General features: G+C 38.7%; 1 protein-coding gene across 1 annotated transcript; it reads left to right on the forward strand.

The window, feature by feature from the left end:
* Positions 1-21,398: 21,398 nt before the first annotated feature.
* Positions 21,399-107,996, forward strand: angpt1 (angiopoietin 1). The gene is made up of 9 exons (XM_062990467.1): positions 21,399-21,770; positions 62,403-62,558; positions 62,989-63,110; positions 64,222-64,454; positions 75,080-75,207; positions 79,183-79,284; positions 82,859-83,025; positions 99,424-99,554; positions 107,396-107,996. Exons 1-9 carry the CDS (start codon positions 21,399-21,401, stop codon positions 107,569-107,571), a joined length of 1,587 nt encoding a protein of 528 aa, XP_062846537.1. The 3' UTR covers positions 107,572-107,996.
* The last annotated feature ends 13,900 nt before the right edge of the window (positions 107,997-121,896 follow it).

Genomic DNA, 121,896 nt, shown 5'->3' on the forward strand with positions numbered 1-121,896 from the left:
TACCTAAATTTAGTAAGCAGTGTTTTAGAGAATAATTAAAAGCAGCACTCATTGCGGAGTACTAAATACAGTGTCTTAAACTTAAATATTAACATTTCCTGTAAAATACATCAAACAAATGACATTTAAAAAAAATTATGCCGCTCAGGTGACGCAGCGGTAAAACACGCTAGCACACCAGAGCTGGCATTTCAAATATATCGCATCAAATCTCAGCTCTGCCATCCGGCTGGGCTGGGCGGCTGCACAAACAACAATTGGTTGTTGTTTATTGGGTAGGACAAGCCAGATAGGGACTCCTCATAACTGAGTGACTTATGGCCTCTGCTGGCTGGTTGATGGCATCTGCACAAAGTCGAGGAATAATGCTGATCAGGGTGTGGCTCTCCATGCACAAAGCTTATCGGCATATGTAGTTTTATAAAACCCATGATGATTTGCAATTATTTAATCCTACAATTTAAGGCCACTGTGCAGGTCATTTCCTCTACAGCAAAATGATCAAATCGTTCTTCATGGACATCACTTTTCAGCACTGTCATGCTGAAACTGAAAGTATTTCCCTTACTGCTTATTTACCCTGACTGCTAAAGTTGGAAGTATATATGCATTATTGTCCTTTCAGACTTCACTAAGCTGCTGGACCTTTAGCTAAAATTCCTTTAAAGGTACACAACCAAATCATTATGACCCATTTCAGCTGCTGCTGACAGTGTGTTCAGCTTAAGATTTATGGCTTGTTGGTGGCAAAATCCCCAGAGGAGTACTTTATTATTGTAATGTCTCTGAACATGCCAAAGAGTCAGTGATTTATCTTGATTTATGAAGCTGCTTTATGTCACTTAGGTAGTGGGAGGATTAGCTAGTTTGGCAGCTTTAGCTTTTCAGTACTTTTAGCTAGTCATTTATTTTTATAATTATTATTTTATTTTCCTGCCCTTAATTGCCCATCATTGCAAATATGTGGTACGGTCTCTAAAATGGCAGTAAAAGCAAAACCTAAAGAGGGTGGTCATCCATGTGTTGATGGCTTTACATAGGCAAGATAGCATGATGGTGCTTGGAGAAGATTTTACATGAGTAAATGGGAACTCGATTAGATTGCAGAATAAAGTGAGCATCAATGGTTAAAACATTTCCGGTAAGGTATTACCCATTCTGTTTGAGGGACAATGTAAATGAGCTCAATTTACACAGGTTTAAATACAGTGACCTAAAAGGTTTTACGTTGAAGTGCTTTGAGACGTGATTTTATGTGCATTTTTCAAAGTTGTAAAGCCAGTCCTGGTTCCCTAGTTGTTGACAAACCTTTTTTTTTAAACAGAACAAGACAAACTAAGTGAGTATTTGGTAAATGCTCTCCAAAACATGCATCAACATCACCTCCAACCCATTTATCACTGACCCATTCACCCCTTTGAACTGTGGACATATGGCTAAAAGTAAAAAGAAGAGGAATGTCCATGCATTTTTCAGATTCCAAAACAAACTGTGCGTTTTCCTTGCTTCAAAGACAAGCTTGTGTTTTAAAACATAATGCAGACCTAGAAGTGATAAGCAGAGATATTTACTTACAATTGAATTATATTAAAAACCTGCAGTATAATTTGAGGTTCGAAATGCTGTAATGTTTCTTTATTGGATTAATGCTCAACAAAGAACCTGATTTAAAAATGGAAAAATATTGATAGTGGAGTAAAATAATGGAGTAAATATTGATATACGCTTTATTTTTCTTGCTGTAGTTAATTTATTTACATCATTTTTAAATGAGACATCTTTGCTTATAAATGCATTTGTTAGTCTTTTATTTGGTTTTATAGAAGATCAGACATTTGTATCAACCTCTATAAAGGTTTTTCGCTTCTTTAAACTGTTCTATCAATAGAAAACAAGTTCAGTTATAAATCTTAATTTGGCTTTATCAAAAGCACAATAAATTTAAATTACACTAGTGTTGTGTGTCAAACTGAAAAATTGTACTAATAAATGTAACTATTAAACTGCAATCAGTGTTATAATGAAACAATATCTTTGTGCTCAATTAGCCGAGAGATTTATTATGCTGTGTATAATGCATCTAAAAATATTACTATGAGAAGTTGTACTGGGTAAATGTACTCTAAAAGCCTAATGATGAATTCTTTCATCCATGGAGATTATTGGCATGGGCCCACAAGTTTGTCATGGTAACAAACAAAACCATATACACTCATTTCAGACTGACTTCACAGATCTTTTTTTTTTTTGCCTGCACTTAACTTGTTGGCAGGAGGACAATTTTTTATTTTAGTAATAAAATAAACACTAAACTGTAGCCACTTTAACATGGATCCAATATTTCTCAATCAAGTATTAATCTTTATTGGATTTAAACTCAATTGAGTAGCTGCTCCAGTCTATCCTATTAAAATAGAAGTAATGGCATTGTTCTGAGGACCTTGCAGGCTTTATTTAATATCTGGAAAATCAAATTATTTATTTAGTATCTGCTTCTCTTCAGCTGGAACTATCTGCACTTTTTTTGCAGGATGCACAAAGAATTTAAACAAAATATATATATATTAAAAAAATGTAAAGGGCCCACGTGCCACAGCGATTGGCAGGGTATGTGGGTTACAAAATCATGCCCATTTGCTATGACGATATGGCTGGGAGTGTGCATTAAGGTAAAGATGACTGGTGGTTCCTGTAATCAGTCTCTGGTGTCATCAGTGTTAATTCGCTGCAGCAGGGAAGGATCTTTAAATACTAGTTTGTTTGGCCAACCTGATGTGAGCTTATTTTATTGTGTTGCATGTTTTTTGTGTGTTCCCGACACCTGCATGCTTTGCAAGGCTGGTTCTTTTTTTTCCCGCCTGTTCTGGAGCCAGCATGTAGTCAGTTCTGCAGCAAGAGCAGTCACGGCTTAACCGGCCTGGATGGGTTAGCTGCCTCCAGTGGTGATGAGACTGCAACTTTAGGAGCAGAGCCCATAGATCAGGTGTATCAAACTCATTTTCACCAAGGGCCACGTCATTTACATTTACATTTTCAGCATTTATCCAAAGCGACTTACACAATGAGCTGAACACGATGAGCAATTGAGGGTTAAGGGCCTTGCTCAGGGACCCAACAGTGGCAACTTGGTGGTGGTGGGGCTTGAACCAGCAACCTTCTGTTTACTAGTCCATTACCTTAACCACTGAGCTATTACTGGCCCTGACGTCAGCATTGTAGTGGCCCTCAAAGGGCTGATTGTAACGTATCCTGCTGTGATTGCAGTCTGCCTTAAGTATTGGACAATTTGTTGTTTTTTTCTTAGGCTAAATTCTGTGTTTGGTGTCAATTCTAAATTTAAACTGTACAGTATATTTATAACGTATATCTACATTTATATTGTACTCCTTTACCACAGACATGGCCTCATAGTACAAGAGACGTACCGATTTTTCTTCTTGAAGCACAATCTTGTTTTCACATTTTCATCAATTTTCTCTTCTTGTACATCTTGATACATCTGGTGTGGAAACACTGCCATCTAGTGGTGGGATGCGGTCACTTTGCGGGTCACAAAATCGACATGCATTGTTGGAGATGCAGTTTATGTACGATTTCACAATGTATTTTAAGACAATCATACGTCTTTCAAGCTCTCGTTAAAAAATGAGCTTTTACATAAAATGATGTGGTGGGCCGGATTTGGCCCGCGGGCCTTGAGTTTGACACGTGCCATAGATGGAGCCACACTGGACATGATACTCAAATTCATATCTGGCTATAGCAAATGCACTGTAGTGAGTTATTTGATCAACGCCAGTCTACTGTACATAATCTGGATTGGCCATCCAAGATGAGTTAAGGTACTGTACAAACGGAGGCAAAATGAATTCTAATAAGCAAGTTGGTTGTGTTAGTCAAATAACAGTAGTTTGCTGCCTAGCTGTAACATCTAAGACAGAAATAAAACCTGATTCCCACCATGTTTTTTTTTCCAGTAAATGTCAACACATTTAGTTCAGTGCTGTAATAAACATTCAATGCTGTAAAAAGTAATTGTACCCTTGTTGCAGATTAGTCAGACTAAAAGATTTCAGACCATTAAACAAAACAGAAAAGAACCATAATAAGCACTTTTCCCACCTGTAATTATAGCACACAGCTAGTACACCAGCTAACAATGTTTAGAGTATTTCATCATTCAAAAACTTGTAGAATATCATATTGGCTCATGGTTATGGCAGTTAAGCAGTTATACGTATCATATTTATTATTTAGCTGAAACTGTCATGCTAACATACGAAATTCTTTCACATTATGGTCAGAACTGCCCTTAAAGCAAGTAATGACAAGTACAGAAAAATTAGATATAAATAATGTTAACACACCTTAACTTTAACAAGAGCATGTTTTTCTTCAGCTTTTCTGTTTCATGATGTGTCCAACTTTAACAGCGTGAGCTTTTGACATACAACACATTAAAATCACAAAGCAGTTACTAATCCTTTGGACGAAAAAGTGCTGATGTGTCATGTGTAGAGTTTTCTGCTGTCAAGCTAAAAGTTTTATTGTTCTTAGATGTTCAAATGGCCCTACAAAAATGATCTGATCTTAATCTTCATGAGCAATCAACCACACATTTCCAGCCCTGACACAAACTTTTATTTTATTTTAAGGTCCCATAAATGTATGTAGTAACAACAGTGTTATCAGCCCCAGTAATGGAGCTTTCAGCACAGCAGCGCATGTGTTAAACATTTATTCATTTTCAATAATTTGACTGGGAAAAGAGGAAGTTCTTTTGGCTGGTCACCAATGTTTTTTTTCTTCCTCAGAAGGCACTGAAGTGTTTGCATGGGAATTTTACCACAAATTTAGCCTAGCTTTAGTCCAGGTCAGTGACATAGCAGTAAGTGATTTAGACTCATTTACATACACTGTACTATGTACACAAACATGAAAAAATGATCCTGGAACATTAGTTACTTATTCTGCTTATGGGTCTCTGTTTTTATTCAGGATTACTTTAAAAGTTTTTTTTCCCCCTCCCAATCCAGTCATATCCAATTACCTGATTGAATTACGCTTCCTCTCTACTGATGCCAATCCCCGTCCTGGAGAGCGATACTGACACATACCCCCTCCGACACGTGTGCAATAGCCGACTGCATCTTTTCACCTGCACGAGACAAGTTCATACGTGGATCAGCTTTGTGTACGGAGAGGATCAGTTATGAGGTCCCTATCTGGCTTCCCACCCTGTATATACAACAAGCCAATCGTCGTTCATGTAGCCGCCCAGCCCAGCCGGATGGCAGGGCTAAGTTTTGAACTGACGAGTTTGAAATGCCAGCTCTGGTGTGCTAGCTTGTTTTACCGCTGCCCCACCTGAGTGGCTTACTTTAAATGGTTCTGATTATACTGTACATCCAATAAAGCTAAAAGTCAAGTTGTAAAATATTTTATTAATTTCTTTTAGGGCTCTGAGGCATTATAGAGGTCTTCAGAATCAACAATCAATGATCAACCACATGAATCAATTAATAATTTTTATCTAAATGCTAACATGAAGAACACAAGGTTGTCCTTTGACAGGTTTGGCTACTGTTAAATATTGAGTTACACTTGAATACCACTCTTTTCCACCTGTTTGCAGTACAAGCTAGTTTGTTAGCAATTTACTAACCTAAGGCTGCGGCCCCGGTAGAGCATTGGTTCTTTAAAAAAATAAAAATAAAAAAACCCCTGATGTCATGACCCTCACTTTCCCAACCCACTGATTTGACAGCATATTTTCATGGCTAACTCCTCCTAAGCCTTTCTTCAAGCCTTTAAGTTCAGTGTCCTTTTGCTAAAAAAAAAATGGCTAACAATGTGTAAATTTTTTCATAACTGTGTAAGAATTTATTATATCCAAATTACGACAATGGCATTTGAATAGATAAAGTAATAATTTCAACAATAAAAACGTTCATGCCTATTGAATTTCTTTATAGTTCACATGAGCAGAATGGTTTGAATACAGCAGAGAAATTAAACACTAAAACCCAAGTGATTTGAAAGCATACTATTGGTACACAATTAAGATTTTTTTTACTACACTTACTGTCATAGCTTTTTTTACATTTGTTTGTGATTAAAGGGTTCGAGCTAGAGCTACTGGCTGTTCTTTTATTGCCCTCTTAAGTGTCAAGAGCCAGCGGAAACAGACAGATCAAATGGATACTTTGTCCAGAAAAAAAAACAAAAACATTGTGCAACTGACATGGCTTTAGGACAGAATAGGCTTCTCTGTAAGGGCTGTTACATTATCAGAAAGGAAGTAAAATAAGAAGCAAAACAATTAACTCAGTACTGATTTATTTAAAAAAAAATCATTGGGACTTGCTGTATTGATGTCAGAATAAAGCAAATGGGTGAAAATGATTTGTAAAAACTCACTGTTAACTGTGACTTAAAAAAATTAAACCAAACCCAAATTTATCCAAACATGGTATAAGACTGCAGAAAACCATATAAAGGACTGATCAGTTATTCTGTAACGGTTAATAAATAAAGTCACACAGTGATGAAAGTACAATCAGTAAATGTTTTTTTTTATTATTAAACCTAAATAACAATTTTTCATTGTTACAAAACATGGTTTTGTTTAAATGTTTTATGTACAAATACAAATCACTTTTAAAAAAATTACAATCAAAAAACACAAATGTTGTATTTAAATTAAACTTGTGAACAAAAAAAATAAAAATTACATTTTAAGGCCCTCAGCATTTTTAGGCAACACACCATCCCAAAAAACCCAACTTACTGGTGTACATACAGTATATGTTTTAGCCATAAACAAATTTGAAAAGCATACATTGCACCCCAGATGGGATGCCAGTGCTTTTAAAGGGGGCATTTTTTCTAAGACAAATGTCTTAGCCATTAAAGCCTATGATAATGTATCACACAAGGTTTAATAATTAATTTATAATTCTTTTTACCTCACTAGTGCAAATGATAATTGATATTTTTCTTTCTTGATCATAATTATTTGTTTTACCACAACTATATAATGAGCATGTGTTTAGAGCCTTTCTGTATAGTTATAAGTAACATTTCACTGCCTTACCAAATCTATTAAAGAAAACTGTCCTTTTCAAAGATCTTAACATTTGTTTTTACAAAAGCAAGATGAACCTGGATTCATTGAATCCACAGCACACATTTTACTGTTTCTTTTTTTCTTAGGTAAGCATGTGCAGAGAACTCTGTGGTGTTTCTGCATTGAATTAATATATGATGTTCTCTTGTTGAATAGAGTTTCATTTTGCATTTCTGATGCAGCGGTTCGCTGTGTTACGTGACAATGTTTTCTCAAAGTACTTTCCAGCAAGTGGCTATATTAATTACAGTAGCATGACAGTTTATCAAGCAATGTTGTCTGAGAGCTCAAAGGTTATGCACATTCAACAGCGGTTTCTGGCCATGCCCTACATTTTTCCAGATCTCCTAAATATTTGCACAATAATATGTAATATGAATGGCAAAATAATTTAATTATTTAAATGTTCTCTAAACATTTTTGGCACAAAATAGTAAGCCATGATCTATCTTGCTTGCTTGCAAACACTGAGCCTTTGGTGAATCCTCACCCTCTTCTTGTGAAATGTTACAAAACTGTGTGTAAATTGAATACTCTAAACTTTCACTTGTATTTTGCTTTTTTCCAACTCTTTTTGAGTGTACTGCAAGTATCAAATTCTAAATATTTTATATTTACATAATACCTTTAATGTTTTGGTTGACCAGTTCGATTGTAATTTCCTCCCTTCCTTGTGCTTATAATCTAATAATTTATGGCTGAAAATAAATTTAGCAAAACCTTTCATGATATATTAAAGTATCATATATAAAAATCTGTGGGACATGTTTTGGGGGAGAAGGTGCCTCATTTTTAAATTTACATTAATTAACAATTCAAGACTTGAACAGTGTTTAGGTTTGCCATACAGTAAGACAAGCAATATCATGTTTTGATATTAATATTTTATTTAATAAGTGGTCAACATGACTAGGGTGGTATATGTAAAGTATTAGATCATTTTTTTCTTTTTACAGATCTGTTCTGCATTAACTGTCCCACATTAGGAATTATCTTCCATTAAAACTGTGGCAATTATATTAGTATTCTCAAAAAAGCAATCAAATATGGAAGGAAATGTACACAATATTGGATGGATTGAGATTGCTTTTCCTCCTATTTCACCATTAATAGCAAAAAACTCATTGTGGAATTCGTTAAGTCTAAATAATATAAAATTATGGAAGGAAAAAAATGGTCAGTGAAAGAAGACAGAAAGATCCTTGTTTGAAAACCTTATCAGATATTCCATTCCTTCATATCTACATCCAAAAGCAGGGAGTAACACATGTGAGTTAGCATGAACCAACTCAATTTATTATCTAGCTCTAAAATACTCAAGACAGTCTTACACTTTTGAAGTAAAAGAAAGGCATGATCATCAGAAATAAACCAGAGCAGATAGATAAATCCACAAACGTCTATTAAATTACACTTTTCATCATAAACCCTTCAGAATTCCCACTATTTAACTTTTTTTTCAGCTGTAACTATCAACCAATGTAAAGCCATGCTAGTAGGAAGGAAAAATAGTTTAGTAGTGTAGCACTTTTACTATGTGAGGGGAAAAAAATATGCCCATTTGGATTATTATTTACTGGTACAAATTGGCATGTGCAAACGTTAAAGACATTGTTAAACTAAAATAAGCAGAAAAATGCTTTCTATTTGTTTCCTGTATGTTACATTTTCACCTAGAAATCTAACTAAACATGGAATTTGGTTGGGGTAAAAATCTATTTCCTCAGAGGATTGCTGCAGGCAAAACAAATCCTATAAAATTGCTGATGCAGCTTATGTACACTCCCTATCTGCTTTTACATTTACATTTGTGGCATGTAGAGCTTTTATTAAAAATGACTTTCAAGCATGACTGCAATTGAGGGTTAAGGGCCATGTTCAGCGACCCAACAGCAACAGCATGGCAGTGGTTAGGCTTAAACCACCAACTTCCTAAATACTAGCCCAGTACTTTAACTGCTGAGCTACTACTGTCTATTTGAGTTTTGTTTATCCATTTATATTTATGCCATTTTATCCAAAAAACTTACAATTATGACTTAATATAATTCAAGCAATTGAGGTTCCAATGGTCTTGCTCAGGGGCCCAGCACTGGCAAATTGGTGGCAGTGGGGCTTAAACTGTCAACCCTCTGATTACTAGTCCAGTACCTTAACAGCAGCTGGTACCTTTACCTTTTAAAACTAACTACAAACCTTTTTTATATAAATTTTTTATTTATGCATTTTCTCCCTTTTAGGGCATCCAATTGCCCGATTGCATCATGCTTCCTCTCCACCAATGCCGATCCCTGCTCTGATTGAAGAGAACGAAGCTAACCCATGCCCCCTCCGACACGTGGGCAGCATGCCGTATGCATCTTATCACCTACACTTTGACGAGTGCAGTGCAGCTCAGCACTGTGTACGGAGAGACACACCCTGAGAGCACTCTTTTTTCATCTCTGTGCAGGTGCCATCAATCAACCAGCAGAGATCGTAATTGCATTAGTTATGAGAGAGAGACCCCATCCGGCTTAGTCCCCCCCATATCTGTATATATTTATATATTTAACTGACAAAAGTAGAAAGAAAAGATAACTATATTTTCACTGATCAACTTCAATGTATTTTGTGAATATGAACACATTTAGAATTTGATGCCTCCCACACACTCAAAGTTGGGATGGGGGCAAAATGAGAAGTTTAAAAAATATTTGAGTTACAGCTTTCCACCATAAGCAGGTGAATTGGTAAAAGGTGAGGGAATCATGACTGGGTGTATAAAGAGGATCCTGGGATGATGGGCCATGGACCAAAACAAGACTGTTGCTGTTGTTCAATTCTTCTCTTCATAATATGCCATACATTTTGAATAGAAGTCAGATCTGGACTGCAGGCAGGCCAGTCAAACACACACACAACACACACACACACACACACACACACACACACACACACACACACACACACACTGTCTACTGTGAGTACTAGAGTTTTAGTTTACATTTTTTTATGCAGTAGTTGACTGTGGTAAATGACAGTTTTCTGAAGTACTCCCAAGCCCATGTGGCTAGATTTATCACTGTAGCATGACAGATTCTCATGCAAAGTCTTCTGAGGGCTTGAAAGTCACACACATTCAGCAGTGGTTTTTGTGTTTGCCCTACATGGGACTGAGTTCTCTCCAGATTCCCTGAACATTTTTAAGTAGTTATTTATGGTTGATGTTACTTGAAAGATTGTTGGTTGACTACCACTTGGAAGATGTTTGTTTATTTATTTAAACAGTACAGGGTGGTCGCTGTCACATTTTTCATTTCAAAATTCTCCACACATTCTCTACTGGGGACAGGTCAGGACTGCAGGCAGGCCAGTCCAGTACCCGTACCCTCTTCATCCGCAGCCATGCCTTTGTAATGTGTGCAACATGTGGTTTTGCATTGTCTGGTTGAAAAATGCATGAATGTCCCTGGAAAAGATGACGTCTTGAAGGCAGCATATGTTGCTGTAAGATCTCAATGTACTTTTCTGCATTAATGCTGCCATCACAGAAGTGTAAATTACCTTTGCCAAGGACACTGACACGGCATCCATTTTTTCTAAAAAAAGACCTCGGACGTTCATTCATCTGACCACAATACACGTTTCCACTGTGTGATGGTCCTAGATGCCTCCGAGCCCAGAGAAGTCGACACCGTCTCTGGACATGATTAACATAAGGCTTCTTTTTTGAACAGTAAAGTTTTAAGTGGCATTTGTGCATGTAACTCTGTATTGTAGTGCTTGACAAAGGTTTGCCAGAGTAATCCCTCACCCATGTGGTTATATCAGAGATTGTTGAGTGGCGGTTCTTGATGCAGTGCCGTCTGAGGGATTGAAGATCACAGGCGTTCAGCTTAAGCTTGCATCCTTGGCCTGTACGCACTAAAATTCCTTCTGATTCCTTGAATGGTTTAATGATATTATGCACTGTAGAGGGAGAAATATGCAAATCCCTTCCAATCTTTCTTTGAGGTTCATTGTTTTTAAACATTTCAATCATTTTCTCACACATTTGTTGACAAACTGGAGATCCTCTGATCATCTTTGCTCATAAAGTCTCAGCCTTTCCTGGATGCTGCTTTTGTACCAAGCCATGATTACAATCACCTGTTGATATCACCTGTTTAAAATCGCATCATTATTTGTTTTTTTTTCACCTCATTACTAGCCCTAAATTGCCCTGTCTCAACTTTTTTTGGAATGTGTTGCAGGGCTGAAATGCAGGAATGGATGTTTATTAATAAATGAAATGAAGTTGAGCAGATAAAACATAAAATATCTCAGGTTCATCCTGTCTGTAATCAAATAAAAGTCAATGTAAATGTAAGGAACACTGCATTTTTATTTTATTTGCATTTTCCATACTGTCCCAACTTTTTCTGATTTGGGGTTGTAGTTCTGTATCACACTGCTGGATCAGGCATTTTACATAATGTGATCAGAGAAAGGTGGAAAGCAGATAAGCTGAAACCAGATAGCAGGCATTTACAATACTGTCTTGTGGCCTTGACTTTTTGGATCTGACAGCCAGTCAGTCAGGTCAATATTTTTCACCAGGTAAAAATTTGGTCTACTTCTTTTTGGGGGGTAAATATCGGTGGATATTTTACTCTCCCTATATGAAGAGTGAAACCCTTATTTAAAACATTCTGAGCTTATGGAGCTCTGGTTCAGTTAAAGACAGGATGCATATGGTGACCTCAAACTGGGTGTCAGATAAGGCTTGTTGCCAGATCATTTGTGTACACTCTCTAAAGTAAAGCTCCTGTCATAATATTCAGTAAGATATGAATGAATACACTAAGAGTATTGTGTAACATAATTAGAATAGACACGGTCTCCCAAAATTTTGATTTCCACACCAATATAAAACATAGGCCCTCAATTATTGCACAAATGTACATACGTGTAGACTTTTTAATTTAATTATGGTCGTTTTACTCTCTATAAACTATAATAACCTGCTTTTATAAGTATATGCACTCTGGGACCTGTTGGATATGCCTTGAAAAAACAAAAAACAAGGTGTAAGGTGTGCAATTCACTAATGCTTCCTGACAGACCGTGTAAAGTTGATTAGGAAATAAACTCCCCATGATTGATGGGGTCCGGTTACAAGAAAGGTAATAATAAAATACCTACCAAGCTGTTAATATGTAAAAGGATGCGGATATAACCAAGTCAAGGGCAGATATATTAGATTCTTTGTTTCCTTTTAAATGTTCTAACAGGTCATCTTCTGCGAGTCTCCAGGGTGCAATAATCATCCTATAATCACACCCACACCATCTGTTTTTTAAACTTATGATATTTTGCTTTGACTAAGTTAACAGACATGACCGCTTTGCCAGACAGAATGTAGATGACTGTTAACATGAAAAAATATATAATCTTTATTGTGGTTTAGAACAATCCATATACATTTAAAAATAAATAACTAACAATGTGTGTTTGAGGTCTGGACAGCTGCTTGTATAATAAGCACATTTCTTTGACATGCTAGTAAAAATTTACTTTCTATTTTATTTATTTTAAAATTGGTTCTCTTTTCAATTTCCTTTTGTTGTGACATAACGTCTGGATAATTTAAAATCAGACCTAGTACGGAGAAGCAAAAAGACAAGACGTTGCAGGTGCTTGTGTATCTTTCGCTTAAATCTGACCTGAACTTTGCCATCACTGGAAAAACGTGTGGCTTGCTTTGACACCGGCCAGACAACAGCATGTGGTCTTGGTTTTGCCTGAGGAAAGAGGCCTGGGGCTAAACATCCACAGCAGTGTTTGGGTAGTGGTGGCTTGTGTCACTATCTCAGCTTTCTATTGCTTCATGACATTAGCCATTGAGGCATGTGCCACGCTGGGTTACTTTAAAGAATCAATCATGTCCTCTGCCACATGGAATTAGTGCATGCTGCTAGGGGGCAGACTAAACATGTCATCTATGCTTTCACTATTCATTTCCTTTTACACTAGGTACATGCTATCAGTGGTTTTGCCACATTCATAGGCTATTCTCTCCTTGTTTCACTTTTGCCTTGTTTTTTAGCACTTTTCATTCCTATTACATATTAATCACAGTGCAAACCAAACAAGATATGATTATACTGTAGATGATAATGCATTTGTTCATTCATTTTCTTTTGTACCTGCATTATTCTGGTCAGGGACACAGTGGGCCTGGTGCCACCCAGTGCACCAGTAGGTGCAGGGCAAGACTACACGTTAAACAGAAAGCTTAAATAATAATCATTCATTTACTTATTGTTTGTTTTTTGTTGTTTGGCTTTATCCTAGTCAGGGTCGTAGTGGGCCTGATAATTGGAAAAAAGGTAGGAAACACCTCAGACGGTTTTCCAGTGCATCACAGGACAGGCAGACACACAATTAGGTAACCCCATTTGGCCTGTCTGCATGTCTTTGGACCCAACCAGACACAAGAACAACATGCAAACTCCACACGGAAAGAACCCTGACTGCCCAAATGCTAATCATTTCCTAACAAACAGTAAAATATAGAATAAAATTGGCTAAGTGTAATTTTATTAGTTGTAATTAAGTTAAAATGTAAACGGAAACAAAAAGCTTTACCAGTCCTATTTCTTTTTTTTAGGTTTGTTGTAATAAATTTGTAAATAAATGTGTTTTTATATCACATCACTAATAAAATTGTTGTAAATTATCCCAATGATTTAATCATGTTGTAACCCAACTTTAGGTCATACAGAATAGCAGTAAGCACTAGGTGTTAAAATCAGCAGCATTATGTGGGGGTTGAATACCTTTGACAAGCCAGTATTAACAAAATGTTACTGGGAGTTGAATATTTCTGATTGCAGCTGTGCATGTACAAGCACCATTTCTGTGTAACCTACCTTCTAAATATTTTCAAATCTGTACAGTAGATGGTGAAAGACCTGAACTCTGTTATATTGCATTGAAAATTTTTTAATTTTTTTATATTGTTTTGTATATTAAACAGGCAATCTTCAATAGCTAGGTACATACTATTTGTTGAATCTGACTGTCACATCTCCTACTAAACTGGAGTGGGAGAGTGGATCAGATTTTTCTAGCTTGTAGCTAATAGCTGATACTCAGTGCTGACTGAGTGCTTTTTTATTTTGGCTTGAAAGCAGTATCATGCTTTATCATGCCACATGGTAGTTTAACTGACTAAAACTTCTATGAAAAGTCTTTGTTAATGTGTGTAAATTTCTTTCCTTGAAGTACTTAATTCTTTCAACTTGACATTCATCGTTTGTCACTTTGCTTTAGGTGTCAGCCATAGTGAATGTAATTGTCTGTTCTTGGCAGCTTGACAAGATAGATATATGGAGCTTTACACATTTGAATAATGCTGTTTCTGGACTTCCATTAAGACCTGATGAAGTAGACTTAGACACTGATGAACCAGGCTATTGAGTTTAGAAGAATGTTGTGGAATCGCATATCATTGCCTGCTAATTAACCATATACAGTGTATCACAAAAGTGAGTACACCCCTCACATTTCTGCAAATATTTCATTATATCTTTTCATGGGTCAACACTATAGACATGAAACTTGGATATAACTTAGAGTAGTCAGTGTACAACTTGTATAGCAGTGTAGATTTACTGTCTTCTGAAAATAACTCAACACACAGCCATTAATGTCTAAATGGCTGGCAACATAAGTGAGTACACCCCACAGTGAACATGTCCAAATTGTGCCCAAAGTGTCAATATTTTGTGTGACCACCATTATTATCCTGCACTTCCTTAACCCTCCTGGGCATGGAATTCACCAGAGCTGCACAGGTTGCTACTGGAATCCTCTTCCACTCCTCCATGATGACATCACGGAGCTGGTGGATGTTAGACACCTTGAACTCCTCCACCTTCCACTTGAGGATGCGCCACAGGTGCTCAATTGGGTTTAGTCCATCACCTTTACCTTCAGCTTCCTCAGCAAGGCAGTTGTCATCTTGGAGGTTGTGTTTGGGGTCGTTATCCTGTTGGAAAACTGCCATGAGGCCCAGTTTTCAAAGGGAGGGGATCATGCTCTGTTTCAGAATGTCACAGTACATGTTGGAATTCATGTTTCCCTCAATGAACTGCAGCTCCCCAGTGCCAGCAACACTCATGCAGCCCAAGACCATGACGCTACCACCACCATGCTTGACTGTAGGCAAGATACAGTTGTCTTGGTACTTCTCACCAGGGCGCCGCCACACATGCTGGACACCATCTGAGCCTAACAAGTTTATCTTGGTCTCGTCAGACCACAGGGCATTCCAGTAATCCATGTTCTTGGACTGCTTGTCTTCAGCAAACTGTTTGCGGGCTTTCTTGTGCGTCAGCTTCCTTCTGGGATGACGACCATGCAGACCGAGTTGATGCAGTGTGCGGCGTATGGTCTAAGCACTGACAGGCTGACCTCCCACGTCTTCAACCTCTGCAGCAATGCTGGCAGCACTCATGTGTCTATTTTTTAAAGCCAACCTCTGGATATGAAGCCGAACACGTGGACTCAACTTCTTTGGTCGACCCTGGCGAAGCCTGTTCCGAGTGGAACCTGTCCTGGAAAACCGCTGTATGACCTTGGCCACCATGCTGTAGCTCAGTTTCAGGGTGTTAGCAATCTTCTTATAGCCCAGGCCATCTTTGTGGAGAGCAACAATTCTATTTCTCACATCCTCAGAGAGTTCTTTGCCATGAGGTGCCATGTTGAATATCCAGTGGCCAGTATAAGAGAATTGTACCCAAAACACCAAATTTAACAGCCCTGCTCCCCATTTACACCTGGGACCTTGAAACATGACACCAGGGAGGGACAACGACACATTTGGGCACAATTTGGACATGTTCACTGTGGGGTGTACTCACTTATGTTGCCAGCTATTTAGACATTAATGGCTGTGTGTTGAGTTATTTTCAGAAGACAGTAAATCTACACTGCTATACAAGTTGTACACTGACTACTCTAAGTTATATCCAAGTTTCATGTCTATAGTGTTGTCCCATGAAAAGATATAATGAAATATTTGCAGAAATGTGAGGGGTGTACTCACTTTTGTGATACACTGTACATGCTTCCTTGGTAAACTGGCGCTGAGTGAGCTTTGCATCTGATTAGGAGTGAATGTTGTTCTGCAACTTGTTTGCATAAAAGCAGTTAAGATAGTATAGTGGCATACAATGTATAACATTTATATATGTACCTGGCTTGTAATTGGGAATGTGTTCAGAATTAACCAATCGCATTCAAACATGTTAAAAAGTAGTCAGTACACACCTGTCTTACTAGTTCTTCTAGTAGGATTTTCCTGACATTTACTGAGTTGCATCTTACAGCAAAAGCCTTGGACCGCAAAGACTGTACAAAGCATCAAAGGGATTTCATTGTTGAAAGGTATCAATCAGGAGAAGGGTACAAACATTTTTTTCAAGACATTACATATACCAAAGAACACAGTGAAGACAGTCAACAAGTGAATAAATTATAGCACATTAATGACATTACCAAAAACTAGATTTCTTTTAAAAATTGATAACTAAGGCACTACCTTATTAATGGACGATTTTCATGCAATATGCAATTTGTTGTAATATTCAAAATTTAAGGTTTATGTTTGGTGACTTGTGTACACAAGGCGGAACATGAGGCAGTCATTGAGCAATTAAGTTAGTGTGCTATGGTGTAGTGTGCTGATAATGTTTGATGTATGCGTTTACGTAGTGTGTTCTCTACACTCGTGATCATCTCTCTGTGGTCTGTGCTCAAAAGAACAAGCCAGTAAAGTATTACGCTCCTGATAGTTTGTCTATATACAGTTTATTTCTTACTTTATAAACTCAGCAAACTCTAAACAAGCTCTGTTACACTAGCAATCGGTTAGACAAAATGTCCAAGTTGAAGTCTAAAGCAGCTAAAACACGACTCAGGTAACTAAGTTTGAAAAACTCCCATCTGATTCTGTGGACGCAGAGGAGGGGGATGTCAAAACACAGACGAGTGTTTTGGTCTTTAAGAGGGAGCTATTAAGGTAGGCTGTGCTGTGTTACTGTAGCTTCCATTCAACCTATGAGTGTTATTTAATGACTGCTGTGAAATGTAGCCCTTTTCTTCAAAGTCTGTGATTTTGAAAACAGAGGTCCGTGAAATAAGCATATTTTCCCGTGAATTTAGTAGGGCCCTATTGATGAGACATGAAGAAAGCTGGTCTGGGAGGCTGCCAAGATGCCTACAGCAGTGTTAAAGGAGCTTCATAAAGTACTGGTTGTGTACTATGAGACAACAATCTTCAGTATTCTTCATATGCCTGGACTTTAGGGTAGGCTGGCAAGACAGAACTACTAAGAAAAACATCCAAGCTCAACTACATTTAACAAAATCCTATTTCAAGTCTGTCAAAAGCATGGAAAAAGCAGGAAAAATGTGTTATGCTTTGATGCGAACAAAATTAAACTTTTTGGCCATAATTCCAAAGGGTTTGTTTGGCACAAAACAACACTGCACAGAAGAGTACCATACACAAAGTGAAGCATGGTGGTGGTAGCATTATCCTTTGAGTCTGTTTTCCTCAGCTGAAACTGAGGCTTTAGTTAAAATAGAGGGAATTATGAACAGTTCCACATGTGAGTCAATTATGGTACAAAACTGTCAGACCTCTTCTAAAACGCTAAGGATGAGGAGACATTTGACCTTTCAGCACAACCATGACCCAAAGCATACCTCCACATCAACAAAAAAGCTTCATCAAAAGATGATCAAAGTTTTTGAATTCTATTGGATTGTATTAATATACTGTACATATTTATTAACAGACTATAACAGATCACATAATATTAATCTGTTTTTTTTTTCAGAATAGGACTGCTCTAATATTGCTCTGATACTGCTCTGGCATGTTATAAGAAACTTCTTATATAAAACAATAACACTTCCATTCAGAAAAATAAACAGATTAATATTATATGATCTGTTATAGCCTTTTGGCACCTCAGCATTTCAACTCTGTGTAAGACCACAACACCACCACCACTATTACCCCCACCACTTTTTATTTACATTCCTGTGACGATTTAAGTCCTGCAGGATTAAACTCAATTAGGATGGTGTAAATATGGACAGCCTAGGCATTTCCCACACAACTTCTTCTGCTTAGATGCTTTGGCCAAAACCCTATAAACTGTGGACTTTTTCTCTTGGGTGCCATAATGAGCCTTATGTTAGAGTTGAAATATGAGTTTCAATAAAACCATATTGTACTTTACATGTTTAGTGGTTTAATGCCACCCTAGGTGCAGGGCAAACTAGCATGAGATCCTTCAAGATTTTACAACATTAATGATATATTGTCGTAGCTCATGAAATTTGCTTGACTTACTACCATTTATGTAACAGTTCCCAAATAAGTATTTTACTACTAATAGTAAGGTTGGACAGATGACTGTGGATTGAACACAGGGGCAAGGCCTTAGGTCCCAGATTTTAGGGAAATATTTAGCCTGAGCCTAGTCCAAGGATATTCTCGGCCTGTTATCTCAGCCTGCCTCCACACCACTTGAAGACTGTGAGGACACTGGTGTGAATTAATGCATGGGCCCTTGCTTTAGTAGGGGGTGTATCACTCCAGAGCAGCCACTCTTTATCTACAGAGCAGATTCTCTAGAAGATGGGGGTGGGGTGTGAATAGAGACCTTCACAAGCTTTAATTGGAACTTGACCTCTGGCCTCTCATCTTTCACTGAGGTATCTTGACCGTTAATGTTCTTTGCACTGATCTAGAGCCACACTAATCCTGGCCGTAAGTTTTACAGGAGAATGTACAGCACTGGTCACAGAAAAGCCAGGTCTTGACTGTCTCGTCCTGTGATCAAATTTCACGTGGTGTACTATACTTTCTAATGGTTTCAAAGATAAATATGGTGTCAGAGAAATTAATGATGAAGCTATGCATATAGAATTACAGGGGAAGAGAGTAATGCATTCAGGCCCTTTTTTGCACATTTGAACAAGCACTTTTGTCAAAAAAAAAAAAAAATCCTGTGTTTCTGCAAAGTTTAGTAATAAACTACAATTTTTACTATTAGCTTGGTGCTCTGAAAGTCACTGCTTAGACTTTAAACTTACCATTATACACGATTAGCCATAACATTAAAACCACCTGTTTCTACACTCATTGTCCATTTTATCAGCTCTGCTTACCATATAGAAGCACTTTGTAGTTCTACAAGTACTGACTGTAGTCCATCTATTTCTCTGCATACATTTTTAGCCTGCTTTCACCCTGTTCTTCAATGGTCAGCACCACCACAGAGCAGGTATTATTTAGGTGGTGGATCATTCTCAGCACTGCAGTGACACTGACATGGTGGTTGTGTGTTAGTGTGTGTTGTGCTGGTATGAGTGTATCAGACACAGCAGCGCTGCTGGAGTTTTTAAATACCATGTCCACTCACTGTCCACTCTATTAGACATTCCTACCTAGTTGGTCCACCTTGTAGATGTTAAACACCTCACTGTCACTGCTGGACTGAGAATAGTCCACCATCCAAAAATATCCAGCCAACAGCGCCTTGTGACCACTGATGAAGGTCTAGAAGATGACCAACTCAAACAGCAGCAACAGATGAGCGACCGTCTCTGACTTAAAAACTCCATCAGCACTGCTGTGTCTTATCCACTCATACCAGCACAACACACACTAACACACCACCACCATGTCAGTGTCACTGCAGTGCTGAGAATGATCCACCACCCAAATAATACCTGCTCTGTAGTGGTCCTGGGAGAGTCCTGACCATTGAAGAACAGCATGAAAGGGGGCTAACAAAGCATGCAGAGAAACAGATGGACTACAGTCAGTAATTGTAGAACTACAAAGTGCTTCTATATGGTAAGTGGAGCTGATAAAATGGACAGTGAGTGTAGAAACACGGAGGTGGTTTTAATGTTATGGCTGATCAGTGTATGTGTAAATTTAGCAGAAAGATTTTTTAAGGGTTGTAGGAATGGAGATGTCTTATCATTATCACCTTATCATTAGTCTGAGGGCACATTGTTAATTTTTGTATTTTGTGTCCAAGGCTGACTTTTAATTAACTTTTTACTGCCATATTATTAAGTTAATTGTAGTTATAGAGACAATTAACATCTACATACAGACATGATTCTTTCCAGGATGTGTTACTGCATTGCACCAAGTGATTCTAGGGAAACTGGAAACCTGACCCTGATGAGGCTAATGTGGTGATTAAACATGAACTTGAAATGTAAAAATGTTACATGCACAAACAGTATAAACCCTTTTTTATTTGGTTTGATTCTACGGTATAACAAATTAAGGGAAATGACCTGAATAAGTTATTGGAACAAATAGGGAAATCTATTTGTGTAGAATGGTTCTCTATTCCACCATTACAGTTCTGAAAAAGCTGTTCTGGTGACATGTGATGTCTCACATCTTACTTATACGCTGATATCCAATTTAATTTTCTAACCCATCTGTACATGCATAGATGGCTGCAGTGGGCACAGTGTACAGGAGCTTGCAACAAGAGCTCAGGGTCAGAGAGCCTGTAAAACAATCCTTATAGTCTGAGAACATCCTCTGTGCTGGGGTCCTTCTCGCGCTCTCTCTGACACACACACACACACACACACACACACACACACACACACACACACACACACACATACGCGCACACACATTCCTCACTAGTCACTGTGAGGGGCAGGCACAGAGTGTGCTGGAAGTCCAAAGCAAAGAATCCTACTCAGTCGCTTGGTCATGGACTGAATAGAGTTAGCAAATAGAGCAGTATAGAGAAGAAGGTAGAGAGAGGGGGGGATATAAAAAAAAGCTAGAGGAGGCAGAGAACCAGAGGAGGTCTGACAACACAGTTCACACAGCACCTCCATGGACAAGCTTCCTTAGTTACTCAGCCACAAATTTAAATCCACATGATCTGTCAGTGTGCAACACATGCACACAACCTCTTCATATCTTCTGCTTCTCCAAGAGGACCAACTGGACAGAAAAACTTTACATCAAGATTGTGATGGTACAAGCAGACCAGCGATGTTCTTTACAGGTTCTTTACCAAGAATGTCCCACATGGACATAACCACCACATTCGCTGGATCATTGGACTCTGCACTGGATTTCTGATATCATCATATTCAGGACAACTTAGAAGAACTGATTGATTGAACTGAAGAGCCTTGCTTGATAGCTCTGTATCCCTGAAGTGCTGACATGCTCTGGTGGACGCTTGCCTGTCGCTCTTTGTGTTTGGTAGCGCTACTGGTGGTGGCCAGTTGTGTTGGGAGCGATACAAAGAGAGGGGCAGACGAAGGATCACGGAGCTCCTCAGGGAAAGGCAGCAGCACAGTCAGCAATGCAGGAGGTTCCACTAGCCGCAGATACCATCGGCTTCAGCATGGACAATGCACCTACACTTTTATACTCCCGGAAGGCGATGGGTCCTGTCGTGAGAATAAAGCGGGCGTACAGTACAATGCCAATTCACTTCAGAGAGACTCTCCACCACCTGAGCCTGACTTCTCCAGCCAGAAGATTCAGCAGTTGGAGCACATCATGGAGAATTACACACAGTGGTTACAGAGGGTAAGCCTAACTCAGTTTTGGGATCAGTTTAATAAATCATAGTTGATTAGTTGCTTGTTTGACTGGTACATCTTTCTGGTACAGTGGTACTCATTTAAAAAAGAGCAACATGCACTAACCAGGTACATTTAATTCCACTTTCTTAATCAGCTGATTTTGAGTTTTCAAACTACTGATTAGAGTTACTAGGTAAAGCTCGGGCAGCACGGTGGCTAAGTGGGTAGCACTGTCGCCTCACAGCAAGGTCCTGGGTTCAATCCCCAGGTGGGGTGGTCTGGGTCCTTTCTGTGTGGAGTTTGCATGTTCTCCCCGTGTCTGCGTGGGTTTACTCAGAGTGCTCCGGTTTCCTCCCACAGTCCAAAGACATGCAAGTGAATTGGAGATACTAAATTGTCCATGACTGTGTCCATGAACTAATGAACCTTGTGTAATGAGTAACTGTCATTCCTGTCATGAATGTAACCAAAGTGTAAAACATGACGTTCAAATCCTAACAAACAAACTAGGTAAAGCTCCTACATGGTGGGTCTTTATAAGTAAGAGTGAATACCACTGATCTGGTATTAAGGATATGTGATTTTATTGGAAAAGGTACCACATAGCTGTACTTAATAAGCTTGCAGCTTTCTGAGTTTTTATACATTTCTGTGCAGCTGCTACTACAATAGTCACAGATCAAAGATATTTTAGGCAAGTTTGAAACAGATGTGTACATCAGTGACCAGTTTGTTTAGCATGTAAGCAGTTACTGTTGATGCTTTTGAGAAAGTGGATTTAAGTCCTTGTAAAGCTTAAAGCAAGTTTCATTCACAGATCATCTTTTTCCACACAAGGTCACTTTACAAATCCATTTAAATTAAACTTTGATTTTGATCATACCAGTATTGAAAAAGGTAATAAATGTGTACATTTGATACTTTAAGTTACTACTTGCAGTTGTAGTTGTCAGTGAATGAACAACCAAACAATATCAAGCACTTTAACACTCTAATTCTCTTTAATAGCATTTGTTTTGTATCTCGCTGTCAGGCTTATCTACTGATTTATGTGCATTGTACTGAGCTTGTATCCGTTCCCTTTGGCTCGCATCATGCTGCATGATGGCCCGGCAGGAACGATTTGCTTGAGTAATGCCTGATTTCACAGATGTCCAGGTGGACTCCACACGTCGTGTGGCCGAAAAGTTATCTCTTAATAATAGAAGCTGACAGAGTAGTGGCTGTAAGTTTTGTTAGTTACAGTTTTTTTTTTGACTGTCAGTGGATCACCAAACTTTACATGCAGCTTCTATTATTTTATTGGTAATATCGTTCTAATGTCGTTATAATGTTTTATAACTGCATTACGATGCACTTGGTAAAATGGGTCCAGCAGAGAAACATTGGTTCTGTCCTCACTTTCAGTCACTGTCTGTTAAATGTGCATGTTTTCCTCATGTCCGCATGAGTTCCTTGGTTTTCTTTCATCTCCGTTAAGCATACGGTGCTTTAGCTTATCTGAATTGTCACAAATCATAAGCTAAGTTAATGACTATTCAAGTCCAAGTTATATTTCTGCTGATTTTCAGTTGGCAGTTGAAATAATCACATTGCTTAATCACTTTACCCTGGTCAATGTCACCGAGCACAAGACAGGAATATATGCAGGAATGTAATACATTTATTTACTTGGGTCTATGGGCAATCTGGCATTGCCAATACACCTACTACATTTTTTGTTAGGTTGTAGAAAATCAGAGTATTTAGAAGTTAATCACACAAATACAAAAAGAACATGGGAAACTCCTTGCAAACACTGTCAGGATGCAAAGATCAAACCCAGGTCCCCCAGGCAAATACAATTTGATTAAATTACCCAAAGGATTTGTTTATTTGAGTAATTTACAAGCTTGCTTTGAAGGCCCACTGACCCAAACACTGGACCTCAAAAGGTCCTCTTTATGATGCAGTACGCTGTCTAATATTTTCTTAAAAGCATACTAATATAATATAAATTGATTTCTGAATGTGTTGACAGCATTTTTATTATTATTTAAATATTTTGCAAAGCTGTTTGCAAAGTACATCAACACAACTAATATAACAAGTGGTTTCTCCAAATTTAACACTGTTAATGACTGCTGCAGTCTCAATTATTTAACCCCCTCAATAGAATCCCACCCAAAAGGACACATTTGCAGGTCAGGTGTTGTTTTAAAGGCTTCATTAGTTGCATCAGGTGTGCTTGAGATAAAACACATCAAATACCTGGACTGGCTAGGGGTTTGTTGACTGTGGCGTTTGATTGCATGTTACAAATATGACAAAATAATTGTCAGGAGAAGAGATAATTGCCTTGTACAAACAAGAAAAAATATAGCAAAGGCATGTCATGTAATTCAGCTGGAAGCATAGTTCACAAGTTTGAAGTTAAAGGAACACTGGCTACACTACCTGGATGTGGCAGAGTGAGGAAGCTGTCCCTGACTACCACCATATTTCTGAGGAGACAGGTGGTCAAAAACCCTCAAGTGAAGCATTTGCTGGCAGCAGACACTAAGGTTTCAGTTTGCACATTAAAGTTCATACTAAACAGTTTAAAGGTCAGTATCAATATGCTCAAACCTGCAGTGTGTGGAGGGTAAGATGGATTCAATAAAGTATCAAAAAATCATTGGAGGAAATGTTATGCCTTCTGTAAAAAAGCTGAAGCTTGGGTGTCATTTGACCTTCCAAAAGAACAATAATCCCAAGCATACCTCAAAGTCTACAATCGCCTGACTTGAACCCCATAGAAAATCTTTGGTGGGATTTAAAGGTTCACACAAACCCAAGAATTTAAGTAAACTGGAGGCCATTGCCCATGAGGAATGGGCTAAGACTGTTCAGGAACACTGCCAGTAGCTAGTATCTGGGAATGCATCACTTTTGCAGTGGGTCATAACAGTAAAAGAGTGCTGAAGTAAGTATTAAAGATGTTTGTCATATAGGGGTTAAATAATTCTGAGACTGCAGACTGCAGTAGTCATTAAATGTGACATTTTGTGTTGAATTTAGAGAAACCACTTGTTGTATTGTTATATAGTTGTGTTGAGCTATTTAAATTGTTCTTGATTGGTTGAAAATGTATAGATTTAGCTAGTAAACCTAATTTGCAATGAGAGTCGAATAATTTTGATAGCTGTAAATAACTTTTCTTAAAAAAAACATATAATAAAATATCTGTACTGGCATACAGTGATCACACAAAAGTGCAAGTGTTATTATAAATGGTTGGTTGCTCCTTTATTTAATTGCATTTGACACTGGCAGCTCATATAACTGTTCGGTTTTAATGATATATTAAAAGAAAGCTATGCGTGTGAATCAGTGCTAGTGGATATATACCTGTGTATATATTAGGAGGAATGTGTAAACACTAAAATCTATGAGCAGTAGATGTCTTTTACAGATTAGCCTTATAGTAATGTTTCTTCATACGATGATATTTTATTCTGCTGAATTTAATCCTCTTGTTTAAAATTAATATTAACAAAGTGAGCAGGAATGGAAACCATGAGTGCAGTGTGTATGACAGGGTAACTGATAACTGTTTTCTTAAAGAATTCTTATATCATTTACATCTACCAAATATTGTCAGTGTTTCTGTTTAACTATGATTTTTTTACTTCAACTTTTCTGTATTCCATTAACCTATGCTATTCTGTACATTAGAAGGGCATTCTTGTTAAGGTACAGTTTGGATATAAGTGTTCTGACAGATATGTACTCTGTAATGGAAGTACATGCCATGCTATGTTTACTGTAGGGGTATCTCTAAAATAAGTGAGCAGAATTGATAGGATATGCATAGGTATAGTTGAGACCTCCATTAGTCCTTATCAGGCTGACTGTGACTATGACTGAATTCTATACTAATGAGAGAGAGAGAGTACTATCTACGTTAGCTTTTCCCACAATGGGAAATGCCCTAATAGCTCATTGATGCTACTATCAAACACAGAAAAGCTTTGTATTTTTATTCCTTCTATATTTGGCTTAAAGCGCAAATGGGACATTTTGACACCAAATCCATTAATCAGCTTAATAAATGCACAACATGTATTACATTATTGTGCAGAAAATATACATCATTAAAAGTATGATTGTTATTGGGGTGCATTTAATCATTGATAATTTTCAGAAAAGTGCAATAATGTCCTTTTGTTGATTTGCTGTTGGCATTTGGGTGGCACATGGGTCCATTATGTTAGCCCACCACTGTTGAGGTTTGAGTTCGTATCTCAGTGGTGCACCAGGCTGTGTCAGAAATTACTGTGTCTAAGGAGAAAGAAGCCCTGCAGTGGATTGGCACCCTGCCCAGGGTATTCCTGCCTTGTACCCAGTGTTTCCTGACTGAACAGGACCCTGACCAGGATAAAGCAGTTGATAAAAATGAAACAAAAAACTGATTTGCAGAATTACAGAATTAGCATCAATAAAACTAATAGCTTTAAAAGCTTCATTTTTTCTGGTTGTGGGACAATTTGTCACTTCCAAAGTGCCATTTGTAACGCATCATTTTGAACCACTGACAGAGTACATCATATTGCACTTTCTGTTTAAAAATCACTTTATTCCATATTAAAATTAATAAAACAAGTATTATTATATTCCACAGATTATTGCAGGTACAAAATTGACATCAGAACCATTTTAATAAGACTTTCTAAATATAGTGGTACCTTGAACTCAACGTCAATTTGTTCTGGGACTGGTGTTGAGTTTAAAAGACGTTGAGTTTCAAGGTATTTTTTCCCATAAGGATGTATGGGAAACCTGTTAATGCGTTCCATGGTCCTGTTGACTTGCATATATTTTAGGCTAATGTAAAATAATGGAGTTGTTTTTGACGCTTATACACTGAAAATAATATAAATATAATATAAAAACACTGAAATAGAAAGCTGATTCTTACAATTTCTCAGAACCTTGAGCTGTAACACAAGTTTAAAAGTGAAACAGTGAGGAAAATCCAGAAAAACACATAAATGTGGACGCTTTCAGAGTGAATCTGAAGGTTATTCCACAGAAATGCAGTTTCAAGGAGTTACAAGGTACCACTGTACTATTTTGAATGATCACAACACAGCATTAAATAAACCTGTCTGTGAAAATGAGCGTAGTTATCATTATACAGCATAGACACAGATTTGAAATGACAGATTTGAAAAGATCAAGGAAAAATAGTTGAAGCATCCAAGACAGCTTTTGTCATGATTTTTCTAACCATTGTTGCATTCTATAAGTCTAGGTAGTTTAAAACTGGCTTCTTTTTTCTGAAAGTGTCACTTTTTAAAGTCACATCTTACACAGTCAGAAAGCATATGTTTTGGGTTTTTTTGTTCTGTTTTGGTGGAATTTGTTCCACCATATATTTGTGTTTACCACCTTTTTGTATTACACACATTTGTTTGTCTGTCATTATGCACGGCTTAAGTCTGTAATATTCTACAGCTAAACTGTACAGTCTTTGTAATATGCCTAATTTCTCCCCTTTGTTCCTGTAAACATTTCAAAGTAATTTTTTGATAAAAGCGATTGCAAAGCTACACGCTGCACTAGAGCGAGCTATACTGCACTCTGCTCATTTAACCTAATTATACAAGTGGAACATGAGGATGCAGTTAACATATTTCAGTCAACATAGTTAATCACAGAAAGATTAAGTGTCCCAGGTCCGTCTATCTATCTTAATCATGTAGGTCCTGACTGCTGCTGCAGGACTGAGGTGGTCCCAATACCCCTCTATCCTCGGCCTGACGAAAGATAGCAGATAGGGCTAGCGGGACCGTTGTTGGACAAGAGCTGGGGTCTGCACAGGGGAACGTCAAAGCACCTTGTCTGAGCACATCACTTACACTGTGGAATTTGGCAGTGCTGTGGGGGGGGGGGGGGGGGCATCCTGATAACATTGTGGCCCAGTCAAAGGTGGCTTCTGTTTGTTTAAGGATTACTGTAGCATAAGGAATGACCTTAGGCAGAGCAAGACTGGTGTGGATTAGAAGATCTTCTGTTATGTGTTACAGGAAACTAGCCACTTACGGATTTAACCCACATCCCCCCCCCCACCCTCAGTCACTGTTAGCTCTGTAGTAAAGAAACCTTTGTTGGCTTAAAGTGTTTAAACTGAATTGTTGTTGAGCTTTAGACCCATACAACATGGCTTTATGTGTATTTATACATGTCTGTCAAAGGAAATGTATTTTTACTAGTGTTATTTTTATTATTTTACAATGTTATTAGAATTTTTGTTATTTGTAAGGATTTTGATTAAATACATTTGGTTGCTTACTGTAAGACACATTAACATATACTGCATATTTCATAATATAATGTATAAGATATTATCTTTAAATATAATCTTTTACATCAGCGCTCTAGACTGGCCTAAAGTGTTAAAAATTGATACACATAACAAGTTTGACTCACTTGACCTATCCAGGTGCTTACACAAACATGATGGCTATGTCTGAGGGCCGAAGGGATTTCTCATTGCTTACAATAGCGGCCTCTGCTAGCTGGTCGATAGCGCCTGGACAGAGATGGGAAATAATGGTGATCAGCATATGAATCTATGTACGAGATGCTGATTCCTGTGTGCACTCATCTTGTGTAAGTGAAAAGAAGCCACTGGATACTACACATGTTGGGCACAGCCCTCCTTAGTCAGTGTAGGGTTTTGCAGCAGTATTTGGAGATGACAAGCTTGAGAATCAAAGGAAAAATGAATAAAATATAATAATAACAAAAAGAAAAAGAGGAAAAAGAATAAATGTACGGCTGATGGTAGTGAACAGGTAAACATCTTGAACGCAGGGATAATAAAGTACTATAAAGTAAGAGTTACTTTGAAAAGAGCCAAATTGTTATTGTCTGAAGATGGGGAGTATATCTAAAACAGCAATCTTGGTAAGAACCAACCAACAGTAATCTGAGGAGGTACAAGTCATGAACCGCTGAAAGGTTGTTGGGCAGCTAAGTTTCATTGATGCCACAAGACTTGAAGCTTATGGCATCTGGTATGAACCAGCACGGTGGCTCGGTGTGTCGCACTGTCGCCTCACAGCAAGAAGGTCCTGGGTTCGATCTCCAGGTGGGGTGGACCGGGTCCTTTCTGTGTGGAGTTTGCATGTGTGTGTTTTCTCAGGGAGCTCCTGTTTCATCCCACAGTCCAAAGAGATGCAAGTGAGGTGAATTGGAGACACTAAATTGTCCATGACTGTGTTCAAAATAACCTTGTGAACTGAACAACCTTGTGTAATGAGTAACTACCGTTCCTGTCATGAATGTAAACGAAGTGTAAAACATGACGTTAAAATCCCCAAAAAACAAACAAACAATCAAACATCTGGTATGAACCAACAAAAGGGCAACGGTGGCTTAGATTGCAGACAGTTATAAAACTGGTGTGTCACAACACACAGCGCATTCTGTGTATGGAGCTGCATAGTTGCAGGCCAGTCAAAGTGATGTCCACTGTCAAAAAACCCCCCAAAATTGGCACGCATTAGGACTGAACATCGGAGCAATGAAAGAAAGTTGACTGGACTGATGAATCCTGCTTTCTCCAACATCATGTGAACAGCAGATGCCACCAGGATGCACTGTTAGAAGATTTACCTTTCAAAAATCTCACCTCTCAAAAAGGGCAGCTGTCTCCTAGTGGTTAAGGTTCTGGTTCAGTAATCAGAAGGTTTGGATAAAAAAAGTGTGTGCTTAATGCTGAAAATGTAAATACAAAAGTTGAGGAACCAGCTGGTAATGTCCTGGTACTGGATACTGCAGGACTCTCAGTCTTGTGGAATCCATGTCTCAGTGGGTCAGAGCTGTTTTGACTGCATATTTGGTAGGTGGTTCTCATGTTTTTGCTCATCAGTGTATACAAGGTGTCATATTTAATAATAGCATTTTAAACATTTTAAGGGGTCAAATAAAGTCAGACCAGGACTAAAAACATTTGTTATGAGCCAGAATAAATCAAGCCAGGCTGGCCCAATAATAGACATTTTTGGACAGCTCTGATCAGCCTGTGTTCACATTGTAATCCTGCACTAAGCAAGGCTATTTAAGTGAACAAGTCCAGTGAAAGTTTGTCTAAAGCTAAAGGAATTCAGTGGGACACTGGAGCTTGGCTCATGCTCTATTTCTGCAGAGTAAAGGCCATGAGGCCATGTGCAAATCCTTAGGGGAGTCTGAATGATAGATCTTTTACACTCCGCTCAGAGAAAATAATTACAATTATTTGTTTTTTAAAGAACATGCCCCATGTGCTGACCTCTTTATTTAAAAATCTTAAATTTTGAACCTTGACGATGTGATTCACATTGTTCCGTTTCTCCCTAAACATTGCCATTGGCAGCTAGCATAAAGCCAAAAGGTTAATCCTAAAACCCGACAAAAGTTGGCCTTCACTAAGAACTCTTCACTCTGTGTGCTGAAGGCCACACAGATGCCTAAAACGCCATAGCAAGACGAAGCTATTTTAGGGGTGACTTCCTTTGTATCAAAGTTTGTTTTTTGTTGATAGTGCAGGCCAAAACCAACAATCTAAACTAGCAGAGCTAGCCCACACTCACGAGACTGAAGAGGTCTTCCTTCCTGTTTTCTTAAAAAAACAGAATTGTGGCATATTCTTCACATCACCATAAAATGTGGATTTGCCTCACACTTAATCCCCATAGAAGGTTGACACTAAACAGGCCAGTCTGCATAGTGTCAGGAGAATATGTTAATATACAGTACATGTACACAGACACGCAGGCAAAGTAACAGAAATGGTAAACTTTTACATTTAAAAGAGACTTTTTTTTCACAGTGTACTGTATATCTGAATTTGACATTATAGAAATAGAAATCGTTTTAATCCAGTGTTTAAGTAGATTAAATGCCTAGTTCAGGGATAGTTTCCTGCATCATTTAAACAAATTACCCTTTAGTGGATTCACTGTATTTTATTAATTTGATTTTAATAGCAGTGAAGTGTTTTATGTGTCAGCCGTTACTCATTTCTCCTTTTACATGTTACTTTGCACTTCACTAGAATGTGTCCCTAGTAAATTACGAATTTCCTGAAATATGTTTGGTTTTCCTGCTGCCTAGAAGTGTATTTATTTCTTTAATAGTTCTAATTTTTCTTATTTAAGTTAGGACAAGAGATAAATATAAAGGAAAAAAGAAAATGGGAGTTGATATCCATCTTTGCTTTATATAACAAAAACAGCTTAATAAGGTGTTATAATCTTTAGCAGCACAGATAGCTGACACCATTCCAATATTTAACAGAGTTAAGGTCTTTATTCTGGAGGGAGTAGAAACAGTTGATATTGTTTTAGGCATGAAATGCTCATGACTTGGACTTCAATTGTGCTTCTAAATTGAGCTTGAAGACTTCAGATAAAATTACCATCACTTAAGATTATCAACTCTACATATCTCACATGGCTTTTATTTGAATGTTAATCCATAAATACGTATTTAGGATCCACAGGTTTTGTATTCAGCTATTTTGTTTTCATATTTCAGAAATCCTTTATCTATTATCAGTACTGACAGTGGACAGCTACTCCCAATAACAACAGAGTCACTATTCAACAGTGTTGTAAGCAGCTCAGCAGATTCTAATAGTAAATCAGTATAGCAGAAAGGATAACCAAGTCTCTGCATAAATCTTCTCTACCATTGAACTTTGAAGGAACAAGCTCTTTTACACTTCTCTAAGGGGCGGCACGGTGGCCGAGTGGGTAGCACTGTCGCCTCACAGCAAGGTGTCCTGGGTTCAATCCCCAGTTGGGGCAGTCCGGGTCCTTTCTGTGTGGAGTTTGCATGTTCTCGCCATGTCTGTGTGGGTTTCCTCCGGGAGCTCCGGTTTCCTCCCACAGTCCAGACATGCAAGTGAGGTGAATTTGGAGATAATTGTCCATGACTGTGTTCGATATTAAACTCGAACTGATAAACCTTGTGTAATGAGTAACTACCGTGTCTGTCATGAATGTAACCAGTGTAAAACATGACATTAAATTCCAAATAGAAATACATTTTAACTGTTCTTGACTTTTTTTTTCTGTCAGCTCCATTACATTTCCCCAGACTCTTTTTATGATCAGATTTTTAATAGCTTTTAACATTTTTAGTGACCTCCCAAAAATATAGGAGGTGGAAGGTGGAATGACCAGTCCAAATTTCCACTAAGACTGAGTGAGTGGGGTTATAACACTTAATGATAAACCTACCAGTCTCTAATTCTACCTTGTGCCCTGTTGTCCCTGTTTATCCCAGAAGACACTTAGTGAGAGAGTTAATCCTTTGTTTTATGTAATTAAATATGTTTAAAATTGAAATGTGGTGAAAAAGTATATAAATTAAATTGTAAATCATTTAAAACATTTTATGTGCAATAACCCTTGCAATGCACCCATATTACTTGTTGGTTTTAGGGTGGTGGGTGTGGAAAATAATTTGCTAATATACCTATAATATATATGCTATATGCCTATTAATTTTATTAGAAAAACATCCGTCTGATTATTTCCTCTATACAAGTTTTACATTTTAGGAAAAACTTCCTTTTAAAATCTAGCATCTAGCTTAACATCTTTATAAAGATTTATCAGTTACCCCTATGGATACACCATTTAATACACATTTAATATAATGCATAGTGAGGACTGAGGGGCAGGAATTCCTGTCAGACAGAGTGTGCTGCTCTGGAGCACTGTCCCAGTGTGGATATGCTCATACAGATGTTACATTCCGACTGTCAGTCTCCATCTGCCTACACTTGCACTTAGGCCAGTGGTTTCAAAGGGACAGTTTTTTTTACTAGACATTTTCCATAACTGCACCTAAGATGTACCATTTGTGGATAAAAGAAAATGAAGTACATTCTCTGGAAACAGTGTAAAACGGTAAAAATCCAGCATGTGAGGTGTATGACAAGTTAGTGTAGGAGAAGGGCATAGTTAGAGTAAGTGGATGTGTACAACCCTAAATCAAAAAAAGTTGGGACGATATAGAACAAAAAAAAAACTATTGACTTCGACTTTTATTTACATTCATTCCTGCATCTCAGGCTAACAAAGGCATTACAATTACAAAGGCATGGCTGCGGAAGAAGAGTACAGGTACTGGACTGGACTGCCTGCAGTCCTGCCTTTCTCAAATATAGAAAGTGTGGAGAATATCGAATTGAAAAATGTTACATTGACAACCTTATACTGTTGCACACCAAGTTGTGTTTGCAGGAAGAATGGGACAAGGTAACACCTAAAACACTTCAGTGCTTGGTATCCTTGGTTCCAAAATGTCTTAAGTGTGATAAAGTTAAGGCAACATTACAAGGTGGTAAATGCTTTACTGTCCCACCTTTTTTTGGAATGTGCTACAGGCTTGAAATGCAGGAATGAATGTTTATTAATAAATGAAATGAAGTTGACCAGACATTGTTATGAAGAGAGAGGTCGGACCCAAAGATGCAGAGTAACAGGTTTCTTTTTATTTAACAATAAATAATAAAATACCGTCAAAACAAAAGGGGAAAAGGAGAACAGAAAACAAATCGGGGAATCCCGATCGAGCCTCCGACGTCACTGGCAACTGAAAAAGAGAAAGAAAACACAAAGGAACAAATTGGCGGACGCGAGGCGCGAACCCGGGTCGCTCACTCGCGGACCAACCGCCTATCCAACAGCGCTACGGCGCGGCTGAAAGCACAACAGCTCCTTAGGGTTATAAGGAGTATAAAGAGAAGGGGATCTCAGGATATTAATCCGTGAGCAACACAAAGCCCCATAAAAGCGGGCTTTTTAGAGAAACCAGACCGGCACTGTCACCAGCACGGGATTGCTGGGAGGAAGCCGATTTGAAAAAGGGATAAAGAAGAGAGACGTGGATTCGAACCGGGGTTGCTCCACTGCCAGTGCTGAGCTTACACCACTCAGCCAAACCGGCGCCAATGAACCCGGGAATCTGACAGCGCCTTAACAAGACTGCGGTCGTATTAGCATTAGCCCGCTGCTAACCATGCAAGCGGGGGAAGTAGCGAAATCAAAACAAACCGCAGCGCGAGGGCTGCACGGAATCGCACCAGCTTTTCTTATTAAAGAGATCTAAGCCCTAAAAATACCTCGGCCTTACGACCTACACACCCAACCACTATACAGTGCCTGGGGAACCGAACTAACCCTATGAAAGAAAAGGGCTGATGCGATGCAGCCATGGACAAAAAAGAGAACAAAAGGTGCGACACCTGCAGTGTGGCGACACCCCCTTAAATAGGAGGCTCGCACCTGCAGGTCGTTCGCCCTAATCAGCTGGCCTCCTATTTGAGGCCACGCTGCCCTTTGTTCTGTAACGCCTGCGAGGCTGGGAACTGGTGGTCTGTTCACCAGACCTCGCAGGCACCCTAACAGGACCCCCCCCTCTAGGGACAGCTCCCGAGGTCCCAAGACCCGCGGACCGGTTCCTTCGGTACTCACGGATCAGTTCAGGGTCCAGGATGCGTCGAGCCGGTACCCATGAACGTTCCTCGGGGCCGTAACCTTCCCAATCCACCAGGTATTGGGTGCTACCCTGCACTTTCCTGCTATCCAGGAGGCGGCGAACCGTAAATGCAGGGGCACCCTGGATGATACGAGGGGCGGGAGGTTGTGGGGGGGGGTACGGCCCTTACCCGTAAGGGCCGTCAAAGGAGCGGCGACCGAACTGAAGTTCCGAATGAACCGCCTGAAAAAGTTTGCAAAACCCAGAAATCTTTGCACTAGGCGTACGGAACAAGGAGTTGGCCAGTCCTCCACAGACTTGGTTTTAGCCGGATCCATTCGGAGGGCACCCTGTGAGATTATAAACCCCAAAAAAGAAACTGATGGGGTATGGAAAACGGACTTCTCCAGCTTGACGAACAAATGATGGTCGAGCAAAAGCTGAAGAACCCGACGGACGTGCCTCACGTGTTCTTCGATGGACCGGCTAAAAATTAAGATATCGTCTAAGTAGACATAGACGTATCGGTCAAGGGCTTCCCGCAAAGCCTCATTGATAAAGCGTTGGAAAACCGCGGGGGCATTCATTAACCCAAAGGGCATCACTAGATACTCATAGTGTCCCGTGGGCGTAATGAACGCAGTCTTCCATTCATCCCCTCGCCGGATACGGATCAAGTTATACGCGCTGCGCAAATCGAGCTTCGTAAAAATTGAAGCTCGCTGAAGGGCTTCAAAAGCCGTGGCCATCAGCGGCAGCGGATAACGATCCTTAACCGTTATTGCGTTCAGACCTCGATAATCGATACAGGGGCGCAAGGTTCCATCCTTCTTACCCACAAAGAAGAATCCTGCCCCAGCTGGGGAGGACGATGGTCGGATGAACCCCTGATCGAGTGCCTCCTTGACATACTCCTCCATGGCGATCCTCTCCGGTCCCGACAGGGAGAAGAGGCGCCCCCTAGGAGGAGAAGTGCCAGGAAGCAAGTTGATCGCACAATCAAAAGGTCTGTGTGGGGGCAAGTCTCGCGCCCGGGACTTGCTAAACACCTCTTGTAGGTCATGGTACACGGGGGGTACCCGGGCCAAATCAGGGGTCATCGCATCGAGCGATGGTGGCGCCGATGACATGCTTGCTGGCAGCAGGCATGCATCTTGGCACCGAGTTCCCCAGGCAAAGATTGACCCGGTTTGCCAGTCAATTTGGGGATTGTGTCTCTTCAACCACGAGTGCCCCAGTACCACTTGGAGTTGTGGAACTTGGGTCACTAAAAATGTGATCCGCTCCTCATGACTCCCCAAACGCATCGTGAGAGGAGACGTTTGATGCGTGATTGGACTTCCGGCCACCGCCCGGTCGTCCACGGCGTGAACCGTTATGGGGACTCGTAATGGTTGAAGGTCAATCCCCAACCCGTGTACCAAATGGCGATCGATGAAATTTTCCACCGCACCGGAATCGACACAGACTTGGAGGTCAGTGTTCCCAGATTCCCAGCGCAACGACGCGCATAGGAAGAGACCCTGCTCAGGGATGGTGGAACGGCTCGCCCTCGACTCCCTGCCACGAGAGCGGCCTACTCGTTTAACCGAGATCGGGCCCTCAAGGCGGAGTCGGATGGTCGTGGGGCGACCCCCCGAGTCGATCCCAGCTGCATGGGCTCTGGGTCCTGATCTCCCGACACGGGCCGGGGCTGGCCTTGGGGCCAACAATAGGGTGGGTGAGACCCTCGCTCCCGGGTTCGTTGTCGGAGTCGGGTGTCGATAGAGGTGGCTAGGAGATAGAAGGCCTTGAGAGAAGTGGGAAGTTCTCGAGTAGCCAGCTCATCTTTAATTCTCTCTCCTAGACCACGGTGGAAAATGGCCACTAATGCCCCCTCGTCCCAACCGCACTCAGCCGCCAGCGTGCGAAACTCGATGACGTAATCGGCGACTGAGCGCCCCCCTTGGGACAGCTCGAGCAAGCGTGGGCCCGCTTCCCTCCCCCCTGTGGGATGAAAGAAAGTGTCCCTCAGAGCCTCCTTAAAAGAAGACTCCGAAGAACACTCTGAGGCGTTCTGCTCCCACAGGGCGGTAGCCCATTCCAAAGCCTTGCCGGTAAGCAAAGATATAATAAATGCCACCTTGGAACGCTCCGAAGGGAAGCGGGAGGGCTGTAGCTCGAACGTGAGGGAGCATTGTAGGAGGAAGCCTCGACATTTCTTCGCCTCCCCTGAAAAACGCTCGGGGGGCGGAATGGAGGTTTCGACTCCTACAGGAGGCGCTGGAGGGACGGAAGGGTGACTGGGGTTACTCGAACCGACTGCCGGAGTCGGCAACAGCTGGGCGATTTCAATCACTCGCTGTGTCAGCTCCGACAGCGCCAGCTCGTGTCTCCCCAGTGCGACCCCCTGGTGACGAAGGACGTCAGCCACGGGAGGAAACTCTGCTGGGTCCATCTATGGTCGCACCTTTCTGTTATGAAGAGAGAGGTCGGACCCAAAGATGCAGAGTAACAGGTTTCTTTTTATTTAACAATAAATAATAAAATACCGTCAAAACAAAAGGGGAAAAGGAGAACAGAAAACAAATCGGGGAATCCCGATCGAGCCTCCGACGTCACTGGCAACTGAAAAAGAGAAAGAAAACACAAAGGAACAAATTGGCGGACGCGAGGCGCGAACCCGGGTCGCTCACTCGCGGACCAACCGCCTATCCAACAGCGCTACGGCGCGGCTGAAAGCACAACAGCTCCTTAGGGTTATAAGGAGTATAAAGAGAAGGGGATCTCAGGATATTAATCCGTGAGCAACACAAAGCCCCATAAAAGCGGGCTTTTTAGAGAAACCAGACCGGCACTGTCACCAGCACGGGATTGCTGGGAGGAAGCCGATTTGAAAAAGGGATAAAGAAGAGAGACGTGGATTCGAACCGGGGTTGCTCCACTGCCAGTGCTGAGCTTACACCACTCAGCCAAACCGGCGCCAATGAACCCGGGAATCTGACAGCGCCTTAACAAGACTGCGGTCGTATTAGCATTAGCCCGCTGCTAACCATGCAAGCGGGGGAAGTAGCGAAATCAAAACAAACCGCAGCGCGAGGGCTGCACGGAATCGCACCAGCTTTTCTTATTAAAGAGATCTAAGCCCTAAAAATACCTCGGCCTTACGACCTACACACCCAACCACTATACAGTGCCTGGGGAACCGAACTAACCCTATGAAAGAAAAGGGCTGATGCGATGCAGCCATGGACAAAAAAGAGAACAAAAGGTGCGACACCTGCAGTGTGGCGACACCCCCTTAAATAGGAGGCTCGCACCTGCAGGTCGTTCGCCCTAATCAGCTGGCCTCCTATTTGAGGCCACGCTGCCCTTTGTTCTGTAACGCCTGCGAGGCTGGGAACTGGTGGTCTGTTCACCAGACCTCGCAGGCACCCTAACAACATAAGATGAAATATATTGGGTTCATACTGTCTGCAATCAAATAAAAGTCAAAGTAAACTGTTTTAACCTTTTCTAATTCAGGGCTGTAAGTTGTTATACACACATACACACACACACAGACTGAAGAAGGTACATGAGTTATATATTTCCTTTTTTTGATTAAAAATGATTTTCTTATCTTGCTACATGTATATGTAAGTGTTGTATCCGAGCCATAGGCCATTTTTCTTAATGACATCCTCTTTCACAGCTTTGGGAGTAGCTTGCTTTATCACTGGACTGATATTCATGATGGACTCCATAATGGAGCTAAGGTCCACTAATTTACAGATCCTAATATTATATTACTATCTTTATTGAACTGATACTGTGTGAGACTAAACTGCGGAAAAACTGGTGTAATGGGGTGCACTATATCATAAAAGAAGACACACATTACAGCTTAGCTCAAAGCACCCTGGGTAGTATTCTGATTTGCTTAATCTAAGATGGAAAAACTATGCCAATGGAGAAAATTATTCATACTCAGACTTTCTTAATGTCTCTACATAGGTCCATTCAGATTGTTAGCACTCTTCAGAAACTCTGATTGCAGTTTCAATTAGGCAAATAGTATGTTCTGGCTTTTTCTCTTGAAGTCTTTATACATTTAATGTAACCATCAAATGGTAGTTTTTGTGTGTATTCTAACAATTTAAACACAATGCTAAGTGTAAATACAACCCCAAATCAAAAAAAGTTGGGACAGCATGGAAAATGTAAATAATAAAAAAAAGAGTTTCTTACATTTACTTTGCCTTTTATTTGATTGTAGACAGTATGAACCTGAGATATTTCATGTTTTGTCTGCTCAACTTTATTAAACATCCATTCCTGCATTTCAGGCCTGCAACACATTCCAAAAAAAGTTGGGACAGTAAAGCATTTACCACATTGTAATGTTGCTATTCCTTTTCACCACACTTAAAGACGTTTTGGCACAGAGTATACCAAGTGATTTAGTGTTTCAGGTTTTTTGTCCCATTCTTCCTGCAAACACGTCTTAAGATGTGCAACAGTACGGGGTCGTCGTTGTCGCATTTTCCGTTTCAAAATTCTCCACACATTCACTATTGGAGACAGGTCAGGACTGCAGGCAGGCCAGTCCAGTACCTGTACCCTCTTCTGCCTCAGCCATGTCTTTGTAATGTGTGCAGCATGTGGTTTTGCATTGTCTTGTTGAAAAATGCTGGACGTCCCTGGAAACATGACGTCTTGAAGGCAGCATATGTTGCTGTAAGATTTCAATGTACTTTTCTGCATTTCTGCATTTCTGCCAACACAAAAGTGTAAATTATCTTTGCCAAGGGCACTGACACAGCCCCATACCATGACAGACTCTGGCTTTTGGACTTGTTGCTGATAACAGTCTGGATGCTCCTTTTCGTCTTTGGTCCAGAGCACACGCATCCATTTTTTCTCAAAAAAGATCTGGAATGCTGATTCGTCTGACCACAATACACATTTCCACTGTGTGATGGTCCATCCTAGATGCCTCTGAGCCCAGAGAAGTCAAAGTAAATGTAAGGAACAGTGCATTTTTATTTTATTTGCATTTTCAATACTGTCCCAACTTTTTCTTATTTGGGGTTGTATTATAGATTACTTTTTGTGTGGAGCCAAGTTCTCTTTGTTAGTTTGCTCCTTTTTTATAAAAAATATCCCTTTAGGTGGACTCTAAATAGCCCCAGTGGTGTAAGTGAAAAGGTGTGTAATTCTCTGTGTTATACCTGTCTATCGCTGTGGATAATTATTCCATCAATACTGTTGAGGCTAGATTTAATATTTAATTTCTGTTTGAATTTCTGTTGTGTTTGGACTGTGTGAGTGGTCTGCTCTGTGACTGCAGAAACACCTCCACTACTCCACTTCAAGTTTTAAAGTGCATCTGACATGCATTCTACATATTTGGCTTGTCTGGGCCCTCATCCAACTTTTTCACATTCCACATGACACTAGCGGTGAGGCAGGCAGCACCAACTGGCGATAATTGATTCAGATGGAAAAGTGGCCTTTAACACCTCCCTCTTAGCGCAAAGAGCAGGATTCAGGGGTAATGGTAGATGACAAAAGGTCATTCCACATTATGCTATCACAGGGGGGTATAACTGCACCTTCAAACACCCACAACTGGTGGTAATTTGGGTGGAATTGCCATGATGACAGGGGGTTCTTTATAGTAATGGTCTTAAAGGTAAAGTTCCGACTTTGGAGTTTTTTTTAAATAGTCTGAAATCATTTTTAGGTGCTTCTAGACAATGAACTGCTGGGTCAAAACAATGGAGTAAAAGCCAATTTCATTAAGAACAAGATGTAGACGCAGCATTTCTTACATTTACTTTGACTTATTTCATCACAGTATGAACACAAGATATTTCATGTTTTGTCAGGTCAACTTCATTTCATTTGTCAATAAACATCCATTCCTGCATTTCAGAACTGCAGGCAGGCCTTCCTTTACACCCATGCCTTTGTAATGTGTGCAGCATGTGGTTTTGCTTTGTCTTGTTGAAAAATGCATGGTTGTACATAGAATAGATTTTAGTTGTTTTAACAACAGCATTTGTTGCTCTAAAATTTCAGAATTTCAATGTACATTAATGCTGCCATCACAGAAGTTTTAATTACCTTTGCCAAGGGCACTGACAATCCCATACCATAACAGACCCTGGCTTTTAAACTTGTTGCTGATAACACTTTTTTGTCTTTGGTCCAGAGCACACATACATTTCTTCCAAAAAAAAACATATTAAATATTAAATCATCTGACCACAATACATGTTTCCACTGTGTAATGGTCCATCCCAGATGCCTCCGAGGCCAGAGAACTCGCAACTGCGTCTTTTGCACAATAAAGATTTTAGTGGCATTTGTGAATGTGACTGATGTGGATACTGCTTTTGTTTCAAATCATGATTACATGAACAATCACTTGTTGACATCACCTGTTTTAAATCACATTAAATGTTTATTTTTCATTAAAATCATTTCCTTAATCATCCCCATCCTAACTTTTGTGGAATGTGTTGCAGGCCTAAAATGCATTAATGGATGTATATTAAGAAATGAAATTTGACAGGACAAAACATAAAATATCTTGGGTTCAAACTGTCTGCAATGCAAAAATGCAATGCAAGTATTAAAATTTTTTTTTTGTTAAACATGATTTCAATCTTGTACAAATTTTTATCCACCACACCAATTTGTTTGCTCTATAAAATGAACGCACTGTCACTTTTAAGTAGCATAAGAAACAAGTGTAAAACAAAGATTTAAAGGAGTTTAAGATTTAGAGGACATTTGTTTTCCTAAGCTATACTCATACTCCAGGTTTTATTCTCATTACTAATAGAAAACAAAAATTTGCCTTAAAGTAATGATATTAATGTGGCCAAAATTATCATTTTGATTTCATCATGCTAAATAAATGAAGAAAATATGTATTTCTTATTAATAACACTAAGACAGTTCACATTATTATCTTTTAAATGCTCAAACCAATAGAGCAGTATATTAAATGGCATGATTGCAGGCTTTCGATGTGGAACTTTCTACTGTCACATTCTTTCTTTACATGTTACAGGAGGAAATTCCACATTTTACTCCTATTTATTTAACTCGATGTCTTCACTCTTTCGCAACTCTGTTGTTGTGTTAGAGCAATAAATTAAGAGGAAGCCAGATCAGGCTCCTTGTTGTAGGAATGACCCCTCTACATGATTCCACAAGCTCCCCCTTAAATTATTTCTTGCAACAAATTAGGGTAGCTTTTATTTAAGCATTTAATTATGTTAATAGTTTGTTATAGCAGAGTTATACCCTAAGCAATTCCATGTTTACTCCCCCCTCCTAGATTGGATGCTGCTGGTTGCTTTAGTTCATTTGATCTGTCCTCTGTTTGCCACAGTGTAGACACTTCTACTGCACATTCAGACTGCAAAGCAAAAATAAACATAGGCCTCAACACAGGAAAAGAGAGGGCATTGGCAACACCAGTCACCTCTTTGCAGGGAACAGAGCATTCCATAGCTAAGGAGGACTGGAGCGTTCCTCAATGAGAAATTTATGTGGGCTACAAGTTCATTTTATGCAGACACACACTCATGCAGTCAGCTTACACTCCTGCATTCACATTTTCTGAAATTGGGCATGGATCTGTAACTGGCAAATACAAAACTGGCCAAGAACACAAAACAATTAAAGTAATGCTTAATGCCTAAATGCTTAGGCTTATTTATTTAGTTTGATTTGTTTATTCTAGTAACAATACTTACTGTACACTTAAAAATGTACCCTTAAAACATGCTGGATATTTAATACCTTTTCTAATTTAGTTTTTAGTAACTGTATTATCTTGGTTTGGGGGCCTGTGGATCACACAGTGGGAAACACTTAGCTTAATGCAGGAAAACATCTCAGAAAAGTAGGCAGTTAATTGCAGGGAAGCACACAGTCCCACACTTGTACCAATGGGCAGTTTAGAATAGTGAATCCACCCACTGGCAGGGTTTGAGGGATAAACAAAGTACACAGATTAACTTTTCTATTTTTGCTTTGTGTTCACTTTATTTTGGTAGAGGTTACAATACATTCATAGCCTTGAGCCCTAAGAAAACTTGGAACAAGAGAGCCAGTTAATCACAAAGCATAATGCAGTCACACATACCTAGGGATAATTTGAAGCAATCAGTCCACCTATTGGCATGCATGTGGTAACTAGAATGACATTTTTAATTAATTGACATTTTTTCAAGTATTTTTGTATTAAAATACTTAATCTTTGTATTTAAATATGTAACTATATAATATAAATATTCATTTATATAAAATACAACCAGACTAAGTAATTTCTGTCTGTGTCCTATTTGGCCCCAAATAGTGTCTAGAACCTCAAGTACCCTCAGCCACACTCAGCAGGCAAACAGTGAAGCATGTCTCGTCCTTAACCACTGTTTGAATGAGGCAAGCATACCCAACATCTTATGTAACAGACTATTTCTTTTGTTGTGGGAAGGGGGGGGTCCATCTATCCATGCAGAACACAGGGGATTTAATGGCTTTAACAGCATCAGTATAGGTCAATCCTGTGTTTGCGATGGATTTAAAAGTTAAACACTTTTGCAGTGCTTATAGTAGGATAAATACTGTGCTATGTATTAACCGTGACATACATTATTCAGTTCAGCTACATGATAAAAACATTAAATGAATATTCCATTACCCCTAAAAAATATACGCTGATCTTAAGCTTGTTGGACATCCTACTATAAAACCATTAATATGGATTTGCATCATCCACCTCCCCAATTTTTGTGACTAACGGATTCCACTCCTCTGTAAAGGCTTTTCACAAGATTTTGTAGTATGTCTAAAAAAATAATAATAGTTCATTCATTTGCAAGAGCATTCAATAAATCGGGCACTGGTGTGGGTGTAACGTCTGGCTCACAATTTGTAATTAATCTCAAAAGTATTAAAGGGGGTTGAAATCAGGGATCTGTGCAGGCCACTGGGGTTCTTCCACATAAACTCTTCAAACCATATATTTCTGTAAATGCTTGTGCTCAGTAGAATATGTAAAATAAAATTCAAAATCAAAGGGTGTGCCTGGGTACTGCACAATCCAGTGCGTTATGCACCCATCCTTTTAAGTGGAAACTGTCTTATACTGTATACATTCCATCTATTTCTCTGCATACTTCTTTTAGCCTGCTTTCACCCTGTTCTTCAATGGTCAGGACCCCCACATATTAAGGTGGTGGATGATTCTCAGCACTGCAGTGACAATGACATGGTGGTGGTGTGTTAGTGTGTGTTGTGCTGGTATGAGTGGATCAGACACAGCAGCCCTGCTGGAGTTTTTAAGTTGGTCATCTTTTAGACATCTTTTAGACACCAACATTGGTTGGTGGACTATTCTCAGTCCAGCAGTAACAGTGAGGTGTTTAAAAACTCAATCAGCATTGCTGTGTCTGATCCACTCATACCAGCACAACACCCACTTACACACCACCATCATGTCAGTGTCACTGCAGTGCTGAGTATGATCCACCACCCAAATAATTCCTGCTCTGTAGTGGTCCTGTGGGGTCCTGACCATTGAAGAACACCATGAAAGAGGGGTAACAAAGCATGCAGAGAAACAGATGGACTACAGTCAGTAATCATAGAACTACAAAATGCTTCTATATGGTAAGTGGAGCTGATAAAATGGACAGTGAGTGTAGAAACAAGGAGGTTGTTTTAATGTTATGGCTGATCAGTGTATGTATGTGCATATATAAAATATAGTGTTTATTATTATATTGTAAAGCAAGAGATAGCATAATTCTAAATTTACAAATTGAGTTGCAGTGTTATATAGAACACACACCAGTTTAGGATTGACTCAAGCCCCCTTCTGTTCAGTATTAAAACAAGTTGTTCAATATTTATTGTGGAATCTGTGTCATTCATATAAATTGTTATCTGAAAAACAACAGACATGAGCAAAATCGAAAGCACATTCTCTATCATTGTAGATAGGCACACAAAAAGCATGTGTCCATAATGTTCTTGTGTGACCATAGACTAAATCTATGACTGGCTACAATGTTATACAACCCCCAAAGGAATTAGCCTGCTATTAGCATGCACATTCCTGCTGACCAGCATCCCTGTGGCAATGTTCTCAAGTCCTCTTGAGTGAAACTGTTTGGAAAGAGATCGGTCGTTACAGTGGTTTTCAGTTTGTTTGTTGCTTTGCTTCAGCATTGTTTCGGGTGGATGCTAGCATTTCCTCTCCCATAGGTCTAGACATAATTAATCTGAGTAATTTAACAAACTAAGCATGATATGCTCGGGTATACAGGGCATGAGAGAACTGGAGGATTTATATAAATATACAGTCATACAAGCTGGTCTGCAAAATATTTGTTCACTGTGCGTATGAATTTACATTTATAGATCAAAAAAGAAAAGACACAGCAACTTGTGTCCTGGAAAACTGTGTTTAGTCCTCTGGTCAGTTTAATCTCTGTGATGTTTTTTCATGTTTGTGTGTGTTTCCTGTAAATACCTCAGTTTTCCTCTAAATACCACCCCCGAATACTCACAATAATGGCAGATTTAGTGAATGAATGACTGGATGAACCTGATAGATTGGTACCCTGTACAGTATGTACCTCTGCACTCATCTGTTCTTCCGAGGTAATGCTGGGCTCCCCATGACTCTGACTGGTTGAAAGCATTTTGTTAAAATAAATGAGTGATTGCACTCATTTGGTATACTGGATTTGTTTTTGTCAGATATAATATTTCTTATATTAAAAGCTCCAGCTTGGTACATTTGCAGATTAAGCGCACTCATGGTGTCAGAATAACAATCCAGCTACAGGAGTCCATCTAAACAATATTGATAAAAATAACATGCAAAGGTCCTTCTCACCACGTTACCAAAATCAAAAACAGAAAGCAAATGTTTCGTTTGGCTTCTGTCCTCCTGCTACAGAGAAATAGGTTCTGAGTCAAAGCAAACATTTTTGATGTTTTACAAGAACTTTATATTTTTTTAAACAGGAAATCAAAATTTAATTACACTTTGTTGTACACCATTGATTCTTCTTGTCACGGGGTGGTGAGCACCCCCAATGGAGGATTAGATGTAACCTTGCACCTGCGATGTTACAAAGGAACAGAGAACTGCAAGATACTTTACAAAGACAGAACAATACTTTGGCTAAAGAGCCACAAAATAAAAGAGGGGGACAATGAACGGCAAGACATACTTTACATTTACATTTTCGGCATTTAGCAGACGGCATTTATCCAGAGCGACTTACAGAAGTGCCTCCATAGTAGACATTACCTTACTCTAGTTTAAGTAGACTACAGTCCAAGAACACAAATCTGCTAAAAAAAAAAAACCCTGTTAGAACCAAAGTTAGTTTAAAAAAAAAAATATTTTTATTCATTTTTTAAAGACAGCAAGAGACTCATGTTCAGACAGACAAGGGAAGTTCATTCCACCACTTGGGTGCAAGTACAAAGAAGAGCCTTGATGCTTGTCTTCCTCTAGTCCTGGGTGGAGGATCAAGACGGGCAAGACTAGTGGGTTTGATTAGACCTCGAAGGTAACTTGGGGCTGGTCCATTTTTGGCTTTGTAGGCAAGCATCAGTGTTTTAAACTGAATGTGTGCAGCTACAGGAAGCCAGATCATAAGTCGCAGGCTAGAACAGCCCGAATGACCACCCCACAGAGGCATAATCACTCAAATCCCCAGTGATCACAAGACAACACAGAAAAAAGGAGGCAATCACCCCAAAGGAGTGTAAGCACTAAAACCTTAGTGGTTGCAAGGTGACAAAAGCATAGCAATAGACTGGAGGGAGAAAAAAAACCACAGGGGCTGGGTTACCACTAGTGTCAGCTACTCAATCCACCAGTGAGTGACAACCTGAGCTCTTGAAAAATAAGGAGCATAGACATAAGCCTGTCAGCACCAAATAAATATACACACACAAGTATGCAAAAAATGAAAGGAGGCTGGGTATAAAGGGCCAACCCTGGCTGAAGTAAATCACATTTACAGTACGTTTACAGTAATAACACACAGAGCAGGTGCACATGTTACCATAATTCACATTCCCTGCCAGCCCATGTGGGCTTTATTATGGTTGATGAAAGTTAAAAATCTATAAATCTGACCTCTGTTGGTTTGTTTCTAAAAGCTGTAGAAGATTAGCATTTTTTAATGTCAAAATTGTTATCTGAATGTGCACTTCTGAGATGTGTTGTGTTTATCTTGCAAAATCTAAAAAATAAAGATAAGATAAAGATAAAAGATTATATATAAAAAGGGTGTTCCAACTGAGTACCTATTTAAATTAAATCTAAATAAAAGTCATGATGTAACATGGAGATCCGGGTGTTGACGTGAATATTTGGAGTTTCAATCCTCCGTTTCTCTGAAAGTTAATTTGCTTATCAGTCCGTCATTAGTCACAACGGTTATGTCTGGCTTTTGTATTCTCTCCGGCAGATTTTGTACTGCACTACTTCATCATGTAAACTTTATAAACAATGATGTTTAGAGATTAGACATGTCAGATTGAATACAGAATTTATCATTTTAATGTCCGTGGCAAGGTTTCAGCCCTGTCTTAATCTGTTTCTCCTTAATCAAACTAATCTAAAGAGACATGTTATTTATCACAAAACTCACATTGTGGCCAGTTGTTAAGCTGTTTAACAAAAGATTTATGGACGATTGGGACTAAAAGCTATGTTAGAAACTGGGCAGCATAGAGCTCTTATGCTTTGCATAAAAACACTTGTAGTATCTGTAAGCTGATAATAACAGTTTTATTACCATTCATTTTAAATTATGATTATAAAGTGGCTTGAATTTTGTTAAGGCAATGTGGTAATTGATTTGCAGAGAAGGATTAACTAAAACAAAAGAAAATCGTCCATTATTAAACGGTATTAATAATAGTAATGAATTCATCAATAAAAAAATTTTTTATGTATATTTTCTTCCCATTTTCCTCCTGATTTAACACACACAATTTTTGTCTTCTGCTGCTGAAAGATACCAGATTACATCCAAGGAGAGCACGTCACTGTACACGCCTCTTCTGATAAGTGTACAACCCTGTGCACAGGCGTCTCTTCCACCAATCAGGGTCCTTACACAGCGTATGAAGACCCGCCCACCCACACACAGTCCGGTCCCCACCCTGCAGATATGGTGGCCAATTAGTATCTGCTGCAGGCACTGCCAATTATGCCCGCCAGATGGCGCCCAGCCGACCGGTGGCAACACCAAGTTTCGTACAGAGGAGTTCAGAAACTCGGTGCTGGTGTGCTAGCGGAATATCCCACTGCGCCACCTGGGCGCCCATGTAATAATACTATTATTATTAGCTAGGCTAATATAGCAAGATGGTTTTAGCTTACTTTGTAGAGTTTCCTTAAGGACACAGTACACTAAACTTTTCAACTTCCAGTAATATTTTAAAAATAAAAAGCTTTATTGTTTTATATGTATGACTGGCATAAAGTAACATTTTATAAATCCATTATGAAATACAGCTGAATGATTTGAAAGCATAAAATATTTTGTTGTGCATATTCTGAGTGGTCATCTGGGTTTTGAATTTTTTTTTGCTTTGTATAACCCTTTCTCCCTGGTTTCTCATCACATTTAAAAAAAAAACGTCTTATAGGGGGTCCCGAAGGACAAGGAACATCTGGTCCAAACTGAAACCTGTGACTGCATTATTGTAAACCACAGGCCACACAGAATTGACAAGCAGTTGTGAGAAATGTTTAGATTACATTTTTGTCTGGAATGTTAACTAGGTCAGATATTGACATTAATGCGTACCCAAGCTTGTCATACATGCAAATGAAACATTTTGCAATTAAACATACCTCTTGTATTTCCTCACCTTTTAAAGGGCTGCTTTCAGTCACAGGACTTTTGAAAGGAGAGGAGGTGACAAGCACTCATACATATTAGTTTTAGGATTTTCATAGTTGACATACATAATGTTGTGTGATTAAATCAGAAGCTTAATTCTGTAGGTATGAACAATTTTTAAATATTTACAATTCTGTGACATGCTTGGTTTGTAAAAAAAAAAAAAAAAAAAAACTTCTGTAAAATGTCCTAAAACATGCTGACTCTATCTGACAGTGTATTTATGGATTACATGCATAGGTTTAGCTTCTGTATATCAGTGAAGCTGTATACCACAGAGTTGAGCCAGCTGGTATCAAGATACACTGGTCAATGACAAATAAGAATTACAAAAACATTTCACATTTACACTAAAATATGGATTTTTAAATCTTCTTTAGTACAGTGGTACCTTGTAACTCAACAACCTCTAAACTCAAAATCTTTGAAATTCAACGCCCTTTGTTGAGAAATTTGTACCCTTAAACTCAACATTTCCCTTAAACTCAACGTGTTCAGTTTGTTTTTTAAAAATGTATTTATTTAATTTCAAATTAACAAACGGTTGCTCTGTTCAGCGCTCGGCTTGAGCGGTGCGGTATAATGTCATCAAAGTGTGAATATGAGTCAAATCTACATTTGTGTGGAATAACCGTCAGATTCACTCTGAAAGCGTCCACATGTATCTGTGTTTAGTTGTATTTTCCCTCACTGTTTTTACACTTTTAAACTTGTGTTACAGCTCGAGGTTCTGAGAAATTGTAAGAATCAGGTTTTTTTTTTTATTTCAGTGTTTTTATATTATATTTGTGTCAAGAACAACCCCATTATTTTACATTAGCCTAAAATATATGCAAGTCCACAGGGTCATGGAACGCATTAACAAGTTTCCCATACATTCTTATGGGAAAAATACCTTGAAACTCAACACCTTTTAAACTCAATGCCAGTCCCAGAACCAACTGACGTTGAGTTTCAAGGTATCACTGTATATCTTTATTTGCTTGTACATTTTGATTTTGAAATCACTACATGAACAATGTCAGGTGGTACAATTCCATTTTGATTTAGCATAATTTAAAATTAAAATTGAACTTCTTCTTAGTTATTTTGTTAGTTTATACATTGTAAAGATAGACCTTGGCCTATAAACCTTATGTCAAACCAGATTTTTCACAATATTTGTGGGTCATTGACCTTGTCACTGCACCCAAGGTCACTTGGATTCTTCTTTATACAATGCCAATCCTTTTCCTAAATGCTTACATTTGTATGTGCTGCACGATTTGCAATTATTAAAATATTCTTAAAACAAACCAATCTAAAAAATCTTTAAAAAAAATAATGGCCTAAAGTAGCAGTACATTTATTATAAAATTAAGACAACAGACATCATAACAGATAATGTGCACTTGCAACCATTTAAATGATTTACACACACACACACAGAGGTAAATTTTAGACTTTGCTTTTCATATTGATAGGTGTGAAGTGCCTGTGTGAGAGCGATTGAAGCTTGGTGGTAGTATTTGAGGGAATGCCTGGGAGCTGGCCCGTGGGATTCAGGTCAAAAAGGTTAACTTCAGGCGCAGTTTAAGTGTTACTCCACTAATCCTCATTTACAGAATGTCACTGACAGGCTCCGGGTGAGTTTTATAGACCCTTGTCTTCTTGGGGGTCGCAAAACGAGAAATAAGTAAAATACTGCCTAAACATAATGAACACCAAGAACGTCCAGCATGGTCGACTTTCTACAGGCTGTGGCTATATGTGCATAATAATCATGTGATGAATAGGTTTTAAATGACTATTTGTCTTGCAATCTAGAGTGTATTAAGGTCAGTGGACATTATTTTTACATTGTGTTTTGTGCCTAAGTAGTCATGAGAATGTTATATTTTTACAGAATGGTGGCCACCCATGTAGCCAATATCTGGTTTAAAAAGAGATAAGGTAGGAGTTACCATGTAGCTTTTTTTGTAAGCCACCAAGCTCTGGAGATATAATGCACTAAACCTCTGAATTTAGAAATCTGTAGACGGCTAACACAAGTTGGGTTCATAATTGTTTTCCTTGCATCTTCAATTTTAAACACCTATGAATAGTTAAACCTTTTTCCTCTTATTTTTAATGAATTATTTTTATGCTAGACATTGTGTGTTCTTATTTCACAATAACTGCAGTTTGGCATCAGATTAGTACTTGTATTTTGCTTCCTTAAGTAGTAATGTCTAAAGTTAAATATATGTTAAGACACTTTTGCACTTTTTCCACATGACAACACTAAAACAACTATTTTATACAAATATTCTTGTTTAAACAAATTTCACCAAATTGACAAAAACATGTAAGGTTAAATTTAATGGTTGAAGCGCCCAGGTGGTGCAGCGGGACATTCCGCTAGCACACCAGCACCGAGCTTTTGAACTCCTCGGTTCGAAACTCGGCCTTGCCATCTAGTAGGTATGATTGGCAGTGCCTGCAAAAGACACATTTCTGCTAGGGCGGGATGACCGGACTATGTGGGTGTCATCTTCAAACACTGTGTAAGGACCCTGATTAGCAGATAGAGAGGCGCCTGTGCAGAATGCATGGGTAAAAAAAGGGTTCCGCTAAGGGCTGCACATGGGTCGGAGGAGGCGTGAGCAGCAATATACCCACCTCGACTGCAATCAGGGATCCCCCAGCAGCGGAAGACAAATTGACTACGCTAAATTGGGGAGAAAATGCATAAATAAAATAGAAAAGAAAAAATGTAATGGTTGAATTTTTAAAAGTTGTTGCTAAATATTCTTATGTTAAGGAGCAATTTTGGTGTTCAGTAAAGGAACATGTAAAACCAAATTTCGACTTTTAATGATTTGTGTTTTGTCTTTCAACATCAGTCATATTTGCCGCCTGAAATTTGTCATAAAATATTACAAAGTTAATAAGATACCGAAGAAGATTTCAGGTTTTTATCAGAAGCAGAACAGGTTTTTGGATTGGTGTATCTCTAATGACATTACATTATACAGAACATGTTTTATACTAAAACACTCCAAAGTTCTGCTGTATCTGCTTTATCTCAGACGTAATTAATTGATGTGTATTTTACGTTTACATAGACAGCAAGTCAACTACTGTTAATGCATGTAACTGTGTTATATTTCACATTGTATTGAAGTATTTAAGATTTATCTTTGTAGGCATTAGACAGGCTGTTCTTCCTCCTGAGTGTCCACAGTTTAAGTGCTGGCTGGCAGCTCAAGCAGATTGTTTTACTATTAATAGTGAGGCAAAACACTGCTCCCGGTGTCTGTAAACCATTGCAGTCATTGGAGACGTGACTAAATGTGCATGCTTCCATTGATCCTATTGTAACCACATTTGTAAATATAATTAAGCTAAACGGAGAGAACAATGATCATTTAATATCAAAGCTAACTCCGGTTGTGATTTATATATACAAGTTGGAATTTGTTCTTATACAATAGTTCATACAATAAATTTTGTTTGCTTACATTACATCTTTGCCATGTGCTCAAGCCTCACATAATTTCTTAGGGTATAGCTTCAATGTCCTAAGCAGTGCACTATGTAGCCAGTTGAATATAATTTAGTACTTATTGAAAAGTTACAGTAAGATTCTTAGACGTAGTGCTAACATGTTACTGTGAAGTTTGCTATACAGTTTATAACTATTATAATAGTTCTAGCTTTTTAGCAGCTTTTCACTGTTACTTTCTGTATAATACCAGCATGTTAGGTGATAAAATCTATTTCATTCGTATTCTAATCAGCGCCTTTCACCTTCCCACCTTTGAACACCTTGCAAATAAACACAATCAATTTTCAACTCAAGCGCTAAACTCATAAGGTTTACAGCTGTGCATGTGATATTGATCTGGCCAGAGGTGGCCTGCAGTCAGATCTTAAAGCACTGATAGGGCTGACCTTCACTCATTTGGAATGAACCTCAGTTGGTGGGCAGCAGAGAGATGTAAGCCAAGCCTTCCAGGTGCAGTTTAGCCATGTCTGACACATGTCTGGCTTTTTCACATTTTACTGAATTCTTGCATAATCATGTGGAGGAATTAAGTTTGAATGTATGATACAGCATAGTTGAAAAACAATTTCTGTTAGTTTTATAGATATAGTTTAGCTTAAAGGTTATGTTTTAGTTTTAAGATTTTAGATTTTTTCAACACCACAGTTTACTCCGTATTACCTTAATTCTTACATACTATAAGCTTATTTACTTTTGAATTTCTGCCACTTTAAGCATTACTTATGATTGCTCAGTGACCAGCTATTGGGAAAAAATAAGATTATACTGTTTCTCCTCCACCACCATGACTATTGTTTCTGAGTGATCAAACCTCTTGTGGTTGGAAGTGAAAAATAATTGGATACCCACGCTGGGCCATTTTACTGCTTCCTCAATTGTGTTTTTATTAGATGTGTATGTTTGTGTAATCTTGCTTCTCCTTGGTACTTTCCATTCGGGACACCCACCAGTTCAATTCATGAGTCAATGACATTCCCCTGGAGAAATCTACAAAGGATGTCTAAGCTAATATTTCTGCAGGCCAATGCTCTTGCAAAAACATTCTCTCAAGGTTATATGTAGCATGTATGCCCTTGTTCAGCTAGAAATAGATTTTGAATTCTCAATAGTACATACAGTGTAACCCTCAAATTCACAGCAAATAAACATATTAGACAGTTTACATACAATTTATCAGCGGATACAAACATGGCATATTGGGCCTTGTTAAGGGTTTGTATTTAGCAGCCTCACTCAAACAAGTTTAGTGATCAACTTAAAAGCAAAATTCTTCTTTTTCCCCAATAACATTTCAGCCTCTTTGACCGTACATTCTACTGATGGGATTTTTCATGCATTGACTTGATGTTTTGTATGTTAAGCATGTGATGCAGTAATGAAAATGATACTTCTTTTTACATGATTTTTAAATTCTATTATCAAGACTTTTAGTCTTAGTTTTAGCTAATACATATACAGTACAATAATAACTTTGAACAATAAATAATAACTGGACATTAACAACAGAATGTGTGATGCCTGGAAATTGGGACAGAGGCAAACTAAGACTAATATTATACAAGTAACACTGTTCTGTAAGGTTCCACCATTAGCGGTTAAACAGGTAACAGGTGAGGTCTTTAAGATTGAGTATAAAAACAGCATTCACTAAAAGCTTAGTCTTTACAAACAATGGATGGGTCATGGTTCACTACTTTGTGCCAAATTTTGTCTTGAACTGACAATTCTCTTACAATGTTTCTGTGTTCAAGATTGCAAAGAATTTAGGTCCTTTACCAAATACAGTTCATGATATCATAAAACAATTTAGGGAATTATTGGAAAACCATATATATATTTTGCGCCAATCTATTGATGGCTTCTCTGGGCCCAAAGTCATCTGAGATTGACTGAAAGACAGTGGAAACATGTTCTGTGATCAAATAAGTCCAAGTGTTGAGTAGCTTAAGTCCTATATACAGCAAAAATGTAAAACTGCAACAACTAGTATCATCAATTCCCAAACGTTAAAAAAGTGTAATTAAAAGGTGATGCGGCCTATGGTAAACACACCTGTGTCTCAGCTTTTTGAGTGTGTTGCAGGCTTCTAAATTTAACTTTTAAACTTGTTTATATTTAACAAATAAAATTGTTTGTCATTGAAAACACTAAAAATCATTTGTCATTTTGTGTGTTCATTAAAGTCTCAAGTGTTTTAAAAATTTTGAGATTTCAGTTGTTATTGCATTTTCCGAAACAGTCCCAACTTTTCTGAAAATGGGGTTTGTAGGTATTTACTGCAAGAAACATTCTCCTTGTTTGGTCAGAATTGGATGATCTTTCTTATTAATAACTTGGTATTTTCTTGGTAACTTGGTATTTAGTGCATGTGCCCCAGCACTTTTTTCATTACCAAACTGAAATACCAGGATTATTTTAACCCACTTTATTTGCAATTGCTCGCTAATACTTTTTAAAGCTCGCGTAATGACACGTGATCCGCACACTCTCAAAGATGTACGTTTACAGATGTCCTGTTTAAAGAAAATCCCAAGGGCAGTTTATTTAAATGTATTTTTAAAAAGTTTGTATAACTTATTAGTTTAGAGGGCGGCACAGTGGCTAAGTGGGTAGCACTGTCACTTCACTGGGTTTGATCCCCATGTGGGGTGGTCCGGGTCCTTTCTGTGTGGAGTTTGCATGTTCTTCCCGTGTCTGCGTGGGTTTACTTTGGGTGCTCCGGTTTCCTCCCACAGTCCAAAGACATGCAAGTGAGGTGAATTGGAGATGCTAAATTGTCCATGTCTGTGTTTGATATAACCTTGTGTGAACTACTGAATCTTGTGCAATGAGTAACTACTGTTCCTGTCATGAATGTAACCAAAGTGTAAAACATTAAAATCCTAATAAACAAACAAACTTATTAGTTTAGAAACTTGATTAACAGGTTTAAAAAGCTTGGACTCTTGGAATTGTTTTGTTTTATTGTGGACAGAAGCATTAAATGGATTGCATGCATGCCTAGGGGTGTTTTCTTTTCTGACCTTTAAATAACCTTTACACTTTAGATAAAACCTAAAATTAATGATGAATAAAAAATCTGAATATATGCCAGAATAATTGTATGTTTGTTTTAGACTTAGATTATGTGTCTTTCACGTGTGTGTATATTAAACAGACTATAAACACTCTGTGTGATCTATAGTTCTCCAAGTGTGATAACATTTTTTTAGAACATGATTTTGTGTATACACCGGCAGATGTATGGAATTAAAAAAAAAATCAGTTTATATCTGTTTTCATTTATCTGCATGAAATACTGTCTAATTTTCACTTCAATAATTTTTAAATACATATACTTTTCAAGAGCTCTTTCCAATAATCTTTTTAATATTAAAGTTGATCTAAAAATGACATGTAAGGCTAACATTTTTATAGCCAAAGAATGTACATTATGTTCTCAAATATTCATGAAACAATAGCAGTGCTGACATAATTACAGCAGAAAGCTGATTTTAACTACAAGCTTAATTCTTTATGACGGGCATTAGCTGATGACCAAAACAGTGACCGCTTACATTTCTGTGCTTGAATGTTATTCTATGCTAGCTCCCTTGGTGCTGAAATACCTCATTTATGTAAGCTGACAAAATGGTTCATTTCAGTGGTTTATTAAGGCTTTTGGTGGATTTCACAAATTCTTCAATGATGATAGGTGTAATATTAAAGCTGGATACACTCACTGCTTTCTGGCTCTTAAGCTTGACACTTTTCTATATTTCCTCTTTTTCCCTAATCTGCAATTCCTTTACTGCCTGCGCTGGCCGGGGAGAGTCGCATACATGCATGTGCTTCATCTGACAATCGCACAGTAACTGATCATTTCTTATTCACCTACTAGCCGCGAGTTCTCACAGAGAGCCATATCACTTACAGAGAGACACACTGCTCTCTATATGAATCTCCCACCGCTCATGCTGGCACATCAACCAGCTGTGGAAATTGCATTTTGCAGCGGCAATGAGGAGAAACCCATTCGAGTTTGCTTCCCTCAGGCAATGCCAATTGTCTGTTGGATGTCTCATAGCACTGTTGAGATTTAAACATAAAAACTTACATTTTCTGCACTGGTGAGCAAGTGCATTAGTCTGCTGCACCACCTGAGGTCCTACGCTTGGCACTTTCTCTAATAGAAACACACAGCTGTCATTTTCTGTTAGTCAAGCCTTAGTTTGCACACCAACATTCATTTTTTTATTTTTTTATTTTATGCCCTAACCATGTGGATAATTCATGGTTTTATGGTTTGGTTTAATCATAAGCGATTATAGGTGAAGATTAGTTTAGTTTTTTTTCAGTCAGATAGGTGCTTTACAATGACACTTTCAACAACAGAGGCATTGAAACCCACATCTTGATTAGACTAGAGATGGGTGAAGTTTTGACCCTGCTGCTGTGCTGAGTTAAGAACATGCTCAGCTGCTGTGCCCACACTGTCCAAGTTCTCTTTAAACTGCACTTTAAAGCATTCTCTGCTCCTAATTATGATACTCACTACATCTGGGATTCAGCTCAAGTCCGAGTCCTCTGGCTCCTTGATTTTTTGTGGCTGTTTGTTAGTTAGTCCTGTTCAGCAGGTCACTGGTGTTTTTGCTATTCTTTTGGTTCTGTTTTCCGGTAGGCCCACCATTAAAAGTGATGGCGCTCCTGTGTGTAACTGTCACTAGTGTCTTTACTTTGGTCCATGGTTGGCTTGTCTGCTTTATTTATTTGACTGCTGATTTGCTGTGTCCCCCTGTCTGGTTCTCTGATGAGCGTTTAAGTTGCAATTCACTGGTGGATTGAGTAGCTAGCGGGGATGCATTTAAGCACCCGATTGTCATTTAAGCACCTTTGTCACTTGGTTTTCCTTGTTTACGTGTGGATTGCACATTTTTGCTTCAGTGGTAAGGTCACCTGTCTTTCCTGTCCTCCTGCTTCAGGCTGTGGCTTATAGTTTTTTTTTTTTTTTTTTTTTTTTTTTTTTTTAGTTTAATCACTTTATTATTTTCCTTTGTTTTGTTTTTATACCTTAATTCTCATGCTGTTGTGTTCCTCCCCTTTTTTACATTTTACATTTTCAGCATTTAGCAGACGCTTTTATCCAAAGCGACTTACACAGTGAGAGGAACACAATGAGGACCCAACAGTGGCAACTTGGTGGTGGCGGGGCTTGAACCGGCAACCTTCTGTTTACTAGTCCTGTACCTTAACCACTGAGCTATCACTGGCCCAATCACTTTAATATCCTATCATGTGCCTCAGGTGTTCACCATCCCATATTTAACTGCTTCTGTATTTGGTAAAAATATATTAAAACAAGGTCTAAATAAACCTAGGTCAGTAGGTCTAAACTGATATCAGAAAGCACATTTAAACTAGATCACTTAGAAAAATAAATCGTCAGACTGTAGCAGTTTACCATGTAAAATCTGAAGTTTGTAATGTTAGTAACAATTCCCAGTTCATTCATCTTTTTTTTTTCTTTAAATAAGTGCTTTGAACGTATTATGGTCATGAACTTTAAGTATGATGTGCATTAGCTCCGTTTTTTAAATAAATCATCAACTTTGGCCAATTGTTAAAAATGATTTCAAGTTTCTCTGAGAGAATTTGTGGCAATTTAGTGGGTACAGCACTTTAAAAGTCAGTCACTGATTGTAAGCCAGGCTTTCTTATCCAATATCAATGTTCCAATTAATCTCAAAAGTGTTAAATAACAGGGTTCTACACAGGTCACTGGAGTTCCTCCACACCAAACTCATTAAATCATTGTTTTCTGAGAAGTTGCTTTGTTCACAGGGGGCACGGACATGCTGAAACGTAAGTGCTGTCCCCAAACGGTTTCTATTAAGTTAAAACAGGTCATTTATTTCTATAGACACACTTTTTTCACACTTGGAATGATCATGCAAATTGGCTCAGTAGCACATTCTCCCTTCATATACCTCCCCCACATAGACTTAATTTATTTTATTTGGACTTCCAAAAAGCTGACACATTCGCTGTTTCTCGCTGTGTTTTGCAAAGTCCTACAGATGGTTGTTTGCTCTGCCATTTGCATAGTTTCCATGTTTAATTTTCTGTTTCATGTTATACTACATTTATTTACTATGCTTTCCTGCTTTTACTTGTGTTCCAATTGTAAATCTGCCTGTAATAACCCTTTTGGTGTGTTTTGAAACACTTTGATTGATTGATTGGTTGGAACTACCTGTAGTATAACACTTGCTATTCCATTACATGGGGTTCGAAAGTTCAAATGTAGTAAATGTGCTATCACCATACCTGTATCACTTTGCTGACTACCTCATGCTAAGTAATAGTAAAGATCTGAGTATGGAAAATTTCAGACCTGTCATTGCCCTTAAGACAACGTTTTGGAAGCCTGACACACAATTATATTCATGCCACAGATGAAGTGATGCTCTTTTTATACAATGTGTGCCCTTCAGCACATCCTTTATTCTCTTATCTGCAGAATGACCACAAAGGTAGGATTGCCATATGAAAAAATAGATAGCCTTTATTTGCAAATGTATGAAATAAAAAGAAAAACTCTTACTATGGGAATGTGAATCATTTTTTAATCTCACATAATCTGAAGTGTCCACCAGTTGTAGTCTTTTGTAAAGCCTAATTAGCAAGGCTAATTTAGAAACAAGTGTTTTTCAACACTTTGGTTAGAAATGACAAATGTACAAAGTACAAATGTGTTTCCATTAGCATACTTCCTTCAAATTCCCCTGCATAAACTTCATTTCTTTTGTTTGGACACCTCACACATTTCGATGTATTCCTTTTTTTCGGCTGTTTTTTTTAACAAGTTGCCTAGGTTCTATGTTTAATGATCTGGTTAAATATGTACACCGATAAGGCATAACATTATGACCACCTCCTTGTTTCTACACTCTCTCTCCATTTTATCAGCTCCACTTACCATATAGAAGCACTCTGTACTTCAGTGACAATAACATGGTGGTGGTGTGTTAGTGTGTGTTGTGCTGGTATGAGTGGATCAGACGCAGCAATGCTGCTGGAGTTTTTAAACTTTTAAACAGTCCACCAACAAAAAATACCCAGCCAACAGTGCCCCATGGGCAGCGTCCTGTATCCACTGAATCCAACTCAAACAGCAGCAATAGATGAGCGATCGTCTCTGACTTTACATCTACAAGGTGGACCAACTAGGTAGGAGTGTCTAATAGAGTGGACAAAAGCGCCAGCAGCGCTGCTGTGTCTGATCCACTCATACCAGCACAACACACACTAACACACCACCACCATGTCAGTGTAACTGCAGTGCTGAATGATCTACCACCTAAATAATACCTGCTCTGTGGTGGTCCTGTGGGGGTCCTGACTATTAAAGAACAGGGTGAAAGCAGGCTAAAAAAGTATATAGAGAAAGAGATGAACTACAGTCAGTTATTGTAGAATTACAAAGTGCTTCTATATGGTAAGTGGAGCTAATAAAATGGACAGTGTGTGTAAAAACAAGGAGGTGGTTTTAATGTTATGGCTGATCAGTGTACGTATATAACCTGTATCTACTGATTCTTAAATTGCATTATTAGTTTGTGTAAATCATGTTTGTCTGTGCTCTTGATTTTTTTAACAATTGAAACCATTAGGACAGCCTTTTTGCACACACACACACACACACGCACGCACGCACGCACACGCACACGCACACGCACACGCACACACACACACACACTACTGCCTTTAACTCCACCAAAAACCCCCACAAGACATGAATCATACATTGATTTAAACATGAAAGGAACTTGGAAAGTCTAAAGTCATATCCTACTCTGCAGGTCTGCAAAGCCCAATGATATCTTTCTTCTGTGAAATTTTTAGAGATTACTAATGCAGTCAGGGGATCATTATAGCCTGGTGAATTCATGGAAATATGGAGTGGGTTGTCATGAGGTGTAAACATTTCACTGGTGATGTGCATACCCAGTTACATATTGACACTGTAATTGGATGCCAAAATGTTAATAATTACAACCTTCAATACAAAAGGGTTTGTCTGTAGATACTGACCAGTAAGCATGTCTTCAGTGGTACATAAGGGTATGTCTTTTTATTTATATACAAACATTGAATACATCCTGTTAGGTTAGCTTACATTAACTAGCTGTCTAGTCTATGACAATAATAAATGACAATCTGACTTAAAATGATTTTCGTTCCACTGACTTGCCACCTGTAACATACGTAGATAAAGTATCTTCAGTAACTCTAAGCTCTCCAGGCCTTAAGCTAGAAAAACAGCCACTCTTGTAATGCCTTGCTACAGTGCTTAACAGTTTGTAGTTTTTGGTCTTCTCTGTGGTGGGTGACCTTCCATTAACAACTTTCAGTGTTTGTTTTTCAGTAAACACAAAGATTTCTACAGTTCTTTAACTATAATCCCTTATTTTCCCCTTTTACACTGCACACTGTAGTTTTGGTGTGATCTTTTCTACTTTTGGCAAAATTTTAACTCCCTGATGCTCATTGGTAGCTGATTATTTCTGTGTTACCTCAAAGCTGATGGAAGTCTTCAAACTAGTCTGGAGGTTTGTTTCACAGAAGTAGCCTTTGTGTTCATAAACTTTGTTCTGGCCTTGTCATCTCTTAAGCCAGAAGATTAGGATGAAAGTAGAGCTTTGAAGATAAACTCCTGACTTGTACTATATCTCAACATCTCAATTTCTTCCTTCCTTAACAAATGACCTTACATCTGCTTCCACCTACATCTTCAGCCTTTCAGGCATGTACTGTGCTTCGTGTATTCGTGCTTGGGTTTCAGCTGGTACTAAAGTGAATCATTCTTATTCAGTGCAGAATGGGGAACCATACTGTAGATAAGGTGCTTCTTTGAAACTGTTGATTAAAGAAAGGGTGTGTGGGTTGTAGTGGCCTGGCCTACAGTCTCACTTTTAAGAGGTTATGATAGGGACCATTGCCTTTATGTCCTTGTGCTCTGTTGGTGTCCTTTTACATTTTATTGGTCTGTTAAAGTTTGTAAAACACTCTCTCTGGTCTGAGTAAAAATATGTAAAAGATTTTATAGCTGATTTTCTAGGAATTTTTGTTATCAGGTTTCTTTTCCTAAGTCCCCTTTTCAGCTACTTATATACCTTTTGTTTAAAACACACTATGATGTGTATATTAGTTCTGACAACGGCTGAGCATTACTATGATCTGGTAAAGTAATTTATATTATTATTGTTTCTATGTTTAATGAAATTTAAATTAAGAATCTTAAATTTTTACAAGGAAAACTAAATAAGGGTCAATGACCATTCATGCATTTAGAGAATCCCCTACAATTCTTTACAATGACTTAATTAATGTAGGGCATATTGTGCATGATTGTACAATACATCATTAATAGAAATTAATTTTGCTTAACTTAATAATACAGTAAGGATTGTAACCCACTACTGCTCAGATTGGCTGGTTGGGTGTCTACATACAGACATGATTAGCTATGTTTGAGCAGGGTGGTCCAGTGTGTGTTACTGTACTGAACGCACTGATGCCGGAGAAGCTGGACCCACCATGACCCAGACCCAGACCAAGCAGTGGTAAAACATGATAATGATGATGATAAAATACAAAGTATAACAGTACATCATATATATACACTGATCAGCCATAACATTAAAACCACCTCCTTGTTCATTTTATAAACTCCACTTACTGACTAGTCCATCTATTTCTCTACATACTTTGTTAACCTGCTTTCACCCTGTTCTTCAATGGCCAGGACCCCCACAGGACCACCACAGAGCAGGTATTAGGTATTGCAGTGACAATGACATGGTGGTGGTGTGGTAGTGTGTGAGTGGATCAGACACAGCAGCGCTGCTGGAGTTTTTAAATTCTGTGTCCACTCACTCTATTAAACACTCCTGCCTAGTTGGTCCACCTTGTAGATGTAAAGTCAGAGGCAATCGTTCATCTATTGCTGCCCACGGGGCGTTGTTGGCTGGATATTTTTGGTTGGTGGACTATTTTCAGTCCAGTAGTGACAGTGAGGTGTTTAAAAACTCCAGCAGTGCTGCTGTGTGTTATCCACTCATACCAGCACAACACACACTAACACATCACCACCATGTCAATGTCACTGCAGTGCTGAGAATGATCCACCACCTAAATAATACCTACTCTGTGGTGGTCCTGTGGGGGTCCTGACCATTGAAAAACAGGGTGAAAGCAGGCTAAAAAAGTATGTGGAGCTGATAAAATGAACAGTGAGTGTAGAAACAAGGAGGTGGTTTTAATGTTATGGCTGATCAGTGTATATACACTATATAACCAAATATATGTAGACACCTGATGAACTTGTTGATTGTCCTATTCCAAAAGCATGGGTCTTGATATGAAGTTGCCCTTCTCACACATCACACCCCCTTTATGAGTGTTACAGCATCCACTTTTGAATTGATGAATCTTGTGTAACGAGTAACTACCTGTCCTGTCATGAATGTAACCAAAGTGTGAAAAACATGACATTAAAATCCTAATAAATAAATAGCAACAGTTGTGGCTAAAACTCTTGAACTTACTTACTTTTAGCCATAACATGTATTTACATACATTTTTAATACAACTACTCATTTTGATTTGTTGATTCACATATTTTTATTTGCCACAGATTGAGAACTCCATAAAAGAGAGCATGAAAGCAGAGATGGCCCAGTTATATCACAGTGCAGTCCATAATCGCACTGCAGCCATGCTGGAAATGGGAACCAACCTTTTGTCCCAGACAGCCGAACAGACCCGCAAGCTGACTGATGTCGAGACGCAGGTATCTTATTTTCCCAGGATCCATCCAACTCTGCACTTGCTACATCCCACATTACAATTACTTTTAATTCTCTGCATGATCACTGTTAAAGGCCAAGCAAAACATGCATTCCACTTGACATATCTGTTTTCCCTTTAGCCGCAGTGCAGAGTTGTGTTCTCATAACTTTTGATGTCTTATGTGTATCTGAATGAGACACACAGGAATATAACATGGCTTGGTTTTGCAGTTTTGTAAGATGAGGGGTCAGCTTGCGGTAATCACTGATCGTAAACACTGCTGCACGGCCAAGGAACACAGCAGTTCATGTTTATTACCTCTTTGAGGTGCTGCATATTTAATGCTGCAATATTTGCATTTAGTGGGGCTATAATATTATATTGCTGTCTTCTTAATGCGGCCGCACTGTGTTTTTGTGTCCTGGATTTAGGTCTTGAATCAGACGTCTAGACTGGAGATTCAGCTGCTGGAGAATTCACTATCCACCAACAAGCTGGAGAAGCAGCTAATGGTGCAGACCAATGAGATCAGCAAGCTCCATGACAAGAATGGGTAAGCATAACTGCATATTACCAATCACATGATGTAATTGCTTACAAAGGTACAGTATTTTCTAAGCATGAAAATGCAATTATTACTGCTATATTATACGTCAGTGTTGTGACCAATCATTGGTATAATGAAGGGGAACAAATATTCAACCACTTGGCTTGAACCTAGGATTGAAACTGTATCTTCAGACCAATCTACCAGCGGCTCCACCGCACTGTCTTTTATATTTATTTAAAAAATTGTACATGAACAACAAAAACTGTGAATTTAGAACTTAGTTTTGGCAGATGTTTGTCTGTTCCCTAATACTAAGTATAAAAGCGGATGCAGACTTCACATCCAAAAAATACACAATTCTCTGTTGCTCAATACAACATTTAATCCATAACAACACTATCAATTTTCAAACAGTAACATGCTTTTATAATGTGCAATGCAATGTGATCTGCCAATAGATGAAAGATGTTGCCTGCTTTGGCTTTAAAAAGCATTGATTTTGAAGTCATCTTTTTTCTAGATGGATTATTCCACACTTAATAATGTTTTAATCATACAGTGGTTAAATAGAATGATGTTTAGGGACCCATCCATCATTGTCAGTGTGTATCATATATCACAACTCATTTCCAGATCAAAATACCTACAAAAATGTAATTTCTCATTAATATTATTAAACAGACATCTAGATATTTTTATTAAGTTTCTGTTTGGGTGGGGTTTTTTGTATTTTGTCAAACACCATGTACCATTCTTTGTTCATGTATTATTCCCTGTTAAACATTATAGGTGAACTACATAGAACTTTTGCCCTATAAATATGTTAGCATATCTAGTTTTTGCACAAAAAAGCACCCTTACTAGATTTCGTCATGCCATGGATTAGTCCCAAAAGTATATGAGAAAATATATATGAGTCTTTGCCAATGCTATAGTCATGGATACAGTGGAAATTTATATAAATATTGACATATCTATTCTCGGCATGCTAAATCATTTTTTTCATCTGTGGCTTGTGACTAACAAGGCAAAACAAACATAAAAGCCTGAACTGATTGTTACTGCTTTACGGTTTTCTCTCTGTCCTTCCATCTTTTCTTTTGTTGTCTGTCAGGTTTCTGGAAGTAAAGATGCAGGAAATGGAGGCAAGGCACAGAGAGGAGCTGGAGGTCCTCAGGGAGGAAAAGAGCAATCTTCAGACGCTGGTAATCAGGCAGAGTGGCGTGATTCGGGAGCTAGAGGCTCAGCTGGGCAAAGCCACGGGTAACGGCACAATGCTGCAGAGACAGCAGCAGGACCTGATGGACACTGTCCACAGCCTTCTTAATCTCTGCTCCAAGGATGGAGGTATGTTAAAGTTGTACAGATCAGCACTTAGTATGGATCTTTTTTTTTACGGATCAAACACAACAATAGCTTTACAATTTTAGGCTGACCCCAGAAATACAATACCCATAAATGAAATCATTTTAATAATATTAATTTTTATATAATTTCAGCTACAGCCAAGCACACTGCTGCAGTGAAATGAAATTGCATTTTAAAAGCAATTACGTCTTGTTTAAATATCAATATAAGAGTAAAGTAGCATGCTATATACCTATTACAATGTCAAAAAGGGCACTCCACTGAAACGGCTCTGCTGTCTGTGACAGAAGCCTTAAAATCTGCCAAAGCTGCAGGGCAGTCCTCAGTCCTCATTCTACTGGACCTCTCAGCTGCTTTCGATACGGTCAATCATGACCTTCTGCTCACTATACTCTCAAACACGGGCATCTCAAACAAACCACTCTCATGGCTTAATTCATATCTCACTGGGCGTTCCTTCAAGGTGTCATGGTTAGGACAACTGTCCTCAGCCCACTCACTATCCACTGGAGTCCCCCAGGGCTCAGTACTGGGACCCCTTCTCTTCTCCATTTACACCACCTCTCTGGGTCAGATTATCCGCTCACATGGTTTCTCTTACCATTGCTATGCTGATGACACACAGCTCTATCTATCATTCCCGCCTGACGACTCCTCAATCTCGGCGCGGATATCACACTGCCTCTCAGACATATCCTCCTGGATGAAGGAACACCACCTTCAACTGAATCGATCTAAGACTGAACTGCTGATTCTTCCGGCAAAACAAACCGTACAGCACAGCCTCAGCATAACCATCAACTCGCTTTCACTCTCTCCAATAAAGGTTGCTAGGAACCTAGGAGTCATGATTGACGATCAGCTGTCCTTTACAAACCATGTTGCCTCAGTGACTCGGTCCTGCCGCTTTGCACTATACAATATCAGAAAGATCCGTCCGTTCCTAACGCAGTATGCCACCCAGCTCTTGGTCCAAGCTGTGGTCATCTCCCGCCTTGACTACTGCAATGCGCTGCTAACGGGCCTCCCGGCCTGTACCATAAAGCCACTACAGATGGTACAAAATGCAGCAGCTCGCTTGGTATTCAACCAACCAAAACGAGCACATGTTACTCCACTACTCATTGAGCTCCACTGGCTTCCGGTTGCTGCTCGCATCCAGTTCAAAGCTCTTACAAGCGCCTATAAGGTGATAACGGGACAGGCACCCACTTACATGAACTCACTGCTAAAGGCTTACGTTACCCTCCGTCCGCTGCGCTCCTCCACAGAACGCCGTCTAGCTTTGCCGAAAGTACACACAAAGCAATCCAGGCTGTTCTCATACATAGTCCCCCGATGGTGGAACAAGCTTCCAGCCACTACCAGAGCAGGGGCGTCCCTCGCTACGGTAAAGAAACTCCTGAAGACCGAGCTCTTCAAGGAACACCTTCTCTCCTAACACCTCTAACACACTAACACCTCTAACCTCATTCTCATTCCCTCTCCTCCACTCTTCCTCCTCTAGTTCTTCTTCCTCTTTGTCTATGCCACCTTTCTGGCCTGGTAATCTAGCAAATCATTTCGTTTATTTATTTTTTCTTTTCTTATTTTTATATTATTTATGCTGTTTTTAGAGATGTACTCCATTTATTGTAAGTCGCTTTGGACAAAAGCGTCGGCTAAATGTAAATGTAATGTAATGTAATGTAAAATAGAAAACATATAACAGTTTACACTAATAAGCAGTTTGTGCATACACAGTGCTGTTTCTTACTACTTCTTTTTGTTTTCTGCCACTGCCCTACCTAATAATGAAGGTCGTTTGATGCAAAAAAAAGAACAAAAAAACTGCTCTAGGTTCAGGCCAGTTACTCACTCTCACAAGACACACACACACACACACACACACACACACACACACACACACACAGATATACTATACACATACACACCGATCAGCCATAACATTAAAACCACCTCCTTGTTTATACACCCACTGTCCATTTTATCAGCTCCACTTACCATATAGAAGCACTTTGTAGTTCTACAATTACTGACTGTAGTCCATCTGTTTCGCTACATACCTTTTTTTTAGCCTGCTTTTACCCTGTTCTTTAATGGTTAGGACCCCCACAGGACCATCACTGAGCAGGTATTATTTAGGTGGTCAGTGGAGCTGATAAAATGGACAGTGAGTGTAGAAACAAGGAGGTGCTCATAATGTTATGCCTGATCGGTGTATAGTGTATCAGTTAATCTAGTGAATTTTTGGCAAATATGAGATGAACCTTTGTGTTTATTTTGGTCAGTATTGGTATGTGCCTTTTTTATTGTGAAATCTGGTCAATTGACCTCATTTACAAACCCCATATTAATATAATATAATTAGTAACATATGGGCAGCACAGTGGTTCAGTTGGTAGCGCATTAGCCTCAAAGCATAGTCCAGTAATTTTTTTTCTAGTAAACACTTACTATCCAGTTTATGCACTTTTAATGCTCACATTTTATACTCACCTTAGAATACACTAAACATATGTTTTACTTATTATTAATGAGACCCAAACATATTTCCCTTTATGGCTAAATAACATAGTAAGTATTGTGTATTTATGAATTATTCTAAAAATCAAGTATAAAAAATAGCTTACCAATTTGTACTCAACTAAAACTAAACATGAATCTAATATTCACTTTTTTTAAAGAATTGCATAAGGATCAGATAAGAAAAAACACTGACTAAATGAACTTGTGTTCTAGTTAAAAATCATATAAAAATAAAATAAACAAACACTAACTGACTCTAGGTCATTAAACAGAAGTTGCTTGGGACACTGCTGTGTTATAACGGATGGAGCTTATCACGCTTGAGCACATGGCCTGTGCTTCAACAGTCGACTAAAATGTCAAACAGGCTCAGTTTGAGTTACAGGCTGAGCCTCCATAATGTCTGCCCACCACAGAGGTCTGAGTCTAGCCCTACACGCTGGTCCTACAGCAAAAGCAGTTCATGCTGTGAGCTCATTACCCCCTTTCCTCCACTGTGACCCCAGCTTGCCCTTTTGCCCTTGAGTCTGCCCCACAGCGCTATGGTCACAGAAAATTTAACCTGGATGTCTGTGCTGGGACTGGCTGAAGCACCAAGAAACTTCAGACCTCTGGGTACAACCTCTACTTTCTGCTGGGAGAGCGCACTGAGCAAGTCTACTTCCTGTTGCTCTTTCTGTCATTAGCATGTTGAGTGGACACCCAATTGTCTGCATTTTTGTGAATGCAGGTTTTAAAGAGGACTGCATGACTGCCCAAAGCTTATTGTAACTGTAACGTGGTGAAGGGGCAGATGAATAGATAGTGTGTTTCATTTAAAACTTCACTTCCCTATGTTTAAAGTGCTTAATCAAACGTTACTAGCCATACCTGGAAGCAATGCTTTAAAAATGTACTTGGGACTCATCTCTGGCCTTAGTCCTTTTACTGCTTAACTTCCTCACTCCCTCTCTTGCTTTTTGTCATTAGCGCTCTTGCCAACAGTTTTAAGCATTAGTTTCCTGGAACTCAGTCGGTGAATGACAGTGAGATTCTGATTCTGTAGCAGTCACAAGTATCAACCACTACTCCTGAGTTCCCTTGTCTAGTTTCTCTGGTGAGCGTTTTGGTTGTACTTGCCGCTGGACTAGTTTTAGTCTTCTCTAGTCTTTACCATGTTGCCTGGTATTTTATATTCTTTTTTCTTCCACATTATCCCACACTTCTTTGTAAAACTGCCTTAATGTAACCACATTGGAGGGCCTTTGAATACGAATTCCATGTTAAAGGTCAATATTAGTAAATATGTGAATATGGGTTCACTGCGGTGGATTAGGAAAGAAGCACTGTCATAGAATGCCACCCTTTGACAAGTTAATTAATCAACTTTTCTGCATGTGCAGTTACTTTGATATATTTCCTCTTGGACATTTTGACTTCAAATACATCTCATGGGCCTTACATGCTAACAGAACAGTGCCGAAGTGCATAGCATGTTCAAGTAGTCTGTGCTTAGTCTAAACTACCAAACAACCCTTAAAGCCCGTCAATAAAAGCACTGTTCAATTTAAGCTTGTGGGTTTCCAATGCTGTGCCTCTGCACAAAAGCAAAAGGTCAGTGCAATTACAAGTGATGGCTGGAGTGTGCAAAGCACACTGCCATTAGACTCAGTATAGTAGAAACTGGAGTGATTAATCACGCTCCACCATCTGGCAATGTGACAGACTAACTTGACTGATTTAGTGTAATTGAGGGTTTAGCAAATGTCAGTAGAGCTCTAAACAACTGAATGCATAGTGCAAAACTAAAGTTTGGTGGATGTCTGCCTTTTTAAAATATTTGTTCTGTGCCATTTATTTTTAGTTAAAGAAATCACTATCCAATTAGATTTCACAAGTGAATAAAATGAGGTCCATCTCCATCATCCAATGGGGTGAATTAAAATGCAGACTGCAACTTTGGTGCTGACTTTAGTATTGCCCCTGTGTGTAAATTTCCTTGTCTTATGAAAATTGTTTATGTAAAAAATTCTGTGGCTATAATGATTGTCATAAAGTATTTATAAGCAAAAGATAAAAGGAAGAAATTTTTGTCCATATAAAATTACACTTAAATCATTTGAGTTGGCTTTACTGTGTATATAAGATTAGGAACATTGGCATAATGTGTAATACATGCCCTGTTGCTGCTGAGTGATTTCTCTCTGCTCCCATGTGGCAATTTGGAGCTCTGTGCCACTTCAGAAGTCAACTGTTTTATCTCTGCTTGAATTAGTTAATAAGTCTTACGGGACGGCCTTTAATCTAAAGGTAATGGGGAAGGTTCAAAGGTCATATTTCACCCCACCATGACACCTCTGGTTGGATTTTTGTGCTGTGGAGTTCTTTCTTAAGGAGCAAAGACAGCTATTTCCAAAGCAGGCCAGTTAGAATTGTTTGGCATATAATAGCAGCATGTGGGGTCTACTTAAACTTCTCTTTGTTCCCAGAGTAAATCTGAAATGTGGCCCATGTGAAAGGGTGAAATAATCTGTTATTGGAAGAAGAGAAGCAAACATCTACAGTACATCTTAATCATAATACACTCATTTATAACATAGATGCCAACATTTTTTAAAAATGTTTTTGTAAATCTTGGAAGCATTTTTGTCTTGAAGGTTGCTAGATTGGGAGAAAATCAACTACAACCCCAAATCAGAAAAAGTTGGGACAGTATGGAAAATGCAAATAAAATAAAAATGCAGTGTTCCTAACATTGACTTTTATTTGATTGCAGACAGGATGAACCTGAGATATTTCATGTTTTGTCTGGTCAACTTCATTTAATTTATTAATAAACATCCATTCCTGCATTTCAGGCCTGCAGCACATTTAAAAAAAAAAGTTGGGATGGGGGCAATTTAGGGCTAGTAATGAGGTGAAAAAACTAAATAATGATGCGATTCCAAACAGGTGATGTCAACAGGTGATTGTAATCATGGTTTGGTACAAAAGCAGCATCCAGGAAAGACTGAGTCATTGATTAGCAAAGATGATCAGAGGATCTCCAGTTTGTCAACAAATGTGTGAGAAAATGATTGAAATGTTTAAAAACAATGTACCTCAAAGAAAGATTGGAAAGGATTTGCATATTTCTCCCTCTATAATGCATAATATCATGAAACCATTCAAGGAATCATGAGGAATTAAGCTGAACACTTCTGTGATGGCAGCATTAATGTAGAAAAGTACATTGAGATCTTAGAGCAACATATGCTGCCTTCAATATGCCATCTTTTTCAGGGACAATGCAAAACCACATGCTGCACACATTACAAAGGCTGCGGAAGAAGAGCGTACAGGTACTGGACTGATCTGTCAACAATAGAGAATTTTGAAATGAAAAATGTGACAACGACGACTCCGTACTGTTGCACATCTTAAGTGTTGCAGGAATGGGACAAAATAAAAGCTGAAACACTAAATCACTTGGTATCCTCAGCGCCAAAATGTCTTTAAGTGTGGTGAAAAGGAATAGCCACATTACAAAGTGGTAAATGCTTTACAGTCCCAGCTTTTTTTGGAATGTGTTGCGGACCTGAAATGCAGGAATTGATGTTTAATTATAAATGAAATGAAGATGACCAGATAAAACATGAAATATCTCTCGTTCATCCTGTCTGCAATCAAATAAAAGTCAAAGTAAAACTCAAGAAACTTTTTTTTTTTTTTTTTTTTTTTTTTTTTTTTTCGTTTTCCATGCCGGCCCAACTTTTTTTTGATTTGGGGTTGTATAATGAGTCACAGTTTTGAGTAAAATTAATGGTTCAGTTCTGGCTAGCTGACAAATCCCTTAATGCACACACAATTTTCAGTTTCTTAGTGTTATCAACACTGATGAATAGCATCGGCCATGTGTGACTAGCATGGCTGTTTTGTCATAGCTGTAAAATATATATCAGGTATGTTGTGTCTCAGTATGGCACTTTCATACATTTTTAAACAAATATGTCTAAAATGAATGTGTTAGATTTTTGGCAGTTTGATGCCTGGATAGTGATTGTTTGGCAAACAATTACCCAGTACTCCTAGTCTCTCTTCAATATTGTCAGTTTAGTTACTGGAATATTTATTACGATCCTCTGATTTGAATGACCTCCAATATATCAACTGAGCCAACTGTGAATGTCTGGCATTAACAGAATACTTGAATAAGATTTGCTCTTTTAGTCACATGGTTTACTTTGGGCTTTTTAATTCTTTATGCTTGTTTTAACTGAAGGTGTTTTGTCAGGTTTTGGAAGCGTTGCTTTTCTGAAGCCCTGATTTATAGAACTAGCTTTGCCTGTTTGTACTTTTCACACATACCCCCCACTGTACTGCAGTCCCTGTTGAACCCGTTAGATTTTTTTATATAAATAGAGAATAATGTATTAATGCATTTCTCAGTGCCAAGACACAAACCGTTTCAAAGTTCTGGTTACAATTGCTTAGTGTTAAATGAACCTTCATTTTTCCTTGGAATCCTGACTTCTGCCATCATACTATTCTCAGAAGTTAAGAAACGTCATCAGTGGATTAATGGGTTTTAATGGAAAATGCCTTTTGGGTTACAGTATACTTGGTTGTAAGTATACTTTATGTCAAGAAACTTATTATTATTATTAACCAATTAATAATATACTAAAATTTAAGCTTCAGGATTTAAAACTTACCTTGTAAAAAATAAATAAAAGTATGATTGTACATTAAACCTACGATTTACAGTTCCCAGAACAGATCATATGCTATGCGCCTCCGTGCCCTATCTGCCGGGCCAAAATAGGCCACACAGAGGGACACGATCCCTAATGTAGAGCAGCTCTTAAACAGCTGCAAGTGCATTACACCATCCGCATTACACCGTCAGGAGATACAGATGGTTCACATTGCTAGTTTCTGTAACTGGCAATCTCTGTGCCTCGTCAAGCATTTTTCACTTCAGGTGGAGAGACGTCTGTATAATCACAGCTTCTTTGCCAGACTTCTTTGCAACCTGCTTCTAATTCCTTTCTAACTCTGTGATGCTGGGTACGATACTGCCTGGTTTTTCTGCCAGCCCATATGTTGGCATTCTGTATCTTCTTTCCAGGAAACTATTTCAGCTATCTCAACAAACCCCCCTGAATAGGCAGGCTGCGTCCAGAGATGGTGTGATGGCACCTTTATAAGTGGGCCACACAAGCTGCACTGGTTGGTAGAGTGACTGCCACGCTCATTTAGTAGCCGCGGTCTGTTTTTACTACGTGTCTTCTATTCTTTTATTCACATGAAAAGTGCAAAACCACTTTTGCACTGGCCGTACGATTGTTTCCTATGGAGTGTGACAGTCTCGCTTAGCTTGCCGCTGTGCTTCCCTAAGCGGACTGCACCGCACACTTTTATCACACTGGGCTTGCGATTTTTGCTCTTGCCACGGTGCTTCAAGTTCACCTGAATTAACTTTGAACCAGTTTGCCGCTAACCTTTCAAAGTGCCTCTAATGAGATGAGCTGTTTGATATGACGTGGTAAAAGCAACTCAAGCACTACAAACAACTCTTAACGTGACTTACTGTCCTTAAACAGCGACTGAGGAATTTCATTAGTGAAAAGAACTTATGACCAGTAATAACTGTGAGAAGTTTGGTGTTCCTATGTTGTTCTTTTAGTTCATTAATCCACAATAAGCTTTTTTTTTACAATAAGCATTTTCGACTCGAGCTGCATAACACAAGTTTAAAAGTAAAAACCACCACACAGTGAGAAAAATACAGCCAAACAGATATATGTGGATGCTTTTAGAGTGGATTTGATGGTTATTTCACACAGGTAATTATGTCGTGGTGCAATTTGATGGTTTTACCACATCGTTTAAGCCAAGCAATGACCACAACAAAATTTGCGCTGAGGCTCGCGTAAATACATTTGAATAAATCATAGTAATCTAAACATTTTAATTTATGCTACTTCCTAAAGACTTTTATTTAAATTTTGAAATGTATTCAATTATAAATTTTTAGTGTTAGTTTTACTTAACTTCGCTAACCCTAACCCTGCTTCTAACATGGTGCTGTTTATATTGCCGTTGATGTTACACACATACTGTTCTGTTGCAAACACTGGTCTCATTCAGTGTATTTTCTCTGCTGCTTCAGCTGCCTCCGTTTTGTCTAACTATAAATTGGCATCAGACAGGTCTGGCTTTTTTGTTGTGTCAGACTCCACAGCGTTCAGTTCCACTCAATGAACTTGTCACTGCAGGAGATTCTTGTCACTGACACTTGGTCCTTTCAGACAGAGGCATCAATAATAGCCCGTCACATAGAGCTCTCTTTCTCCCCCCTGCCCACCGCCTTGCACCAGGGATCAAAGCTGGGCCTAAACACCATTTTGCTTAGCAGTGACATCTCTTCTCCCTAAACAGACCCAACAGTGAAAACATGGAGGTGTAAGCTGAGCTGGGTTTATTGGGGGCACCAGAGAGAAGAATAGGGAAGACATTTCAAAAACATAACTGAGATTCGGCGTGTAAATATAAACCACTTGTTATAACAGGAAATTGAAATTTATAGCTTGTATTATTTTGTCCGCAGACCTTTGCTTAGTTTCAAAATAATGGCGGGGTAATTATGTGCAGATGGAAGGAGGGCCAGCTGCTGGCTCTGTGGTATCCTCACTGGGAGCACCAGATCAGCACTTTGATTAAAGGCTTTTCACACTGGAAACATGTCATTCACTTCCACTCCCTGAAAGATCTTATCAATAAAACACCAGAGAGCTGTCCGGGAGATGTAAGATCGATGCTTTTGTTCTCTCCGTTCACTTTCAGCATGAACATTTTTAATACATATATAATAATTTTTTTTAAATGTAAAATGATGCTGTGTTTAGAATTCTCTATGTCTGAGTGTATTATTCTAACATTTAAGTGAGCTGAAGTGTACTTTGTTCTAGAGCTTTAACAATATCCACTGCCTTTGAAAAATCTCATAAATGTATACCACAGTTGTAACAAATGCTTGCTGAGGCAAGATAGAATATATAAGCTACTTTATTTGTGACCGTACACTCCAAGCAATTGAGGATTAAGGGCCTTGGTCAGGAGCTTAACAGTGGCAACTTGGTGCTGGTGGGGTTTGAACCAGTGACATTCAGATTATTAGTTTTAAATTCCAAAACAAAAAGATTTTGCAAATAATAACACGCTGCCTTGGATTCACATATCTATCAAAGAGCAAATCCTTTTATCTAAATTAACTTTTTTACTCAAATCAAATCAACACAACTGTTACTAAATACAATGCAAGCAATCGAGGGTTAAGGGCCTTGCTTAAAGGTCTAACTCGGTGGTGGTGAGGCTTGAACCAGCGGCTTTCTGATCACTAGTCCAGTACCTTAACTGCTGAGCTACCACTGTGACATTTAAGTCATTTTACTTTTTTTAAATTCAGACTGCATCTAGTAAGTATAACTATTATTGGACTTTATTAAATCTAAACAGGTCTGAAGTTAGTCTAGCAATTAGGTTATTACATGCAATAATTAAAACTCCTTATATATAAATATCTACAGTAAAGCATGCCATGACCCTGTCCTGAAAACTAGCAGCTTTACTACATAAAAAAGCAGTAAAGGGTCATCTTGTGCCTGATTATGTGCGGGGTGACTGGGTTTCTCATTGATGCTGCAAATGTGACCTCTGCTGACTGGTTAAGGTGTCTGCATAAGTTGTAGGAAACTCACGAAAAAGCATAGCGTGTCTCTCCATATGCAGTACAGCTCTCTGCGAGACTCCACCTCTGACAGTTGAAAAGAAAATGATGGAGGTAGCGTGTGATAGTGTGCTCCTTTTCTTAGTCAGGGCAGGAGTAATGCAAATAGTAAATGAATTACAAATGGGGAATTGGAAACTACTAGATTGGAAGGAAATAAAGGGAAAATGCAGAAAAGTTGAGAAACTGCTAGATACTACAAAAGTACAGGATACTGAACTATTCATGTACAATTTTCTATTTACAAAAAGTGCATGTTTTACAGTTATTTAAGTACTTTCTGCAGTGAAGTGCCTGATTAAATGTATTTCTCCTTTATTCACAGTGGTACCTAATAGAACAAAGCAAGCAGATGAAGAGAAGAAATTTCGAGACTGTGCTGATCTGTACGAGGCAGGCTTCCAAAAGAGTGGGGTATATACAATCAACATTAGTCCTCAAGAGACTAAAAAGGTGTGTTTGACTATGTGTTTTTCTGTGTGAGTTTGTGTCAAGTTTAAGAGTGTGTGTATGTGTGTACATGTGGTAATGTACATTTTCAGCGCTACAAATTCCTACAGATTCCGTTAATCATTTAATGATATTGTGCACTGTAGAGGGAGAAATATGCTAATTCCTTCCAATCTTTCTTGGAAGAACATTGTTGTTAAACATTTTTCTCTTGCATTTGTTGACACACTGGAGATCCTCTGCCTAACTTTGCTCCTCAAGGCCTTTCATGAATACTGCTTTTGTACCAATTTATGATTACAATCACCTGTTGACATCACATAATATTTTTTTTTACTTCATTATAAGCCCCAAAGTAATGTGTTGCAGGCCTAAAATGCAGGAATGGATGTGTATTAACAAAAAAATTTGTATTCTCTGTTGGGCCCTTGAGCAAGGCCCTTAACCCTATTGACTCCAGTGGTCCCCAATAACTTACTATGCCCAATACCACAGTGGCTAACAATCTGAGAGGGTAAGGTTTACCGTAGGCTTCCACTTAGGTGCATCATTTTGAGCTGCAGCTAATTTAATATTATATGGCAAATCAACACGCTATAATTATGGCATTGCTGGGGGTAGAAATCTCTTACTAATAAAGTAAATACTTTTCTGTAGTTACTTTTTTATTATTAGGTTCTGGTAAGGCATTCCACAGTGCATGTGCAAGGAAAATCTGTCAAGCCATGAATTCAATTTTGCAGAAAAAGCACTGAGCGTGAAAGAACTAACAAACCATAAAGTACAGAGGGGAATATACAACTTCACTAAATCACAAAGATTGTCCCGGGCTGTGCCATGAACCAGTTTATTTCAAAGCAAGGCTTGGAAAGTCAGGAGATCTGTACAGCTTTGCATGGATAAGATCATACGTTTGTGAGGTGAGAGAGAACTCCATCTCACATTATTCAATGCATATATTATAGCTATATTTAAACAGAAAATGCACTGCTTTGCAGGTTTTTTTTTAGAAGAATTTTTTTCTATTATTAAATATAAGGCTTATTAAAGCCAGTGTGAGCTACACTGTCCCACAGAGGAATGAGCAATGTCCAGAATGCTTTTTGCTGGGTCACAGTAGTAAAGCAGGTGCTCCACACCACCAATGAGTGCAGCCAGAGGATAAAAAGGTCATTTAGTAGTGCTACCAGAATAGTCTGAAATATGTATTTTATTTATTTATACCAGTGGGTCAAATTTAATCATGAAAGCCTTTTAGCTCTGTTCACAAAATAGGGTTCTGTTTACAGAACCAAGAGTTCTTGTGCTTGGAGTAAAAATAGAATAGATTTGGAGGTCCTGGGAGACTAGATATGTTTCCTTATTTTTAACTACACATTATAAGCTCAGGACAGAATCAGTGGGGCCATTCTGATAAGAACCACTTTATATGCATTAGGCACCACTTTTATTGTACGTTAAATGTTTTGAAAGGTGTTTGGTAGGAAAGTTTAAGTTTCCTTTGAGTAAGTTTTAATAACAAAAGCAAAGGAGTTAATTGCCTTTAAAAACGTTATTATGGGGATATGGTACAGGAATGGTGGGAGCTAGAGTCACAACATTTGCTTATCTGGAAGTGTTTTAATAGCATGAATAACATCTGTAAAATGATCTACGTTAAAAAAATTTGTAAATTTGGTTAGAAATTGTGGTATAAAATACATGCTTGTCGCATGGCATTGCATAATCTTTGGTTTACAGAAAGTGTGGTTACAGGAGACAATAAGACTTTCAGCAGAAAACTTCTATCAACCACTACTGACGTTAGAATGGACTCTCCACCACCTTAATCAAAACACAGAATATCTTTTATGAGAATGGTGTTTCATCATTCTGTTAAATTTCACAGACTAGTGGAATATATGCCAAAACACATTGAAGCTGTTTGGGTGGCCGGTGTTGGACAACATCCTACAAGGAGAATTTATGTTTTGTTTTGGTCTTTTAAAATGATTTAATTAATTTGTCCCATTAGTATGTATTGGTATGAATATCAGCATGTGTTCACTGGTATCATTTCAACACAGATTCAGTCTGTAGTACTTGAGTAATTGGTCTCTGAGTGGTCTGTGTGTATTCAGCTGGATGATTGTAAGATTAACAGATCTCTACCTCACCACAAATGAGCAGCAGTAACTGATTTTGCTCTTATTGGTTTATGTTGAGCAACACAGAGCTAGATTACAGCCATGTGTCCCTTTTTGACTCTGATCTTATGCCTGGTAGTCTGCCCTGCTCTAATTGCTAGCCAGGCAAGTAGTCAAGCTGGTCATTTAGTGAACAGAATACTGTTCTTCTCTATTCCTTCTCAACAGTAACTGTCAAATTATATTGATTTTTAATCTATATTAATCCTAAAGCCTATTTCAACATATTAAAACATAACTTAATCATTATAATTCTTAAACTTTTATTAGACCTTAAATCAATGGATGTTTTTTGGAAACTGGGAAGAGTAGGTAGTAGGAGCATTTATTGTAGTTAGTGTGTTTTGCTCACTAGGAAATACTGAGGTAGAATAAGAGGTGAAATGAGTTGTTTATATTAGCCTTTATTCATTTTAATAGGGTTTGCATAATGAGGCAGTGAAGCACAGGAAGTATGGTTCACATTCACATTTTTCATGTGCAAATAAATCTGAGCCAATGGCCGGAATCACAGAGGTTATTTCACTCGTTACTTTAGAACTGCTGGTTGGCTGGTGTCATCATACGACCAAGAAAATATAAACAGTCTTCTAGTGCCTTTCCAAAAATCAGTCAAATGGAGTAAAAAGAATTACTGTACTAATACAAATTTAGAAAACGTTATGATTTTAAGCTTCCTTTAAAAACTTTAGACACTACAATATTACAAGTAGCAACTGGAATATCAATGATAATAACAAGTGATAATTTGATGCGAAATTTTATTTTTGGAAAATAAAGTTGTAGATACTAACCTTCATATAATGGCAAATATGCTTATGTATTTTGACACCTTCAGTAAACACATAGTTTGATGAGTTTGTTGTGGTGGGCCTTAAACTACAAACTGTTAGGATGAACTAGAAGGTTCATTATTACCTTCCCAGGCAAAAAAATAAAATAAAATAATGAAAAAATAGAATATCAGGGTTGAAAAGTGATAATTCCCCTGATTTAATACTTTGTAGTTACTTTTTGCTTTAATTACAATCATCAGTCTGTTTAGATATGTCCCTACCATCATGCACACCTAGATTGGAGAATATTTGCAATGTACTGCTCTCTCCAAGTCCATCTACTGATTTTCTGTCAAATTTAGGTCAGTACTTTGACTTGGCCACTGAAGTTCATTCACCTTCCTATTCTTAATCTACTGCTTTGTTTTTTTTGGCGGTGTGTTTAGAGTTGTTGTCATGTCGGAAGGTAACCTCCTGCCCATCTTCCGCTGTCTAAATTAGGGCTGCATGTTTTCCTTAGGATTTTTCCTTTAGTCCAGACCAGTTGCTCAGTTCATGCTGAAGCTAAATATCCTCATAACATAAAAACAATAAAAAACTAAAACGATGTGGTTGCATAGGTGTGCAACTTATTATTGTGGATGAGGCCATGTTCAGAACGAACCAATCACATTTAAACTCATGTTAAATAGTAGTTAGTACCTGCCATCAAATAAAGCAACTCTGATTAACCCCATATAAAGTTCAGCTCTTCTAGTATAATTTTTGCATCTTAGAGCAAAACCCATTGTCTGCAAATAGCTTACAAAGTATCGAGTGGATCACATTGTTAAAAGGTATCCCTCTGGAGAAGGGTATAAAAAATCCAAGGCATTACATATACCACTGAACATAGTGTAGACGGTCATCAACAAGTGGGTAAATTATGGCACAACACTGACATTACCAAGAACTGGACGCTCTTTCAAAACTGATGAAAGGTGTGTGTGTGTGTTTGTGTGTGTCCTTCCAAACAGGTATTTTGTAACATGGAGTCTGCTGGGGGAGGATGGTTAGTAATTCAACACCGTGAGGATGGCAGTGTTGACTTTCAAAGAACATGGAAAGAATACAAAATGGTAAGCAAACACGTAATCTAAACATTGCTTTAAAATCTGCACTGTAGCAAAATAATACATTATTTAATTTATCTTTTCTAAGGTATCATTTTTACGTCACAAATTAAAACACTTTGTTTATGATTTGTTACATGATGCATTTAGATTTATTGCCTGTAGCAGCACTATTATTCAAAGCAACCTAGTAAAAGTGTTATGTAATGGTAGCCAAGTTTACCCTGTTCTATGAATACGTGACTGTAAGACATATTGTCTAGGGTGTAATGATAACACTTAAAGCATTTCCAGAGGAAGGCCTAAACACCACATGTTCTAAACATGAAGGTTAGTATTTAACCAGATATGTGTATTAACATTAGAAAGCATGGGTTTCAGTTTCTACCAGAATAGCCATAGAGGTCATTTTAGCTGTTTGGAATTTGTAAGCTGATTCATTGTATAACAGAAAAAATGTGTTCATATGAATGAGTTCATAACTAAATCCCATCAAACACCTGTGGAGAGATCACAAAACAGTATTTGGGAGAAGGCACACTTCAAATCAGAGAAACCTGAAACAGTTGGTAAAAGATGAGTGGTTCAAAATTCCAATTTTTAGAGGGGTTTAGAGAGGTTGTAAGAAACTTATTTATAGTTACATGAAGAGAATAATTTTAGTTATTGTTTTTAAAGTGGGCTGTCACTGTATATTAAGTTAATGGTGCCAATAATTTTCTCCTGTCAATTTCTGTGTGGAAGTGCAGGAATGTCAAAAATTGCGACCATGAGTGTATTAACAACACTAATGGTACCTCACTGTTAAGCAAAGAGCTCAAGTTCTTTTGTATATTTGTCGTTTTAATCTCTGTCATACCCACCACCTCTAAACTTATCCTACTCTCCACTGTCTACTCGGTTAGGGTACCTAGCCATACAGCAAAATCCGCTCAGTACTCCAGCCTGTTCTCAAGGGGTAGTCTGTACTTACTTTTCTGATTTATCAGCACAAGAATAATCAATGATTTGGAATGCTCTGTCAAACAGAGAAGAAACAATAATAATTCTATGTGGCGTTTCACATACCTGGTTAGAAACTGGAAGAGGTATGATGTAATACAAATCTCATATTACATGCACATCATCTTTCAGCACCACAGTCTTGCTTGGCAGTAATGTTCACCTGGACTGGTCTGAGCATACTCATCATCAGTAAGATACATCAGATATAGTATAATTATTGAATGATAAATAGATTTCTAGATTTATAAAAGAACAACATTGATATGTATGCAGCCTAGCTCATAAATTTAAAAAGCTGAGACAAAAAGTTGAGAAATGTATTCAGACAGCTGAAGTACATTCCTTGGTTTTGGCTTGGCACAGATTTGCTTATCTGTTGTGGTAAAGGTTTGTTAAGGTTGCTATTTATGCCTGTTAGAGAAGTGAAACATAAACTGTAACAAAGGGAATTATTGCGACATAGAAAATGAATATTAAACTTTATCCATAACCGCACACTCAGGAGAATGCCCAGTTTGACAGCTGCCCCTCTGGTTAGTCATGCAGTTCTCATGTGAAATTATGTGTAGTTTGGTATGAATTTGAGAAAAGAACATGCATGGGAACTCAGTCTAGAATTTTAAAACTTCAGGTTGACGAGTCATAAAGAGAGGGTTTAAGATAAGATAAGATTCCTTTATTGATCCCCATGGGGGAAATTCGAGTGTTACAGCAGCTCCAGTACCGTGTAAGTACAGTTATATAAGAAAAAATTACATGAATAGGTAATATTTATATTAATCAATTGCCCCAAAAATGCCCATCATTGCTTAAAGTCAGGAATGCTCCTCTAGATTCTTTTGTTGAAGCTGCTTACAGAGGCAGATGGAAATTAAGAAGTAAGAGTTATGAGCAAAGTTTAAAACCATTTTAATGCTATACCTGCTTCAGTACTTGTCAGTCCAGTGTTGTGACATGTGACATTTCCACTTAATAATATCATTTATAGTTGACAGAGGTGGCTCCAACATAACATGAATTTATCATCTAAAAGTCACTGAGCTCTTCAGAAAGATCCATCCATCCTTTTTCTTAAAGTTTCAATATTCGCTGTTAGCAATGGGTGTTAGTGAAATACTCAAACTTATTCTTTAAATAAGTGTTCAAATACTTTTTGCATGTTATAAATTGCAAAATTAAATTGTACTAGCAGCTTATCCCTTCAAAAAGTAATAAGAGACCTAAGATTAAGTATTTGATGATCCAAAACAAAATGGCATATCTTTTTGTACCATCTGGTGTTCATTTAGCCTATTGTAAACAGGTCCATGTAGGGCTTTGCTTCAGATCTGCTGTACTGTATGTAATTAGTGTCAGATTAAGACATTATTCAGATGCTGCTTTAGCTACTTAAATGACCTGAGTCTGTTCTGCACACATGGGGAAAGTGCTCAGACGTTCTTCTACTGGGAAATGAATCCCTATTGTTATACTTGGAGATTATGGGCAATTACAAAGTGATGACACAAGTGAACATTGCAAGCAGCCAACTTCAGAGAAGCATGAAATTAATGTATATACATTACTCTATGCATTATTACTGCAGTTAACAGTTATTAAACTTTGTTCCTAGCTCCTATTGATCAGTGGTGTTTATATTTTAATACATCATCTGATGTATATATACAGGTAAAATATGCATATTTAAGTAATAATAATAATAATAATAATCACAAACACAACACAATTATTTAACAAAATTCATTATATCAGAACTAGTAGCATTTTATAGGCAATAGTGGCATGAGTAGTGGCAGAACTCAGGACTACATATTGGATTAAAACAAACAAGGCTGGGACTGACAGATTGGCTGGACTTTGAAAAGGCATAGAGCCAAAATGAATCCTTAAATAGACATTAAGACAAATAGTCGCTGTCGTGTATGACTAGTTGGCTCTGCCAGTTAGAACTTGGCAAATTCAATTCAGGCAGACAGGAAAAATTACACAATAAATATCTTTTATACACCACTTTGCTGAGGCATGTAGGAGCTGGCATTAACTGCGGTAAAGATGTCCAATGTGCTTAAATGTCAGACAGTGTTTGAATTTAGTGCTGCTAAATGAATAGTGGCTGAAAGGTGAAGGCCAGCTTACGATAGTAAATTTGCAGTAAAAGGCTGGTGACAAGCATTTAAGAACAATTGTTATTGTAATTATAATATTTTAGTCTTTAACATATGGCCTGTGCCAAAATATGAATCAGCATCTTTTGACCAATCAGAATCAAAAATCCAAATGCAAAAAGTAAAAGAAATGTAATTATCATGTTATTGCTAGTTTTAATCAGTACTATGTGAAACTCCTGCGTTCAGTAATTTGTCTGTGTGCCTGTGTAGCTAAATTTGTATTATTGTTATTTTATGGTCCTGAAACCATGGTTGTCCGATCTTAAAAAGAACAAAAAGTAAAATGAGTTATTTTTACTTATTGCTGAACTCTTTTGGACAGAGCTGTACTGCCCATGACCTGATCCAAAACCTGTTAGTGATCCTATTAAAATATTGCGCTAAACCAGAGTGCTTCTCTTTTACAGGGCTTTGGGAGCGTATCAGCCGAGCACTGGCTGGGGAACGAGTTTGTGTTCATGCTGACCAGTCAGAAGCAGTACACTCTCCGCGTAGAGCTCATCGACTGGGATGGACATCAGGCTTTCTCACAATATGAACGGTTTCACATTGGCAACGAGAAAAACAACTACAGGTAACGGCAGAGTCTCTTCTTACATGTTATTACCTGTTTTATAACTTTTTCCTATTAGATATTTTACTTGCTCCACCCACAGAAACTCTTCTCACAGGTTTAAGTTTTTATTCTTATTTAGTGTAACTATGCTTATAGGCACTTCATACTGTCTGCTGCTCACAGACCATCCTCTCATAGGCTCCAGACTTTCTTCTCTATTCTCTTTACCTACAGAGATTTTTTTTAACTACATTAAAAACATTACAGTTACAGTACATAACATGCTAAATCTATCCACAGTCTTATAGCTTTATTTAAGTACTCTTCTTAAGGTTTTCAGACCTTCATTCCATTACATTTTGTGCTGGCTTGGTCCACAAGCACCTTTTTTAAATGTTCTAGACTTGTGTCTCATAAGTAAGATAAGATGAGATTCCTTTATTGATCCCCATGAGGGAAATTCGAGTGTTACAACAGCTCCAGTACAGTGTAAGTACAGTAAGTAGAGGTAGGCTCTGTAGACTGTAATGCAATTACTATTATACATCAGTATGACAATTACAACTAAATAAGAGAACACTATATACATATGCAGTCTGATGGCAGTTGGCACAAAAGAACGCCTGAAGCGCTCCGTCTTGCACTTTGATGGAATTAGCCTATGACTGAAAGAACTGCCCAGCTACCATAGTTCCTCATTAAGAGGGTGAGAGGGATTGTCCAGGATTGCCCTAATTTTGTCCTTTATCCTCCTGGCATGCACTACTTCCAGACTGTCCAGCTCCAGACCCACCACAGAGCTAGCTTTCCTTACCAGCTTATTTAGTTTATTGGTTTCTCCAGCCTTGATGCCACCACCCCAGCACACCACAGCAAAAAAAAGAGGGTACTGGCCACCACAGATTGATAAAATGCTTTCAGTCTTTCAGCTTTACCAAACATTATCTTTGTAATGGTTCTAAAACTTTTCATCTTTATTCTTTCTTCTCACAAAGGTATTCACAGTATTCTCTTATTATTGGTTGGTTTTTTATATTACCTTTATTCTGTTAGGTCTTTTTACAAGCACTGTTTTTAACAGTTCTAAGGCTTTCTTTTTCATATAACATGCAAACTTCATATGGGTTCTCAAAGCTTGTACAGGAAACAGATTCTATAGTTAATATGGTATTCATTTCAGGGTTTCTATTTCTTTGTTACTTTTTACTTTGTTGTTTACTCAGGTGTTGACACACCTTAGATGGACAAGATACACTGATACACTTTTACAAATGCAACATTCAACAATATCATTGCATATCAAATGTCATTTGTGGTGAAATTACATTTATGACGAAATATTACGTGAAGGTAGTGTAAAATGTGTTGTGGTCTCATTTTGTGGTATAATATTCTTTACTTTGCAAAACTAGTGTAAATAAGCAGTTGAACAGTTGAGGTTATGTAACCTTACAAATGACATCATGACTATGGCTGTGATTTAGTTACGGACTCGAGAGGAAAGCGTTTGCTTTAGATCATTATAATGTTATCTGCAGTTTCATACTCTTATGTTCTACTTCTCAATTGAAGTTTGGCTATTAATAAGTACAGTCACATTTTGTCTAAGTGGTGTTTGGCCCTCTCTGTAAATGTTTAAACATACTAGGTCAAACTTACCATCTGTCTACAGCTGACACTTGAGCTTTGCCAGATTTTAGGACAAATCATCCCAAGAGCTCTGGTTCCAGAAAGTGTCAGCCGGCTATATAAGTTGCTGCTGAGAGTCGGTTTTTGTTCTTTATTCATTTTTCCAACTTGATTTATAGTGTACATTTTTCTGTACCAGAATGTAACATATTTTATTTTCATATTACTTCTGAGATACAACAAATCAAAACCAATTAGGATCGCGGGGGGGTGCTGGAGCCTATCCCAGCTTTTCAATGGGCGCAAGGCACACAGTAACACCCTGGAGGGGGTGCCAGTCCATCGCAGGGCAGACACACATACACACACCCATTCTCCTATAGGGCAATTCAGTGTCTCCAATTAACCTGACTGCATGTTTTTGGACTGTGGGAGGAAACCGGAGCTCCCAGAGGAAACCCATGCAGACACTGGAAGAACATGCAAACTCTGCACAGAAAGGACCCGGACCGCCCCGCCTGGGGATCGAACCCAGGACCTTCTTGCTGTGAGGCGACAGTGCTACCCACTGAGCCACCGTTCTGCCCCCAGTGGCTATCTTTGTATTTCAATTGTTTGGGCTTTATGTAGCCATGAAATTTCATAATAAACCTATACAAAGCCCATACTTTTGTTTCAACACTATGACCCTATGCTTGTAACATACATCAACTTGATGCAACCTGGACACATCATCAGTGATGTTACCTGAGGTCACGTAGTGTTTCAGGTCTTTCAAACATCATACACTCTCACCCAGGCGACCCAGCTGGGGTTGATCGGGCCCCAGCTTGTGTCCAGGTAGCGCTACCCCACCCACGGCTCTCCTCTCCTTATCCACAGCCACCTTGAGGCAACTTCTGCTGCCTCAGTGACCTCCTTAATGGCCCTTTGCTTACTGGGCCCTGTGATGCCCAAAATGTTGTAGGCCCTGCACAGAGACTGGCCAGCAAACCCTCTGCATCCCACCTCAATGGGCTCACACCGTGCTCGCCACCCGTTGTTCCGGCACTCCTCCACTAATTCAGAGTATTTTGCCCTCTTCCTCTCGTTGACCTCCTTGATACATTCCTCCCAGGGTACAGTGAGTTCCAGGAGAACGATCTGCTTGGAGGTCTCTGAGATAAGCAGCATGTCGGGCCGCAGTGTTGTGGTGGCAACAGTTCCTGGGAATTTCAGTTGCTTCCCCAGGTCAACTTTCAACTCCTAGTCTTGTGCTGTTGTTAGCAGGCCAGATGAGGTGGCCCTAGCAGCTGATGATGGCTTCTCCCCAGCCCAGACAAAAGAAATGGTGTTCTTTACGTGGCGGAGGCGCTTGCAGTGGCCAATTCCACAGCTGATGGTGTTTGCTATGGCCTTCAAGACTTGGTTATGGCGCCAGCGGTAGCACCCTTCGCCCAGGGCTTTCGGACAGCAGCTGAGGATGTGTTCCAGAGTCCCCCTCTTCAGGCACAGGTTGCAGACTGGTGCCTCCACCAATCCCCAGCTGAACAGGTTGGATGGGCTCAGTAGTACATCGTAGACAGCCTGGATCAAGAATCGTATACGATGGAGTTCTGCTTTTCACAGTTCCGCCCATGAGACTTTGCGGTCCACTACATGCTCCCATCTTGTCCAGGCTCCCCTGCTGCCGCATTCCAACCATTCTGCTGGTGCGCTCCTCCTCTACTGTTGCCCGCACCTCTTGCTGCACCAGTACTCTCCTGTCCTTCCCCTGCGCCTTATCGTAGCGGGACGTTGTTCCGCTACCGAGGCCAGCTCTTCCATGGGTCACTGCTCCCACCAGTGCCTTGTGCCGTATCCTTGCCTCAGCCACATCCACAGCCTCTGCTGCCCTCCACCTCCGCCTTGTCCTCACCTCGATCCCAGCCTGGGAGACCTTCGGGTCCTCTGACTCTCTGTGTTGCAGCACATCCCTGGCACGGCTCACCTTAAACTCCTCATTCAGGCTGCTGATCGGGAACTTCAGCTTGTTGTTCTGTCCATACAGGGCGATGGTAGCCCCAGCCACTTCCGTAGAAACCTGCTGACTCTCCTCTCAAAGCCCTCGATGGTAGAGATTGGAACCTCATAGATCAGGAGGGGCCAGAGAATTCGTGAGAGGATGTCGTGTTGGTAAACCCAGGCCTTGAACTTACCAGGCAGGCCTGACTTGTCCACTGCGGCTAGCCAGGCTTCCAGCTCAAGGTTGGTTGCACGAATGGCTGCCGTGTCTCTCAGGCTGTGATCAAACACCTTCCCCAGGCTCTTTACTGGTTTCTCAGTGATTGATGGTATCTGGGTATTGCCAAGTGTGAAGCGGAACTCGTTGGTAACCTTTCCTTTCTTCAACACCAGGGATCTAAGCTAGGCTGATAATGATGGTGGTCATTGTCTGGAGGCGTAGGTCGGCATCACCCTTGGCGTCGGCGTCGGCATCTTCGTCAAACAGGAGCCACTCCTTTTCCTTGTTAGCTTGGGGCCATTTTACCCAACGATGTTCTGATGTTCTGCGTGGGTTCGGGGCTTGCGTCACTTGGAGGTACTGGGCACTGTGGTTTGGCTCCGGGCCTAGCTCCTCCTGCGTCTCACCAGGGATGTTCCCTGCACGCTGTGTTACAGGCACCGTCCTTACGCATCTCATCTTGGCCTGGTGGATTTTCAGGCCCCGTGGGTTTTTGCACACTTTGCCACAGAAGCATTGTGCACTCGTCGTCGTATTTCCATCACTAAGTCGGTGTCCTTTGGTCTGTCCGAGTGGGATCCTCATCCTCCGGGGATCCCTGGGGGAATGTCTCCGTAGGTTGATCTGTAGCTTGTGAAAATGGGTTCTTCCTCTTGGAAGATGCAGGTCGGGCTGCTAACCCTCCCAGCCCCGTTGCCATCTCTCCGGGCTGTCCGCTGTCTCTCCAGCTGCCACCACTCTATTCTCGGTTGTCAATCAGTCTATTCCTGGTCGTCACTGGTTGTTCCAGTCAAAAGCTTGTAACATACATCAACTTGATGCAACCTGGACACATCATCAGTGCACAATGCACAAAAGGATAAACATCAAAACATGGTTTGATGAGTTTGGTAAGGAAGAACTTCTGTAGCTTGTAGAGTCCAGACCAAAATCACACTGAAGACCTTTAGGATGAATATCAGTTGTGATCCAGGTCTTCTCATTCAACTTCAATACCTCACAAATGCTCTTAATTAACTGACACACTCCCAGAAGAGTGGATGCTGTTATAGCATTAATATGGAGTTGGGAGGGGCCCAAGTAATATTCATGCCCATGGCTTTGGAATGAGATGTTCAAGAAGCTCATGGTTAAATGTCCACATATCTACAGTATATTCAATATAGAACATTGTTTATCTTGTAAACATACACAAAAGCGTACTCACAATCACAAACCCACACACTCTGGCACACACTTTATCTTAGACCCCATGACTATGAGTGCCTACTTTCTATGTGTCACAAATCTCAACATTCTGATCTCTATAAATAGATGTGTTCTTTTAAACTGTTGTAGTTCCAGAGTCACATTGCTTGTGTGGAATGTTAGCCAAAGTAAACCTTTCTTCTTAGCTGTAAACATTGTGTTCGAAAAGTTGCTACATCTGATGTACACCAGTGTTCTGCCAATTTTAGTTTTTAATATGAAAACACTCTTTTCTGTTTTTTCATGCTTTAAGTGGCTATATTACATGTAGTCATTTCATGTCCTAATCAGTTGCAAGATAAGCTTTGTGCTTGTAATGTTTTTGCAACGGTGACCTGTGAAAGCTTAGCGTCTACAGCCTACAAATCTCTATTAAATACACATAATAATGTAATATTAATGTCTTAAGAACCACTTTTTCATCCTACACCTTGGAGGCTTGCCAGTCATTAAATGTATGTTTTAATGCCAGCATCTTACTTTTGGTTATTTAAAGTTGGACAGGAAATGGCTTGGATTCAGTATTGTAGTAAATGTACAGGGAAGCAACAGAAAAATGTTCTAACATAAATTAAACAACAGGGACTAAGTCTTGCTTTTATTATTTCTTCTCAAGCTTGATTGCTCAAAATGATTGCCCAATTACGTAGCTAGAACACTATACCACATGCCTGCAATAAAATACAACACAGCTAACAATTATTTATGTGTATATAGTAACATTTTATGTTCTTACAAAGAACTTATTATATAAAATGCTTTATATCAGAATACGATTACATGAGTAAATGAATTTGCTTAAAGGGCATGTACTGTTGTGATGGAAATCTTGTACAATGGTTGCAGTGTGTTGAGAGGGTGAATAGAAGAAAAGACGGAATAAATATTGATTGTACCACCTTCTTTGGATTATGGGTTATGTACAGTATATTATTTGTACATCAAAATATTACCCAACTATACATGAAGGCTGATTGCATAAAATGCATCAGTAGGCTCAGTTTTACCATAATGTCAAAATCAGTCTGCTATGAAGCCAGCGTTTCAGACCATTTTTAACTCCACTACCAAATCCCTGCATGAGAGTGTGCCTGTTGTTGTACATGTGGATCTTTTGACTTAAATAAATTAATAAAGCAAAAATACAATTCTTAGGGTATGAAGTGGGCAGTGTTTTACAGTCACTGTTAGTTCAGCCCATGTACACTGTTACTGGGTATTACAGCCCCCACACTCATGAAGGCTATTTTCTCCAAATTGTCTCCCATGGGCCCAAAATTCTCTTTTACCTGCAAGATTAAGTAAGTTACTACTTCATAGCATTAAGCTACTACTCTTAATACTCTTAAATCATATGTTTGTAGCATCTAGTGTAAATTTCAAATAATAACTTCTCAGCTTCTCCATATACACTGTTTTCACACTCACTGTCCATTTTATCAGCTCCACTTACCATATAGAAGCACTTTGTAGTTCTACAATTACTGACTGTAGTCCATCTATTTCTCTACATACCTTTTTAGCCTGCTTTCACCCTGTTCTTCAATGGTAAGGAACACTAGAGAGCAGGTATTATTTAGGTGGTGGATGATTCTCAGCACTGCAGTGACAATGACATGGTGGTGGTGTGTTAGTGTGTGTTGTGCTGGTATGAGTGGATCAGACACAGCAGCGCTGCTGGAGTTTTTAAATACCATGTCCACTCACTGTCCACTCTATTAGACACTCCTACCTAGTTGGTCCACCTTGTAGATGTGAAGTCAGAGACGATCGCTCATCTATTGCTGCTGTTTGAGTTGGTCATCTAGACCTTCATCAGTGGTCATAGGACGCTGCCCACAGGGCGCTGTTGGCTAGATATTTTTTGGTTGTTGGACTATTCTCAGTCTAGCAGTGACAGTGAGGTGTTTAAAAACTCCATCAGCGCTGCTGTGTCTGATCCACTCATACCAGCACAACACACACTAACACACCACCACAATGTCAGTGTCACTGCAGTGCTGAGAATGATCCAACACCCAAATAATACCTGCTCTGTGGGGGTCCTGACCATTAAAGAACAGCATGAAAGGAGCTAACAAAGATATGGGGAGACACAGATGACCACAGTCAGTATTTGTAGAACTACAAAGTGCTTCTATATGATAAGTGGAGCTGATAAAATGGACAGTGAGTGTAGAAACAAGAAGTTTTAATGTTATGGCTGATCAGTGTAAATGTTACATCTAAATGAATATTTCAACACTAGTTATTGTCTATAGTTAAAATGCTAGATATGAATGCTGACAGGAAGTTTAGAGATCAATCACTGTGTGACAAAAAGTGCCTTGACGTTTAGTTACTGAGAATAAGCCCACAGGTCAGGAATAAAGAAAACTGTAAACATAAGGACATTTGGAACAAAGTGTACTGCTGTGAGGTTTTCTGCTCTGACATTGTTTTCTTGTGTGAAAAACATAAAGATCAAGCATGTTGAAAGCAGAAAATCGTTCAGAGTATCTGTAATCACAGTGCAATGATTTAACTCTGTATCCTTTTCCATCCTGTGTTTACAAGTCATGGCAACATCTAGCCAAGCCAGTGAATGCTGGCATACTACACAGGCATTTAGCTTAGTTGAAATGATTACACTGAGTAGATGTGAGTGGTAGTGTGTTGCTGTAAACAGAGCAATAGAAATATTTTGAAAGCATGGGAAAGTAAGCATACCTGGCAGGGCTGTTTAATACCTGCAACTGTGCATTCCTTTGGTCAACCTTAAACTTGTGATTATAATTATGCACTGACAAACACTGTATATTAAGTTTTCCAAAGACTGAGGTGTGCATGGAAAGTGTATGGATACGACCAACATTCATGGACAGAAAGATAGGGGATATACAGTATATATATATAGGTCACACACTCTAATATTTCGTTGGACCGCCTTTAGCTTTGATTACAGCACGCATTCGCTGTGGCATCGTTTTCACAAGCTTCTGCAATGTCATTTATTTAAACATTTATTTCTGTCCAGAGTTGCATTAATATTTCCCCAAGATCTTGTATTGACGATGGGAGATTTGGACCACTGCGCAAAGTCTTCTCCGGCACATCCCAAAGATACTCAATAGGGTTCAGGTCTGGACTCTGGTGGCCAATCCATGTGTGAAAATGATGTCTCATGCTCCCTGAACCACTCTTTCACAATTTGAGCCCGATGAATCCTGGCATTGTCATCTTGGAATATGCCCGTGCCATCAGGGAAGAAAAAATTCATTGATGGAATAACCTGGTCGTTCAGTATATTCAGGTAGTCAGCTGACCTAATTCTTTGGGCACATAACGTTGCTGAACCTAGACCTGACCAACTGCAGCAACCCCAGATCATAGCACTGCCCCCACAGGCTTGTACGGTAGGCACTAGGCATGATGGATGCATCACTTCAGCCGCCTCTCTTCTTAACCTGATGCACCCATCACTCTGGAACAAGGTAAATCTGGACTCATCAGACCACATGACCTTCTACCATTGCTCCAGAGTCCAATCTTTATGCTCCCTAGCAAATTGAAGCCGTTTTTGCCGGTTAGCCTCACTGACAAGTGGTTTTCTTAAGGCTACACAGCTGTTTAGTCCCAATACCTTAAGTTCCCTTCGCATTGTGCGTGTGAAAATGATCTTACTTTCACTATTAAACATCCCTGAGTTCTACTGTAGTTTTTCTACCATTTGATTTCACCAAACGTTTAAGTGATCGCCGATCACAATCATTCAAGATTTTTTTTCGACCACATTCCTTCCTCGAAGATGATGTTTCCCCACTGTCCTTCCACTTTTTAATAATGCGTTGGACAGTTCTTAACCCGATTTTAGTCATTTCAGCAATCTCCTTAGATGTTTTCTCTGCTTGATGCATGCCAATAATTTGACCCTTCTGAAACATCTTTTCCATGACCACGTTAGGGTTAAATAACTATAAGTAATACTTAAGTAATTATTCAATGGGACCTTACCTATTTGCTTAGTTAAATCCAGGTGGTGACCTTTTTTTTTGGCCAGGCAGTGTATATACAGTATATACACTGATCAGCCATAACATTAAAACCACATCCTTGTTTCTATATATATACTGTATATGCAATCAAAAAGGGCAACAGTTATCTGGTTACCAAGAGAAAACACTGATTTTTCTCACAGTCCTGAACTCTTGAAACCAAGAGGCTGGCAATGGCTGCTATTTTTGTTGACCTGAAAACCTTTTTTATTGGTAATTTTTTATATTCCAGTTGCTCACTGGTAATTTCTTTTATCGCTGCACCACCCTTGTCTTGACTGTGGAGATCTACAGATTAGAGTGCACCCACTTCGACACTGTGCAGCTGCAAGCTGCTTTTATTCACCCTCCAGAGACGGAGTTTCACAAAAATCTGTACAGCTGTATTGCGTCATGCACTGCGTTAATGCACTTTAGCTGGGTTTGTTCAAGGGCCCAACAGTGACAACTTGGTGCTTGTTGGGCTTGAACCAATGATCTTCCAAATACTAGTCCAGTTTATTGACTGCCGAGCCACCACTTTTAGAAATTAATGATTACCAGTCACTGTGGTGCTAGTTTAAAAGCGGTTGGAAAAGTAAAGTAAAAATATTGAATATTTTTCTTTGGTAGATGAAACCACATCATAAGTGTGTAAACTGTTGTCTTTGAGTTAGAATTTTCTAAAACTATGTTTGTTTAGCAGAGATATCAAAATATTTATTGTACTTGTCATAATGATCAATCTTGTTGCTCTTATGCAAGTAACAGTGCATATCCAAGGTTTGGGCATTATGTAGATTGGGTTATAACAGAGCCAATGTTTGACAATTACGGATGGAACTAAAGTGATTTTATGGTGAATAAAGTTTCCCAAATGCTTGGGATGAGGTTAGGGCATTTTTGAGTCGGTTGATGGGGTAGGTGTCAGGTTTGTTATAGGCCTAGGTTCACACAAACAATCATCATTTTGGGGGCTCCATGATTCATTTGGCAAGTATAGAAAGAATGCCTTTGCTCTGAATTGAATACCCAGAGAGCTGTGTGTTTGCACACCAACTGTACATATTTAACCAAACACAGTCATTGTGTAGTCTACGAGCATACTTAAAATGCCAAGACCAGAGGTCAAGATTTGTGAGTGTTCATGTGGGCATGTGTGTAACATTCCATAAAAACACCACAAAGATTTCAATGTTAATGAGTGCATTTTTATATCTGTGTGTGACTGAGCATGCATTAACTCAAGCAAGGTATTGCTTAAACCTTGGCAAAATACAGTCTGCTGCTGTATGGTTATCCTTTAAATGCTGTAAACGCTACATCTTTATTAATATCCCTGTTCTCCTATCCAGCCAAGTCCAAATATCCAGTATTTTGTCATAGATCAAGATCCCCTGCGGAACAAGAAAGTTTTCGTAGCTCTCTTTGATACAGAATTTGTGAGAGGAACTTGGCAAACTGTGGTCTAAATGTAATCACTTTGTTGAAAACTTAAGGTGTCTCTAGCTCCAAATCAGACTTCTCAAAATAAAAGTGCTGAATTAGGATCATTTGTTTGTCTCCTATTAATCATTATGAATATAATTATAATGGACAATGCAGCTGTTTAAAGATTTGCACTTTTGTTTTGATAAATGGGTGCAGGTCTACTTGTGTTCACTACCTATCCAACTATCAATTTAACATGTTGACAGGTGATATGAAATTAAGCTTTCCTTTGAATGTTATTTTTGCATTTAGCAACTTGAAACTATGCTATTTTAAAGTAAAAATGATCTGTTATGTTTTAAAATACAAAAGTACAGCTGTGTTCACACTACAAGCCAAATTTCTACAATTGCACAATTTCTGCTTACAGTGCAATTTTTTACAAGCTTTTTTATATTTAGCATTAGTCTGGAAAAGTCACACTTGTGAACTGACCCACGTGGTCAAAAAAACAAAGCTTTACCTGAAATGGCCTTAAAAATGCACTTCATTAACTACTACTAGAAATTTTAAAGTTTCATTAAGAGACAAAAAGACTAATTCCCCAACCATTTATTATCATTTATTAGTGTTTTAATGAAGTTTATCCCAATTAAACAGGTTTTGCTTGGTTTAGAAATGACTTTGATTGGTACTAATTAATTTCTTTTCAGTTTTCTTTTTAAATAATTTAAAGCTTCTAAGGATAAGATTTAATGAAGAAAGTTTATTTCTGAGAAATATTTCAGTAAATGTTTTGTTCTGTATATAACAATTTACCAGATGCAATTCTAATTTAAATATACTGCACTACTTAGGTTACTTACTCTTACTGTCACACATCATATGTCCATGTCATAAGTATATTTAGTTAATAGGAAGTCATTTGGAATATATTACATGGGAAGGGCGGCACAGTCGGCTCACAGCAAGAAGGTCCTGGGTTCGATGCCCAGGTGGGGTCTGGGTCTTTTCTGTGTGGAGTTTGCAAGTTCTCCCCGTGTCTGTGTGGGTATCCTCTGGGAGCTCTGGTTTCCTCCCACAGTCCAAAGACATGCAGTATGGTTTATTGGAGACACTAAATTGTCCGTGACTGTATTTGACATTAAACTTGAACTGATGAATCTTGTGTAACAATTAACAACTGGTTCTGTCATGAATGTAACTAAAGTGTGTAAAACATGATGTTAAAATCCTAATAAACAAATAAATACTACATGGGATAGACCCCAGGTAGACCAAAGAGAACTTTTTGGATGTTTTGGATAGATTAAACAGTTCTATTTATATACTGTTTGTAAAGATAATAAAATAAAATAGCTACTGTACTTGTCTGCTAAAATAGATAATATTACACCACTTGGTTTAAAAGTTTGCTGTTCACACTTCTTTGCTGGAAAGTAATCTGCTTCATTACATCACTTGATTACAACACTGACAACTTTTCCATAATCAGTTTACATTATTTACCTTCGTGTCTGCGTGGGTTTACTCCGGGTGCTCCGGTTTCCTCCCACAGTCCAAAGACATGCAAGTGAGGCGAATTGGAGATACAAAATTGTCCATGATTGTGTTCGATATAACCTTGTGAACTGATGAACCTTGTATAATGAGTAACTACCGTTTCCTGTCATGAATGTAACCAAAGGTGTAAAACATGACGTTAAAATCCTAATAAACAAACATTATTTAACTTAAAATTTTGTATCACACAGTTTGGTTTATCTGATTGTTCTTTGCATGTAGATTCCAGGCTGTATCCCCAGTGGTGTTTTAGTCCCATGCTTTTTTAGAGTTGTTTTGTCAATATGTTGCAAAAATGTTGGGTCAGTACAAAAAGCATTTAGGTGTTGTGTCTAAGTGTGATAAAACTAAATGTAAAGTGTATATAATATATGAAATCAACATAAATGTAGAAGAAATCTGTTAGTCTGATGAGGTTTATGAATATTTCCAAATAAGCTGAGGATTTGTTTTTTTTTTAACAATTTATAGCTAGGCAGGTTCCAGATGTTATGTCATGTCCTGTTTATTGCTTAAAGTGGATGCTTCTACAGTACCCTCTCAATGAAGTGTTAGGAATAACACAACACAACAGAACAGACCTCCCATCTAGCAATCACAACGACAACCATATAACCTCAAGTTTGGCTCTTTGACCCCTCACATTGCATCACTGCCCTCTTAGCTCAACTTAAAGAGCTGTCACCATCACCAAAAGCACAATCAAGTTTTCCCATTCTTTTTCCAAGTCCTGTGTCCGCTCCTGTTAAGTGGGGTGGATTTTATGACACAATGTACGATGCGTGAGGCTGAGCATGTTTCTTTTGGTGTTGCTTATTCTCTGTTGAAATTATTCAGCAGTGTTCTCATGTTTGCAATGAAGGCCCCTGGTGACCAGCTGATAAAAATAAGAGAAAATCATCCCCAAGACAGTTTTTAATCAGGAAGTTATTTAATTGCTGACTAAAATTATGAGAACTGAAGCAAGTGGAGAATCTCAGACTAACAATGTTTGACATGACACCTGCATTTTCTATTATTTTTATTATGTTGCATAAATGTATTATTAGTGTTAGGTTATAAGTATCTTGGCCTTGGATTTGAACCCTGGATTTGAATCCAGCAGTAGTGGTATAATTTACTGCTGTGCCACCGAAATTCTCTGTCTGATTTTTTTCCAAGTCAAAATATATATACACCGATCAGCCATAACATTAATACCACCTCCTTGTTTCTACACACATTGTCCATTTTATCAGCTCCACTTACCATATAGAAACACTTTGTAGTTTTACAATTACTGATTGTAGTCCACCTGTTTCGTTGGTCAGGACTCTCCCAGGACCACCACAGTGCAGGTATTATTTGGGTGGTGGATCATTCTGAGCACTGCAGTGACACTGACATGGTGGTGGTGTGTTAGTGTGTGTTGTGCTGGTATGAGTGGATAAGACATAGCAGCACTGAGAACAGTCCACCAACCAAAAACATCCAGCCAACAGTGCCCCCTGGGCAGCGTCTCTTGACCACTGATGAAGGTCTAGAAGATGACCAACTCAAACAGCAGCAATAGATGAGCGATCGTCTCTGACTTTACATCTACAAGGTGGACCAACTAGGTAGGAGTGTCTAATAGAGTGGACAGTGAGTGGACACTGTTTAAAAACTCTAGCAGTGCTATATACAGTGTATCACAAAAGTGAGTACACCCCTCACATTTCTGCAAATATTTCATTATATCTTTTCATGGGACAACACTATAGACATGAAACTTGGATATAACTTAGAGTAGTCAGTGTACAGCTTGTATAGCAGTGTAGATTTACTGTCTTCTGAAAATAACTCAACACACAGCCATTAATGTCTAAATAGCTGGCAACATAAGTGAGTACACCCCACAGTGAACATGTCCAAATTGTGCCCAAATGTGTCGTTGTCCCTCCCTGGTGTCATGTGTCAAGGTCCCAGGTGTAAATGGGGAGCAGGGCTGTTAAATTTGGTGTTTTGGGTACAATTCTCTCATACTGGCCACTGGATATTCAACATGGCACCTCATGGCAAAGAACTCTCTGAGGATGTGAGAAATAGAATTGTTGCTCTCCACAAAGATAGCCTGGGCTATAAGAAGATTGCTAACACCCTGAAACTGAGCTACAGCATGGTGGCCAAGGTCATACAGCGGTTTTCCAGGACAGGTTCCACTCGGAACAGGCTTCGCCAGGGTCGACCAAAGAAGTTGAGTCCACGTGTTCGGCGTCATATCCAGAGGTTGGCTTTAAAAAATAGACACATGAGTGCTGCCAGCATTGCTGCAGAGGTTGAAGACGTGGGAGGTCAGCCTGTCAGTGCTCAGACCATACGCCGCACACTGCATCAACTCGGTCTGCATGGTCGTCATCCCAGAAGGAAGCTGACGCACAAGAAAGCCCGCAAACAGTTTGCTGAAGACAAGCAGTCCAAGAACATGGATTACTGGAATGCCCTGTGGTCTGACGAGACCAAGATAAACTTGTTTGGCTCAGATGGTGTCCAGCATGTGTGGCGGCGCCCTGGTGAGAAGTACCAAGACAACTGTATCTTGCCTACAGTCAAGCATGGTGGTGGTAGCATCATGGTCTTGGGCTGCATGAGTGTTGCTGGCACTGGGGAGCTGCAGTTCATTGAGGGAAACATGAATTCCAACATGTACTGTGACATTCTGAAACAGAGCATGATCCCCTCCCTTCGAAAACTGGGCCTCATGGCAGTTTTCCAACAGGATAACGACCCCAAACACAACCTCCAAGATGACAACTGCCTTGCTGAGGAAGCTGAAGGTAAAGGTGATGGACTAAACCCAATTGAGCACCTGTGGCGCATCCTCAAGTGGAAAGTGGAGGAGTTCAAGGTGTCTAACATCCACCAGCTCCGTGATGTCATCATGGAGGAGTGGAAGAGGATTCCAGTGCAGCTCTGGTGAATTCCATGCCCAGGAGGGTTAAGGCAGTGCTGGATAATAATGGTGGTCACACAAAATATTGACACTTTGGGCACAATTTGGACATGTTCACTGTGGGGTGTACTCACTTATGTTGCCAGCCATTTAGACATTAATGGCTGTGTGTTGAGTTATTTTCAGAAGACAGTAAATCTACACTGCTATACAAGTTGTACACTGACTACTCTAAGTTATATCCAAGTTTTATTTCTATAGTGTTGTCCCATGAAAAGATATAATAAAATATTTGCAGAAATGTGAGGGGTGTACTCACTTTTGTGATACACTGTATATATATATACAACAAAAAGGGCCTAGAACCACTGTAATGCTTCTTAAAGCTGTTAAAAGGCAACCGAATAATTTCTAAAGAGCTGGGTGTAGAAGTTGCACAATCTACACAACACTGTATAACCTAAATGTTTTTCTCATACTGACATGCAATATTCCTTTTTTGCCAGAACAAATATGTCAACAATTTCTACCTTTTGCTACTCACAGCAGAAACAACTGACTACAAAACCCTCTGTGACCCAAAACAAACTGAAACCAAATCAATAGTTTATATAGTATATTACAGTGAATAGTGGTGATCAGGTAAAATAGGCATATAGTACAAGCCTACAAACAAACCTCACTTCAACACAAGTTGTCCAAACAGCACCCCAAGGCTGTGGTCCTAACATTTAAAACCACTGTAGTGGATTATTACACATTAGTAAAGTATTAGACATTAGTAGATTAGTTCATTCCAAATCCTTAGATATTTATTGGTCAAACTAGTGTCATTAATCATCTTTAAAATGTAATGAAGATATATGGAGGTTTTGCACAAACTCTCTTATGTACTGGTCTCTGCGTCTCTCAGCACCTCTAATCATGGTCTTAGATTTATATCTTCCACATGTGCTGCTTAGTTTCCTTAGCCCATGTACACACTCTGTACACACCAACCCTGCTTTATGTGTGTGTTTTCTCTTACACAAACACACACAAGACGTTGTGCAGTACTCATCTCTGCTTTGTCCATACTGCGACATGTGGACATAGACAGTTTGCATACACTGTGCACAGACAGGCATGTCTGACACTACAAACCAAGGTCAGCCTCACACCAAGAACTGTGCTGCCAGGCTTGATATTGCCTATAATCTCCTGCTATCTGCTGGGGTTGTACCAAAACTAAACAGGCTTACAGTTGTCTGTTTCACATAGGGGTGTCTGACTTTCTCACATTCTTTTTTTCAACATTCCCCTCCAGCGAATAAGGGTAGAAAAGTTGGTAATCTTAGATTGTGTCCCCTATGTCTAAACTTCAGTAGCTCATTGTATCCTTATTCCTGGCATCTCAGAGTTTCTTTTTCTGCTTTCAGATTGTCATTGAAGAGTCACAGTGGGACAGCAGGGAGACAAAGTAGCATGGTGATGCATGGAGCAGACTTCAGCACCAAAGACATGGACAACGACAACTGCAATTGTAAATGTTCCTTGATGTTAACTGGAGGTAAGAGACTAAAATCCTGTGGTTAGTTAAGAAAATGCAGGTACTTTCAATCATTTTTGTTTATTTATTACTATTAGGCATAGACAGGTCACAGTTGGTAGAATGGATGCTACACAGTAACATGGGTCCTAAGGATCTCATTTTGATAATGGCGGTCACTCTGTGAGAAGTTTTGCCTGATTTTCCCATGTTTTTTCTTTGATAACTTTGGTTTCCTCCCCTCTTTAATGACAATGCAGAAGTTAAATTGGCTCCTTTGAATTGCTCCTAATAAACGTGATAGAAGCTGATACACTCCTACCAGAACAACACAAATTGCCATGTCATTACCATGTTAGTGTAATTTTAGTGCTCAGAATAATCCACTACCCAAATTGATCTGATAAGTGGAGTGCTTCAGGGGTCCCATTCGATTGGAAAATAAGGTACAGAGGGGTGACAAAGTGCACCATACAAAAAATTGGCAACAATTATTAATTGTATATCCACAAAGTTCATCTGTATGGTACGTGTAGTTTATAAAATAATGATTGAATATTTGTACCAGATGTGTACATAATACACTGCTTAGAGAGTGTGCATACAAACAATAGTTTAAATAACATTACATAGTATTAAATGTGTTAAATCTAGAAAAAACAAGTAAAAAGAAAAGATCATTCTAATTTTAGTATTCTTTAGTACACATAAACACTCAAAATATTGACCCTTGAGTTTATTATCTGGTGTGACCTTTTTGTTCAGCAATAACTACAACTACACAATTTCAGTAACTTGATCAATTATGCAAATTCATAGCCAATTCCTCCATACAGAACAGCCTCAGCTCGGGGATGTTAGTAGGTTTCCTTACATGAACTGCTTGTTTCAGGATGTAGGTCAGAATCTGGACCTGACCATTCTAAAACATTAACTTTATTCTTCTTTTATTATTATTTTCTGGTAGAATGACTTTTCTTGCTGCATAACTCTGTTCTCTTAGGATTTAGTTTTCAGACAGATGTCCTAGAATTCAATCTAAAGGCTTTTATCAATATTGGCAATCCCTCCTGGCCCAAACACAGCAAAATATGACCAAATCATGATACTACCATGTTTCACAGATGGGAAAAGGTTCTTTTGCTGGAATGTAGCATTTTCCTTTCTCCAGACTTTAAAAGATCCCAGTTGTTTTAAATACACCATGATGCCCAGTTCCACCTGATTGTTATGCCTTTAAACACAATAAAATCTAATGAAACTGAAATAAAATTAAAACACCTGACTTTAATTTCACCCCTAAATTAGGTGTTAATTCTAAAGGTTCAGCTAATTTTGCCATTCAAAGGTCTGTAATATTGGGTCATTTTTCTTAATAAATAAAGAGCAATAAATGGCATTAATATTAGTATTAGCATTAGTTAAAGGTGCAGTAAGGGAAATGTCAGCATAATTTATTATCATATTTTGCATTGTGTGTTTAACTCAAGCCAAGTCAGACAAAAAGCATTTCAAATATGGCATATATTTCTCTATTCTTATTATAGCAATCGAAAGGGTTTTTATTTTGGCTGTCACACACGATTAACTAGCTATCTAAAAAAAAAACTAGTTTTAAGATTTTAGGCATCATCTAATAAATAGAATACTGGAGGTGAGTGAGTGTTGAGGAGTTTAATGTGTAATGTTACTTACATCACTTCCTGAATATTTTTAAGTATGTGGGAAGTGTGGTAAATGAAACTTTTGCACTATAATGACACATTTGACCCCACCAAACCACTCTATATAATGAGAGTTGGTCATTAAAGGGCATTATAAAAATAAACCCACACTTATTGCAAAATCATTTAGAATAGTCATGAACACTGGATTTTTCATGTTCTCATACATTAGTCATTGCAAAGTCTCCATCTTACTATTTTTGGACCATGTTTCATGTCTTCATTATAGTTTGTTTTAGGCTGCAAACTTACTTGAAAGTTGCATGGCCAAACAAGAATAATTTACTGATTCACTGCCAGGTACAGTATAAACACACCAGTTGCCTAGGGCCCCCACACTACACCTAGCATCATAACTGTAAGAAAATCTGGCACATCAATTTATCATGCGATCCCACTTACCATGGAAACATGGATTCCAGTGCCACCATGCTGCCTATTTGCTGGTATTATTACTTACTGATGAAAAAGTAATATCCCAATACAGTGTTTTGTCCTGTCACACATTTACAACATTTATAAGACTTACAATAGTGACTGAATACAATGCAAGCAAGGTTAAGGTCCTAGTTCAGGGGCCAAGTGACAACCTAGTGGGGTTTGAACCAGCAATGTTCTGATCACTAGTCCAGTACCTTAGTCCACTACCACTGTGCTACCACACAGTCCATTTTTTTATTTACATTTACATTTTCGGCATTTAGCAGACCCTCTTATCCAGGACGACTTACAGAAGTGCTTTCATAGTAAACATTACCTTACTCTAGTTTAAGTAAACAACAGTCCAAGAACACACATCTGCTAAAACCTGCTAGAACAAAAGTTTTTTTTTTGAAAGAAAATGAAAGTGTTAGTAAGTAAGTACAAGTCAGCTTAAGTGCTTAGTAAAGAGGTGGGTTTTTAATCGTTTTTTAAAGACAGCAAGAGACTCAGATGTTGGACAGACAGAGGAAGTTCGTTTCACCACTTGGGTGCCAGTACAGAGAAGAGCCGTGATGCTTGTCTTCCTCTAGTCCTGAGTGGAGGATCAAGTCGAGCGAGACTAGTGGCTCGGAGGTTGCGTGGTACAGAGCGGGGTTTGATTAGACCTCGAAGGTAGCTTGGGGCTGGTCCATTTTTGGCTTTGTAGGCGAGCATCAGTGTTTTAAACTGAATGCGTGCAGCTACAGGAAGCCAGTGAAGAGAACGCAGCAGTGGGGAGATGTGGCAGTGTTTAGGTTGGTTAAAAACCAGGCAAGCAGCTGCATTTTGAATGAGCTGCAAGGGTTTAATAGTGGACATAGGACCACCTGCCAGGAGAGAGTTGCCACTGTAGACATTTTTTTCAAAAGCGACTTACAGTGCTGTGACAGTATACCGTCTAAGCAATTGAGGGTTAAGGGCCTTGCTCAAGGGCCCAACAGTGTCAACCTGGTAGTGGTGGGGCTTGAACCAGCGACCTTTTGATTACTAGTCCAGCACCTTAATCACTAGGCTACAACTGCCCTGTTCTCCTCAATCAGAGTGGGGATCCCTGCTCTGATTGAGGAGAACAAAGCTAGCCCACGCCCCCACCCCAACACATGGCCAGCAGCCGTATGCATTTTGTCACCTACAGTTTGACGAGTGCAATGCGGATCAGCACTGTGTACAAAGAGACACACCTTGACAACACTCTTTTTTCGTCTCTGTGCAGGCGCCATCAATTAGCCAGTAGAGGTCGTAATTGCATTAGTTATGAGAAAGTCCCTATCCGGCTTTAATATCCCACCCCTATCTGAACAACAGGCCAATCATTGTTCATGTGGCCGCTCAGCCCAGTCGGCAGGCAGAGCTGAGACCCGATACAATGTATTCAGTATTCCAGCGTGTTTTTACCGCTGCACAACCTGAGCGGCCTAGCAAATCCAAATTTTAATTTAGTCATTTTAAAACTAGCTTTTATGTGTTTTGGTCTATTGTCATGCTGAAACACACAATTTTGTCAAGGTAATCTTGGTAGCAAAAGGTACTGGACTAGTAATCAGAAGGTCTCTGGTTGAAGCCCTACCACTGCCAGGTTGCTGCTTTTGGGCCCTTGAGCAAGGCCCTTAACCCTCAATTGCTCAGACTGTATACTGTATCTGTAATGTAAGTCACTTTGAATAAAGGCGTTCTAATGCATTGCAGACTTTTAGTGCTTATTGAATTACATCTAACCATCTTAAATAAAATGTTTTAGCATAAGATTTTTTTTACCTTGGAAAAGAGATCACTCATTTAAGTTTTTACCAGTGTAGAGAAATTACCAGTAGCAGTCAATCATAATCATTAATAGGAGTCCATGCTACAAAGTTAAATAATCAAACTTTCTAGGGATTTTTGTCATATTTCAGGAAAAGCGTATTATTCATGTCTCTTATATTCATGTTCATTACATATGGTGTACTGTATGTGGACTTCTTGTAATAGGTGGAAGATGGTTGGGGCATCATAAGCCCAAAGGGCATTACCCTGGATTCAAAAGAAGTAACAAAGGCCATCTTCCATTCATTTCACTGCTTATTCTAATCAAGTTTTTGACGCTGCACAGGTGGAGTATGGCGAACATTGAGGCCTTCTGCAGCAAGTCAAAGGACTCCAACATGAAGGACTCTAAGATTGTGCAGCTGTAGCCATAGAAGCCCAATATTAGTATCAGGTCCGGTGCCTATGTCCAGAGCAGCAAGGTCCAACATGGTTACCCAGATAAAGGGTGAAGGGGCAACTCAGTGGCATAGTTATCAATGGAGCAACAATGCCAAATGCAAAGGAGTCATAAAGCTGACTCTTTTCACCCAGCTTGGAGATCAAAGATTTGGCGCAGATGGGTAACTGACTAGAACAAATCTGGATGTTTCTCCCAAATGGTGTTTGTCCATTTCAGGGCCTGCCCATTAAGTTGCACAACAATATAAGCAATCTTTGATTGCTCAATGGGCATTGTGAAGGCTGGAACTCTAATGCCAGTGAGAACTGTAGCAGGAATTCCCCCGCATACTGTTTGGGAGCTGTCTTGTTTTGGGTCTGGACTAGGGTCTACAGCTAGTATCAGCTTAGGCACCAGTGGATGCTGACTCAAAATAATGTTCTGAGGCTCTCTGGCTCCCTTGACTCTTGCCGGGTCCAATGCTAGCAGGGTCTTTCTGTAACAAATAGCAAGGACAGAAACACAACCCCCTACCCCAAAAGGAAAGAAATCAATCATCCAAGAAGAAATTTAATCCATTTATAGTGCTGAACTCAGGTGTAGTGCATTGTATGTATTGTATGCAACCTGTTTGTGTACTTTAATTAACATAGTCTGTGTGTGTACTTGCATTATATTTAAGTTTATTTTACATTGACCAGTTGCTTTTTCCTGGCCATTTGCCTGAACCATGACCACAACAGTGAATTAATCTGCCACCTGTAATACATGACCATAGTAACTAGGAATTTTAGCACCCAATCATAAACCTCTGTTAGAATGGACCAGCTAAAGGACAACATACTTGCAAGTCAGTGGAAAAGACACTGATGACATTTCGAGTGTGTGGAGAGCTGCCAATCTTTCACTTTGAAATGGCACATGCCACACCAGGCATTCTGTGAGGGTGGTGTGCATTCCCATACATTAGAGTGTGTGTGTGTGTGTGTGTGTGTGTGTGTGTGTGTGTGTGTGTGTGTGTGACTGCTGTAACACTTGAGTGTAATGGACTGTAAGGTGACACATGATAAACTTTCAAGGAAAGACTGCACTACACATCGCTACAAGCAAATAGCTTAATAATCAGACAATATAAAATAACTTTTACACTTCTTTAAAGTACAGTAGGTGACTTCAGTCCACATCTTCCTCAATTTTTCTTCCATTTAATAAAAATGACACTAGTTGGATTAGGCACGAAAACATTGCCTCTAGATAGAGCTGTGATAGACTTGCACCCATGTTACTGTATGACTTCACTTAGCTCCCAGTGTTAATAGAAGTACTGTACATTTGTAGAGTAGAGTGTCTCTATGGGAACAAATTTGGCACTATCAATTTTACGATGATATATAGCTAGATCATTAGGTTTAGGACATGATTTGAATCAAGAAAGTGCTTTAAAATCTGAACTTGGTTGGGTCAAACTGCTTTTTTCCATGTAAAAGTGAGGTAACAGTCCAACTATACCAACTAAAATAAATACTTAAATTCAATACCAAGCAGAAAAATATAATACAGCTTTTTTTTATTATTGTACCTCAAAATGAAACACATTTAGCAATATTCTAAAAGCTAAAGTATAAGTGTCACGTCCAGAGGTCAAACCTCAAAAGAGGCTCTTTCGTAATAAGAGGCTTTGACAAGAGATGATTTTGGTCAGAAGGCACTGTATTAAACAGTATATAAAGCTGATATCATGCATGTCATTATTACATGAACTACATTTGTGAAAAGTTATAATTGTTAAAACAGAGTGGGTTTAGATTTAGTTAAAACTCTTCATCCAATTAACTAATTTAGCATTATAAAAATGGCTTGTCTATATATGTACTACTTTTTTACGAACAACTTTAACCTGAATTTTAGTCAGGTTCACAGTTAGTCCAGAGCCACCCAGAAACATTGGGTGCAAGACAAAAATACACCCTGGACAAAGTGCCAATTCATTGTGGGACATTCAGCTATGTTGGGCACCTACTCTATTATCTGCTGCCCCTGCTTGTACAGTACTGTTATAAAGTAACACAAGTTCTTATATAAATTTTGTCAAAAGTATGTGGACACAACTCACAATTTTTGTCTTTTGGCCACGCCCATTTCTAACAGTGGAAAGTCAATTACATCAAATAAATTAATTGCTTTGAATTTAGTGACATCAATTTGAGAAGGTTTGTGCACAAAGTAATGTCTATTACAACATGGTTTGACAAGTTATAAGGGAACTTAAGGACAATGCACACAAGTCCTAAATTCTTTGGGATGTTAGGTCCAACATTAATACTTGTTCTCACAAATGCTCTTTTGATTAAGTAGGCACAAAAACCAACAGATCTCCAAAATCCAAAGTTAGTGAAAAGTAATGGATTAATGACTGTATTAAAGTGTTCCTTAGATAGCTGATGCCTTCTTAAAGAGAGCACATATAGGTTCTTCAAACAGACTATGGATTTGATTTGATTTGATTTTTACTGTTTTTGCTATTTTTGTGGTTTAGAATGTTTCACTTTAGCAATTTAAAATTCCTCTTTGCTTTATAGACATTTGTTAAGATTTGTGCAGTACTGTGTGTAAAAAACACAATGACTGCTGGTTCTTCCTGGTCCTATTTTCTAAACCAGGTTTTCTTGTGACTACTTTGTTAAAATAGTTTAGGTTTTTGTTTGTATTTGACAATAGCTGGTAATTCCAATAACTAAGTATAGATTTGCCAGCTATGTTACCCTGGTTGGGGATGGTGAAAGTGGTTCAAGAAAAAACATACAGAGTAGGTGGGTAAACTAGTCATTCTTGTCACAGCAACTTTACTTACTGAAGTAGTTTAATTACAATTTACTCCCTTTTAATAATTACTAATTTAATTATGCTTTCTTTACTAAGGTTGGTCTTTACAAATGCTTATATTACATAAAAATTACTAGTGTCTTTGCAATAATAATCAGATTATCCAAATTATTGGATTTTGACTTACCTAATTAATGAAGTAATCATTATAAATAATCTAATGAGTCAAACTGGATTTTAGATCACTAATCTGATTATTTAGTATTTAGGTTTTAGTACATGGCACTTAACAGCACTCTCACTATCAGCTCTGTCACTGCACCATCAATGTATGACGTTGACTCACTAATAAATAGTGCAATTTAGCATTAAAAACACTACTGAGATAATTCTGGAAACTGACTTACTTATGCAGACCCACATTTCTAACACACATTGGCACAGTGGCTTAGCAGGTACTGTGGGTCCTAATAAGGTGTCCAGTAAGTAAATTAGTGTGTGGTGCCCAGTCGTGTATTCCAGTGATTTCTTGTTGTAATGGAATAATATGGACATATGTAAATGTGACCACTGTTAATGATGGTGTTAAAGTAGTAAGCACAGTGGTGGTAAATATTATTGTGGTAACTAACTTACTCATTTAAATATTTCTGTGTTTTACTCTTTAGGCTGGTGGTTTGATGCCTGCGGCCCCTCAAACCTGAATGGAATGTACTACACCCAGGGTCAACACATTGGCAAACTCAATGGCATCAAGTGGCATTATTTTAAAGGACCAAGTTACTCTCTCCGAGCTACCACCATGATGATACGACCTCTGGACTTTTCAAAGAGCGCTCAGTGAGAACATAATTACATTACACTTTTTAAGAGGCTCGAGTTGCTACTTGGATGGTGTGACTGGGATTGTTTGCGATAACCCACCTCTGATGGAAACATGGATTCTGGGAATAGAACCAAGTTCTATTATTATCATGCATGCTGGCAGGTCACAGTGAACTGCTGTGGCTGGCACATCACTTTTGATAGAAGCAAACTGGATGTCCAAGGTCTAAGGTCTATTTGAATCATTAGTGTCTTCGATGAACTTGCCGCAGCTGGAATGACTTAAGAAAACTAGAAGTGAATCATTAATTTTTTTGTACAAAATGCAGTTTTATGTGTTCAGTTTATCTTTAACACGTAAAACACTTGTTTTGTATTTTTTTTAATTATTCCTTTGTACCTGCATTTAATTTTGTGTATTTCTGGTCATGAAAGTAAAACCAAGCATGCAGATTTAATTTTTATTTAATTGTGGTTGTTATTACTGACTTTTCTATTAATACTTGCATTATCACATTGGTGACCTTTAGCTGCATTATTTCTAGCTGTCACAATGTAAATACAGGCCAGGTTTTACACTTACAGTATGGGCCTAATGCCCAGTACTATTTTAGACAACATTAAAAATCAGTAATGGATGTTTATGCATGAAAAAACTAAAGCAGTTGAGAGTGAATAGTTACTAGGATACAATACAAAGGTTGCTGATTTATTTCCCATTTCCCATAACCCTGGAGATTTAAAGAAAACCTTTGTAAAGAGGTGAGGGAATCATGAAATCATGCAGATTAATCACATTTTTATGTAGAAACATTGTTCCTAAGAATTAGAAGTATACTCTTAGAACAAAAGTATAATAGTTAGGGTATCAGTAAAACTCAACCTACTAAATGTGTGTTATTCTCACATCACAAAAATAATTCATAGTTAAGTAAGCCTGCAGTCAGGATCACCTTTGTCAAGTCCAAGTCCACAAATAATCTGAATTGGATTTAATTACAAGATGGAGTACTGTGCATGTACACTGATCAGCCATAACATTAAAACCACCTCCTTGTTTCTACACTCACTGTCCATTTTATCAGCTCCACTTACCATACAGAAGCATTTTGTAGATCTACAATTACTGACTGTCCATCTAGTCTATCTGTTTCTCTACATACTTTTTAGCCTGCTTTCACCCTGTTCTTCACTGGTCAGGACCCCCACAGGACCACTAGAGAGCAGGTATTATTTAGGTGGTGGATCATACTCAGCACTGCAGTGACACTGACATGGTGGTGGTGTGTTAGTGTGTGTTGTGCTGGTATGAGTTGTTTAGACACAGCAGCGCTGCTGGAGTTTTAAAATACCGTGTCCACTCACTGTCCACTCTATTAGACACTCCTACCTAGTTGCTTCACCTTGTGGATGTAAAGTCAGAGACGATCACTCATCTATTGCTGACCAATCTGAGTTGGTCATTTTCTAGACCTTCATCAGTGGTCACAGGACGCTGCCCACGGGGCGCTGTTGGCTGGATGTTTTTGGTTGGTGGACTATTCTCAGTCCAGCAGTGACAGTGAGGTGTTTAAAAACTCCAGCAGCACTGCTGTGTCTTATCCACTCATACCAGCACAACACACACTAACACACCACCACCATGTCAGTGTCACTGCAGTGCTGAGAATGATCCACCACCGAAATAATACCTGCACTGTAATGGTCCTGGGAGAATCCTGACCATTGAAGAACAGCATGAAAGGTGGGTAACAAAGCATGCAGAGTAACAGATGGACTACAATCAGTAATTGTAGAACTACAAAGTGCTTCTATATGGTAAGTGGAGCTGATAAAATGGACAGTGAGTGTAGAAACAATGAGGTGGTTTTAATGTAATGGCTGATCAGTGAATTTCGATAATTATTGTTTTAAATTATTATTTTATTATTTTTTATACATGTACATTAATTTTGATGTATTTAATCAGTCACACTTTTATTTATAATGATCATAAAGCAAGGCCTAGCAAGTGTCCGAGGGAGAGGTTGTTGGCCAAAACAGCCATTGGGAGGCGCACTTGTCAATGCGCTCTCAGTGCTGGTCCCAAGCCCAAAATAGCAATAGGAGGGCTGTATCAGGAATAACATTATGCGTAAAAACTCTGGTACACAGACCAAATCCGCTGTGGCAACCCCTTTATATATACATGAGCAGAGGAAAGAATATAAATAAATAAAGCAACTGTAGGATAACAGTATAGCTTTTTTTTATATAATCAGCTGCACATAAAACTGCCATGTAATTTTAAATGGAATAATATAGTGTAATATTTAATCTTTAACACAGTTTATTTAAAATAATGGTAGCTTTTTAAAGCAAATGTCAAACATTTATGCATGTTTTAAATTAAATAAAAGAGACCATTTTACATTCAGGTACACAATTCAGATGGAATAGATTGTAATAGTGTTCATATATGGAAATTTGAGATATTTTGATAACTCATTTTAAAATTAATTGGCATTTAATATGTAGTTGAGCCCTCTTTTACGGTGGCCGAGAAGTGCAAAACAAATTAACATTTTAGAAAACAAAATTACAAAAAAAACAAAAACAAATTTACAAGAGCTGAAACACTTACCAAAGCCGAAACAAATTTACAAACGGCGGATCAGATGGAAAGGGTAGGTACAATACACAGGAAGTGCTTGTTGCTTACCTGCTGTCAATCAAACTGTTTCTCAGGGGTGAAGTAAATGGAGTTTGTGATGGTAACGCTAAACAATGTTTTGTCTAGTTTGTGGAAATTATTTTATCCAGTTGACCCGCTTTTATTTTTCTTGTGGGAAGTCCTTAGATTGTTTAAAAGTGCAGACGTTTAGACGTGGCCTGCGCATCTACCGTCCGCTCTTCTAAACATCTAAGCAATTCCCACAAGAAAAACAATAGCGGCCAACTGGTTGAAATAATTAACACAAAATGGACAAAACTTTGTTTAGTAGGGACGGAACATTTAATACTGAGGCTTTGAAGCTTGTTTCACTTTTGTAACACTTGACTCAGTTAGTAAAACTGTCAGTGAACACTACTTAATATTATAACCAAATGCTTTCTAAATCCCACGGTAGCAGCAGTTTGCTTCAGTTTCATACACATCGGCCTGTCTCTGTCTAATCTGCAGCATTTCTCTCTAATCTGCTCCGATACGGAGCTTGTATTAAACCAGCAGGAATGTGCGGGACTAATTCAAAGCTTTGGTGCTGTCTTTTATCTTACTGACTATATAAGAGACAGTCAAACTAGGGTTGCCAACCGTCCCGTAAAATATGGAATCGTTCCTTATTTGGAAACTAAACGTCGCGTTCCGTATTGAACTGATACGGGATGCGCTTTGTTCCGTATTTTTTATCAATGGGAGAGAAATGCTGCAGATTAGACAGAGACAGGCCGATGTGTATGAAACTGAAGCAAACTGCTGCTACCATGGGATTTAGAAAGCATTTGGTTATAATATTAAGTAGTGTTCACTGACAGTCTTACTAACGGTGTGTGTGAGCAGGTTTATCAGCATAATAACCTGTTTAATTCACCGCTGTATAAGTAGTGCAGTGGGCAGAGTGTGTTGTTTTGCCTAAAATATGGTTCCGACTTATTATTATAAAGAATGAAAATAATATATGTTAAACAGCCTAAATAAAACATTTTGATAATGTTCTCATGACGGTGTAAGACCCGTTATATTTTTTTATAAGTGCCACCCTAACCACCCCCCTCCTCCCCCGCTCAAGTATTTTCAGCAAAATCAGGAAAAAGCTTCAAAAGCTTTAATGAGGCTTCATCTGCACATCACTATTGTTTAGCGTTTCCATCACAAACTCCATTCACTTTACCCCTGAGAAACAGTTTGATTGACAGCAGGTAAGCAACAAGCACTTCCTGTGTATTGTACCTACCCTTTCCGTCTGATCCGCCGTTTGTAAATTTCTTTCGGCATTGGTAAAAGTGTTTCAGCTCTTGTAAATTTGTTTCGGCATTGGTAAAAGTGTTTCACCTCTTGTAAATTAGTTTCGGCATTGGTAAAAGTGTTTCACCTCTTGTAAATTAGTTTTTTTTTTTTTTTTTTTTTTTTTTTCTAAAATGTTAATTTGTTTTGCACTTCTCAGCCACCGTACTCCTTTGTGTCTATAACAGTTTTCTTTCAAGAAAGTAATTCCTCTGGATGTTGTAGTAAAGTTTAGATTAGTAAAAATACTAACATGTCAAAGACAAGTTAAAGCAAAAAATATCTTCAAATTCAGCTTTAAATTAACATTAATAGTGCGGTTTTGAGTTTGCATGTCTCTTTTTCAGGTCCTGTACACTTCTCCAAGGAGCATCTGCCAGATGTGGCATACAGTAGTTGATATACAGTAGTGTTCAAAAAAATAGCAGTGGTTTTAAAAAAGTGAATAAAGCACAAAATCATTATAATAACTTTTATTTCCATAAATGCAAATGCACTGAAAATACTCCACTTTCAATTCTAATTCAAAACATTAACAAAATTTAGCCAGTTTGTGTTAATCCTTTACAGAAAGTTAAGAAAAATGAATATTAGGCTGTTCAAAAAAATAGCAGTGCCAGCATTTTTCTTTAAAAACTCAAAAAATGTATCTATAAACTGAAAAAAATGTTTGAGGTTTCACTTTACTTTAATATTTAACTAATAATAACTAATATTTAGTGGCATAACAATTGTTTCTGAGATCTGTGTTGCATGGAGTCGACCAACTTCTGGCACCTCTGAACAGGTATTCCAGTCCAGGATGATTAGACTACATTCCACAGTTCTTCTGCAATTTTGGGTTTTGCCTCAAAAAAACGTGTTTCAGATATCAGAACACAAGTTCTCTCTGGGATTGAAGTCAGGGGATTGGGCTGGTTTGGGTCATTGTCATGTTGAAACACCCATTTTAAAGACATTTCTTCTTTGACATAGGGCAACATGATCTCCTCAAGTATTCTGATATATTTAATCTGATCCATGATCCCTCGTATGTGATAAATAGGTGTAACACCATGGTATGAAAAACATCCCCATATCATAGTTTTGTACCACCATGCTTTACTGTCTTCACAGTGTACTGTGGCTTGAATTCAGTGCTCGAGGGTCGTCTGACATACTGTCTACGGCCACTAGACCCAAAAAGAAAAATTTTGCTTTTACCAGTCCACAAAATGTTGAGCCATTTCTCTTTGGACCAGTCAATGTGTTTCTTGGCAGATTTGAACCCATTCAGGACACGTCTCTTTCTTAACAACGGGACTTTGCAAGAAGTTCTTGCTGGTAAATTGGCTTCACTTAATCATCTTCTGTACTCACTGCTAACTTCAGATGTTCCTTGATCTTTCTGGAGGTGATCATTGGCTGAGTATTTGCCATTTTGGCTATTCTTCGATCCTTTCGAACAGTAGTTCCACGCTTCCTTCTGCATCTTTCAGGTGTTGGTTGTCACTTCAAGGCATTTGAGATCATTTTAGCTGAGCAGCCTAGAATTTGCTGCACTTCTCTGTATGTTTTTTCCTCTACAATCAACTTTTTAATAAAAGTACGCTGTTCATCAGAACAATGCCTGGAACAACCCATTTTACCCAGTATTTCAGAAGGAAATGAGCTATGACCAACCTGTGCAACATTTGCCACCCTCCTACATTAAATAAGGACCAAAATTGACACCCGTTTTTCTGCAGAATGAATGACTTCACCAATTAAACACCTCACTGCTATTATTTTGAACAACCCACTTTCAATCAATGCTTCGATTACTAAGAATGAACGGCATGCATGTCCTAATTGTTGGGTTTGTTTTGTTGTCATTACTCTAATACACTTTCAAGTGAATTTTTTGATATGTAGAAATAGCATTTCTACTAAAAACAGTGATTTATCAGGTTAATGGTGTTGGACTGCTATTTTTTTGAACACCACTGTACACAATCTTATTCACATCATGATCAAAGCAGTCCTGGTGAACCCCTCTGTCTTTTGGTTCTTTTTATGATTGGTAATTTTGTTAAATTAGTGGCTTGTTGTATATAATTCTCAGATTTTATTTTTAACCTCTGAATTTTGTAAAAATAAATGTAAATTTCTTCTTTATTTAGAAACCATGGGGAATGCAAACATTTGCACTCAAATACATAAATGTATAAAGGGTTGCTTTCATACAAATTACACGTCAACTAGCTACATAAAGATTTGTAATAGTGAAAGAAAATCATTACCTTTTCCTTTAGTTGCCATCAATGAATGAAAGCTTGTCAAATGTAGAGCAAAACTTATTTTTATGTATTAGTTAATGAGGCATTTGGAAGGCACAGGTGTCTACTACAGTGTCCTACCGTCAGCAGGGCTTCTACAAAGACTTGATTGGCAAAGATATGTCTGAGGTAGAAAGCCAAGCTGTAATTGTTGGCACATTAAAAAGAAAGGTAGGTGATACACAATTTCAAGGTTTTAATCTCATCTTGAGTCACTGTTTGTTCATGTTCTCTACCACTCTCTAGGCATATCGATTTTCTTTCCACATACAAAAAATATAGCAATAGGAAGAAATCTCTTTAGGGTGTAATTTTGCCTTGCTTTAAGTATATTTGGTAAAACTCAACTTCCTCACTCAGAATAAGGTAATAATAAGGATTAATAAATAAAATATATATTCTTAGAAAGATAAATGTCAATATTACTTAACATTTATATTATGTAAGCATAACTTTTAAAATGATAGTTTGTGCAGTATGAGCCCATTATTAATGAGTATGACTAAATTCTGGATATGGAAGTAAATTCACTATATGAGAGTGTTTCCACTATGGTCTGATTTATAAAATAGATTGCCTTAGTTTTTAGTTTTTAAAAATCTGACACAATCGTGGACAAGATCAAAATAATTGTATGCATCTCCTTACTGTAATTTTGGTGTACACGTTCCTACATATGGCCCCTGGATTTATTATATAGATAATTTATTAAAAGATTTTCTTAGTAAAATATACAAATGCATGACAAATTTAAAGTAAAGACAGTTATAAGGGAATCTTAATAAATGTGCCACCAAAACAGATTCAGAGCACCTTGGCATGAATTCTACATGTCTCCTTTTCCTCAGTTCATGTTTTAATGATCACAATGGAGAGTGCTTTCTAACACACTGGTCCTAAATCTACTGTAATTGTAAATGAGTTGAGATCAAGTAACAGCTAAGACCAGTGAATTATATTCTCCCTGTTGATTGATGCATTGTTATTCCAGACAAGACATCAAACAAATGAAAAATGTTTATTGGCATTTTATTGAATGATTTGCAGTGCTACTTAAGTACAAAAGTGGAGTAAAACTATGCTGGCAAATGGCAAGACTTTAACACCCACAGCACCAGAACTTTTTTATTCTTCCTTTATTAAGGTTTTTTTTTTATTTGTCATCCATATAGAGCTTGTTTTGCCTTGTGTGATTAGTCATTGAACTTTACACAGATTAATTAAAGTTTGTTGGAACAGGAAAACCAACATAGGAAGAATCAGCAAAGACCTGGAGTAAAGAACCACTGCATAGAATAATATTAGATGTCACTAGTTAAAATAATAAACCAGGGTGCCTAGGTGGCACAGTGGGATATTCCTCTAGCACAGGGGTTTTCAACCTTTTTAGGCATACGCCCCCCTTTGTGTGCCCAGCGCGACTTGCGCCCCCCCCCCCCCTCGCACCACGCCCCCCTCCCCTTAGTGAGCCACGGCTCGATCGCAGATGATTGGTGCGTCCTCCGCCGGACTCCTGTGCCACCGGTTCATAATAGTAATCTCGTAGTGCCACGCCCCCCCCAGACAGGTGCTCGCGCCCCCGACCCCTGCTCTAGCACACCAGCGCCGAGATTCTGAACTCCTTGGTTTGAAACTCTGTGTTCCCACCGGTCCGCTTGGCACCATCTGGCAGGCATCATTGGCAGTGCCTGCAGCAGATAGTAATTGGCCACCATATATGCAGGGTCGGGGCCGGACTATGTGTGGGTGGGTCGGTCTTCATACGCTGTGTAGGGACCCTAATTGGTGGAAGACACGCCTGTGCAGAATGCAGGGGTGAGAAAAGGAGGGCTGTTTACGTGTCAGAAGAGGTGTGTACAGCGACGTGCTCTCCTCAGATGCAATCTGGTATCCCTCAGCACTGGGAGACAAATTGACTGTGCTAAATCAGGGGAGTTACTGTGCTAAAATGGGGAGAAAATGCAAAATAAAAAAAATAAACCATGGTGGTACTTTTGTTCTTGTATTTTTATATTGTAATTGTAGCATACATATGGTTTAATTTGAAAGTTTGATTTTTAAATACAAAAAACATTCTTTTTATGCATTTACAATTTGTTATTCCTAGCAGTATTTTCTGCTTGAGAAATGTAGTGTACACATTATATTCTACCGCAGCTACCTTTCCGTTTGATCAGCACTGAAGTAATCTGCCTGTTTTTTCTTCATAGATGACTAGAAATGTTAATTTAATACAGCCCAGCTGAAAAATACTAAAATTAATGACTCATTTTAGTGTACTGTACTGTTATGTCATAAGAAGCAGCATGGAAACAACTATGCACGACTGTCTGGTTTGTGTTACCATAAACAGATCATTTTATAGATGCGCCATAAAGCATCTGGAATTCATAAAATAATAAAATGGCATTTATTAACATACGTAAAATATTGTGATTTTATGTGTGTTCATTGCTTTCCAGAGCAAATAGAGTTTTTTATAGTCTAATAGTCAAAGGTTTTTCTCTAAAAAAAGGATTGGTTGAAATAGTACTAGTGCAGAGCACCTTCAAAGACCCGACCATTACCTCATCAGAACTGTACATTTCCTTTTAAACACTTTATTCCTTGTAAAATTTAACAGTTTATGATGTTTGAATAGAAGAATGCATGCCATCTATTTTAACAACTTTCATTTTTAGGCCACATTCTGTAATTTTTTATCCATTTTTACATTACTTAATTAGAAAATGCTCTAAGCTGAAATTTACTTCTTCGTTCTACTAAATGCTTTATCTATTTAGAAAATTTACATCTATTCAAAACAGCTAATCCACTGTTTGCAAATTTTAGATAGGTTAAAGGAACAACAAAGACACCGGAAACATGCTAAACATCTTATACATTGCTGGAAGGCATAGCAAGTCAGATCTAAGTCTTCTAGACCCATGTTGTTGTGCAGACCTTATTCTACCAGCTGTGCCACCTTAAGATTGAATCTGAAACCCAGTCAGAATAATTAACAAACAAATAGATACATTCAAAATAGAAAACAAAAAAACATTGTTCATGCACTATAAAAGTACACAGATCAGCCATAACATTAAAACCACCTCCTTGTTTCTACACTCACTGTCTATTTTATCAGATCCACTTACCATATAGGAGCACTTTGTAGTTCTACAATTACTGACTGCAGTCCATCTGTTTCTCTACATATCTTTTTTTAGCCTGCTTTCATGCTGTTCTTCAATGTTTAGGACCCGCACAGGACCACCACAGAGCAGGTATTATTTAGGTGGTGGATGATTCTCAGCACTGCAGTGAGACTGACATGGTGGTGGTGTGTTAGTGTGTGTTGTGCTGGTTTAAATGGATCAGACACAGCAGCGCTGCTGGAGTTTTTAAACACCTTACTGTCACTGCTGGACTGAGAATAGTCCACCAACCAAAAATATCCAGCCAACAGTGCCTTGTGACCCCTGATGAAGGTCTAGAAGATGACCAACTCAAACAGCAGCAATAGATGAGTGATCGTCTCTGACTTTACATCTACAAGGTGGACCAACTAGGTAGGAGTGTCTAATAGAGTGGACGGTGAGTGGACACTGTGTTTTTAAAACTCCAGCAGCGCTGCTGTCTTATCCACTCATACCAGTACAACACACACTAACACACCACCACCATGTCATTGTAACTGCAGTGCTGAGAATCATCCACCACCTAAATAATACCTGCTCTGTGGTGGTGCTGTGGGGGTCCTGACCATTGAAGAACAGAGTAAAAGCAGGTTAAAAAGGTATGTAGAGAAATAGATGGACTACAGTCAGTAATTGTACAACTACAAAGTGCTCCTATATGGTAAGTGGAGCTGATAAAATGGACAGTGAGTGTCGAAACCAGGAGGTGGTTTTAATGTTATGGCTGATCGGTGTATGTGGACACCTGACCATAAGCTTGCTGGACAACATGGTGTTAAGCTCATATTCCAGCTGTAGCAGCTTTTACTCTTTATGGAGAGAGCACCATGGTTTGAGTCCAGGTTTTTCCAGAGAGTTGAAACTATTTTTCAAACTGTGTGTGCATTTTGTACCATAACTCTTCCAGTAAGCAATAAGTCTGACTTACTCCTGGCACGTTGCACTTCAGTCCTCATATTTACTCCTAGAAAAAAGGAAGATGTGTGAAAACACAAGGTCTTCCAGCATATGGTGTTAGGAAAAGCAAGCCAAGCCACTATTGTCTGTTCGTACACCACCAGGACTTTGACAAATTGCTAAGGTGTCAAACGATGCTGACAGGATGGCCAAGTTACTTCATAGCTGAGATTCTTCCACCCTAATAGGAGGGTTAAGCAAACTCCTTCTGCTTGCAAACCACTGCCTATCCCTCAACACCTGCAATGACCCAGCAGCCCCTCTGGCATGCAGCCACAATCAAATGGACTCAGTCAAACAAGGAAGAAGCAAGCAAGTCATATATTCTGCTGTAACTTACACAAAAGAGAAGTCTAGTGGTGCTATGTCCAGTCTCCTTGAATTACTGCTACCCCACAACTTAATCTTGTGTAATGTTTAAAAAAAAATCCAACAGAAACTATTTATTATAATCTAGTGCACCCTGTAGGAATTTCAAACACAGTAGGCTACATTGCAAACAGAGGTTGCAAAATAAGTAGTGAACATTTAGAATGGTTGCTTTTACTTTTCTCCTAGTTGTTTCCCCAGTTGTTTCTTTTCTGTCCTGAAAAGAAAGGTTTTATATCTAAATCAGTGGCAATTTCTCAAAGACTGCAAGGGTAGCTCAGCTTCCCCTAAAATGTAAAAAATGAAATGGTCAAATATGTACAGTTGTGTTAACATTTCATTGACTACAAATGCGTTAGAACACGTTCATCTCGAAGACGAGTTCGTTCAGAATCAGCTACTTATCACAAATCGACTGACTCGAACTTCTCATACATTCCTGTAGCGTCAATGCATTTGCCCGTAGAAGCTGAGCGCCTATTCACTTCAACGGGACTGCATGGAACGTTTTTTTTCATTGCTTCGAAACTCGCCGGTCATTGGATAAATGCCACGATTTTGTCCCGCCCCCGGACGCTGAGCGTCTCTGGGGGTGAATGGAGCTGTGGACGGGTCTGGACGCGGAGCTTCTGCAAGATGATTGGAGGATCAGTCGAATGGCTGAATCCCGTTTTGATTGACAGCTATTTTGAGATCTACACCTTCACTTAATCACTGGGAACTTCAGTCCCATCACAGATTTTGCGAGTGAAGTCGAAAGACAAACTGCAACCCATTTCTTGGTATTTGCTTGGTGAAATTACTTGACCATTTCCATTGTTCATTGTGTAAATAAAACACATAGTATTTGTTTCAGGACACTGGTCAAGTCCCTGGAAAAGACGCCTACGTGGTACGATAGGATCACAGGCCATTTTCTTGAAAAGGAATGGAGGGCAGAATTTATGTATAAATAAATTGACAAATTTTATGATGTAAGCCGACAATGAGCTTCCCCTCGTTGAAAGACCAGCAGACCGTGAAAGACAGCCACTGATCTAAAGGTAATATTAGACGTTACTCTGTAAAGCCTGAACCAAAGCTAGTTTAAGTTTAGGTATTTCTGCCACACTGATTGCTAACAGGTGTATAAAACAGTGATATATATGTTATATATTTTAGTGTAGTCATTAATGTTAAGCAAAGAACTACTACTGGAAATTAGTGTATTGTACAAAGTCACAGGTTAAATATCTGGGGTTTGCCATTATGTCCCTCTTTGTATGTACAGTGGAACCTTGTAACTCAACGTCCCCTAAATTTGAAATCTTTGAAACTTGATGCACTTCGTGAAGAAATTTGTGCCCTTAAACTCGACGTGTTCAGCTTTTTCAAAATTATTTATTTAATTTTGTTGGCTTAAGCGGTGCAGTAAAACATCATCAAAGTGTGCGTATGAGACGATTTTGCATTTGTGTGGATATCGGTCAAATTCACTCTGAAAGCGTCCACATGTATCTGTGTTTAGCTGGATTTTCCCCGTTTCACTTTTAAACTTGTGTTATAGCTTAACTACTAATATACTAAACCTCTCTTAATTATTACTGCTCATAAGTTCTCTACTAAAGAAATTCCTCACTCATTGTTTTAGTACAATAAGTCCTGTTAAGCTTTGTGCACCGCCACACTTCATAGGGCACAGCCAGCACAAAAGCGATTTTGCCGCTTCTCATGTGAATTACTCAGTAATACGGTAATCCAAGATCAAGCATCTCTACGATTAAGAAGCGTAAGGAAACAATAAAGAAGTAAAGTATGTTATTTTCAGTTTATAAGTATCAAAGCAACCCCATTACTGTACATTAACCTAAAATATATGCAGTTCCACGGGACCATGAAACGCATTAACAGGTTTCCCATACATTCTTAAAGGAAAAAATACCTTTAGCCTTTAAAACTCGATGCCAGAACCAATTGACGTTGAATTTCAAGGTACCACTGTACTGGTTTTGGCCTTGTAACTCCATAAATATATTTGTTCAGTGTCTTCCTTATAGTGGAATCATAAAAGCTAAACTTATCTAGGTGAATAAAGCCTGCGGTTCCTAAAAAGTTTGCTGAAATAGTATGTAGTTTGGAACACAACCAAGCATTGCAAACATTATTTTAGTCTATTTATTTAGTTTTATTATGTATTGTTATTTAGTAGCTTAAGCATTTTGCTTTAATGAAAATGTGCAGCTTCACATATTAAATCATTGACACATCATTTACCATTTCAGGCCACAGTGATTCTAAGCAAAGACCAAGTCAGATATTTCAACAAGCCACGAATAATTCTGATGATGGATTTTTTTCCTGTTTGCAAATGGTGGATGTGGGGCAAGGATTCCTTGGAGCCCCCAAAAGGAGCAGAGTTGGCCTTCAGATAAGCATCAGGCTTATGGCCAGATCAGATAAGTACAAAAAACATACCTGCACTATGAATGGATCAGTCTATCTCTGCCTCCTGAGAGACAGCACACCAAAACATAACATCTGGACAACTAAAATGATAGTATAGCATAATTCTTGTTAACATGTTTAGATTTGGTAAAATTGTCTGAATAATTTGAATGTACTGTGAACTCATTAGAAATTACCAATTACTTTCAATATTTTTCCAGTAAGCTAAACATGAGAGGATCAGCATTCTTAAGTGCTGCAGGCCATTTTGCTATCACAGTATCACAGACATATACTTTTTTTTCTATTGCACAATACCATACAGTACAATATGGCTGAATATAGAACTATCCTCACCCTACCTAATGTGCTATTGTCTGTATCCAGTTTCACAGGGGGCTGAAGATGATGCTGTGGCAGCATTTTCCACCAGACACTAAGAGCAAATACACCACCATAACTGTAAACAATAGCAGAAGCAACAAAAGGATGATTTCAGCTAGCTCCACTCTGGTTATATTGTGGTCTTTAATTTTCTGTAGCCCTGTTTATTTATATCTATATAATCTATTGCAGTTTAGTTTAAATATAGTGCTTGTATTGTTTTACTCCAGTGGTGATATTGTGACAATGTAATCTGACCAATCAACAGTCTGTGCTATTCCTCACTTCACAAATACAACCCGCTCTGGTACATTTGGTCCCTGGCCAAGAAGGGTAAACCACATTTTGCAAGGTAACCACATTTAGCAGGGTACAGTATGGATCATTTGGCAATGAAAACAACCACTTAATGCAGGATCACAGATTTGAAAACATACTGTACCATAGGGTACAATGCAATGGAAAAGAGCCAATAGACTTAAATGCTACTTATTTTAAAGATCTAGATAATAACTGCTTCAATAAGTTCACTTAAAAACTCTGTTGTAGATCACTAAATAACAGCTGAAATTCACAGTCATACATATAAGGGATGGGCTATAATGGTGGGCTTACATTTGGTTAAAAATGAGCATGTGTTAAGTCAAGCAGTAAAGCTGGGTAAGTAACCCTGGCTCTCAATGAACATTTAAATTCATTCCAAAGGTGTTTAATGGGGTTGAGGTCAGGACTTAGAGTTTCTTCAAGTC

Source organism: Trichomycterus rosablanca, chromosome 2 (assembly GCF_030014385.1).
Source record: "Trichomycterus rosablanca isolate fTriRos1 chromosome 2, fTriRos1.hap1, whole genome shotgun sequence".
Taxonomy (NCBI): domain Eukaryota; kingdom Metazoa; phylum Chordata; class Actinopteri; order Siluriformes; family Trichomycteridae; genus Trichomycterus; species Trichomycterus rosablanca.

What these genes read in the sequence shown, in the direction of transcription:
- angpt1 (XM_062990467.1), top strand. Translation starts at nt 21,399, where the DNA reads ATGCTCTGGTGGACGCTTGCCTGTCGCTCTTTGTGTTTGGTAGCGCTA. An exon ending in GTCCTCAAGAGACTAAAAAG is followed by an intron (nt 75,208 to 79,182) that starts GTGTGTTTGACT and finishes CCTTCCAAACAG; the next exon opens with GTATTTTGTAACATGGAGTC. An exon ending in AACGAGAAAAACAACTACAG is followed by an intron (nt 83,026 to 99,423) that starts GTAACGGCAGAG and finishes TTCTGCTTTCAG; the next exon opens with ATTGTCATTGAAGAGTCACA.